General features: G+C 41.8%; 15 protein-coding genes, 1 long non-coding RNA gene and 1 other non-coding gene across 28 annotated transcripts; 7 read left to right on the plus strand and 10 right to left on the minus strand.

Annotated features, from left to right (window-relative positions):
• Nucleotides 1–522: 522 nt before the first annotated feature.
• Nucleotides 523–3,112, minus strand: LOC4325902 (uncharacterized). 2 transcript variants are annotated; one of them, XM_066306927.1, is made up of 3 exons: nt 2,825–3,112; nt 2,446–2,718; nt 523–2,060 (listed from the first exon to the last, which is right to left on the minus strand). In XM_066306927.1, exons 1-3 carry the CDS (start codon nt 2,933–2,935, stop codon nt 831–833), a joined length of 1,614 nt encoding a protein of 537 aa, XP_066163024.1. In that variant the 5' UTR covers nt 2,936–3,112; the 3' UTR covers nt 523–830. The 2 variants fall into 2 exon arrangements, with proteins under 2 accessions (XP_066163024.1, XP_015636427.1); XM_015780941.3 differs by having other exon boundaries at nt 2,446–2,727.
• Nucleotides 3,113–25,808: 22,696 nt separating this feature from the next.
• Nucleotides 25,809–27,406, plus strand: LOC4325903 (F-box/kelch-repeat protein At3g18720). The gene has a single exon (XM_015772547.3). The coding sequence runs from the start codon at nt 26,021–26,023 to the stop codon at nt 27,194–27,196; it is 1,176 nt and encodes a 391-aa protein (XP_015628033.1). The 5' UTR covers nt 25,809–26,020; the 3' UTR covers nt 27,197–27,406.
• Nucleotides 27,407–29,527: 2,121 nt separating this feature from the next.
• On the minus strand, nt 29,528–41,177 carry LOC4325904 (ubiquitin-conjugating enzyme E2 36). Of its 3 annotated transcripts, XM_066306928.1 has the most exons (17): nt 40,920–40,989; nt 40,738–40,765; nt 40,537–40,623; nt 39,828–39,886; nt 38,914–39,038; nt 38,488–38,585; nt 38,361–38,396; nt 35,734–36,011; nt 35,578–35,624; nt 34,876–34,941; nt 34,671–34,778; nt 33,785–33,851; nt 33,083–33,167; nt 31,965–32,125; nt 31,451–31,552; nt 30,507–30,729; nt 29,528–29,961 (listed from the first exon to the last, which is right to left on the minus strand). In XM_066306928.1, exons 1-17 carry the CDS (start codon nt 40,953–40,955, stop codon nt 29,828–29,830), a joined length of 1,740 nt encoding a protein of 579 aa, XP_066163025.1. In that variant the 5' UTR covers nt 40,956–40,989; the 3' UTR covers nt 29,528–29,827. The 3 variants fall into 3 exon arrangements, with proteins under 3 accessions (XP_066163025.1, XP_015622246.1, XP_015621872.1); XM_015766760.3 differs by lacking the exons at nt 38,361–38,396; nt 38,488–38,585; nt 38,914–39,038; ... (2 more) ...; nt 40,738–40,765; nt 40,920–40,989 and adding an exon at nt 36,070–36,302 and having other exon boundaries at nt 35,734–35,928; XM_015766386.3 differs by lacking the exons at nt 29,528–29,961; nt 30,507–30,729; nt 31,451–31,552; ... (5 more) ...; nt 35,578–35,624; nt 35,734–36,011 and having other exon boundaries at nt 38,079–38,396; nt 38,844–38,917; nt 38,997–39,038; nt 40,920–41,177.
• A 4,818-nt stretch (nt 41,178–45,995) lies between these two features.
• LOC107278438 (dof zinc finger protein 5-like) lies at nt 45,996–46,523 on the plus strand. Its single transcript, XM_015763800.3, has one exon. The coding sequence runs from the start codon at nt 45,996–45,998 to the stop codon at nt 46,521–46,523; it is 528 nt and encodes a 175-aa protein (XP_015619286.1).
• LOC4325906 (protein CONSERVED ONLY IN THE GREEN LINEAGE 160, chloroplastic) lies at nt 46,203–51,055 on the minus strand. Of its 4 annotated transcripts, none has more exons than XR_010738954.1 (12): nt 50,598–51,055; nt 50,350–50,408; nt 50,164–50,263; nt 49,971–50,069; nt 49,728–49,814; nt 49,482–49,573; nt 49,185–49,277; nt 48,676–48,744; nt 48,372–48,573; nt 47,819–47,953; nt 46,999–47,090; nt 46,203–46,936 (listed from the first exon to the last, which is right to left on the minus strand). XR_010738954.1 is itself a non-coding variant. In XM_066306929.1 (9 exons), exons 1-9 carry the CDS (start codon nt 50,955–50,957, stop codon nt 48,438–48,440), a joined length of 1,095 nt encoding a protein of 364 aa, XP_066163026.1. In that variant the 5' UTR covers nt 50,958–51,055; the 3' UTR covers nt 48,066–48,437. The 4 variants fall into 4 exon arrangements, 1 of the variants encoding a protein (XP_066163026.1); XR_001541983.3 differs by having other exon boundaries at nt 46,999–47,133; XR_001541981.3 differs by lacking the exons at nt 46,203–46,936; nt 46,999–47,090 and having other exon boundaries at nt 47,695–47,953.
• A 238-nt stretch (nt 51,056–51,293) lies between these two features.
• On the minus strand, nt 51,294–55,182 carry LOC4325907 (E3 ubiquitin ligase BIG BROTHER-related). The gene is made up of 9 exons (XM_015763774.3): nt 54,888–55,182; nt 53,965–54,726; nt 53,598–53,681; nt 52,896–53,036; nt 52,771–52,830; nt 52,382–52,455; nt 51,964–52,060; nt 51,760–51,861; nt 51,294–51,662 (listed from the first exon to the last, which is right to left on the minus strand). Exons 2-9 carry the CDS (start codon nt 54,721–54,723, stop codon nt 51,600–51,602), a joined length of 1,380 nt encoding a protein of 459 aa, XP_015619260.1. The 5' UTR covers nt 54,724–54,726; nt 54,888–55,182; the 3' UTR covers nt 51,294–51,599.
• Nucleotides 55,183–60,088: 4,906 nt separating this feature from the next.
• Nucleotides 60,089–61,467, minus strand: LOC4325908 (trihelix transcription factor ENAP2). Its single transcript, XM_015759059.3, has one exon. The coding sequence runs from the start codon at nt 61,326–61,328 to the stop codon at nt 60,330–60,332; it is 999 nt and encodes a 332-aa protein (XP_015614545.1). The 5' UTR covers nt 61,329–61,467; the 3' UTR covers nt 60,089–60,329.
• A 1,070-nt stretch (nt 61,468–62,537) lies between these two features.
• Nucleotides 62,538–71,979, minus strand: LOC4325909 (probable serine/threonine-protein kinase SIS8). Of its 2 annotated transcripts, none has more exons than XM_015759078.2 (17): nt 71,233–71,979; nt 69,627–69,984; nt 68,809–69,012; nt 68,436–68,624; nt 68,100–68,359; nt 67,155–67,238; nt 66,941–67,033; nt 66,462–66,557; nt 65,623–65,718; nt 65,283–65,403; nt 64,901–65,177; nt 64,106–64,229; nt 63,992–64,011; nt 63,726–63,882; nt 63,264–63,552; nt 62,968–63,040; nt 62,538–62,844 (listed from the first exon to the last, which is right to left on the minus strand). In XM_015759078.2, exons 2-17 carry the CDS (start codon nt 69,864–69,866, stop codon nt 62,762–62,764), a joined length of 2,406 nt encoding a protein of 801 aa, XP_015614564.1. In that variant the 5' UTR covers nt 69,867–69,984; nt 71,233–71,979; the 3' UTR covers nt 62,538–62,761. The 2 variants fall into 2 exon arrangements, with proteins under 2 accessions (XP_015614564.1, XP_025875734.1); XM_026019949.2 differs by having other exon boundaries at nt 69,627–69,978; nt 71,233–71,936.
• Nucleotides 71,980–73,472: 1,493 nt separating this feature from the next.
• Nucleotides 73,473–74,616, plus strand: LOC9272505 (uncharacterized). Its single transcript, XR_001544937.3, has 2 exons — nt 73,473–73,907; nt 73,985–74,616. It is a non-coding gene; the product is annotated as an uncharacterized lncRNA (long non-coding RNA).
• A 9,490-nt stretch (nt 74,617–84,106) lies between these two features.
• LOC9272063 (uncharacterized) lies at nt 84,107–84,743 on the plus strand. The gene is made up of 2 exons (XM_026019954.2): nt 84,107–84,411; nt 84,531–84,743. The coding sequence occupies exons 1-2, from the start codon at nt 84,255–84,257 to the stop codon at nt 84,638–84,640; spliced, it is 267 nt and encodes an 88-aa protein (XP_025875739.1). The 5' UTR covers nt 84,107–84,254; the 3' UTR covers nt 84,641–84,743.
• Nucleotides 84,744–85,731: 988 nt separating this feature from the next.
• LOC4325911 (tubby-like F-box protein 1) lies at nt 85,732–90,660 on the minus strand. The gene is made up of 4 exons (NM_001401531.1): nt 90,305–90,660; nt 89,019–89,106; nt 87,750–87,879; nt 85,732–86,581 (listed from the first exon to the last, which is right to left on the minus strand). The coding sequence occupies exons 1-4, from the start codon at nt 90,596–90,598 to the stop codon at nt 86,023–86,025; spliced, it is 1,071 nt and encodes a 356-aa protein (NP_001388460.1). The 5' UTR covers nt 90,599–90,660; the 3' UTR covers nt 85,732–86,022.
• A 4,146-nt stretch (nt 90,661–94,806) lies between these two features.
• Nucleotides 94,807–101,030, plus strand: LOC4325508 (pentatricopeptide repeat-containing protein At1g30610, chloroplastic). 2 transcript variants are annotated; one of them, XM_015760350.3, is made up of 9 exons: nt 94,807–96,423; nt 97,218–97,409; nt 97,723–97,804; nt 97,886–98,074; nt 98,199–98,312; nt 98,705–98,795; nt 98,867–99,024; nt 99,636–100,061; nt 100,590–101,030. In XM_015760350.3, the coding sequence occupies exons 1-9, from the start codon at nt 95,075–95,077 to the stop codon at nt 100,971–100,973; spliced, it is 2,985 nt and encodes a 994-aa protein (XP_015615836.1). In that variant the 5' UTR covers nt 94,807–95,074; the 3' UTR covers nt 100,974–101,030. The 2 variants fall into 2 exon arrangements, with proteins under 2 accessions (XP_015615836.1, XP_015615845.1); XM_015760359.3 differs by having other exon boundaries at nt 100,596–101,030.
• Nucleotides 101,031–102,067: 1,037 nt separating this feature from the next.
• On the plus strand, nt 102,068–109,315 carry LOC4325509 (protein MALE DISCOVERER 2). Of its 3 annotated transcripts, none has more exons than XM_066306930.1 (13): nt 102,068–102,295; nt 103,178–103,441; nt 103,550–103,682; nt 105,304–105,375; nt 105,875–106,018; nt 106,103–106,225; nt 106,337–106,392; nt 106,484–106,870; nt 107,411–107,601; nt 107,733–107,865; nt 107,950–108,104; nt 108,423–108,614; nt 108,725–109,315. In XM_066306930.1, the coding sequence occupies exons 2-13, from the start codon at nt 103,345–103,347 to the stop codon at nt 108,983–108,985; spliced, it is 1,944 nt and encodes a 647-aa protein (XP_066163027.1). In that variant the 5' UTR covers nt 102,068–102,295; nt 103,178–103,344; the 3' UTR covers nt 108,986–109,315. The 3 variants fall into 3 exon arrangements, with proteins under 3 accessions (XP_066163027.1, XP_066163028.1, XP_015615853.2); XM_066306931.1 differs by lacking the exon at nt 102,068–102,295 and adding an exon at nt 102,902–103,080; XM_015760367.3 differs by lacking the exon at nt 102,068–102,295 and adding an exon at nt 102,902–102,956.
• A 2,405-nt stretch (nt 109,316–111,720) lies between these two features.
• Nucleotides 111,721–114,638, plus strand: LOC4325510 (rop guanine nucleotide exchange factor 9). Its single transcript, XM_015779805.3, has 7 exons — nt 111,721–112,473; nt 112,572–112,688; nt 112,794–112,948; nt 113,031–113,105; nt 113,205–113,477; nt 113,666–113,977; nt 114,079–114,638. The coding sequence occupies exons 1-7, from the start codon at nt 112,116–112,118 to the stop codon at nt 114,451–114,453; spliced, it is 1,665 nt and encodes a 554-aa protein (XP_015635291.1). The 5' UTR covers nt 111,721–112,115; the 3' UTR covers nt 114,454–114,638.
• A 656-nt stretch (nt 114,639–115,294) lies between these two features.
• Nucleotides 115,295–117,424, minus strand: LOC4325511 (peroxiredoxin-2C-like). Its single transcript, NM_001397723.1, has 3 exons — nt 117,129–117,424; nt 116,045–116,124; nt 115,295–115,760 (listed from the first exon to the last, which is right to left on the minus strand). The coding sequence occupies exons 1-3, from the start codon at nt 117,281–117,283 to the stop codon at nt 115,507–115,509; spliced, it is 489 nt and encodes a 162-aa protein (NP_001384652.1). The 5' UTR covers nt 117,284–117,424; the 3' UTR covers nt 115,295–115,506.
• A 1,284-nt stretch (nt 117,425–118,708) lies between these two features.
• On the minus strand, nt 118,709–118,790 carry TRNAS-CGA (transfer RNA serine (anticodon CGA)). Its single transcript has one exon. It is a non-coding gene; the product is annotated as a tRNA-Ser (tRNA).
• An 8,465-nt stretch (nt 118,791–127,255) lies between these two features.
• On the minus strand, nt 127,256–131,187 carry IRX9L (probable glucuronosyltransferase Os01g0675500). Of its 2 annotated transcripts, XR_010742512.1 has the most exons (5): nt 130,905–131,184; nt 129,366–130,535; nt 128,264–128,513; nt 127,950–128,096; nt 127,256–127,835 (listed from the first exon to the last, which is right to left on the minus strand). XR_010742512.1 is itself a non-coding variant. In NM_001397724.1 (4 exons), exons 2-4 carry the CDS (start codon nt 130,283–130,285, stop codon nt 127,665–127,667), a joined length of 1,341 nt encoding a protein of 446 aa, NP_001384653.1. In that variant the 5' UTR covers nt 130,286–130,535; nt 130,905–131,187; the 3' UTR covers nt 127,256–127,664. The 2 variants fall into 2 exon arrangements, 1 of the variants encoding a protein (NP_001384653.1); NM_001397724.1 differs by lacking the exon at nt 127,950–128,096 and having other exon boundaries at nt 130,905–131,187.
• Nucleotides 131,188–138,989: the final 7,802 nt, after the last annotated feature.

The raw sequence follows: 138,989 nt of genomic DNA on the forward strand, positions 1-138,989 counted from the left end.
TAATTTAGATTGTCGCAGCTACCAATCACACTAAATACATGATTGGAAGTTAAATAAAATCAAGCTTATAGTCGAATGAAATAAAAAGGTTCCACCTTCTTTTCCCAGTTTAGAACTGAACAAGTAAACAGCTTTGTTTACCGTTACCACAACGACACTGCAAGCTTAATACAGCTAGCTACCGTCTTTTACTCGTCTTTCTTCTGTGCGAATCCTGGGGGAAAGGACTCCAGCCTTTTCTATTCCGCTCAAAAGAATAAGGAAATATAACGAGAATTGTATATGAGGAATACAGGATAATCAGCTATCAAGCACTTTGTGTTCAAATATCAAGCCTCTTATACCTCTGCTCTATTTTCCTTTCGAGAGCTGCTCCTATGTTTTTTCCATAGTATAACGGAAAAAAAAGGTCAATCAACAATATGACAGGTTAAATAAACATTGAAAGTAAAAATGCAAAACAAAAGAAGCTAATAAACCGATATTGTAAGGCCACCCAACAAACAGCTGACAGGATCAAGATGGTGTAAACTCGTCAAATATATTCATACCGCAAAGACATAAGTTTACCAGGTTACAAGCAGGTATGTCCATTAAAAGTGAGGACATATGCTAGCATCATCACTTAACTAATCTACCATTCTTATTCAGATTGACCCTTCAGCTGAAAAAAAGTAGAAGGATTTGCACCAATCTGCTGGCTAATTAAAAAAAAAGGAAGCCAGATTGAAGTGGCCTTATGGAGAGCTGATAAGCTTCCAGTCCATATTAGAAGTGGAGATCCTTTGTGAGACCAGTGAAACATCTCAATATGACTGGTTCATTCTGCACTAACCTGACCATTCTCGTGGGGATGTAACATTGCTACCTGCATTGAGCTTATCAGCCATGGCAACAGAGTCTGCAGGTTGGGCTGCAGTTACCACTGGGAGAGCTACGCTCTCAACTCGATCCCGTGGATACCCTACCACACTAGCTGTTTCAAACATATTTCCAAATGGCTGATTATGCACGACTTGTGGTCCCAAATGATGAAATGCCATCGGACCACTCGCTGGATGCTGAGGCAGAACAGCAACAACAGTAGCAGCACAGTTAGAAGGATTCTTGAATGTGGCGCTGTAGGATTGGCCACTACCTTGAACGGCATAGGATGCCACACTACAGTGGTTGGGCTTGCTTGGTTGAGGTGGGCATGAGCTCAGGCCGTGTTGCTGCAATGGTTGTGGCTGCTGATGCTGGATGTTAAGGTCTGTCGATGGAAGCAAAACTGTATTGCCTTGGCCATAAAAAGAAGGCATGGCTTCATGATGCTTCTGCTGAGGTGAAGAGTATGGCGAGTGCACAACCATGTTTCTCAGAAGTGGCTCCGTTGTAGCACTGGCAGGCTTCTGAGAAGAGTATGGAGGATACAAGACAGCGACTTGAGGAGCACTTTGAGCCTGAGGAGATGATGTTTGCTGTTGAACTAGCTGTGGTGGAACTTGCTGAATATTGTATTGCTGCGGTTGCACCACAAGGGGCTGTGTTCGCCATGCTTGTGACTCAACCTGCTGAGCAGGCAGATGTAGCCTTTGGTCCTGGGGTTGAGGGTACAATTCTGTCACCTGGCTAGATTTCTGAGATAGGTCAACTGCAACCCTGGCTTCAGGATTCTGGATTTGTGACTGAATAACATGTACCGCGGATTCTGATGGTTCACTCTCTGTGCACTTAATAGGATTTTGGCTTTGCATATAATACACGGCAGCTTGACTCGGCTGCTGCTGATCTGGTTGTGTGCTCAAAGAGACAGGCACTAGTTGCTGCAAAATATAACCATTGCTGCTTTGGACTGGCACAGCAGGAGATTGCATTGCATTAACTTGCTGAAGTGGCATGAAAGCAACCTCATGTTTTGCAACTTGTGTGCTGTGATCATTTTCCCTTCCGAATGTTGAGAAAGCAGAGGCTTCATTTGCTCTAGCAGGGAACTCATGCGCTATTTGAAGTTTGGAGAACTCGTTCGGTGTCTCTGAAATCTCATGCTTATCCTGCAGAATCTGCACAGATTTTTGAACCTGTTCGCCAGAAGAAAAGATTTCAGTGTGTTACAAAATGATCTGAATCTCACGAGAACAGCAAGTCGTTGAATCCATTGAATTCAATCGTAACAACTTGTGAAAAAAATTGCACTGACTCCTTAAGCACGAGTGAAAAAAGAAACAAATTTTGAAACGTAAATGGCACTGTTAACAACTACAACCACAAGCTCAAGCTTCAAATCTGAACATTGCATCAAAAAGTTGCAAGCCATGGATTAATTAATTAATTTTTAAACAGCTTTATTACTTTACCGTGCGAGATGGATCAATGCGAGTAATTCGAAAACATCGAACAGTTTGGGTGCAAGTAATTCCGTTGACCGTGCAAGAACGTGCATGGATCTAGAGCCAGAGCACCCACCTGCCTCAGATTCTTCTCCAGGCACCGGAAGTTGACCGTCCCCTCGCTGTGGTAATCCATGACGTCGCTGCGCAGCTCCCCGATGGACCTCTCGAGCTTGTAGCAGTAGAGCTCCAGCTGCGACAGGCGGCCGCCGATTCCCTCGAGCGAATGCAGCAAGCCCTCGGCCTGCTTCTTCATGCACTCCTCCACGGCCGCCATGACCGCCTCCTTGGTGTAGTTCTCCTGCCCACCGTACACGTTCACGAACGTCCTCACCATCCTCTTCTCCTGCTGCAAATCCTGCCCCCATTCCCCCCCAAACACACACGCACAGCATCATCAGAAACCCCGGACAACACAGTCGGGAAACCGGAAAAGCTTTCGGGGCTCCTGCTACCTCCGGGCGGCGGCGCGACTGGTCGAAGGAGCAGCGGGCGGCGGCGGGGTCGGCGGGGAGGCCGAACGCGCCGGAGACGGAGGCGGCGGCGGGGCGCGCGGGGGACGCCATGGTCGGCGCGGGCGGGAGGTAGCTAGGGTTTTTGGCCTGGCGGGAGGAGACGAGACGGTGGAGGTGGAGGAGGAGGGAGTCAGGAATCCGAGGCGGAGGAAGGGGCGAGGAAAGTGAGAACCGAGCTGGGCGCGGGGCGCAGTGTGGCTCACTGGCTGTCTCTGTGGAGTGGAAGCCAAGCACCAAAAAGCAGAGCAGGAGTAGTAGTTGTAGTAAAACAGAGAGAGAGAGAGAGAGAGAGAGAGAGAGGGGTAATCAGATCCGGTGAAAAATAAAAAGTGTAAAGTAAAGAGAAGCGGAAGCAGAGGAGGGAAGCAAAGCGGAAGGGGTTGGTTCGCCGGGTTCGAGGCGTTTGGGAGGAATAAAAATGGGGGCGGAACGGAACGCGTGGGTTGGTGGGGTTGTGTGGACTCCCGGGGCTCCCGTTGCACGAGACGAGAGAGAGACCCACTTGGGGCGTCGAAATCCGCGGTTGTCTCCCCGTGAGATCCATGGGATTCAGTGGCAGACGCCACTCTCCTACGGTCGCTTGTTCGCAGCCTCGCTCCGCGGCCTCCGCCCGTCGACAGGTCGAGCCGGGAGTTCCCGCGCGGTTTGGGGTTGGGTTTGGATTGGGTCGGCTGCGGTGCGGCGTCACTATCCTCCTGAACCATGTGCGCGATTAGAAAACAGCGGGTAGCGTGCGTGCAGCGTCCGCGCTCCGTGTCATGCATCGCGCGGGTGTGTAACTGTGTATGGGCAACGACGTGATGTCTACGTACCGAGCGGTCGTCTCCCATCGGTGTCGAGATGGTTGGGGAGGTGTGTTGTGGCTTGTGGGTGGCAGGTGGGACACATCCACGACTCCACCGCCGTTCACTCGGTGCACGTTTGGCACAAGCACAACCCAAGGCGCAGGTCGATCTCGCAATCTGCCGAGCCGATGATGGTTGCCTGCCGATCGAGGACCGTGGCCAGATTCTCCCCGTAGGCCCATCCATCCACCGAGATAAGGGTAATGACGAGAGGGACGCAATCGTCTGTACGAGTACAAGGGAGGGGAGGATAGCGGCGGTGCGGCAAGTGTTGTGGGGAGGCGACAAGGAGGCAAGGACGGAACCGGATAAGGCCGACCCAAGTCAAGTTGCGATTATGTTGATAGTAGTTGGGTTTTTTTTACGCTCTCGCCAAACCCAGTATGCTCCTTCCGTTTCGTATGATTTTCTTTTCTAATCAAATTTTATTAAGTTTGACTAAATTTATAGAAATAACTAACGATATTAAACACCAAATTAATTTTATTAAATCTAGCATTGAATATATTTTAATAATATGTTTATTTTGTGTAAAAAATACTACAATATTTTTTTATAAACTTAGTTCAACATAAAGAAATTCGATTAAGAAAAAAAATCAAAATAACATATATAATATAAAATGTAGGGAATACTTGATAAGCCGTAGGCATCGTGAGGTACGTTGAGTGGAGTTTGTGCGTCTACATTGTACGGAGTATACTTGCCTAGTATACAAACAATGCTTTTTTTTAAGTAAATGTAAGTTAATTGGTTAGAATTTTTATGGTGTAATTAGACTACCCGAATTTAAATCCTAGATTTATCACGAGCGACTGCATTTGTGGCTAATTATTATTTCAGACACTCGTTACCAGTTAGGCGACCGTAATGATTTTGTCAATTTCAAGATATATTGGTCTAGTTTTCTGGAGATACTCGTAGGGGTCAGGTGCGCGTGTGTACGCACGTTATAAGCTCCTGTGTTACTAAGGGACCAAAACATTCAAATTTTTTCATCCTTTAGATCCAACACCGACATCATTGCTAGCAAACCCACGGAGAGTAGAAATATAATAAGGATTATCCCAAAAATTAGGCAAACAATAGGGGTCTAATGGTGTAGCTACACACTATACTTACTTTGTAAGGGGGGTTTAGATCTAAGGGTGTAAAGTTTTGGCGTGTCACATCGGGTATTATATATGGTGTCGTATGGGGTGTTCTAGCACTAATAAAAAAACTAATTACAGAATACGTCCGTAAACCGTGAGATGAATTTATTAAACCTAATTAATCTATTATTAGTAAATGTTTAGTGTAACACCACATTGTCAAATCATAGAGCAATTAGGCTTAAAAAATTCGTCTCGCAAATTAGTCGTAATCTATGCAATTAGTTTTTTTAGCCTATATTTAATACTTTATGTAGGTGTTCAAACGTTCGATGTGATAGGGTGAAAATTTTTGGGGTGGGATATAAATAGGGCCTAAATACCATGTATGTGTTATACATCAATACAAGCGCTGAATTAGTGGTTAGGACGGGATCGCCACATGTCTTCCACACAATTTTCTGTTATTTTCTTCCATCTAGCGCACACTTATCATGAATCCAATGACTTAAAAATCGTTAGTCTCAAATTTTATAACAATTCCGTTAGGATGATTTCCCTCACACCATGGTCAATAACATTCGTCCGTTTCATTTTGGATGTGGATTTGGATCCTACGATTTAAATGAGACTGGCGGAGCCGAGGCCTGGCTAGGATGGGCAGGTGCCCGAGCTCAAGCCATGCAGCAAGGCGTAGCACCTGCTGCTGATTCTATTGCCTATTTTATGCACCAGACCACCAGTAATTAAACAATAGATAATTGAGATGAATATTCCCTCCGTCCTAGAATATAAAAAGTTTTAGAGTTAGACACGATTATTAAGAAAGTAGATAGAAGTGGGTGGTGGAGGGTTGTGATTGTATGAGTAGTGTAGATATGTGAGAAAAGTGAATGGTGGAGGATTGTGATTGGTTGGGAAGAGAATGTTGGTGGAGACGTTGTTATATTTTGAGACAAATACTAAGAGTTAAAAGTTATTTATTTTGGAACGGATGGAGCACTAAGTAATTAATTATCATTCTTAGACATCAGCAGAGCCATATGCATGTAGACAGGTGACACTAGCAGCAGCCGTGTACAGTAATATTAATGAACATGCTTAACCAAAACTAGCAAATTACCAAAGTGCCATCATTTTTTTCTTTGCATGATAATACAATTAAGCCCTATAATCTTGTGTACTATTTTTTCTCAACCTAAATTAGAACATGTCGTTTGTCAATTTTACTTGAGTCTATGGTAAGTGACATACAGATTTATACAAATATGTGGGTACTTTTATTCGTTGTTAGGCTTGCTCAGGATTAAGAAAATTCATGGCACTACGCCATATCCTCACACTTTTGATGGCATATCTGTGACGGGCTTCAGCACTAGTCAGTGATGAGGGTTACCTTTGATGGGTCCTACGGGACGCCGTCATCGGTGAGGCATCCTTCTGCAACCCTCTGATGGCTTCCACTTCCAGCCCGTCACAGGTGACTAGTTACCTATGACGGGTTGCATCCTTATGGACCGTCAAAGGTGAGGTTAACTCACCTCAAACGGCCCTGTCACTAGAGCCCGTCATAGGTGGGGGAGGGGGGAGTTGACTAGGGTTGGACTAATGTTATATCCTCTCTCTCCCTTATCCACACTCTTTCTCACTCACTCTCCCTCTCGGCTTATGGCGGCGGTAGAGGACCCGACGGCCCTCGGGCGAGCCGGCGGCGGTGGTTCGGTGGCGTGTGGCGGCAACGGTGGTGCCCCATCCTCCTCCCCCTTCTTTCTCCCTCTCCCCCTTCTCTTATTTCTCGATCCGGTTTTTCTTGAAGTAGCAATGGCAAGGAGGTGTTGACGATGTGCGGCGGCTCGATGCAGCGGTGAGGAGGGCTCGACGGCGTGCGCTGGCGAGGAGGAGGTGAGCGGCGGTGCCGCGGCCTCCATCCCCGACCGCCAGTGGCCACCGCCTCTGTCCCCCGACCGTCGGGCGCCGGATCCACGTCCCCCAGCCTAATGGAGGACGAATCCGTCCACCGGGCGCCATCTCCTCCAACCGCCAAGCACTGCCACCTCCATCCCGCCGGGTGCCAGATCCGTCCTCCACAAGGTCATGGGACGCAGATCCGGCCACCGAGCGTCGTCTCGTTCATCCCCGTGCTCTGGCCGCCGCCTCCAGTCACCGGGCGACACATCTGCCAACCGCTAGGTGCTGCCAACCGCTAGGTGTTGTCTCCTCCATCCCCAGTAACCGGCTGCCGCTTCCAACCACCGCCTCCTCCGAGCTCCTCGGCATCACCGTGCCATTCTTCTTAGTCTCAGGTCGTCGAGGCCATCAAGGATTTTTCAAGTGTTTTATATGATTTGATTTTAGATATTGCAAGTGTAAATTGGAGGGGTGGATGACTGATTATAAAAGAAACTCTTTTGTGATTGTTTTTCTTGGAGAGGTAGATGACTGATTGCTTTTCTTCTTTTGCTTTCATGGATCTAACCGATTTCAGCTGGGCACTATTTTTGTTTTTTCTAGGATTTTCGTACCTGTGACGGGTTGCACGTTATTTTTAAAATTTTTTTGGCTGGGTTATACTCAACACTGACGGGCCATAACTCGTGAACTGTTTGAGATAAGAGTCACATGTGACGGGTTCTATACTAAACCCGTCACATGGGTTAGTCACCACTGACGGGTTTTCACCCGTCAAAGGTGCCTTGGACTTACCAGTGACCACTGGTCTGTGACCAGGCCCAAATCCGTTAAAGGTGAGAGTTTAGGACCGTTATAGATGATATGATCCGGCGTAGTGTGGATCCGCCGCTCAGACAAAGTTAGAGGGGTACAATACTACCATCTCTGTTTCACATTATAAGAAACATTATAAGATATTTTAGGTTTTAAATATATTCATGAACGAAACTATGTGTGTGTCGATCCATGTATGTGTTTTATATATGATGTTTTATATATGCGTCTAAATTCATATGTATGAAGGAGCCAAAACATGAATGGAAGGAATGGGAGATAAGTTTCCTATGAACATATTCACACTAAACAAACAAGAACGATTCGTTGTAATACCCGATATAGTGAATTTTCGTAGCATTTATACTTCTATTACATTATTATCAATTGCAAATCACGGTAGGTCGTGAAGCCAAGATTTTGAGTTGATGGGCTCATGGCTTTCACTAGTACTAGTGTCATATTTAAGGGGACTCTAACTCCTAGCATTTATAGCTCAAAATTCTTTTGTAGCTAGAGCAGTGTGTAAGGTAGGATTGTTTCATTTTACTAAAAGTAATTTTTTAAACTCTTTATTCTACAAGACATTAGGGATTTTTAAAAGGTCCAAAAATATAAGAGTTAGAACCATATAAATTGAGCCTAACAACAATGCATTCTTTTGGACATAAAAGCAAGTTACGGAAGTTGTTTACTGCCTCCTCCATTTCAAATGCAACTACCTATCCAAGATGTTTTTCATTCCATTATCTAAAAAAATGCAACTACCTATGCCCTTATTTTTTTAAGAGATCGGTTAAGATAGAGTGGTATTGAAGAAGTAGTTGTATTTTAAGATAAATTTAAGTAATAGAAATAGCTATATTTTAAGATAGAGTAAATAGCTTAAAAAAACACAGCTAACATTTAGTTTGAGTAGCAGAACTATTGGCCTAATGCATTAATTGATACACACACCACATAGCTAAAATAGATCATTAACGGATCAAAATGTTAAATTGTGGCATTGGCATTAGTGGTGCTGTGGTGGGTTGACAGTAGCATAATAAAGCTAATGAATTGCGCTTCCATAGAAAGAACCTACTATGGCCCTGTTGAGATCCCATTCTAAAATTTTTTTATCCTGTTACATCTAATGTTTGAACACTTATATTAAGTAGTAAATATAGGCTAAAAAATAACTAATTACATAGATTGTGACTAATTTGCGAGACGAATCTTTTAAGCCTCATTGCTACATGATTTTGATAATATGTTGCTACAGTAAACATTTGCTAATGACGAATTAATTAGGCTTAATAAATTCGTCTTTCGGTTTATTGACAAATTCTGTAATTAGTTTTTTTATAGTGTCCGAACACCCATACGACATCCTATATAATACATGATGTGACGCGCCAAAACTTTACACACCTACATCTAAACACCCCCTATATTGTTTTATCTTTTATCAGCTCTAACATATTAGCTATCTGACCGGGGTCATCGAGCTTTGTCTGCGGGGTCATTAGCTACAAAATACTCCCTCCATTCCAAAATGTTTGACGCCATTGACTTTTTAAAAAATGTTTGACCGTTCGTCTTATTCAAAAAATTTAAGTAATTATTAATTCTTTTCCTATCATTTGATTTATTGTTAAATATAGTTTTATGTATATATATAGTTTTACACATTTCACAAAAGTTTTTGAATAAGACGAATGGTCAGACATGTTTAAAAAAGTCAACGGTGTCAAATATTTAGGGAAGAAGGGAGTACTAAGTGATTCATTTGGTTGGTTGAATGCCACCGGGGTCATCTGACCCGGTGATATTATTGTGGCTCTGTCCATAGGTCTTTCTAGACGGACTAAAGTAAAGTGTCGTTGCCAACTCGTTGCTTGTTAATTTGCTCTTGTATCTTTGTTTAGCCTATGCGATATTTAGTTGGCTCTCGCGTGTTTTGAAGATATGGAGATGTTGCTTAGGTTTTAACCTTATCACTTGTCTTGAATTATTAGGATATACTCCCTTTGTCACATTTAACCGATGTATTACAGTCATGCAGTGAGACCAAGACGAAGGGATTCTCTATTATTAGTAATTAAAGCCCATATCATAGAAGCCCAATTGTTTGCTCTGGTTTCTTGCATGTGAAACAAAAGAGAAAGGGGCATCCCATTTTTATTTGAGAGAATCTATTATATACCACTGAGTTTGTTCGAGTTCAATAATTTTTCATTGACATTGTCTCTTTCTATAATACACCGGTGACTTTATTAATTGTTCTACAATATGCCATTGGACTGAACATTCTTTTTAAAAATACCCAAAATACCCTTAGAGATATATAAGATTAACAATTGATTTATCTCATTAGAAGTTTCAAAAAAATATGAAAACTTTTATGTGGCCTCCTTACACAACATGAAAATTTGTACAGAAGTTTCAAGTATTTTTTACATTTCTATTTTTTATAAAAAAATATAACTTATCTGTTATATGCTACATAAAATACTCGTCTATTGTTTTTTAATATAAATCATCTTTCATACACTACATAAGATATTTTTGTGCTATTATCTCTTTTATTAGCAAATTCTCTCTTATATACCACATAAAATTATTTTTTTTTCAAAAAACTAAATATACCAGAAAAAACTTAAAACTTGTATACAAATTTCCATGTTGTGTAAGGAGGCCACATAAAAATTTTCATATTTTTGTGAATCTTCTGATGAGATAAATCAATTATTAATCTTATACTCCCTCCGTCCCATGATATAAGGGATTTTCAGTTTTTACTTACAACGTTTGATCACTCGTCTTATTCAAATTTTTTCTGCAAATATAAAAAAACGAAAAGTTGTGCTTAAAGTACTGTAGATAATAAAGTAAGTCACAAATAAAATAATTAATAATTTTAAAATGTTATGAATAAGACGAGTGGTCAAACGTTGCAAGTAAAAACTCAAAATCTCTTATATTATGGGACAGAGGGAATATGTCTCTAAGGGTATTTTGGGTATTTTTGAAAAGAATGTTCAGTCCAATAGCGTATTGTATAACAATTGATAAAGTCGCCAATATATTATAGAAAGAGACAATGTCAATAGCAAATTATTGAACTTGAACCAACTAAATGTTATAGAATAGATTCTCTCTTTTTATTTAACCAGCAGCTTACACGTGAACTGAATGGCCAACGCCTCCTTGCATACATGTGAATTCATTAAATCAATATGTAACCAAATAGCCATGCGTTCCACATAAGACTAATGCGTTGATTTCTTTTAAACACTTCATTTTTCATAGGCGTCGATCAAACATGGACAACAGATGAAGTATGGTAGCCCTAGTAATTAAAACCTTGTAGTATATTTATTGCCCCACGCATAAGCATACCACTACTCTGTCATATCCAAATAGTAGCACTCTGGGATATAATCGGGCACCAGACCAATGCCTTCACGTTGTCGGTGTTATTATTAAAGAAAACTAGCTGGGTGGTCCGCACAATTGCGCGGCTAACACCCAAATAAAATCATATATTTTTTTAAGTATGATTTCACTTAAAATTTATTAAATAACTATCTTATTGCCTTAAGACTTTGAAAGACCAAATCTTATCATCCTCGTGTTTCTAATTATATAATTTTTAAAAGTCACACCAGTTGCTACCTCTTATGTCATCTCCTTCTTTATTTGCTTACTCGATCTACTATTATTTCTATCCATTCTTTTTGGAACCTTTAAAAATTGGAATTTTATAGTTTTTAGAGTTTATTGTCACATTGGGTTTTGTTTTTATAATTTCTAGATGTCCCGTCAAATGTTGTCATTATACTGCTCTACGGTCCGTCCACTGTCTCTTCTCTTTGTTGTTATTGAGATTTTAAAAATCGAACATAATTATCATTTGGGTTCATTTTTACTTTCTAGAAGTCCCACCAAACCACCAGCAGCTTTACCATTGTACTCCTCTACAACTCGCCTGCTGCCTCCCTTTCTTATTGTCATTGAGATTTTAAAATCGTACATGATTATCATTGATTTTTTTTTACTTTTTAGAAGTTACGAACCTTTAAAAATTGGACTTGTAGTTTTATTTTTTTTATAATTTTTAGAAGTCCCATCAAACGATGCCATTATGCCCCTTTACAGCCTGTCCGCCGCCTACTCTTTATTGTTATTGTGATTCTAAAAATTGAACATAACTATCGTTGGAATTCATTTTTTATTTTCTAGAAGTCCTGTCAACCGTCGGCGGCTCTGCAACTATACTCTTATACACCCCGCACGCTGCTTCTCCTTTTTTTTGTCATTGAGATTTTAAAAGTCGAAATAATTATCAATGGGGTTTATTTCTTTTACTTTTAGAAGTCCCGGCAACCGTCTTACTTTTTTGCTTCATGGCATGCCTGACGTCCCTCCTTTTAATCGTCATTAGGATTCTATTTGGTGTTTTATTAACAATTTTTATATGTCGTATCAACCGCCACCACTCTACTCCTTTATAGGCATGTTACTTCATTTATCTCGTCATGTGTTTTAGATGGTCTTTTCTTTTAATAGTCTTTATTTTTATCACAAATTTTAGTTATTTATAAATTGTATTCCTAATTAAAATCTTATTTTTCTTTTTCTAATTTTAGAATTTTTTAAATTTTAGTTAATACTGTATTGTGTTCTTTTAATATTTTTATTTTTGATTTTCAATTTTAGTTGTTTCAAAATTGTATTCCTATTTGAACTCTCTTTTAATTTTTTTTTCTAATATTGGATATTAATTTATTTTTTATTCTGAATTTTAATTAATCTCGTATTGGGTTCTTATATGGATTTTTTTTTCAATATTTGCTTATTTTTATTTCCGAATTTCAGCTAATTTTAAAATGTATTCCTACTTGAACTCTTCTTTTATTTTCTTTTGCTAATTTCAGATTTATTTTTATTTCTATTTTTTTAATTAATCTCGTATTAGGTTCTTATATGGACTCTTCTTTTAATATTCCTTATTTTTATTTCTGAATTTCAGCTAATTTTAAATTGTATTTCTACTTGGACTCTCCTTTCCTTTTCTAATTTTGAATTTTATTTTATTTTTATTCTTAATTTTGATTAATCTTTTATTGGGTTCTTATATGGAAACTTCTCTCTATTTTCCTTATTTTTAATTCCGAATTTCAGCTATTTTTATATTATATTTCTACTTGGACTCTCTTTTCCTTTTCTAATTTTGGATTTTATTTTATTTTTATTCCGAATTTTGAATAATCTCGTATTGGGTTCTTATATAGAAACTTTCCTCAATTTTCCTTATTTTTAATTCCGAATTTTAGCTATTTTTAAATTGTACTTCTACTTCGACTCTCCTTTTCTTTTTTTTTCTTCTTCGACTCTCCTTTTCTTTTTTTTCTTTTTCTCTGATTAATGTGGAAATTTCTAGCTGAATTTTAATTAATCTCGTATTGGGTTCTTATATGGATTTTTTTAATATTTGCTTATTTTTATTTCCGAATTTCAGCTAATTTTAAATTGTATTCCTACTTGAACTCTTCTTTTATTTTCTTTTGCTAATTTTGGATTTATTTTTATTTCTATTTTTATTTTGAATTTTAATTAATCTCGTATTAGGTTCTTATATGGACTCTTCTTTTAATATTCCTTATTTTTATTTCCGAATTTCAGCTAATTTTAAATTGTATTTCTACTTGGACTCTCCTTTCCTTTTCTAATTTTGGATTTTATTTTATTTTTATTCTTAATTTTGATTAATCTTTTATTGGGTTCTTATATGGAAACTTCTCTCAATTTTCCTTATTTTTAATTCCGAATTTCAGCTATTTTTAAATTATATTTCTACTTAGACTCTATTTTCCTTTTCTAATTTTGAATTTTATTTTATTTTTATTCTGAATTTTGAATAATCTCGTATTGGGTTCTTATATAGAAACTTTCCTCAATTTTCCTTATTTTTAATTCCGAATTTTAGCTATTTTTAAATTGTACTTTTACTTGGACTCTCCTTTTCTTTTTTTCTTTTTCTCCGATTAATGTGGAAATTTCTAGCCTCCACAGCGAACGTGGTGCCTCCTTTCAAAGCTGTTTTAATAATATAATAGATAGATAAACTCATAACTTATACGCCCAAAATTGTTTGGTTATTATCAACTCTCGTATGATTAAAAAAGTTGAGACCATGAAAAATATATGTTTGAAGTTTTGGGGAAAAAATGTCAGCAACAACGTAAAAGAATATTAAGACCATGAAAGATCGATACATTCGAAATTTCAGAGAGAGAGAGAGAGAGAGAGCATCATAGTTCAATCGCGTATTGGGCCGTGACAAGATCAGAACGATCTCCATATATCTGCTGAAAGAATAGGAAGGACATCATAGCTCAATTGCATAATGGGCCACGACAAGATCAAAACAATCTTCATATATCTACGACCTTACTATATCTATCCTAAAATATACGTATCAAAATATAGTAATTTCAGATGAAATAAGACACGTTTAAATTTATAGTATTAAAATATATCTTGTTTGATCTAATATTATTATGTTTTCGAAGGAAGGAGTAGTTTTATTCTCACCATTATCTAGGTTCCGCTATGCCTATGCATGCATGAGTAGGCGGTCACGAGCGACACCATATGCATCACATTCTGCATACATATAGTATGTGGCAACAGTCGATGTCACTTTGGATTTGTCCCACTCCTACGTACATTCTCCACTGACCAACTTCCGCCATAAAGCCCGTTATCTTTCGCTAGTTGTATATATAATATCTTTTAAATTCTATTATATATTTTTGGAAGTTTTGGTAGCTACAGTTTCTCTTAAAATAAATTTTTTTTCTTAACTAATTTAGTTTTCTTTTATATTTTGAGAAACCGTAATTGTAGAATTCAGAAAATAAAATAAAAAAACGAAAACTAGTTTTTTTTTCGTTTCTCACCGGCTGAACTTATAATCTAAAACTTCATAGACCTTTTTTTTCGAACGGCCACTCCTCAGACCTCAAACTGGCTCTATAAGAACTCTCATGCAGCATCAGTATGATTGAGATGTGCACTTTATAAACAAAGATAATAAAAACTAAAAGAGAGTTTGGTAATCAACAAAGGGCTGTATATAATGGGAAATTGGGAATGCATTTCCCCTTCCGATTCCACTCAGAGGCCCAGTGGACAACGAGCGACTAACCAGCTTTGGCAAGTGCTGCCAATAACATTTGACCCCTGACGATCATTTGAGAGATATGAATCTAATCATCGTACCACTTGGCCCAGAACCATTGCACAAATTAATCAGGTCCTAATTAAGTGCATGTAAAGTACTAAGCAAACTGGCACGGAACCATTGCACAATTGGTGCCCCTGCTCAATTTAGCAATCCCACGGACGGATTGACCACTAAAACCGGCCGTTTGGCAGTTGGGTGTTGAGGCAGTTGGTTTAATTTGCCTGCGTAGGTTGTTGGTGCATCATACTCCAACCCACTTGGCTTAATGGTCGCCAGCGAGATATCCGACGCCTGCTGCGGCATGCATATTGCATATGCAGACGGTTTCAGTTCTCGGCGGCGCGCGCGCATTGGTGGCCACACCAGCGACGATGACAATGTGCGATGCGATGGCCGGTGGTGGCAGACAGGACTTCTGTGCTTAATTCGCTCTTATAATTGCTTTGGTTAAACGATTTCGTTGGCTTTACTTCGTCTATCCATGGGCATGCCGCATGCGGCGTGTCCCGCTGTTTCTCCGTGATCCGTATATATACATAGTTCCATCTCTTGACGTGGCGTTTGGCAGAAAGGAACGACCCTACCGATTGGAATTAATTGTAAATCTAAACGGTTTAGTATCGATAAAAAATAATTTATAATTTAAATTTTTGTATGTGTGTTTTTAACTACTTAAAATCCAATATTAAAAAACTACGTTAAAAATATCTTTAAATAAAAATTAAGTTTAAAAACTTAAAATTTAGTACTCCTTCCCTCCCAAAATATAACAACTTTTAGTTATCAGGATTTATCCTAAAATATAATAACTTCTCCACCAAAATTCTCTTCCCAACTAATCACAACCCTCCACCATTCACTTTTATCATCTATCTCCACTACTCATCCAATCACAACCCTCCACCACTCACTTCTACCTGCTTTTCAACCCTAAAATTTCGTATATTTTAAGATGGGGGAATGGCGACAAATACTTATATAGGGTAAACGATGAGGACGTAAGATTCCGATGGTGCTTTTTGGTTCGATGTTTCATACTTGTCAGCCGGCACTGAAGTTGATTAATTTGGTTTTGGTATTTTACTCTCTTTATTAGTTGCCCTGCTTTTCTTCATGCACGCACGTAATCACTTCCCATATTGAGCATATATGGCCGTATGCACTTGTTCGTCAGAGATCGATGATGTAAACGTCAGTTTCAGCAGGTGCTGCTTTACACCGCGAGAAAGGTGCTGCTTTAGTAATATTTATTAGTTTATTCGCATTTCACAGATGACGTGGTAGTGCAAATATTGTCTGACACAATTATATATGTGCAAGCTGCTGGATTATTCTAAGTACAAATGGAGCACATATAGGAGTACTACATACTTTACATGGTTGTATTCCACCACATGTCTAAAGAGGTTGAAGCTCTAGACTTATATATGGTACGGTACGGGGCTATGCCTTGAGCGTAAGCCAAGTTTGAGAAATTAGATAGGGTTCTGTGATAAACTTGTGAGGGGTGTTGTGGCTGCACCTTGTGAACAATATATTTGAGCAATCAATATCATATTCAATCATCATGCCATCAACGATCTCTTCCGGTTTCGTAAGTTTTACTTTTATGTTTGGTTTTGGTATTAACTTGTGATTGTTCGTTTTGCTGTGATTTTGTTCAAGTTAATCCATCAAAAACCTTTCTAATATTTCATAGATCAGATCTGGAAAGTTCCGTTGATTGTTTCTTGCTAGATTCGAATTTGCTTAAGTTTTAGGTTTTGTTCAGATTTGCTAAAATTCTGGGACAACTGACTTTTTAGGGTGTTTTCTCTTAAACCATTTATTAGTTTGTAAATCCCTCCGGTGGAGTTGTTCCTTGGTTTGTCTAATTTCGTCTGTCAAGTTTGCAACTCGATACAATGGTTGGTTTAAGAGAAATCATGTTTTTTTTACCAAAGCTCTGTTGTTATGTTTTTAGGCTAACGGTCAGACCGCGAGAGAACCTACGGTCAGACCGACCCTAGTAGGTCGAATAGATCGTAGGACGTGTGTTCCATTGGTTTTTGAGGTCGGGTTGTGTTTTGATTTATAAAGATTCGATTATTTGACTTCCGCTGATGTAATCTATCATTCACCCCTTTCTGGTAGGCTTGGTTACTTGTGTTCGATCCTACAATAACTTATTTAGATTTAAGTCTTAAACTTCAGATTCAAGTACTAGATTTTATAATGATAATCTTTTCATGTTTAATTTCACAAGATAGTATATGTACTCTCTATTTATACCGAAAATCTCATACTCGAAATGTAGCATCATATACTCCTCTCCAATTTCTTCCAATCTCCTTCGCGAACACCGACGCTTGCACGCACACCTCGTGAAGCCTGCTGCGAAGATCTCTCCCACGTGGTGTCCATCCACCGTGTGCCATCTCGTATCCAACTTCATCACCTGGTATTCTTGAACGTCTGGACCTCAACTCCTCCCTGAGTCTAGTCCCAATCCCCACCGTTGACCGAAGATGACCTCCAAGAATATTGACTCTAGTCACCTTTTCACATGGTATTCCGACCGCACAAGACCTCTGCTCCTCCCTAAGCATTACAGATATACAATCAGATAAAATAATCATTTCTGGGCAGTACAGATATCACAACCTAACCTTCATTAGTCACACGCACTCACACCAAAATCCACAAATATTTTCAAACCAATCTCATTGAATAAATCATTTGCAAAGCCAATTGTTCATCACAAATATTATTCACGACAGTGATTTCACAGTTAATTATACCACAAATAGCCTAAATAACTAAGCTATGTTCAATTTGCAAAATGTCAGATTTCATTAGATACCAAGACCCAAGTTGTTATCTATTTGTACTAATTGAGTGTTTAGATGGATATTCTTTGTTAACCATAAGTATCTTAGCGTGGATTCAGTGGATCGTATTATTATTTTTTTAGATAATGGATCGTATTATTATGGCGGTAGAATGTATTGAGAGTACGTCAGATCGATAAAATATATCATGAGAATATCTTGGACTCTTAACTGTTGGTTTTTATTTATTTAATTTTAAAATTCATAGTAAATAATAGCAAGTTGTGGCCAAGGCAAACAAACCGAAACCAACACGTCCAACATATCGTTGGAATTGTAATATATTTAGTATCAATAATATACAATAACCTGGCAATGCACGGGCTGATGACTAAACCACCATTTTTTGGGGGTGGGGGGTTGGGGGGGGGGAGGGGGGACAATTGTTTGAGCTTATCATTTAGATATGCAAACATGTAAAACTTTCACAACTAGAGGTCTAAGGAGTTTTGCTCCCTCAAAAAAACCTAAGGGTGCGTTTGATGATAAACAAATTAATGCCCATGGTGATAGAGGTCTTCAATGTTTTTAAAGCTAGATCAGGCTGACTTGTCATATGAGGTACCATTCCCATATTTTCTAGAGGACTTCTCCTTTTGTTCTTTTAGAAAATAAAAATATTTTATACCCTTGGCCTCTGCAACAGGAACTTATCCAAAAATGTTATTGTTGAAAAAAAGAGAAAATAATAGAGGGATAGGACAAATCCTTCCCTCATTGTGTCCTTCAAATTTGCTAAAAAAAATGTTAACATACGTTTGGTGGTGGGGGTGAGAACATTGGTATGACGGTGGGGTGGAATTGACAGTTTATACTTTAGTCATACAAGGTGTATGGAAAATAGGTTAGGAGGGGTGGAATTGGGAAATGAAAATGAATGGAGAGATATGATGAAATAGGGCGACAAGAATGGATGGCTAAGATTCAAAACTTATCCTTTTAAAGGGTAGAAAATCATATCTCAAACACATTTTTCAAACGTGCCCATAAGCTTTAAACCCTTATGCTCGCAATTAATTATACATATATTGATATATTTTTATTTGAAATTGACACTATCTGATTTGAAGTTGGTTCGCCGTTTCTTATGTGTTAAAAGAGGCCCACTCTGTACCATGTTCATATGTGTCTTCCTATGATCATACGCAAAAAAAAAAATTATGGGCCCCTTTGATTTAGAGGAAAAACATAAAAATTTTGGAGGAGTTCAATTCTATAGGAAAATTTCCTATGAAGCCTTTTGAAACAAAAGGTTGAATCCTATTCAATTCTTTGAAATTCCTATGGAATGGACAATTCTATAGAGATTTTGGAGGAAATTTAACAAGAGCTTCAACCTCTTTCCTTTGAGTATATCTCTCTTATATAATTCCGGTGTTTTTCATGCGGTTCAATCAAACAGTCATTCATGTGTTTTTTCTGCATTTTACAATCCTCTGTTTTACACTTACATTTCTATCAAAATCCTATGTTTTTCCTATTCCTACGTTTTCTCAATCTTGCAATTCAAAGGGGCCCTATATTTGATAGAGAAACACACCTAGTGTGGTATGCTACATAGATTCAAATCTTAGCGACCATAATTATACTCATAACGACGACGCGTTTACAATATGAGAGTTTGATGATCATAATTACCTGCTCGCAACGTCAAATAATTTGGTGATCTCTCCCTAGCCACACCTTCCATATGAACCACTAACTGAACCCGTTCTAATATAAGTCATTTTATTCTTTGTTTACTACTCCCTCCGTTTCACAATGTAAGTCATTCTAGCATTTCCCACATTATGTTAATGAATCTAGACATATATATCTATCTGGATTCATTAATATCAATATGAATGTGGGAAATGCTAGAATGATTTACATTGTGAAACGGAGAAAGTATAATATTCGAGGGTGTATAGATCGTAAGAGAATCGAGTGCATATTTCAACAACACGGGCACAATATCAAACATAAACTTTCATTCATTCCAAAAGGTTGTGTCATTCAGCTACATGTATATATAGAAACACTGGCCCCCCACACACACACACACATATAAATAAATAAATATATATATATATATATATATATATATATATATATATATATATATATATATATATATATATATATATATATATATATATATATGTGTGTGTGTGTGTGTGTGTGTGTGTGTGTGTGTATGTATGTACATACATATACATATATACATACATATATATATATATATATACATATATATATATACATATATATATACATATATATATATATATATAAATATATATATATATATACCTAATAAGAAAATACGTAAGGTTTCCGGAAATTTTTTTTCGTCCGTCTCTTTTTTTTCTCTTTTTTCGCTATTTTCACCGTATTTTCCTTTTTTTTCCGTCTTCCGCTTTTTTCTTTCCGCCGCCTTTTTTTTCTCCTTTTCCGTTATTTTTTTTCGTCTCTTTTTTATCCCCTTTTTTCCGTTCCTTTTTTTTTTGCCCTTTTTCTTTTTCTCCGTTCTTTTTTTTACTCCCTACTTTTTTATTTTTTTGCCAGGCCGAACCCTAGCGCCGCTGCCACATCGATCTGCCTTCCATGCGTTCCCTTCTTCAATTGATTACAAAAATTGATTATCCACTACTTTCTCATTTATTTTCCCTATGATTTTGCAAAGTAGAGGGAGATAACAGGTTGGGCTAGTACTGAAAAGACATGAATAAATGAGATTTTGGCACAAAACTAAAGAGTATAATGTATAGCGATCCAAAAATATTTTTACCCGTTGTTGAAAAGTGCAGCGAGCTATGCGAGCTGGGCCTACAACTTTACTTGTGAGCTAGGTCAAAAAGAAGTAGGCAAGCAGAGAGGTAGCGAGCTAGGCTGCGACTGAAAAGAAATGAAGAAATGAGCTTTCAGCCCAAAACAAAGCGTATAATGTATGCGATCTAAAAATATTTTTACCCGTTGCAACGCACGGGTATTTTTCTAGTATATATATGTGTGTGACTCGGTTGTTTACATTATCTCTGCAAAAGGAATTAACGTACGTATGCCAAGCCAGTACACTATTTGGCACTTTAATTTATTGACACCAAGGAGTGAAAGAGAACGCGAAGTCCTCTCTCTCCCTCTCTCTCAAGACAGTACATTCACACATGCACAGCGTCATACACTCGCTGACTCACACGCACACACCGACGCACACACTGCGCCACACACAAAGCTGGAGATCGAAACGAGCAAAAATACAACGCAAAATGATCTATAGCGAGATGGTGGAGTATATGATGATCGATCTCTAGCTCAGTGATGCTGAGGATCCGGTCCTCCGGGGCTGAGCCTCTTGGACCCCGCGGGCACGACGCCGCCGTCGTCGCCGTCTGCCACCACAGGTGCCACCATCTGGGCCGGCTGCTGCATTATTGGCTCCGCGGCCGCAGCCACGTTCACGACCGGCGCCGCCACGGCGTCGTCGTCCCTCCCGCTCCCCAGCAGCCGCCGTGCAGGCGCAGCCGCCGCCGCGTCGACGACGGACGACGTCGTCATACAGACCAGCAGGACGCACGCGGCGATCACGGCCGCAACAATAATGCTGGCACGCCTAGCCATATGTAGTTAACTTTGATCGCGTTTACGTGCGGTTTCGCTTGTGCTTGACGACGACGGCTAGCTACTACTGCGTACGTCGATCGGTCGATCGAGACAGTTGTATTATCTGTGTATATCTTCCAGTGATGATGATCAAGAGCTAGCCCCCTACGAGCTTATATATAGAGGGAAGCTTGGCTCGAGTGCGAGAATTAATAGACCCTCTTGCGTTGAGTTAATTAGTTTCTTATGGTCGATCTTCCACGTCGATTTGCGCTAACACGAAACTTGATTCGTCTTCAGAAGATTCTCACAATCTCATTGATCCACAACCGTGTATTTCTGGTTTTTGGACCAGAAGACCGCTTGCTTTCCGTTCGAGTGGTTAATGTCGTTGTGACGTTATTTGCATAAACCGGTCTGGTTCGTTGGTTGCATGTGAGGATTTCGATAATGCCCTAGCTAGTGGCTTTCCCAGACTGTATTACTAATTTTTGTGGGTAGGTGTACACTACAGTCCTAAAATAATTGTACACGATTCTCTCTCAGAAGAATTCACTACTATTAAGCCGCCATTTGAATAGTTCCATGGCCACTTGCTCCAATGAGTGGTTTGTTTGGAGTTTGGACCGCCACAGTTTAAGAATCCTTGTGCTAAAGCCTCAGGCAATTGGTGCATACAAAAATGATCTGCACAGGACTACCGGTTTTCCTTTTTTTTTCTTCACAAACATAATGCCGTTTCGACAAAGCCAAGTGGAATGTTACACAAAGAAACTCGGACCATAACTTGCATTTTAGAGGTTTAATCGAGGTCTACTAACCAATAACAAAAGAAATGAGATATACTAAGGAAATGAACAATGGTTAAACGGCTCCTGCCTATATAACCTTTCTACATCATATCAAGATGGTATAACAATAAGTTGTCTATAATACAATTAATGATTTAGTTCTTATATACACAAAGATTGTATACATGATACGAGTAGTAAGCCATCTATTAGACCATGTTGGATATTAACCATTGTTCACGTCAATAGGTGGTTCCAATAGGTAGCCGTAAAAGTTTGATTTACCACCTAAACTCTAATACGAGATATTTACAACCTTAAACTTTGCAAACCAGACACACAACCACTGACTCAATAAGAGGCAGTTTTGCTCCGATTCGACAAATGATCTGTCCACATGCATGGCACCGATATGGCGATCCAATCAAGATATTTTCAATAAAAAAAATAAGGAGAACCATCTTCCACCTCTCGCTTGTACTCTCTCTTTCTTATCTCACTCTCTCTTTGCGAGGAGCCTGTTGTGTTCTGTAGGTAGCTCACAGGGGAGACCGTGGATGGTGATCTTGCAATGCTTGCCACATGGACGAATGCAGCTAGCCATCGTGCTCCACGAGCTCACCTCGTCCGGCAGCCATCTCGACCTCATTCTGGATGCCATCTCGAGAACGCACGGCATGTGCGGCCCGCTTGTCAGCGTTATTGGGAGCACTGTCTCCTCGCAGAAGACCACCAAGGCCACGCTGCTCACGGCATGTAATCTCATATCCGCCAGCGACCGTGCGCTTCATTTTCCGAGCTCGGCGTAGTGGTGTTGCGGAGCTTCTTCTAAAGGCATCCTCAGCAACAAGCACATGGCCGCCTAGACATCACACCGGCGAGGCTTAACGCTAGTAACTTAAGGATTACTACTAATTACCCCATGCTTAATTAGCACAGTTGCCATTCCATAAACCAAGCCTTGTATTCCAGGAGGGATTTGGGATGAGCCGAGGAGGAACAGGATGACATGTGAGGGGGCGACAAGTGGACCATAGTGCCATGTAGGGTTAAAACCACCAATTCAGTTTGAGGGGCTAATTCGCTCAGTTTGCATAGTGTTGTGGCTGTTATGCAACACTTTCTTTTACTTCAACTCTAAATTCCTATTGCAATGTTATGTTTTGTCAACATAACACCATGTGTTGTAAATACTAAATTTGATCTTGAGTGGAACTTTCAACTTCCATAGCGTTCCATTTATGGTTGGGATATTATTGTTAGAAAGAGCATCATGCATGGGATGAATGGAAAAATTCACCATTTTGATGTCACTAATATGCTATAATGGTATGGAAGTAAATGAAAATGGTCAATAACATTTTCTAAGTCAGTGCATATAGAGCATGCAAGTACGGTCACCTGCATGTCTACAAAGACACAGAAAATTCCTTAGGTAACTCTTGAGTTTTCACTTCGTTCCTTCTACACATCTAAAATTTGCTTCATGTAGCATATCCTTGGTTTTCATTTTAATCACTTCTATGCCCATTTTATTAGTTGATCATGAGATTTTTCCAAAATGACTTATAATAATGCCTCCTCTTTTATACTTATGTGCTAGCTATTAAAAAAACATAAGATCCACGGTGGAAAAATAAATTATAAAAAAATCAAATGGGTAAAACAATCTTACCCCAAATTCTGAAACCAAAATTTGAACTTTCAAAATAATTCTTAAAACAATGATGAAATTCATAAGTTTCAGCGATGATTGAAAACCAAGATTATTTTTAGTTCAGTTTGAACTTTGACCAAATTGTTGTATAAAATTCATCAAATTTGATTATAGTTTCATTCCAAAAAACAAATTTTGAGAAGGGGTCAAATAATTTACCCCCTTTAATTTTTTTAAATGAAAATTTTCACCTTCAGAATTATATTTCTTAAGTAGCTAGCACATAATTATGATAGAGGACCAATATAGTATTTTGGAAAATCTAGGCTTAATTGGATTCATGCAATTACAAAATTGTCCGGTTGAAAACCAACCATTCTTATTCGCATTATCGGTGTGTGCCACTGAAATTTGTAAAGTTTGAACTGTGACATTGAAGCTGATGGTGGTGGCAAGCTCGACAGGGGGACACTCATCAGATGAAGCTTCAGATGAATCGGATCTAGACCAAGAGCAAGACAAAGACAACGACACAACGTAGATGTGGCGGCACTAGAGGAGGAGGAGAGTGGGCATGACCCACGTTGTTACAATGGACAATGGTAGTGAGATTGACGAGGGGAGGCTTGCCGGTGAAACCTCAAATCTATACGTGTAATGAGTGTTACACTCCTACTTTGGAAAGTGGATGGTGGAAGTTAATGGAGTTTCTAATATTTTTATTTGGTCATACGTTCGGCCGCAAGCAATTTCATAAAGAATTTTGTCAAGATAAAATCATCTCCAATTAGTATTTTAGTATAACATGGGAAGTCATTAGAAATTATCCACCCTCAAACGAAGAGATTCCAAATGACACGAATTTGCGTATTATGAACATATGTACAACTAATCCGAAAGTACTACTAGCCAGTCATCCAAGCGTATAAGATGCATCGGACGCCGCCCCCACTTCGAAGTTTCCGTCCACATCTGTCACAGATCATGCTCCTCCTTTTTTTCTCTCTCCACATGTCCCGCGCACCACCCCCATTTCTCTATTTCCTTCCTTCCTGACAGCTTCCTATACACTTCCGTTCTTCCCTCGGAGAGCACGGTAGTAGACAAGCAGTGGCGAGGTAGCACCGACACCAGCTCTGGCAGTGTCGATGCTCGGAGCACCCGATCAAACGACAGTCGGGCTTGAGAAAGCCTGATCTGGTGCTAGCGAGGCCTAAAGGCGTCAGATCTAGCGATTCCAGCACTCGGGGACGCTCGATCCGATGCTGGCAACGGAGCTCTATATGTTTCTCCTTGTTTGTACTACTTAATACTACTAGGGATAAGGAAGAAGATGAATCCAGCCAGCAGAGTAGAGGAACAAGGCAGAGAATAGGTTTGTTGCAGATCATTGTTCTCTCTTTGTTGCACTTTTTCGTATTGGAGTGTTTTATTCTTTCTTTTGTCGGATGTTGCAAATAGCAAGAATTTGATGTTTCAATCATTTTTCTCAATGTTGCATTTGCTTGAAACACTTTTCATTAAGCGATGAAATATTTTTCATTGATCAATGAAGCATCTAAAATATTTTTTTGTTGAGACATTTTTTATTGAATGGTGAAGCATCTAAAACATATTTTTACATAAGTTGAAACATTTTCCGGGTTTCTTTTCCTTTTGCTCGGAGGGTTAATTCGAAGTTATTCTTTAGGACTTTGTTGCCTGAAGAAAATTATCATTATCTTATCTCTATCATTTATCCATTTTGAGACGTAGAGGATAAGGTGATTTTAAATGTTTACTTCACACGTAGTACTGTTCATCTTATCCTCAATGTCTTAAAATAGATAGAGATAGAGGTGAGATAATGCTAATATTATCCAGCCAAAAAAGTCTAAATTAACTCTCTATCCAAAAGGGGAAAAAATCAAAATAACCCTATCCCAGCATTCAGCTATAACAGGCTTAATCACCTTTTCTTCCCAATACACAAATGGCTAAACCCAGAATTGGCAAACAATTAATCCTCATAAAACTATTCTAAATTATTTCCTACTAGTACCTTCTAGAGAAACCCCAGCATCTGCCTGGCAGCCACATCGATCTGAAGTAAAACCCACAACGAAAATTTCCCCCCAATTTCCCGATCCCTAAATCCCTAATCCCTAATCCCTAATCGCTCCCCGGTGCCCCGATCCCCAATCGGTTGATCGCCGCCAGAGACGCGCAGCGTCAGAGCTCGCCGCTCACCGGCGACGGGCGGCGCCGGATTTCGCCGTCAGCCGGCGGCGCGCGGCGACGGTGGCCAGGCTCCAATCAGCTCCCTTAATCCGTAAATTTGAAAGGTAAGGTCTCTCATGGCTCGTTCGCCACGGCCGCCGTGGTCCGATGGCCTCCCGCCCGAGCTTCTCGGCGTCATCTTCGAGCAGCTGAGCTGCCTCGCCGACCGCGCCTGCTTCGCGGCCGTCTGCCGCCCGTGGCGCACCGCCGCGGCCTTCGTCGACGCCCCGCAGCGGGGGCTCCCGTGGCTGCTCCTCCCGTCCCGCGACGCGCCGTCCTTCTTCAGCCTCCACTCCGGCGCCACCCGCCACCTCACCCTCCCGGAGGGCGTCCGCGGCGCGCGCCTGTGCGGCGCCCACGACGGCGGCTGGGTCGCCGTCGCCGTGGACCCGTGGCGAGGGTTCGCGGCCGTCAACCTCTTCACCGGCGTGAGGGTTACCCTCCCGGAGAAGCTGAGGCTCGAGGTCCCCTACGCCCACGGGTACGGGCCCGTGACCGTCACCAGCCACCACCCCATGCTCGTCCGCACCATCGTCTTCTCCGCGCCGCCCGCCTCGCCGGACTGCATCGCCGCCGCGCACGTCTCGAGCGCCTCCAACATCGCCTTCTGGCAGCCTGGGATGTCCAGGCACTGGATCGCGAGCCGGCCTGAGCCGGACGTGATCCAGGACATCATCTACTACAGCGGCGAGGAGAAGCAGGGCTTCCACGTCCTCACCAACAGGGAGGAAGTCCTGGTGTTCGCGCCCCGCGCCGGCCGCGACCCCAACGCGCTGCTGGAGATGACCTGCGCATCCTACCAGATGCGCCGCCGCGCCAACCACCTGCCGGCGTCGTTCATCGCGACGCGCTACCTGGTGGAGTCCCGCGGGAAGCTGCTCATGGTGGTGCGCCACTGCACGGGCAACCCCCGCGTGCGGCGGCGCACGCGCATGTTCCGGGTCTTCGAGATGAGCCTCCTCCCCACGGGGGCGTACTGGCTGGAGATCCACGAGCTGTCCGGGCGGGCGCTCTTCCTCCGGCGAGGCTGCTCCAGGGCGGTCGAGGTGTCGCAGTTCAAGATGCTCAAGGAGGACACCATCTACTTCCTCGACGACGCCAACGTCGACATGTGCGACTCCATGGTGATGAACAACGGGAGCAGGTACAACATGGGCATTTACAGGGATGGTAAGAAGATCAGAGCCGGCTCCCGGCAATTCCCTCGTGGATTTACCGCGGATTGCTCGCCTCCAATCTGGCTTGTCCCCTGATCCATATCGTGCAAAGGATCAGTGAAATGTTGTGGTAGTCCCTGGCTAGTGGCTAGTAGTACCTTCTGCTCTGGCTTAGATTTCTCCGATTCTGCATGTTTGTGCTATAGAGGCAGACTAGTATCTATCAAAAGAAAATGTACCTTGAGTTCTTGATATGGTGCAAACAAAACAATACTCCATCAATGACTTTCTTTTTTGTGTTGTGGATGCTCCATGCGCCTTCACCAAGTTTAATTTAGTTTTTTTACCTAGTCTGATTAGGTCACCCTTGAAGTATACTTGTCAAGTTTTTGCGCAGGTTTTTAGATCTTTTGAGCCATCTCCATTCTAAGGTCTCCTTTGGAACATAGGAATTTTACAAGAATTTTGAAGGGAATGAACTGTTTTTAGATCTTTTGAGCCATCTCCATTCTAAGATCAACTTTGGAACATAGTAGGAATTTTACAAGAATTTTGAAGGGAATGAACTGTTATCAGTTATTACATCATGTTTGCCCTTTCTTTCTTTCTTTCCAGCAGTAATGGGAGACAGTGTTCCCAGTACAACATGCTGAACAAATTCTGTAAAGTACATCAGTTGGCACTGCAGATTTATAACGGGACACATGTATAGTCAATCACACTTGACAGGATTATTAGAGGATTATTGCCTGCCTGCTCTGTGCTCTCCTTATTAGAAGCTACACTCTGGCCATATCTCACCTCTCCTTGGACCTGTCATAACGCATCCTGACGATTTTGAATTTGCCAGAGGTTATCTGAGGAATTTTATTGAACATGTGTTGTGTATGTCTCATTTTCTAAGTGATACATAGTAGCACACGGCGAATTAGTCATATGCTCTTAATATAAAGGAGTACAAATGTATCGTACAAAATACACTCACTACATCTCTTCCAAAAAAACTTTGGGCATAACCTCTCTTCCAAACTGCGGCACTATCCGGCTCTTTATTGGCAGGTTAGAGCTCTCGCGCCGCTCTCTCTCTCTCTTTCTCTCTCACACACACACTGGCACACAAAACTGGAGAAACGAGCACACAACGCTCTCTCGCTCACACACACGCGCTGGCACACAAAACTGGAGAAACGAGCACACAATGCAATGCAAGAATCAAGAATGAGCGCGTATATATGGTGAGATATACTACATCTCAGTGATGCTGCGGGTCTGGTCCTCCGGGGCTGAGCCTCTTTGACCCGGAGACGTCGACGTCGCCGCCGTCCGCCACCACCGGTGCCACCGTCGTCTGCGCCGGCATCATTGCCTCCAAGGCCGGATCAGTCACGGCGGCGTCCCTCCCGTTGCCCAGCCGCCGTGCCGCCGCCGCCGCCGCCGCGTCGACGGGCGGCGCCGTCATCCCGACCACCAGCAGCACGCACGCCGCGATCACGGCCACAACGACGCCGACACGCCTCGCCATAAGTAAATCAAGTGCTAGGCGCTACAGTTAGCTTAATTTCAACTGCTTAACTACGTCGTCAGGTGCGTGTGTGCGACGTCGACGGCTTAGCTAGCGAGCGAGCTACTGTGTCTGTGTGTAGGTACGTAGGCGTGTACGTCGATGGATGTATGCTAGCCTCGACGACGAGCTTTATATAGGAGATGATATCAGGCTAGTGATTGCTCAGGGCGTACGTGCGGTCGCTCATCATATCGATCGGTCGATGTGGCGCGCAGACGGAGCCGTAGATTAACAAGCCCTCTTGTGTTTAAGTTAATCAGTTCTTGGGATCATCGATTCCACGTCGGTTCGCCACGGGAACTATGCCTCATACGTCTTGGAAGATCTCACAGATTACAAGTTAAACTGGCTGGTACCATTATACCAAAAGAACTCTGGTGCTATTCTTGTATAGTTTTAAACAGCTTGGTCGGAAAGGCAGGTTGGATGTGGGGATTCGATGACGCACTAGACGCTTAATTTGCGCGATCGTATAACTGTACCTATATCGGCATCACAATTCTCTGTATAAAGTATGACTAATGTATGGACTTTGTTAGTTATAGTGGATCTTACGTGGTAGCAAACGAGGGGTTGGCTAGCTGGTACAGTACCACACGCGGGATATATTAGGGAGGCAGTTGGTTGTTGAAGAGGACTGTTTGATTCCAAATACATGTTTCTTTCGCTATTGTTGCCATCTAATTTGGACTAAGCAGCAGGTAGTGGCCTAGAGAGAATCATGGCTACCCGATGCAAATAGCAAAAGCCGATGCATTATCTGACGGAGCTGGAGGAAGTTTTTTAGTCCATTAGCATAATTAATTGCCACAAATAGAAGAAACAGGGACAAGAGGACAGGGGTTGGTGGTACCCAGTACAAATGTACAATGTTTCTCTCATATTCCGAAAGGGCAAGGATTACCCAAATAGCTTATTATTCGTCAAACAAATGATAATATACATGGTACAGGAACAAATATTGTGTAAAGAGAATGCTCATTAGTTGTAAATACATCAGCGGTAATTCAGCATTCTATCAACCATACTAGGTGCAAATGAAAAGTCTTATCGGCAAGATTCCGTCAGGAGGATTTCCACAATACTAGGGAACAGTTCAAGCTTCAAGGAGGAAATTCAGCAATCTATGTTGTGCAAATAACCTTTGCTTTTGCAACTCACCTTTAGCTGAGGACATGACTGCCATAGTCTTGATTGAATTTTTCGTATCTATGTACATGAAGATGAGCAGATGGCCGTGTATTCCTTAGTGCAAGCTCAATGTCTTCTGTCGTTACTGGACCAACTTCAGGCAACTCTGCAACATTTCCCCCCAAAATAAGTCCTACTGTATCACTGACTTCGATAATGTGAGCAGCAGGATCATTTTTTGTGCAGTGAAATTATAGCATACTTTTATGTGGCATTGGAGGCGCCATGGAGGAATATAAATTCTTCTTTTGTTGCTACTGTTTCTTTATACGGGTTCGGTTTTTTCAGCTACTGAATGCAAACATACAAGTCTACAGAACTTAAACTCACTGAAGTTGTAATGAGTACTAATTACTAAACAAAGAAAATTAAGTCTATAAGTTCCCTGGTAGGCACATTATCTTTGTTCTTGTACTTGTACACACTAAAGGTGAGTATGAGTTGCTGGGGGTTTTTTTTTTTTTGACGCAAAAGGTAGAGAGGCTCTACCTTATAACCATTGTATTAATGGTGAGTCAAAATGGAACAATGTCAAGAAACAGGAAAAGGGGATAGAAATAAGGATGAAAAAAGGAAGAAAAAGGAAGAAGATAACAGAAAATTAAGTTGCTGGGAAGTTAGGAAATCACAAGTTCAAGATATATCACGTACCATCCTCAGGCACTTCTTCTTGCCTTCCTTCAAGAACCGACATTAACCTTCTAAGGGGTTGCATTGCCGCCTCCTTGCACACAAGGCGTATATCAGAGCCTGAATATCCTTCAGTTTTCTCCACAAGAACATCATATGGGATATTCATTGTGCCAGGAACAGATGGCAAGAGCTCTTCAAACATGGCATGTCTAGCTTCTTGCTCTGGTAAGGGAACAAGAATCTAATTGCAAGTTAAGGATGGATTTCCCTTTTTATGTGGAAAAATCAAGTGTGGTCCTATATACAAACTCCAGTATCGCAATAAGAAAAGATACAAGAATCGAGATTGAATTCTTTAACAGTTTTTAGTACAAACAATAACTTCAGTAAGAAGCCTATGATGTGTCAGTTACAACTACAAATAGATTTAAGGCAAGCATTGGAAATAGGCAACATTTACAACTACAAATAGATTTAAGGCAAGCATTGGAAATAGGCTACATAAATGTTCATCATCAAACATTCTCTTTACTACATAATAAGAGAATCACTTATTCTCAATCTGAAATTCAAATCAGTAGTTCCTCACATAAGAAAATGATCTTTGGTATTGTTACTTCTGGTTAAACATATTTGAGATTTGAATTTTTTTTCATGGTCTTCAAGGTGCGATTGTTACCATGATTTTATTAGAATAGGTTTATAAAATCTAATAAGTTTATGAGATGTTGGAAGTACTTTAAAACAAATCAAAGCATATCATATTTATGTTTTTGAACTAAGTTTTTAAAGTTCATCGATAGTCAAGGTTTCAAAAGTTTAACCAGATTTTGTCCAAAACATCAAGCATTTGCGGACAAAACAAGGGAGTTTACCTAATAGCAAAACTGGCAATTACGGAGTAGTATTTAGGAGCACTCGTGAACAAAGAAATTACAAGATGGTTTGAGAAAAAAGGATACACGTTTCTCCAAACGGCGCAACATTGCTGCATCCAGTTCCCATGGCAAATTTGTGGCGGCTAGAACAAAAACGAGATCATCTGTCTTAGTTAACCCATCCATCTGCAGCAACAAATTATCAGAATTCATGACTGCTTTTATCACCATGTGAATGAAATCACACAAGTTCAGGATTATTATACATATCAATTTATGAAAGGTTTCATATACTAACAGAATCCTGTATGTTGAGAACCACCAAGGGTCTTCCGGCTAGCTCCACAAGATGGTGGGCTAGACGACCTGGGTTCGAAGCCTCACCCCTTCTAGTTATTTGATATTAGATCCTTCCCTAATATTCGCGTCCTTTTTAACAGAATCCCATATGCTGAGATATATGATATCTAAAGAGTTTGTTCTTTGTTAATTTTCCTCCATAGGGTTATGTTCACAATTTAGGGCTGAGAAACTCATACTACTTATGAAGCAGTGAAAGTTTCAGCATAATCACTTTACAAAGCCTCAAGAATGCTACCTGTATTAATAGCTCAGTCTTCAATCGCCGACTGGCTTCATGTTCACTACGAGCTTCACCACGTTGGCTAATAATAGCATCAATCTCATCGAGAAAAATGGTGGATGGTGCATGATGCCTTGCAAGCTCAAATAAGACTTTCACTAGTTTCTCCGAATCACCTGCACCGTTGTAACTATTAGGTAGGGAAAACTTACTAAAATATCGATAGAAATGGAGCAAGGACAGAATATCATGTATGGTAAGGATGTGAGTTAGAAGTTATAAGTTCGATCTAGTCAGGTACAGGTTCATCCATCCGTTATTAATAGCAAGAAGGAATTATATAGTTCCACATATCTGTTCTTCCAAATTGATGAATGAAAAGGATGAGGTGATTGTTCCACAAAGGTTAGTGCTGTTGGATATACAATGTTCCACAAAATGTACAGGCGGAGTGAGGGTGGCAGAGGAGTATTAGGCTAGTAGGCTCTGGTGCAAATAGGGAGCCAGTGGTCAGTGGGCAGTGGCCAACAATGGCTATGGAAGCCCTACACCATTGGGTGCCATAACATGGTATGCAAGGGTGAAGGAGAAGATTTGATGGTTTCATTAAGTCCAAAAGAAATGTGGCATATGCTAGGATCCATAGAATACTGTCATGCACAACAGTGATTATTGATATTTTTCAAGCTGCTAGTACATGAGGCCAAAAGATAACTGCCTGTTAGGGGAATATAGAAAGAAGGAAATGAAAAAAAAAAAAAGAATTATGAATGTTTCAGTCCTATTGGTGGCGCTTAAGTGAGTTTAAGGATACAGTTGAGTAGTATCAATGAATAGTTAACTGTGGACCTCTTTAGTGCTGGAGAAACATGTATTAACTTTATAAAACTTGGAAGAGTAAATACTATCCAATGTAAATCTATAGAAATTTGCTAATACGGATTGCTTTAAAAAATATATAAAGAGCAGATAGAAACACAAAAAAATAGTGCATGCATGTATCACATATCTACATGATTAGTTGGTCATACAAGCAATACAACATGACAAGAAGTAGAAACTACAACAACAATAGCATTAAAAGGGAAACAATGCAAATGCATCTCAGAACGCAAGCAAAAGTAATGCCATACCACGCCATTTACTGACAATTGATGAGGCTGAAATATTGAAGAAGGTTGTTTTGCACTCAGTAGCCACAGCTTTTGCTAGCATTGTCTGAAACAAAATATATCAAAACAGTTACATCAAGCATACATGATCAGCAATTTGAGTTCGTATAGCACGACAAGCAACATATGGAATGGAAACGGAGTTGGTATGAAGGGAAACGTATGCAAACAAGTACATAAACAAATGCAATAGACTAGTGGAACGTTCTGTAGCACAAAAGACAAAAGAAGCAAGGGAAAACATAACAGACCAGCCACAGCTTATTGTAGGTGCTAACTATATAGTTATATGTGTAAAATAATTTAATTATCTATGATCTTTGACAGATAAATGCTGAGGTAAATCTACTATCTTTAACAGACAAATGCTGAGGTGAATCCCAGTAGAGTATTTCAAATGGCGATTGATGTTTTTTTTAATACAAGGCAGCAATAATATAAAACAAAGATACTTCACCAAATAATTCAACCACTATAGTCCATGATGAAATGTAACATATTTTAGGACAGGGAGAACATAGATTCATTGTTATGCCAAAAAAATAATCTTACAATATACAAGAAAAGTTCCTTGCTAAGCATCTAAATAGTACAAAGATAACAATATAGTCTTAGCATATACACTATACAACTAAAATGCAATGATCTTTGTAAGGTGCAAACCTTTCCTGTTCCTGGTGGACCAAAAAGCAATATACCTTTCCAAGGTGATAGCAGACCTTTGAAGTACCTACAGTTCAAAAAGAAAATAATTGAGAACCAATGGTAGGTCCAAAATACTGATTTCTAACACAAGTTATAGAAGCCATCAGATAAGCTAATTTGGGAGTTTTTTCCTGAATCTAATTAGCAAAAAACGATATAGAAAGCATGCGGTGTAACAACTAGCAAAACGAATATACAGGTTAGATAAATAATTGCCTGACTGGTAAAGATTCTACATCTAACAAAAAACTTTCTTCAGAAGATACCAAAAACACACACATGGGGCATTGTACCATCAAACTGAAAGAGTTAAAGTAAATGGTATGCGACATATTATCATGAATAACAGTGGTTGCTTAAATGCAATCTTAGGGAGATCTGATCTGACCTTTTAAATATGCAAACATGACCATGCAGATATGTGAAGCATCACCAATCACAAAATTCGATGCAAGAATGCAACATTCTTTTGAGCCACGAATGTCAGGTATGAAAATATTTTCCAGACATGTTAAACGACAAAGTTACTTGTTCAAAAGTGTTTAGATAGTTCGTCTGCCTATGCTATACGTTGATGAAAGGAAGTTAGGAAGAGACACATCTTCTTGGTATTGCAGGTCATATCAAGAATTTTGAGATTCTATAAGCAGAAAAGAGTTAGGCTTAATAGATTCGTCTCGCAGTTTACAGGCGGAATCTGTAATTTGTTTTGTTATTAGTCTACGTTTAATACTTCAAATGTGTGTCCGTATACTTCAAAAAAAAATTTGAAAAGGAACTAAACACGGCCTATGTTGTGAGCATATATCATATATATTATTTCTGTGAGAAGACAGAAACCTACTTGGGGTATTTTATAGGCATCACAACTGCTTCTTTCAGAAGACGCTTTGCATTCTCCAAACCTTTAATGCTTTCCCATTTGACATCTGGACTCCCACGAATGATATCCCTATTGGCATTACACCAAGAAGGTATGGTTATAAGTCTGTATACATTACAGTACCAAATAGATAAGTCTGGCCACATTTACCAAAAGGCAGTGTTACCTCAACAATGTCTCAGCTAAATTGCGCATTTCTGCAGATTCAAAAGAAGGAAGTAGGGATTTCTGCCTGCAAAGATCTTAAGTCAGTTATCACAAAGATACATGTGTAATATACATGATAGGTGAAAGAAAGGAATGGGCTGGGGAGTTTTATTGTGTGACTGGACAATACAATAATACTTCAGAATTAATGGTTGAACAGGGGAAAATATAGCTGGAAACTTCCTTTGAATATAGTAGGTACTGTTAGGAATAACCAGATATCTAATTGACATTAAAGCGATAAGTTCCAGCAATTTTGTTGTACTATAAACTAATAGCATCACTAAAAATGAAAAAACTAATGTTTACATTTGAGATACTTATAGCAAATACTATTTTCCATAGTATATGCCAGACATAAAACTGCTTAAAATGCATGCATGCAGACAACTATAGCAACAAAATCATCATAAGGTTGCTATTTCTAAGGTTTGGACAACTGAAATACAATGCATGGTTTTGATCCCATATTAGCTAATGCCCAAATCAGGATCGGATCAACCACTTTGGTCACAATTAAATTTCATCCCGCCAACGAAGGAGCTAACAATTTTACACCAGACAAAAACCAAATAACTTCAGAGGAAGTTTTCACAATTCAGATAGAAAAAATGCAGTCAAACTGGATGTACTATACTCCATAGAAAGCAACGAGTCTTACGGAGGCCCAGCTTCAATTGCTCCATTCCGCAGCTCCACCTTCCTCTCCTGGCACCAAAACAGAGAAGGCAAAAAAAATCACAAAATCATCCCTGAAGCAGTAACAACTTATCATCCAGAGCAGAGGGGGGATATAGAGAGAGAAGGGCGGACGCACCAGCCGCTCGAACTGCTCGAAGACGGCCAGGTCGGCGCCGCCGTTGGCGTGCGCCGCGGAGGGGCGGGTGCTGCCCGCGGAGCCGGATCCAAGCGGCGCGTAGCCGCGACCTCCGCCGCCGTCGCCGTCGCCGTCTTCATCTCCCCCGGGCTCGCGGCGGATGCCGAGGCGCACCTCGTAGTAGACCTCGAAGTCCTGCGCACGCGAAACGGACACGATCTCAGCACGCGCGACAGCGACGAAGGGTGAAAAAGGGAACAGGACAGCGGGGAGGAGAGGAGAGGAATCGAATCAAACAGAAAGCCAAAGGGAGAGAGTGGTGCGGAGTCAGGTCACCTCGAAGGTCCAGCGGGTGATGGACGGCTCGTCGGCGCCGGTCATGGCGATCGGATTCGATCGCCCGCGCACGCCCGCACGCGCGCGCGCACGCGCGGCGCGAGAGCTCTCCTCCTCCGCGCCGCGGTTGCGGTGCGGGGCAAGCGGACGAGCTGGCGATGTGAGGAGGAGCGGAGGCGCTGAGTTGGAGTTGGACTTGCTACAACTGCTAGGAGGAGAGGGGGGTAGTCGCTACCGGGGACAGGCGGGCGAATCTGCGCTGATTTTGCACCGGGCGGGGACCTCCCCACTTGAGGCTGACACCGTGGGCAGGGCGACCCGCTACCGACCACGTGGGCAGGGCCCGCGTGTCAGTGATGCTACCTGCAGTGGTGCGGCTATAGCTGTAGCTACAGTGCTACTACTGTTGAAGCAAGTACAGTACTACTATGATAAACTCTTAATCGCTTGCTATGTATAAACAGAACAACTAAAGATGAGATTAGACTTATTATTATATTACTACCAATCTAAACTACTAAAATAGGTAAAATCAACCCATCCATACTAGTACTATATTTTTATATTTTAAAATGAAGATAGTAAACGACTATATGAAGAAAAGTGAGATGCCGCTCTTCATACAAGAGGGAAGAGGGAAGATGAGAGAATAAGAGAGTATTGCAGATTTGCATTTTGCAGTAATGGATTAGAAGCTAGTTTACTAGTACTAGAGATTTGTAAACTTTAAAATTGATGAGTGGATGGTGTGGATAAAATTAGAGGTTAGCTATAACCTCCGTAGTTAAACTTGTTTAAAATGCTCATTGTACTGTTTGAACCAAGTGCTACTAGTAGTAGCACTCCTGTTTAAACTTTAAAGAGTACAAGTGAATGAATGCACGAGTCGTTAGTTCCAAGGTTGACATAGCAGCTTCAGAATATTCCAGCGAGAGAGATGTTCCAGGCCTTCGCTGAGTTGCAGGGAAGAATGGTCGTTTTCTGTTTAATTTAATACTCCTTCCGTTTTTTAATAGATGACGTCGTTGACTTTTTCTCACATGTTTAACTATTCATCTTATTCAAAAATTTTATGCAAATGTATAAGATATAAATCACACTTTAGGTACTATGAGTGATAAAACAACTCGTAGCAAAATAAATTATAATTACGTAAATTTTTTGAATGAGACGAATGGTCAAACATGTGAGAAAAAGTCAACGGCGTCATCTATTAAAAAACGGAGGTAGTATTTATGGGAAAACTGGAACCATGCTATTATAATTTTGCAAAATTTAAGATATGTCATCCTGAATCATATGTCATTGACTCACATGGGTCCTACGTGTTATTGAGATACCGATAGCATATCTCAAACTTTACAAAATTATAATGGCATGGTTCCAATTTACCCGATAAAGCCACGTTTGCAGCATGCGCAGACAGGCGTTCGCTTCGTGAAGGCTCCGCTGCGTGCTCACAGGCTCACAGCCATCCACGGTTCCAATCATTTGCGAGTGCGTGAGCCCGTGGGCGACCCCGTAGCTTATTCCCGTCAACATCATCAAATTCGCAAGCCAAAGAAACTGAAATGGTCCAGCTAATGGCTGCTTTGGATGACCGGGGCATGAAGTACGCTGTTTGGAATTTTGACGAGCAGCAATTAAGGTCAAAATCCCCTCAAATAAAAATCAAACCACAAAGGCCAGAAAAAATATAAGAGAACAATACCATGTTGCACTTATGTTCGCCGAACTGATACTGAAAAAGAAAAAACAAAACAAAGGGGCACCTGCGACAGCACATACAGTACATCTGCCAAATCGAAACGCACGTTTGGAAGGCGTATACGCTTATATATGCAGTTGACAAGCTACAGGCATACAAGTACGGTAGTACTTTGCCAACAAAGTGGCAAGACGATGCCACAAGTCGACGACAACCGCAACCGATTTTGCCAAATCGTCCCGTCAGGCTTCGTCGGAACGATCTCCCATTTCCCAGGTAACAGAAACTAGAGGGTACAAAGTGCAGCCACACGAACAAAGATCCAATTTCAACAATTTAAGTTTTCCAACATAAAGTAATAAATATATTGGAGGAGCACCAAGTTCTACCACAGATACTGATTAGTCAAGGGTGCCCTAGGGTAAAGGGAACCAACCACATGTATACAGACAAATAATTCAAGCGGTAGTCATTTAAACTCCCTTCCACTGCCAATATCTCCAGTTTGTTCTTATCAAGCAAATGGCATTTGATTAAGGCTAAAGCATGACGGGTTATTACATCACGAGAGGCATTGGGTTTTATGCACCGCTGGCATACAGGCGAGTCCACTCCTTTGCTGCAAATGCCAGACCATCGCTTATCAGGCAACCAATAAAATCAGAGTGTGAGGGGAGACACTGTTAACTGGATTGCTAGCTTCAATTTACCTGTTTCAACAGCTTCTGCTTCATTGGCTTTCCAGTGCTTTGCAATGTTATCAGAGAGAGGATCATCAGGGTTTGGTGCACTTAGGAGTGCCTGGATACTGAAAAAAAAGAGTGTTGTCACAAGGTAAGTATAGCAAAGTGATACCCCTAACTTCCAATAGTTGACAATGCTCAAGAGTTTTTGTTGGAAAAACACATCAAGGGCAGTGATAAAATTACTAAATGCAGGTAAGCTAACAAATAATTCAAATTCAACAGAAATCATGTCAATCGTAATAAGACAACAGCTTAGCAGACAAGGAATTTGTGCAGGATATAAAAAGCTAATACACATGTGCAGGCAACGGGGGAGAGACCTCAAAAGAACTGTCCGAATCTGAAGGGCTGGGCTCCATTTGTCCTTGAGAATGTCAAGGCATATCCTACCAAGCTACAAAAGTAAACCTATTAATGAATAAACAATGTATTACGAAGTAAACTAAATAACAAAGAGGAATGTGACTGCAAACCTTGTCAATGTTGGGGTGGTATATTTTGGTCAGGAACCTAACCTGCATACGCAACAAAGAAAAAATGGAGACTGAGGTAGACAATAATGAATTATATAGCTTTACACTTAGGGAGACTGAAGTAGACAATAATCCGGTATGGTTGTATAACATATGAGTAATATTTCTTCACCCTTCCAATCTATGACATTGTCAAGCCAAACAGACTAAAAAAATAACTAATCAAGGTATAATTTGGCTGAACACCAAACGAACAATGTGATGTTAAGAACACCTTTAAGAACTTGAAGCAAAAAGACGGTCAAGAGAAGCAATGGCGTGCTGATGCTCAGGACACAGCTAAAAGTTCCCACAGGACCAAAAGTATATCTTACAACCTTGGTCCTTGGCACAGGATCTCATTGCAAATTACATCTCAAATAGGCAGGGTTTGCATTATCCCTAAAAGGAAATCAAGCAAATGTAACAAAACTATTACCAACAAGACATCACATATAACATATAAAACCAACGATGGTTCCAGAGCGACACGATTAAATATGGGTAACTAAAAATTAGGCTATAAAGAATAAAAATTTTTTTTTGCCAAAGAATGGTTCAAACAAATTAAATGTTTCAGCTACTTTCCTGTATTTGGTTATATGCATGAGTCCAATGTCACCAAATTAATGCTCCGCTTCACAACACAAGTCAATGAATGCAGAAATGTCCTGACTTTTAATATGAGTATATAACCACACGCAATTCTAAATACGACATAATTAGCTTGAAGGTATACAGTCCCCATAATATCATATAAAACATAACCAAAGTTTATCTATGTCTTGTTACCTTTGGAGCAGCCATAGGATATTCCTCAGGTAAAAAGAGTTCAAGCTTAAAAACTCCACCTGATAGAAAGAACAATATCAGGAAGCCAAATGATAATAGAATAAACCATCTAAAGCTACTAACTGTTAACACCCATTATATATCCAACCCGAATTAACGCAAAAAGGGTTTAAGAAAGGAAATATTTAAATTATACACCACAACATGAAAAGCCAACAATATCAATACTCATAATTAGTCTAATCAAATAAATCGAAGAGATCAATTTGGTTATGGAAAATCAAGGGCAACCTTTGCCGCACAAAGCATCAAACAAGTTAACACATAAAAGAAAAGCACTTATAAGTCACGTATATAATCCGAGTTTAGAACATTATTGCTAAAAGTCACTAGTGTTTTAGCATTACTAACTTCATACTAGAAAGGGAATATGAGACACATAGAACATGCAAGTGCCCGCCGCCCGAGAAACTAAAACTGGTAAGTGCAAAAGAACCAGCCTAATCAAGCAAAAGCAGGCTTACGAAATGCGTGCCCGTCCATGACTGACACATAATTAACACTTCTAGTAATTGGGTTTATACAGAATCACCCAATTCTGCGGTATACCTAGAAACGCCCTAATCGACCACCCTCTACAACAAATAACATATCCATCGGGAGCCGTAACACCCTCTACAACAAATAACGTATCCATCGGGTGCCGTACCTTCATAGGGGGACTGTGCCGGGCCAAGGATCATGACGTTGAAGTAGCGCATGTTCTCCTCCGACGGAGACGCGCTGATTCCCGGCGCTGCACAAACAAACCAACCCAAAACCATCAGAACAACACGAACCCAAACCACGGAAAAACACAACACCATCGCCAAAATCCGCGATACATAAAAAAAAAAAAAACCGCCCGCACCTGGCTCGCTGAGGAGTCGCTGCGTCTCCTGCGCAGATCCAAACCAGACGCGAACACACAGACAGCAAAAACAAAAAATCAGCACAGAAAGGGAAAATAAAAAAAAAAAGAAAAGAAAAGGGGGGAATCGGGTTAGAGGCGTGGGGAGATCTACGCCCAGGCAATCAGATCGGAGGCGCGACCTTGATGATTCGCCGGGGGAGGTTGCTGTTGGCCATCGGATCTGGTCGGGGCGGGGCGCGGGGGCTTCCTCCTCCGGGGAGCTGCGGCGCCGGGGATGCTTTGAGTTTCGTGCGGGGGAGGGGATCGGGAGGGAGGAAGAGGAGGAGGAGGAGGAGGAGCCGTCAGCCGAGGGTGGGGGAAACGGGGGAGACGAGACGACGGGTGGATCGCCCGCTATTATACACGGGCGCACGGACGCGTTTCCCTTTTGCTATAGTGGAGAGACTGTGGCCCGCCCCGGTAGCTTTTTTCTTCTGCTACTAGTGCGGTGCCTGAGCGTTATCCCAGCCGTGCGATGGGATCATGAACGGCCGAGATTAATCCCTGGGGATTATTTGTGGGACTTTAGGGCAAAGATAAGCACGCCCTCAGCCTCAAAAATATCTAAAGTATAATTTGCTAGTGACAAGGATGAAAGGTGCAGTTATTACTACTAGAGATACAGTAGGGTTTTTTTTTTTAATACACGACAAACACACATGCGCACACACCCAATACCAACACTTACACTTTATGAATGTGCCCAACGGAACCAGAAATACATCTTTGATCTCATAAAAATTATGTTGAAAGATCACCTACTTGTACATAATAATATATGTTAATCATAAATAAAATATTGAATTATAGGTAGCACATTTTTTAGAACTAAATTTTTTTTCTCGGGGATGAGATTCGTCGGTTCATTGAATAAAGTCACTTAAGAAATATCTTTAGCATCTCGCCGAAGTGGGCAAGGAAGAGGCAGATGGAGAGAACTTACTAGCTAGGGATTGTGGATGCATCTTCTACACCACTTTAACTGTGACGAACATTAAGTGCAAACCAAACCATCTTTATTGAATCAGCAATGGTTGGGTTTAGAAGGAGACTAGCATAACTATGTCTCAAGTTAGGCGAGAGAGAATGAGGGCGATCATAAGGGTATAAAATAGGAACTCAAGTTGATTAGGAAGATGGGTGATTAGTGGGGTACAGAGGTGAGGAACATGGTATCGTAACAGAGAGAGGAGTGGTGAATCAAAGAGGGAGCGATAAAGGATATATAAGGGTTAAGGGGCATAAGTAGCAGAAAAAGGCTTATCCACTGGATCTCTTCCCGGATACCCAAAAGGAACCTCCCTCTCACAAATAAAGAAGACACCATTGCTCAAGAAGGAGAACAAATTACATGAAGCACTTGTAAACTAGATGTTATTACAATATTGAGAGAGGGAGGGAGAATATCTCCCACCAAACACTAATACTCTCTAAAATCTTTTACATAGGTGTGCTTCTCCGTCAATATAAATTAAACCTTTTATCTCTTTGTAATAAAAAAAACCCCAAAATCAGCTTAACCATATCTACTTTTCTCAAGCTACTTCATGTGCTTTTAGCAACAATGTGCTATGGTTAGAGAGCGCGCAACATGCTAATCACAAAAATTAAAGGTATCAAGATTTCTTTTTAAATATAGAAGTTTATCTCATTTCTTGTGGATTGAACTAATTCATGTGAAAAAAAAACTATAACTTCATTCGTCCCCTTACAAAATCTAATTGAACTATTCCATGTGAAATCATGGGTTCCTATGGAGACCTTAATATATGTTATATTTAAATTAAGGTGAAAAACTTAAGAATTCCTTAGGACATGTGCAAAGTGAGGTGATAAGGGAGGTGTAATTAAGAAGTTTTCGGTATCTCTAGATCTAGAGCCAAACATTGTGCAGGGTGAAGCTAACATGAAAAATCTTGGAACTAAAGCATGTCCAAATGTTGATCTTAATTAACAAATACGTAAGGGCACCTCATGTCAACTCGGAAACAAGCACAGTGACGGTGGGTGTTGTACTTTCTGGTTCTATTTAACATAACACCATACTTTTGAAAAGGAGGTTAAACACAATAAGAACATTTGATAACCTATGTGACTATATGAGTGAGATTAAAAAGGTTATAGCCCCTCACCTCCTCTTATGTTGGTAAAAAAATTTCCATGTCTTATATTGTATGCGGCATTGTAAATCAATGTATGAGATTAATCCCCGCAAAAAAATGTATGAGATTAATAATATTACCAGACTTTTTTTTATGAGGGAATAGAATAAGGGTGTATTTGAGAGGAGGGGAAAAGGGGAAAATTGAGATTATACGTAAAACAAGGTGAGCTATTAGCATATAATTAGTTAAGTATTAATCATTTTAAATTTAAAGAATGGATTAGTAGGATATTTAAAGGAAATTTTCTATAGTTTTTTTTAAAAAAACACACACCACTTAACTTAACAGTTCAAAAGGCGTGCGTATGAAAAGGGATAATTTTTCTTCCTCTTGTGCATGCTTCTCTGAAACACAGCTTAAAATTATATATACTCCAACCCATAAGAAATTACAAATAAATCCATTTCTTGCCGGAAGTTACATTGAAAGATTATAAGGAAGAATCTAATAAATGGGTCCTTGCCATTGCTGAAGAAGCTGCCGGTTGAAAGCAACTATGGTTGGGCCTCCTTGCTGGCTGTGGCCAGAGGTGGAGAATGGCCGTGCCTAGAACAAATTCACCATCGAAGATGGAAAAAAAACGTGCGAGATGTTGCTCTACCACTTTTGCAGTACGAGATCGAGGAATACAACTTGAGTCAAATCAAATCAAGTGGTAGTAGCTCAAAAGGTAGCTAAACATGAACGCTCAGCAAAGTTCGTGAAATTTGCTAAGTTAATTAATTAGTTCGCTACTTGTTTGGGAGTACTTTTCAGAAACAATTTGCCCACTTCCAGCTGCATTGGTCAACTACTCCAGAAAAGTTCATGCCTTTTTTCATCAAACTTGTGGTAGATGGACAAGAATCTGGCAAAGAAAAAAAAAGAACTACTATCATTTAGTAGGAGTAGTATGATTCTTTGCCAGAGGAAAGACCTGGCCTTAATCCTACGCTATCTCTCTCCTCCTCTCTCTCATCTGACGTCAACCATTGCGTCATTTCGGTTCAACGGCGCACGATCTTTAATTTCTCCCCAATTTCCTTTCCTTGGGGAGGTAGAGAATCACACCCAGAAGCTCACGCAATCCAACCTCCGCGACAGCAACAAATCAGGCTTAACTTGGAACAATAATCCAAGGAATTAGAAAGATAAGGTTCTTTTCGTGGCTACTGATAGTCTGATACTACTACATCGAGTGCAGTATAGTAGTATACTAACCCGGCTATCAGCAACACAATCTATCCAACCACTGTTTCCACGTATGCTTTTGTTTATTGGGACGGCAACATACGTAAGTGAGTAGGATTTGATAAATCCTTTGCAGTCTGTCAGATTTGATTAAGCGAGAGTTTGACTAGTCGATTCCTGGTTCACCAACCGGCTAGGTAATTTTACTACTGGAGATAAAATGATAATGTTTTGTGTCATTGGCATCGAAATGAATCGGGAGCGAATGTTCCTCCTGTTCCGGGTAGGAAAAGGTCAAGGTCAGTGCCTAATTGTTCGCCTAATCTTGCAGAACGCATATCAAATATTACAAACCTTAGATTAAATTTGGGAGGAATTTCTGTTCGAGTTCATCTTCGACCGGTGTATTGTCCTGTAATGTAATTATTATAGGGTTGCAATCAAAGCATCTGGGTGCATTCTAGAAGTTGAGATCAGTGTCAGTCCTTAATACTTTGTCCGACAAACGACAAGTGCCAGCTTTTCCTCATAGAGAGGCCTGATGATGTAGGAAAGCCAACTGATAGACTTGAGTTGACTTTACACACACAAAAAGGAGGAGGAATATTAATCTGATGGCGCTTTATACTACTATTACATTAGGCGCAAATTACTGCTGCTACTAAATACCACGGCTTTAACGAGACAGCAACCCGTCTGCATGATTGGAGTACATGCCTTGCTGCAGCCTGCATGGGTGGCGACCTAACCTGGACCGACGCGTCACTTCGGGGCTTCACCCTGTCGGCTCTCGCGGTCTCACCCGTACTACTGGCTACACGAACCCAACCCACAGTGCTCCGCCTGACGGTACGGTGCGTGCCCCCATTCGCTGCACTTGCCCATGCATATGCTTGTCTCGCAGCGCAGCTAGCAGCTAGCTTTGCTCACGTTGTGCACGGCGTTTTTTTTTTCTTTCCATGACCTAATCAACGAAACGACGCCTCGGCTTGAAGATTGATTTCTGGCATGTTGTGCACGTTTCGCCGCTGACCTTGAGCCGCTTGGTTGCCGAGAAACCACAGCTCGATCGATCGATCGATCGATTTTGGGGGAAATGGGGATGGAAATCTGTCGATCTGATAGGTTCCATCACTCTTGGCCATAGAATTATCTTTTCTCGTCGTCGCGCTCACGGAGATTGCTCTCCCGTATCTTCACGTAGCAGCGGACGCGCGCGCACACGGCAGAAAATCTCCATCTTGAGATTTAAGAATAAGATCGATAGGCTCACAGTGACACTCAATTCCGATCCCTTCGTTCGGAGGTTTGACCCGATATATAATAATTAGACAGTGTATCATTCCTGAGTATCCTTCCAACTTTATTACCAAGTGTTTCGAGTCTGTTCCACACAAGAATCATTAACCAATCGCCACAGAGGCCGATCGATCTATCCAGCTTTCCAGCTGCTATCCGTTCGAAAAAGCTTCAGAAAAGTCAAACGACAAGAAGGGCAATAAAAAAAAAAGGGTTTCAGGGTCAACACGACTGAGAGTGGAGTTCATTGGCTGTGAATGAAACAAACAATCGGGTCACTTTGTGCTGCAAAATCTTGAGGCCACATGAGGCCACGTTTCCCAGCATTTCCACATGATTTTCCGGTGGATATATATTGCGCCACCCCCATGCTCCATCTCTCCCCCTCCTATCCATCTCCACAGGATTTTAAGCGACTAATTTAATTTGATTATAGTTAAGTTTAGTTAATTATTGCTGATCTGAAAAAAAAAAGTACACACAGAGTCGTAGAGGGAGAAGTAAAAGCGAGTGGGATGGCCGTCTCTTCCGCTATATAAAGGGTCGCTTCGCCCAACCAACCCCCTCCTCCCCCGCGCATCCATGGCGAACCTCCCCTCCACCGCCGCCGCCGCCGCCGCAGACGCCTCCGGGTTCAAGCTCTTCGGGAAGGTGATCCAGCCCGACGGACAGCGGGGCGTGGAAGAGAGCGCGGCGGCGCAGGCGCCACCTCATCCGCATCCGCCTGCGCCGCCGGTGATGGAGGCGGCGGCGGCGGCGGCGGGGACGTCGCAGACTCTGCAGGCGGCGGGCGGTGGCGGTGGCGGAGGAGGGGGAGGAGGGGGAGAGCCGCTGCCGTGCCCGCGGTGCGGGAGCAGGGAGACCAAGTTCTGCTACTTCAACAACTACAACGTGCGGCAGCCGCGCCACCTCTGCCGCTCCTGCCGCCGCTACTGGACGGCCGGCGGCGCGCTCCGCCGCGTCGCCTCGGCGTCCCCGGGAAGGCGCAGGCCCCGCCCCAGCGCCGCCCGATCGGCCGCCGCCGCCGCCGCCTCCGCCTCCGCGGCGTCTCCCCCCGCCGCCGTCCCCGCCGCCTCCGAGGGGGCGGAGAGCGTTGACTCGCGGTCGTAGGCGTGGGCGCGGCGTGGCTCCGGCTCGCCTCGAGGCTTCCTCCTCACATGGCGCGGGTGACGTCACTCCTCCCCCCCCCGGGGGGCCCACGCGTCGGAGAGTCTCCTCTTTCCACTTTTTGGCATTTTTCTGGAGGGTACGGGTAGGTTTCTGTTTTTCTTTTTTGGAGATACCATTTTAGGATTCTTTTGGTGGCCAAATGGATGAGGCCAGCAACGAAAGAGATAAGAAAAGGAAATTTGGAAATTTGGGTGCTTTCAAAATTGGTAGGCAGTTCAAATGAATGTACTACTACTACTAGCAGCAGCAGCAGGCCTCGAGGCAATGAGATGATGAATCAGAGTGGCAGATTGAGCCGTGATTTATTGAAATCTTCGTCTTCTTGAGTTCTTTTGGTTGCCCATGTTTTGGCTCTGCACCATTCACAGTTAATTACTCCATAAGTCATTCAATAGATCATGTGTTCATGTGGTACCTGTGACAATGCTGAGAGTTGCTGTAGTCCGTAGGCGTGCAATAAATGGAATGTACGGGGTAGGTGTGTGTACTTGACCTCTTGCCAATCATCTTTTTGAACAAATGAGAGTGTAACAGATGTCATGGAGAATTCCTGACAAATTCATGTGTTGCGAAAAAAGCTGTTTTATGGACATATCTTAATTCTATATGCACTACAGTAGTAATAGCATGAGGGGGAGAGGCAGGAGTATTCCAGGAGGACCAGGACAAAGGGAAAACAACAATTCATCTTCCAAATAAATCCAAATAAAGGGTAAAACATCATAGTAAAAACTTTATAGTGATAACAGTTCAGCTGTTCATGATAGTGATGATATGGTGCTAGTTTTTTTAATTTGTTCTCCATGTCAAACAATAAACATACTTCAAAGTAATTGTCTCAGATTCCATGTGCAGTGGTTGTGATTGTCTTTAACATGCCACTTTTAAACAAGTAGGCACTGGTGCAGGTGCGTTTTTCACACAGTACACGGAGCAATGTGATAAAGGTCATATATGTACTCCCCTCATTCCAGTTAAGTACTTCAAAAGAGTCTCCAGTTCATGAAAAAGAAAAGTTTCCATAGGATTCCCCAAGCTTACTGAATTGTGACTTTTAAAACAGCTGTATTGACAGCCTGTGTTATTCGCATTCAGAATTGGTCCCGAGTCCTGACCATATATACTGTTAAATTTAAGATCAACCATAAAATTCGGTGGTCACTGTGCTAAAAGTTTAGAGGTGTACATGATTTTTGATGATTTACGTGTAATGTTGGATGAAGTTGACTACATACCTATGTACAAACTTTCTATTGTGCAGCTATAATAAAATTTGGATCAAGATTCAGATGGTATACTCGCTCCTCAATGACTGAGTGTGCATCTTATCTTGGTAACATCCCCAGATCAGATTCTTATAAAACCTTGGCCTGTAAAAAATAGTAACAACTTGATCAGGATTAGACAGACAGAAGGTACTTCACTTCAAAAGGTGTACAATCATATGCGCACTTAAAGAAATTCTGCTTCAAAGGTACGATATGCGTAAATCTTTTAAATTTATTCAACAGTCAGAATCACATGCATCAGTTGTAAGTACATTCATAGCAATTTAAAACCACTGTTGACAGCAAAAGATATGTCATCATTCTGAATTGGTGTCTACTCCTTCAAGTCTATGGTTATGCGGCTTCAAAGGCACCGTGAGGACTTATTACTTTCTCAATGGTCACTTGGACGTAAGTACATGCATCGGCTGCAAGCATACTCATAGCTACTTAAAAACTATTGTTGACCTGACACAGGCAACTATTACTACTGTGTTGAAGAAAGGATAAAAGCTTGCACCTCAGTATCTCCGTGACCTATCTTCCTCAGGGCAACTACCTTTAATTCTATTCACCAGAACTATGTTCAAGATTCACGATTCCCAACTGCAGGTATAGATTCTTGAATTGCCTGAGCAAATGTTGCAATCTTGTAGGTGAAAAACCCAACAAGCATGGGTATCAATTCCAGGTGCATGAAGCCATAATCTGGAACTAAAATCCTGCATCAGACCAGCAAGCACAGGTATACATGTAAGAAAACCATACGTTCTACTATTTGAATATTCAAACATCAAAAGTTTAATAAAATTTCATCTACTTACTCATTCCATCGGTTATACATCATCACAAGTGCCACTGGAATAAGCAGTCTTGGTTGGGCAGCAGCACTCCTGTAAGCATGCAAGAATAAAATAAGATGCATGTGAGCATATTTTAAAAGTTGCCTAGCATTTGCTGAACATCGGTCACATTCCGTTGTAAAATTTTTAAAGAAAAGATAGAGGTGACCAACATAATTGAAGGGCATTGTATAATACATGGGAGGGGAATGTTCAGATGATGAAGTTTTATCATTTTAGATTTCTTTCAAGATAAACCCCTAAGCGAGATATACCAAACTAAACGAGTTCTACAAGACCTTGAATTAATAAACTGCAGTGCTATAAAATATTAAAATGAGATCACAAAGCCTTAGTAGCTGAGCCAAACTAAACCAATTATGAGAAGAAGTCTACTCAAGTGTTTTATCTTTTTCTTTTCTCAAATACCACTCAAGTGTTTATCCACAAGACCACAAATACCAATTGAAAAACAACATAATGAAACATACTTCACAGTTTCTCCAGTTCCACCAGCTAAGGAATCCACACTGGTCCCAAGCATGCGGAGATACAGGACAGATCCAATCAGCCCTGCACCAAAGCTGAAGAGCAACCAATATCAACATAAGCAAACAAGTCCTAAAAGGTGGAAACCAAAAGTACAGTCAAGTTTGTCTATATAGTAAAAAATCAAAATCATTGCCTACCGTTTCAAATATACAAATATATAATCATTTGTCAGAAAAATCACTAAATAAACACAGAGTCAATGTTATTCATCAAGAAAAAATCAATCCAAGGTATACCTTGCAGCAATCTCAGGAGAGTAGGAAAAATAGGCGGAGACCAAACCAATGCCACCAATGCCTAAAGTAAACAACTGCAATCTTTGTTTCAACTGCAAAACATCCCACTCTGCTTAGTAAAGACCAATAGATAAGCTACATATATTTGATTCTCAAGGTACATGTCACTGATTTTGGACAATGGAGTTCCTCAAGTGTCTGAAAGAACGATACCCAAACAAACAACTAGAAAGAAGAGTGATATACCTCTAGATATTGCTCCCTTGATTTAGCTGCCAATACCTCAGGGTCTCCTTGCTGCCCTCTTGACTTTGATTCCCTTAGTATGACATCCTAAAGGGGGACAAAAGAACATAGACCAAAACTATGAAGTACCATTATATGCATGCTAAAAAAAGAGAGAAACAGTTAAAAGACTATCACATGTAGTATATCTCAAAAAATACCTACATTTACCAATAAATCAGTGACAAGATTACAGTGACTTACACTGCCACCAGTTGCTGCCTTAGCTGCTCGGTCCCACTTTGCTTGTTCCCGGCGAGTCGGAACTAGCCTCCATCTAGGAGACGCAACACCGTTGACAGCCTACGTACGAAATCCACAAACCATAGCTTAGCACCATCTCTGGTACACCATAACAAAGGGAAGATATTTGAACAATGAGATCACAGGCTGTCACCTCAGCTCCAATGGCCCGCCCCCTCCAGGCAGCCTCAACCTGGGTTTTCAAGATTGGCCTGGTTGGCGCCTGAAGCTCCTTGCTCAGATCAACATCCACACTGCAATAGAAACCACAGGTCACTAAACAGTCGCAACACCAAATGTGAGCAGAGAATTCGATAGGAGGGTGAGGTGAAAGAGTAACCTGTCGAGGCTCATTGCGCGGTTGATGCTTAGGAACCCTGATTCCGAGTCCTCATCCACCTGCTCAAACGATTTGCTACTTTAGAAACAATAGACCAGCATCCAGTGCAGGCAAAATTCTACGCTCGATTTGGAATTTCGAAACAAACGATGCCACGGATGCAACTAGTTCAGTCACTAGATCGGAGCAGATAGGCACAATCATACGCGCGCGATTAGAGATGAGTGAGGTCTGGGGCTTCGTCGTACCGGGGTGAGGCGGGTGATGGTGGGGGGCGTGTCTGCGCCGCCGTTGGCGATGACGCGCTCCATGTGTGGGAGGAAGTCCTTGTTCCAGATGAAGTCGTCGGTGTTGCCCACGGGGTCGCGGTCCTCCTTCCCCATCCAGTACTTGCGCGGCTTGGGCGTCGCCGGCCCGCCGCCGTACTCCCCGGGCGCCATCCCCGTCGACCACTTCTGCGGCTTCTTCTTCGGCAGTATCACCTTCACCGGCCTCCGCCCCGCCGGCTGATCCGCCGCCGCAGCAGCAGCCGCCTCCCCCGAGGCCGCCGAGGCGCGCGGCGGCCGCACGGAGGCGGCGCGGCCGGCGGCGAGGGCGGGCAGCGACATGGCGCGCGAAAATATCTCTCGCGCGGTGGGGAGCGGAGAGTGGAGAGAGTGATCCGGGAAGGATACGGACGGGTGAACGGGAGAGAGACACACCTCGTGGCGTCGCGAGCTGCGTCTCAGTTTATTATATACGCGAACGGTTGCGTTCTGAGCTCCGAATCGCGCCGAATTGGAGTTTAAATTGGAGCAGTTTTGTATAGTTGAGTTTAAATTTGAGGCGGTTTTGTAAAATTGAGTCAGTGGAACTCTGGAACTAAAAATAATAAAAAGCGATAATTGCCACTTGTCTTCCCTGTAGAGGGGTATACCAACGTATACAACAAGGAACACAAGATATTATGAAATGCCTTTCTTTTCTTCTCGCAGCGTAAAATACTCCACAGCTTTCAAATATCTCATGTTCATAGAGATCCATGAAAGAGCAGAAAGCAGCACACACTACCGTGCTATTTACACACTGCGGCACCGGCAGTAACAGCTAACAGGTTACAAGTAACAACGCTTTCTATTGGTAAAAAAAAGAGACGGCTTAAACAGATATTCATGCTATTCCAAAAAATATTTCCGATGGTGGTCCGTATGGACACGGTTTGTCATGCTATTCCAAAAAAAAAAATTACTTGCCAATGGTATGGACTCCTGTCAGATCACCTCAGATTTGCATACTGGGCATGAAATCCTCATCCGAAGCCATTTGTCAATGCACTGTGGAAGAGAAGGCAGATATTCAGAGAAGATGCCAAGCTGAAATTTAAGGTTCAAAGCAGTTCAAGTGTATAACTGGAGTGTTTGCATGTACTACCTCTTTATGAAATTTATGCAGGCACGGTAAACGCCGGAGGTATTCACCAGCAGCAGGGCAATCCAGGCATATAGGACAGGGTTCATCAGAACAACTCTCTCCCTGATAAAAAGGAGAATGCAAGATTAGCTCTAATAAATCCCCCCCCCCCCCCCCCCAAAAAAAAAAAAAAGCATATCCATATCGAGCAAGACCGATTCAGACCTCAACTACAGATAGTGGCAGGTTGTTTATTTGAATGTCAGAAGCACCCCTGTGATGGTTGTTGTCATCAAGTCTTATTAGGCTCTCATAGTCATCACTGATCAACAAAAATAACACTAATTAGTCAGAATACATATACATCAGCATAGTAACAGCTTCAGTAAAAGAAGCAAAATTTTAGGAGAGCACCATCCAGCCATCCCTATTGCAAGACATATGGGTCAAGCCACGTTAGTGTTAACCTAATTGTACTTTCACATTATGAAGCACTAAGAATGTAATACCAAGTGCATAGCATATGATGATATGAATATTTTATACCAAAAGGCAGGAGTAAGCTCGCAACTATGACAAATTTATTGCCTGGTGGCGAAAATGTCATCAGAAAAGCATTGTTATAAAAAAGCTAAGTACTTACTCATCAGATTCTGACATAAATTCCTCTCCGAAGTTTCCAAATGCTTCTTCGAGTGAATCCAGTATTGCCATGCGCTGCATATTTTTCAAAAAGAAAAAATGTTTGCTGTAACACAAGTGTTCCAATGTATTGACCCATCAGAAGAAAAAAGGAGTTGCTTCAATATCGTATAAGGGGCATTAAATAAAGTGTTTTGCTTCTATAATAAACCTATCTGGATTGATAAGATGAATGCCAAAAACACATAGGAGCACTTTTGGTGTTAATGCCTGTGCATAATGGAAAAACACAAGGGAATGATAACATGGCGGAATGCTAATCAACTAGGTAAAAAAAGCCCCTTGATACTCCAACATAGCCATATCATAGATTAGAGAGTAATGACCAACCGTTTCTAGATCCATGTTTTCATCTCTGAAGCATCCTCTAGTCAATTGGGAGATAAGCATCTGAGAATAAGCAAATGTGAGTGCACAAGTGAAGGTTGAAGAAATAAATTTATAAGGATTCACACATTCTGTTGCTCTCTGTCAGGGCGGTTGAAGCTTCTTTGCGAACCCCTTCTGCTTGGAATTGGAGTCAGAACATTGATACTGTGAACTGGTGAGTGCCGGCCAAATGAATACAAGTGTGCCATTGAACGGTCCCTTTGGCTCTGAGAAGAACAATATTACACCTCTTAATAAAGAAATGATTGGATGAAGCTTCAGATAAATAATGGAAGTAATTAAGACATGGGATGCCATAGCCCAATAGGCCACCATAAGCACAAGATAGAAATACAAGTAAAGAATATAAGATTACGAACAACAGTTGATAATCAAGTGTTTTTGGTCTTATGTTTTATCAAGAACAACAGTGGATAATTAAGTGCTTTTGGTCTTAAGTTTTGCTATCTGAATTTGTTTTACACACCATTGCTACGTTTTTTATGCTTGCAGACAGATATGATTGTCATGCCTTTTTATCTCAATGTTTAATTAGCAAGAAGTAATTGGCACTTGCAGCTAATTTACTTGCAAGGCGCCAAGTTTCTCAATGAAAATAAGCGTGGTAGCTGTAGTTTTCAATAATGTCAGACATGGTTATCACTTATTAGGATCAACATAATAGTCATAACTGAAACCATGGCATTATTCATAAAGATGAAAACAAAATTGTTGCAGGCCATAGGTGATTTTCACAACGGATGCATCAAGCCACAATGACAACTTACAGAGCTAGATTGGCCCTCTCTGACAGCATTTCTAGCGTGTTCCACATCTTCCTCTTGCAATGTCCAGGCTAGTGTTGTATCAACCTGCCAGATTCCAGGAATAAGCGAGTTTTTAAAAATGAGAAGAAAAATTCAACATTCACAAGATGGCCAACTGAAGATTGGGTGGGGAGGTTAAACCACTCGTGACCAGGCAATTGGCATATTCTCAAAGTAATAAGTCCGTCATTTCTTAAGTTAGTACTGAATAATCAGAAGAAACCACAATCATCACGTAGAGACAACAAAACCAACTACTCCTATAACAAACAAATGATTTAAATTGGCACCAGGATAGCAAGATTGAGAAGTAACCATGAGTAACAACCTCTTCTAAGTTTTGCGAGCCTGGCTGCTCCTTGTTTAACTGCTCCTGAAGCCTGCGTGCAAACTCCTCATCGGATTCAATTTGTCTGGTTCTTAACTGATTCTCATCAAGAAGTGGGTAGTTGAGCCCCTTGATCCTCGATAGCCATGTGGAGCTACCATCTTCCATGGAAACATCACCAGCTCCAGTAACTTCATTAGTGGCTACAGAGCTTGGTTCATGCATTGGAACCTCATCTTCTCTCTTGCCATTGTCCCGCGAATGCGACAGTTTGTCGACAGCAGGATCAGCGGGCCTCGCACCAAGAATCCCCTTCCACTTGTCATCCGGCGTGCCGGAACCACTGTGAAGCAGCCCGTGCTGTCCATGTCCCTCCTGCAACCCCTTGCTGTCTGATTCATCCTGAGGCGCGGAGATTGATCCGCCATTTCCCCCATCTCCAGGCTTGCTTTCGCCTCCCGCTCCCAATGTACAGCCACGGGAGCCGATCAAAGGATCAACAGGCGCCGACACCGCTCTCTCCAGCATCTCCCCCTCGCCGACCTTCTCCTTGCCCTTCTTCACTTCCTGGCTCGGCGGCGGATGCGGATGCGGATGCCGATGCAGCAGCCTCGCCATCCTCTCCCGCTCGAGGAAGCTCTCCGACTCGGTTCTTGGATCCGCCTCGCAGGCAGCGCGCTTCCGATCGGGCGAGTGCACGCGCGCCTCGTCCTCTTCCTCGGACTCGGAGTCGGACGAGACCAGATCAACCACCTCCATTCCCTGCAAACAAACAAACAAAAAAGAGAAAACATTCAAGCACAGCCATGACGAGGGGAACATGCCAGTGAGATCAGCAGCATCATCCAATCCAATAATCATTTTATTTATTATTCGAGGTACTTAAAACCGAAGTAAAATGAGGGATTTGAATTGACACGTACACCCGCGACCTCCTCTTTCCTCCCCTCCTCCCCGCTTTTCCCTCGCTCGCCCGTGCACACCCCACCCCTCGCGCTGCCGCGTCGCCGGCCGCCGACCCGCCCCTGCTCGCCGCGGCCCAGGTCGCCGACCGCCTCTGCTTTATTGCGCCGTCGGGGTACGTGTCGCTCCTTCGCGTCTCGCTCGCGGAGGAATCTGGGGATGGGGGCGGCGTGAGAGAGGGGTTCCTCTCCGGTGGAAGCCGGGGGGAGACGTGGCAGAGAGGGAGGAGGAAAAATAGAAGGGAGCAACAGAAGCGTTAGAGGCAGGGCCAAGGGAGGCCCAGAAAACCGGGGACAAAGAGGAAGAAGGGTATTACGGACTATTCACTTCGAGATTTCGTACTTAGAAATAAAAGAGAAAATGGAAATACGTGAATAATGGTAGGGCCTACAATTTTCATACAACATAGTACTCCCTGTGTAAACAAAAGGCCAACTGATAAGGATGAAACATATTGCATTTTTTTAACAAAGGAGCGTGGAGACATGTGAATGGAAAAAAAACGCAAATAGTTTGTCGGAAAGAAAATTTTGATTTTAATTCCTCATTTCTCTAGCAAGAAAAGGAGAGAAGGTAATATTATTTTGCCAATCTAGGCAAAATTTAGTAGGCTACCATAACTGATGGAGAAATAATCATCGGAAGAGGGTGTCGTGTTTTAAAGGGACTAGAGATCATAAAGAGAGAAAATGTTCTTGAACTTGAGATGAATGAGTTTGGCTCGAAAAAATAATGAAGAAGGATTATATATAGGTGAGGGAGGAAGGACAGACATGCAAAAATTGTACTAATATTATTTCCTTCTAATAATTAGATTATCTCACCTTTGCCTTTTGGAGGTTTTGTTTTCTCGAAATAGCTATTGTGCGCCTCATTTGTGGCAACAGTGGCGATTAGCCTCCTTGATGGATGAGGATGGTGATTCTTCTTCTCCTTCTCTAGTGATAGCAATAGGCGGTGATGAATCTAACAAGCTAAAATTTTTATGTTGGAGTTAAAAGAAACATAGATTAGGCGTTTGGAGGAACGACTAAGGTAGCATGCCACCGGTAATGTTGTTGAATCCGTCGGGAAAAATGGTGGGACAAGGCAAGGCAACAAATTCAAAGGTATACCATGGTGGTGAGACAAGAACAATGATATTATAGAGATAAACGGTGCAAAAGAAAACAGGAAGAAAGAAAAGGCACAAGAAAAGATGTGGTCAAGTGTTGACGAATTGTGTTGCACTAGAGCAACAACAAAACAATGGTAAGAAGAATCGCCACAATGGTGGGGGTAGGTGGAGTGGTGGCTAGGGTTTGAGAAGAAGGGAAGGGGATCGATTTTATATGGATTGTGGGGTTAGAAGAGTCACCGCAATAGCTAGGAGAGGGAGTGGCGGCTAGGGTTTGTTGGGAAAAGGAAGGCATGATTAAAGGGGATCAATTTTATATGGATTATGGTGAAGATGTTTTCACATAATTAAAATTTAAAATATTTAAACTTATTCAATTTAAACTTACGGATGTCCGTAAATTTAAAAAATTAAATGCATATATGATTATAGTATTTTCATAATCTTATAAACTTATTTTAATATAAAACAAAGTAATACCTCAAGGATCATAAATCACAAATTCGAGTCTTATCCCCAATAGGAATTAGGATTTTGTGAATGGATAAGGGGATAGTTATCCATCCAAATGTAATATAACTTAGTCCTATGAATCTAGACATATATCTCATGCAGTCTTAGTTACTACTCCCTCCGTACTCGTAAAAAAAGTCGTTTTGGACAATGTTTAAATCAAACCTTGGGAATATAAATCGTGAATAACTCTCAAGTTGTTAAGTTTGAAAATGAAAAATTATATGAATAGATTTGTCTTGAAAAATACTTTTATAAAAGTATACATATATCACGTTTCAATAAATATTGTTATAGAAACAACAAGTCAAAATTGTGTTTTGGAGACAGTGTCGCTGTCCAAAACGATTTCCTTTACGAGTACAGAGGGAGTATATTTTAGAATAGAGTGAATAATGCACTAAATTAATAATGTTAGTTTCTTGGACTTGGTTATTGTTTAATACTCAGTTTCAACTTTCAACACACCGTTCAAAATTGGCTTCCTACCAACATGGATTTTTAACACTTTGGCCCTTTATGAAAAATTATTTCACAAATAGAACCACGGATAAACTTGTTCAAGGAATTATCCTTTTTCTAGGCACTAGTGACCTTGGTGTCGAGGTCCAATGTCTCAGCACCAATGATAGCGTCGATAGGCCTGGCCCTAAGAAGGGTCGAGCTGTGCCATCGCACTGAGCCCTCGAAGTCAAGGGGCACAACCCCATATATATATGCTATGGATATAGGAGCCCATAGGCCATAAGAACTTAGATTTAGAAAGCCCAGGAAAGAAAGATATATAACTTGTTTGATAGGAATGTTTTTTTATGCATTACATTTGTTAGAAACATCATTATATTATCAGAGTTATATTAAAGGGCCCATCTATCGAGCTTCGCTCCGGGCTACTAAATTGATAGGACCGGGCCTGAGAGCCGACATCTTCGCTCCGTAGCAACAAAGATATAGAGGGATCGTCGCCAAAGAGATTGGTGTCGAGGACCCATTTAATTTTTCAAAAAGGGTTCAAAGGTAAATATTTATTCTTACAACTATGTCCTTGGTGCAAAGTACCTATGTTTGACCATTTCTAGACTTCCTACGATTTTGTTTACAAATAGGTTCTCAGTGCTAATCATTCTAGTGCCAAACTCCTTCATATTAGCAACTTAGCTATCATGGTAGACGAGGGGTGTTGGCGCCAGTATAATTAGTGTTGAGATATTAAACATTGACACCGAGAAAAATAGTTTATTTCCAAACTGATTTTTTAAAGATCTGTTTATACAAGATAAGTTTTCAAAAAGAGTTAGTAACATGTAAAAAATTATATCGTGCCGATGCTTCGTGACTCAACTTTTGCTTGTAAATACGGTTTCAGAAATTCAGACGGGTCATGAACAGATATCGGACCCATTTTTTTTCTTACTTTTCCATCCATCCTTAGAAAAACCAATCTGTCCCGAAAAAAAAAAAACCTACTTCTAAATTGTTATATTTTCTAAGATGGAGAGAGTATGCAAAACACATGGGATATTAATGCTGAACGCAGTTTATTGGTTACCCGCAAATTGTTAATTTCAGTTATGGGTTAGAACTTAGAAATCAACCTGAACAGATACTCCTACTAAAAGCCTTCAAAGCAGTACGTATGTACTTTAACTTGTCCATATCTAACATTTTCGTTACAGACCTCAAACAGCCTTCAAAGCAGTACGTATGTCCTTTAACTTTTTTACATCCTCTAGAATTAAACAGAAGCTCATGAGAGCTTGACTGTCCAAAAAAAAGTGTAGGTAAAATAGCGGTCAACACTTAACACCAAAGTGCAAGAAAAAGTGCTCTTGCCGGGAACACGCAACACTAGTTACACAGCATCTTTTGTGATGCGAACTACTCTAGCTGATTCTCTCCACCAAAGAGCAGCTCGCACCGTCAGCTCCATGAGCTTGACTCCTACTCTCCTATAATCCTAATCTGGTGAGTGGTGACTCCTCTCCTATAATCCTAGGAATAATCTGGAAGAACAGAAACTAATGATAATCCTAGGAGTAATCTGCTCTCCTATAATCCTAGGAGTAATCTGGAAGAACAGAAGAACAGAAACAACGATAATCCTAGGAATAATCTGGAAGAACAGAAACCAATGATTAAACGGCAGTAGGAGTACATAACACTACAAGCAACTCTGACAATCAGCAGATATAATGCATAACTGCAGAGTTAATCAAAATGACATGCATCCTTTCTCTTGGATGGAACTATGAGGAAACTCAAAATGACAAGTTTCAATTTGATAGAACAAAACAGATTCATGCAACAATCAGATTTTACGATGCTCATACCAGAGTTTAATATTTTTTTAGTTATTGAACTAAGTAATGATGAAACTTGGCTTCTCTTTTTGCAAAACTGGAACAATCATACTGAAACCAGATCTCTTAGTACCATGGGTAAAAGAACAATGGTGGTCACCTATTCAAATACAACTAATTGATGTGTCGTTACTACAATATTTGCCAAAGGTAGTGAACGGTGACTGGTGACTGGTGAGATATGCTATATGATAATTAATCTGAGCTTGTAAGTAATGCACATACTGCTCTAGTTCAGGTCTTCAGGAATCAGGATAAACCTAACCTCTAATGCCCTAACTCACTCAACAAAGGCACAAAACCTGTTATTATGTTTATAGTTCAGTTATAAGATAAACTAACAAAAATAATTCTAGAGGATGTAAAAAAGAGCAAATAACAAACATCAATGCATATTAAATATAGCTAAAAAAGTTGAAAATATGAATAGCCATAGAAGCTAACAAGACAGATAACAATGCAGTACCAAACTACAAACGCCTAAAGCAAAGCCACAATACACCGCAAGACACACCAACATATATTATACACATATAATCAAAGTTGAGAAGCACAAGTATTGTTCAAGATGATCTTTAACCAGTGAACTATCTCACAGTGCAAGTCGAGAGCATACCATTAGTAATTTTAATTCCTTACCTCAGACAATTAAGCACAAATCCTATTATGAACTGATATGACCGAAATGAAAGCAAAACCCAGAAACAAAAACCTAGCACAAAAGTATAGAGATGTATGGCCATCTGATCAGGGCTAGCCCAAAAGAAAATTCCTAGCACAAAATACTTGAACATTAACGAGTCACAAGTCAAAAATCCAGAACCATAAACATACATAGTAAGAGATCATTAGAGCAGATGAATATCTAATAAGAAAACCCACTTGCCGGTTGCCACAAATTCCAAATTGGCAAAGCTAAAGCATGAATTCAATTCGACTGTATAATAGAAAATTTATCAGATCATAAGTGCAGATGAGAGATCATATTAGAATGAGTAGAAGATCCCTCTTGCCAATATCAAAATACAGCCAACTAGAAAGGCGTACAGACATCAACATACACATAACCCAGTCTGATTTAGAATGGTGAGGTTGAGGCCTGCATTTTATGATGAGGTATACTCCCTAATATTATAGTGTGTATATACGGCCAAGTAATTGAAGCATGATATGAAGAAAGCTAATTGACAGTTGAATTTCAAACTTAGTAAACCTCCCAATCTGAGGAGATATCAACCAGGCATTGCCAAATTTAAGCACGCTGGAATATCTGAGACAGCTTAATATAAAGGAACAGTACCCATATAGGAATCGCATGAAAAATCCACTACAGGCCTAATATGACCACCAGTCCACCACAATATAAATCTGAGACCAAACAAATCTTTACCTAAACTCTTGTTCTTAAATTATCATAGGTAAGCAGGGGTGCTGAGGAACGGGAGCGCGGCGAGAGACATGAGCATCTCCGTGGCACCATCAGGATGCTTCCCGTGCTTTGCCTTTGCAAGCTGAAGCTGCACGTCCACGAAAGCCTGCATCCGCTTCAGCTCCAGATCCTTGAGGAACTTGATCCTCTGCCTCTCCATCTCCTCCGCGTGCCTCTGCTTAGCGAATTCCATGCGCTCGTACATCTCGGCAAATGTTTCGACTGCCCTCGCTAGCTCCCCGAACCCTCCGCCGCCGCCGCCTCCCCTCTTCCTCTTGCTGCTGCTGACGCCACCACCACCTGCACCTGCAGCTGCAACGCCACCGGAACGAGACGACACGGACCGCGACGCCGACTGCTGCGAGCCGTCGTCTTCATCGTCCTCATAGTTGTTGTTCGGGTTGTTGTAGCCGTCCTCTGAATCAGATTCCGCCGCGGCCGCTGCAGCCATCTTATTGAAGAGGAGGCCCGCGGACGGGAGGTTCGACGCCTGGCGGTAGTTTGGCAAGGGGAGGGCCACGGCCGGCGTCGGTGACGGCGGCGAGGGGGAGCGGGAGGGCGATTCCAGGCGCCTCCGCATCATGGGGAGCCCGCGGGGCGGGGACGGCTTCTTGGCGCTACCGCCACCGCCGGCGGCGGCGGCGGCGGAGAGGGTAGGGCCGACGAGCATGTCGAGGTCCCTGTAGAAGTACCAGGACGAGGGCGTCCCCCGCGCGCGCTCCGCCTTGTACTTCTTCTTGAGGGTGTCGACGCGGTTCTTGCACTGGATGTCGGTGCGCGGCGGCCGGCGGCGCGCGGACGCCCCCGGCCGCGCGTTGACGGCCTCGGCCACCTCCCGCCACTGCGGCTGGCGGAGGCTCCCGCGGTTGAGGTCGACGTAGCGCCTCCCCCAGGCGTCGACGAGCGCCGCCGTCTCGCCGTCGCTCCAGCAGTCCTCCCGGTAGGGCAGGTTCGGGTTCGGCGGCGGCGGCTTCCCGTCCATCTCCCCAACCAGATCTCTCCTCCTCGCGAACGAAACCCTAGAGAAAACAAATCCCCCTTGTACGCGTGAAGTCGCCGAGGCGGGCGGGCGGGCGGACGGACGGGGGCAGGTGGGGTTAGCCGGATAGATCGGTGTGAGCGGTGAGCCGGTGCGGCGGTGGGGAATAAAAGGAGGGGGGAGAGGCAGGCGGGCGAGCGGCGAGGCGGCCCGTGGGCCGTGACCGAGGCGGAGGGGGGCACGTGGAGACGCTGGGGCGGAGGCATTGGGCGGCCGCCGTTGGATCGACCCCCCGGCTCGCTCGTGTTGACCGTGGGGGGCAACGAGCCGGCGGTGGGAAAGGGGTAGGGGGGGAGTTGGTTGTCGACTTGTCGTGGACGTCGCGTCGGGGACGGAGTCCGAATTAAAATCTCGCTCGGTTGGGCCGGCGCGGCGCGGCGCGGGATGCGTGCGTGCGTGCGGCGCGGACGGACGGATCGGTGGACGACGACGCACCACCGCCGGGGGGGGGGGGGGGACCGGGTGCCGTGCGGGAGGAGGACTCGTGTCGTGGTGGCGTGGCAGAGGCGGACACGGCTAGCCGCCGGGCGGGGCGGCGCGTGCGTCGCGCCTCGTTTGGGTCGCCGTGGCGGAAAGAGAGAAGCGTATGCACAGTGGAGACGCGATGACGTCGGCCAAGTGGGTGACAACGAGTGCTTTGTGTTTGGGTGGATTTTTTTTTTTTTTGGGCGAGGTGTTTTGGGTGGATTTTGTTGGTTCTCCCGGTTGAGACGAAGTCATCAAGATCCTAAAACCCAGTTCAGTCGGGAACAGGAGGATTTCATGTGAATTTTGTAAAATTTCGTAGAAAAAAAGTTTCAAGGGGAAAATTTCATAGAAAATGATTTGATTCGCATAGAGGAACATAAAAAATTTTCGCTTTTCAGATATGGCCTCAAATATATTGCGATCCTCGTAACATATCTCTACATTCCTGGCAACTTTGGTATGGAGCACAGGCGATAAGCAGATAAGCTTGGATCATCAAACCGTGGGTACTGTACTGAGCAGTACATTCAGATCAATAATAAAGTCAGAAAACACAGGTACTCTGCTCAATTTGGTTGCATCTCAAGGAAGATCTCAAATGTCAACTTTTACCGAGTACCCCGGCCAAAACTTTCAGAGAAACAAATGATAGATCCGAGGACACGCAACGGTCCTGATGAAGTATGACAGCAAAACTAGTCCTGCGATTCAAGGCATGTTCTTCTATAAGCGGAGACACATTCTTTTTGTACATTCATGAAGGTTCGCGGTTATACAGCCGCAATATAAGAAGTCAATATGTGTACCCTCGCCGGTTTGCAAAATCCACAGGCTAATTTTTACAGGTTTTACAGGAGAAACTTATCGGCCTCTGCAGGCAAGGAGTGAGCTGGTTCGTCAGCTTGACTTCAGCTGACGGCATATTCGCAGTCGAGCAAGCGGGTAAGGATCTCCTGACAGCTCGGCCGATCTTGGGGCTCTGCCCAACAATCTGCATCAAACAAAAGCAAACACTTTGCTAAGCTATAACTGAAGCCGATGCATGTTGGTGCGACATGACTCTGAACACTGGAATACCCCAATTGAAACATCTGTCATATAAAAGCACCATTACCTGCAATTAACTTGCCAAGAGGTCCTTCAGGAATCTCGAGCCGTGAACCTTCGTTTGCAACAGTATATACCACCTACAGTGGACCAAATTCATGAAGTTCAGGCAACAATGCCATGTCAAAGGAACTGTGTTGGCCATATATAAGTACATCAACAAACTGGAAACATGATGCATGCAATTTTTTAACTGATCATGTCGCTAGAGAGAAAGATTCATCATAAACTTCAGGGAATATAACTTTTATCAGCTATCATTCATGATGCAACTGTTTTGATACAAAGTGGATGGGTGCTTACTTGAACTGGGGAGATCCCATCCCAAGGACGACTCAATGTGCATAGCTCCCACATGATCACACCAAGGCTGAAAATATCACATTTCTCTGTAAAGGGTTCGTTCCTTATAAGCTCAGGGGCCATCCATTCTGGGGTGCCAGCAGAGGAGTTGTCAGTCATAGGACTATCAGTCATCACTCGGGAAAGGCCGAAATCACATATCTTGACGGTCCAATGCTTATTCACCAGGCAATTTGCACTTTTCAGGTCCCTGTGAACTATCTTCATGCGGTGTATGCACATCAAACCCCTTTTAAGTAAACAAAACAATTTGTCAGATGAGAATGAATGCTAAAGGAGGGCTATGAGATGATGTCCGCACGACAAGAGAATTATATCAGAATCTTCTGAAAGTTTATATGTAATACCAGCTAATAGGAATATATAGTAGTAATAGTTATTGTACAATGAGAAAGATTTAACCTGCAGATATCACGGACAATTTTCAACCTCCTACGCCAACTGAGCTTCTTTTTCTGACCACTCATATGGATGAGATAGTACAGCGATCCCATTTCCATATATTCTGTTACCATTGACAAGTGTGGTGGTACCATGCATGCCCCAAGAAACAATATAACTACAGATATGGAATTTGCTTTAGAAACTCGTGATTTATGGCATTTGCATGATATCTAGTGCAGAGCTGCTGAGTATTGTAGTTTGACTTAATCAAAGTGAGTCCTTACCATTTGGATGCCGCAGCCGGCTGAAAGGAAATTGTGAAGTTCTCAAAGTTAGTGTGCATATTATGATTAAAAAGAAGGCTGCCAATAATACAGAAGCAAGCATAGTACAGGTACCTCAGGATATATATCTCATTGCAAAAATCCTCCATGTTTTCAGTTGTCAGATCCTGCTCTAGAAATACTTTGATAGCAACATCAGTGCCATTCCATATACCACGGAAAACCTCTCCAAAGAATCCTGATGAAGTAATTTGACAAGGTGACAAAAATGTTAAAACATGACAGGCAAACAAGAAAGGAAAATTTTCATAAGAAAGCTTTCCCAAAATAAAAGCACACATTGAAGTATGAAACAACATATCAAATGGTTCAGGCATAACATGTTTAGCATCATCCCCATTAATATTCCTACATTCGTATTCATAATGCTTATCAATACCATGGATGAGTAAGCTCCATTAAATGGTCTAAAGAATGATAGAATCAAAAGTTGGTGACATCATGATCCTCAGAAAGTAAATCGCTGTTCAACTTTGCAGTTGCGGTATCCAATATATAATTTTTTTGTGTTAGTAAATTTTGACTGAACCAAACATATTCAATAAAGTGTGGATATGGAAACAAATAACAATAGCAAGTCATATCTTATGGGAGATTGAATTTATTGGATCATTTTTCAACACCAAGTTTGATGGATCTAATTCTTACAGGAAGTTGGTAATAGCTAAGGAGAAAATAACTACCCATGTTGTGTTTAGTTTTTGTTCATTTTGAAAACATGCTAGAAAGAGAAAGCAGCATAGCAAAAGTAGCAACAAGATGAAGAGTCAAGAACACAAGCATAGCAGGTAGGCTGACAGTTTACAATAGACTTCGGTAACTTTGGCTGAGGAAGTTCAAGTAACTTGCCTATTCCAACCCTTGTGCCAATTGTTAGCTCAGAGAAATCTATGTTCCACTCTTCAAAGGGCAATAAAGGTTTATTGAGAAATGGGGAACTCTGCAAAACCTTGTTCCACGCCAATACCATCTTTTCTTTACTTACAAAATCACAAGGATTGATTGTTTCAGAAATTTGCGCCCTATATTCATGAGGAGAAGAAGGCAATGACATAGCTTTCTGAGTGGAACCATTTCGGTTCCTTGGGCCATTGTTGGTAGCAACAACTCCTCCAGATGTATCATCCTAAATTGAAATGAAATTATGAGCAAAATAAGTCATATTTCCAACTCCCAAGGAATAAAGAACCAATATAGATAAGATTAAACAATGGAATTTGCAGGAACATACATTATTTGGGCAATCACTTGCATTGTTTTGGTCCTCCCCAACATACGAGGGTGAACCTTCATTAACATGGTCCCTTTGGAGGCGATTTTGCTTTAGTGTTTCATTCATAGCCCGAACCGCCCTGTCAAAGATTTAAGATTGAAACAATGAATTCCTGATACTCATTGAGGATATCTAGCAAAATACAGACAAATGCTTAAGGATATCTAGAATCAAAATACAACTAAAAGAAAATTATCAATATATTTTGGTTGAAAGCACCAAGCGCAGCTATACAATACAACTTTGAAAACAATATGCCATCTCAAATATCGTCAGGATAGTTCAAAATAAGAATTACCTCACAATGTCATCTCCAATCTCAGGCGTGATGCTAATGCTTCTTCCCCGTATTCTTCGAGTTTTAGATGTTGATGCACCACCTAGACCATCTGATCTGCAAGTGTGTTCTTGGCTTGTCAAATGAATAAGAAGGTTCACAAAAAGGGTAAAAGAAACTGAGTTGAAACATGTTCAAGACAAATGTTTGACCCATGAAAAGGGTAAGTAAGTGTTAAGTATCAATAGCAACTCACACGCTAAGTCATTGAAAAATGTTATTCCCTGTGGTCACAAACATGTTGTTTTGGACATGTATGAAGTCAATTTCAAAACTGAATATAAATATATTTTTAAATGTTAAGATTGGATGTATGTACATATGCATAGATTTGTCATGAAAAACATTTTCATAATGTTATAGTTTTATCAAGTTTACAATTATATTATAACAATTAGTGGCCAAGGTTGTACTTTATACACTCTTATCAATGTCCAAAATATCAGTTACACATCCAAGAATTTATTCCTGTTACATGTTTATCCCAGAATGCTGGGCAGAAAGCTAACGTATGACGTGAATGGACATCAGATATGTAACAAAATCTGCTCTCAATGGTTTGCCACTATGAAGAATAACCCAAAAATTAAGTAGATTTCGATCAAAATTATGTGGAAGACTTACATTTGTAACATTGAAATATATAAAATTGCACCTAGCTAAAAGAAAAACAAAAGGGATATGACAGTAAACTGAAGACAGCAGTGGAGAATTTATGCACTTTTAACAATATTGTTTCACAGAAAAGAATTGAGGAAAACATGCAAACTTCAGAAAAATAAAAAGATCAGTTGTCAAACCTTGATGTAACTCCACTTTCTGCATATTCCTGAAATGAATGTTGCTCGCCACCTAGTATAGATCTTGCCCTTGTCTTCATTAATGGATGCTCAGGGCTACACCAGAAAACAAAAGGAGAAACATAGAGCGTGAGAATAGCAGCAACACATGAAACAGGTAGGAAGGCAATGAAACAAAAGAAAGACATGTTACGTTACTGCTCACTACTAGCCGAAACACAGGAAAGAAACAAACTACAATCGTGAAAGTAACCACAACTACAATGTAATAATTCTGGTAATATTAGTGATTATTTCCATAGAGGCATATAAGTAGTTAAGTACATTTGCATATCACCCCCAAAATAAAAACATTTCTCCTCTGAAAGAACTCTTTGAAACCTAAAAACAAGAATCTGTTATGAGCAGTGTAACCGAAAACAATACAAGGATTTTAAAAATATGGTTAGCGTAATCAATAACTAGATTTGAGAGGATACCTTGAACTAGCACCGCGAGGTTCTTCAGCAACTCCTCTTCTCTGGCTTCGCCTCCAAAAGGCATTTGCAATATTTGGCTCGCTGCATGATGTGCTGTTTCAAAGAACCAAGCAACCAGTACCTTCTTAGAAAATGCACTGAACAAGGCAGACAAAACTATTGACACAAGTATCAGACCATTGCGGTGCAATCTATTATATCAGTTATGTGCTACCTCAATTTCCCCTCGGAAAATGTTCTTGACCTCAACATAACATTGCGCAATGAACGCCCAGATAGATTTGATGAAGCTTCAATTCTGCACTGAGATTGAGATGGGAAATTTTCATCTTGCTCAAATTAAAAACTCTAGATTGTTCTATCAAACTAATGTTAAAATTGGAAGTCAGCAAGAAAAGAAATAAATAAAATACAGGACCTGTCTGATTTTTTAATTCTACTACTTTCCACAGTTGTACTACTTGAAATATCCATAAGTGATTTTGTTCTGTTCAATTTCTGTATATGTTTGATGTTGACACTTAAATCATGGCAACAAAAAATTCTCAGAGTCAAATGTTCTATACATTTCCCTTTATTTCACTGATGTAAAGATTGACCTATGTAGCCAGTAAACTATCAATAAGGTTCCAATCAACCACCTAAAACAAGTGAGGGCCATATATCAACATATCTTACAAACATTTTTTTCCTAAATGAAACAAATGCACATATGCTAGAAGAATACTTGATGTTATAGCACTAGAGGAATATTTGATGTTATAGTTTTATTACACGACTTTGTATTTAGAAGCACTTCTACCAGCCCAATAATGCACGCAAATGACAATGATCACTATTCAGTATAGTGGAAAATTGCCTTGAAAAAAATATGGATCTGTTGTTTTTCCAATAATTAAGATAGCAGTTCAGCCATGGTTGACTTGTTTTCTTTCTAAAGTATTCTGCTAGACATTCAACATGGAAACTAAAATGTTACTATGGACCCTCGCAAAAAAAAATGTTACTATGGACCATCACCAATTACATTCATTATTTTCTCCAATGATCGAATCATTAACTATCAACATAGTCAACAATGGATAAATTACAATATTGGAAAAGGTCGAGAAGAACCGAATCAGAGAACTAAGAGGAGAAATTTGACATATACTCATACCCTTCAGCTTCAACTTTATCTGATAATCCATACAGAGGACTGTTGGGCTCAAGAGGGGAATCACATGAGTCATTTTCGGCTGAATCACTCTCGCCAGCAGCAGAGATATGCGATATAAAGATAGCCTTGGCTGAGAACGGGATTAATTGCCCTGGAAATCGCATAAGATCAACTAGCAGTTCCATAGAGTTCAGTGAAACAACCACGGACATGTGTTTGTAGGAATCCACAAATCCAACTCCACCATCATCAGGTAGACCCTATGAAAGACATGAATGCTTGATTTACGATAAAGAACATGGAATATGCAGAAGAATGTAAAGGAAGTCAACATACCACTACAAGTTTACTCTCAAGACCAACAGCATCTGCAAGAACCTTAAACAGGATAGCTCGGGGTCGGCATGATCCATGCTTTATCTGCCCTAGAAGTTGTGACCCTTTGTTTCCAAAGAAATGATTATCTTCAGTTGGAGATCTTGCAGGACTTACATCAGGATCTAGGCTCTTGAAGCAGTCAAAAACCTGTTCCAGAATAACTTGCAAGTTTTAAGACAAATAAATTCAGCACATCTGTAGGCACCAAAAGTGCCCAAAGATGTTAAAATAATATTGACCATTGATGATTCATAAGGTGAGCTCATAGTGGGAAATTGCACATGTGGGAAATAGAAAACTATATCCACTTTATAATTTCTGAAAAACTTACCAAGCCAGCTATTTTCTTTATCACCAAAGCTGGACTAGAGTTTAATCCTTTCACAAGTGCGCCACTAAGCTGTTTCAACATGAAAAGCTTCTTATCTCTCTCAACGTCCACAATAATTATGTCAGCCTTAAGTCCATCTGCTTCAAGAGTTTGAAGGTCATCCAATGATGGTATTGTTGGGAAATTTTCCTTCAGCTTTTTATCCTGTATGAATGCATCACAGGACAGAGAACTTCATAACAACAAAAATGAGAATATCAAAGCTCACAAAGAAATGAAACAAAGCAACACTTCACTAAAACTCTGAATTTAATGATTAAGAGAAGAAGATAACCATTCTAAAACATAACATGCATATTCTTTTTTCTTTCCTTGATCCCTAGTCTATATGAACTTGCTTCCTCATTGAAGTTAAGGCATTTGAAAGATTTTTCCTTGAAACATAAATTTGTTCTGTTTCCTGATTTGGCAATGATAAATCGGTGTACAATGCTAAGCTACCAAAAAATGTTAACCAAGATCTACCCAACATAGCAAGAAAGGAAACTATGTAGAATAGACCATCTTTGAAACTGTTAACTTAAACAAAACCACAAAAACACCTGGAGGCCCAGAACAATAAAATATGCAAATCAAGCCCAATGTTAACAATTTAGCTGGAGAACTAAACATCTTTTACAGAAAATGCATGGCTTACATGAAGTAACAAACATCTAACTAAAATGCCCTATGACATGCCACAGGTAATCTAGGGTGGTTATTTTCCTAAAATATGTCCCCAAGGAACAAAAGAGAATTGTTCAGAGAAAGTTCCTTACCGGAATTATTGAGTAGAAACCATTAGGGATGAACCCTGAATAAGTCCCTGTTGACCACAGTAATTGAGAAGCCTTCCATGATGAGGATCGCAAATTGCTTCGAGGTTCTTTATCAGAAAATACACTTTGTTTTCTAGATAAGGAAACAGATTCTATCTTTGCCAAAAAGTCTGGTGGCCACCAACTCGGTTCACATGAATTCACTTCGGATTTCCCCGAACTAGTTGGTGTATCGTCCATTTTTCAGATAATGGAATTACTCATTTCCAAGACGTGAGAGTCCCCTTATGCATGTTTCCAAATGTTATATGATAAAAACTTCGTATTTAACACCACCACTGATCAAACTAGTCTGTATCTGTCAAACAAAACAGATGTTAATATAAAATATCAGAAAATTATGAACCACTAGAATAAACTTCTCCTAGTGAGTCCATCTAAAGAGTTCTCTTGTCTATTTCATCCTCGTTAAAGTACCACCAAACTAATCAGCGGCTCCAAAACAAAAAAAAACAGTTTCAATGTATTTATAACTCTGCTTCCTTAATCAAGTTCCAGCAGTAAATTTTGTCGCCTATTAAATTAATGAAGCAACAGAGAACATTGTTTTCTTAATAATAAAAATGAATTAACTCCTGGTAGGCCGTTTACCAATACAGTAAAACAAGCAAAGTTCAGAAAGAAAAAAACAACTTTTTAATTTTCTCAAAATCAACTGAGCATTTGATAGTAACATCTAACTGAAAAAAGTGGGAGCATGTGAACTGCATGAGGTCTTTGTTTCTCCCAGGAGAAAGGGCAACTTTTGTCATTGGCTCAGTTGTCAACTTGATGGTCTACAATGATGCATTAGAAACTAAACAGAAGTGGATCACATACGCGCTTTATCAGCTGATGTGCATCCTTAAGGCAATAAGAGTCCCAAACGTATCAACATGAAAAATTGTGATTCCGCTTCAACCTTATCGCAATGTTCCAGGATAACATGCAAATATGTTGCAAAAACATCAAGTTGTTAGCAAGCATGGCCAACAATTCCACCCACCCACTGTTATCCCAGTAAATGTGGCCATTGTGCCTGCTGTCGGCCAAAACTTGCAGTCAATTATTCCAAGGGATCATTAACAGGGCCTTATCCATGAATTGAGCACCTTAGTAAAACCACCAGTCAAAAATAAAAGTAGAACGCATAAAACAACTACAGTAGCTCAGCTCCTTGGCACACAGTAACGAAGTACGGTCAATAATTCCGTAAATTACGACGCAATTGTGTAACTAACTATAGCCCGGCACCCTCGCTGCAGCGGCTGTTTCTGCCCCCAAAAACGAGCAGAATCAGGATGGACGCGTCACGCGCCTCGCATCCTATCCCACGGTGCCACGAGACAAGGACGCCGAGAGATCTTTTGCGCGGTGTGAAGCACAAGGGCCGAAGTCACCGAACCAGCAAACAAATCAGCGACAGAATGGACGCATTTGCGCTAATTCAAAACGGAGCACCCCCCACGGAATTGGATTCAGATTGCTCACAGCAGAGCTCACTACGCACAAGCTAGATCAGAGGCGCACGCAACGAATCCAAGCAGGTCGCGGAGGTGTGGCTTACCGACACGGAAGAGCGGTCGGGACGGATCTCCACTCCACTCACGCTCCGCTCCACGACAATCCAGCAGATGGGATGACCGACCGGAGCACGGGCTGGCGAAGATTCCGAGGCGTCCTGCTCCGCTTCCGGCGGGGAGGAGGCGTGCGCTCTGCGCTGCGGCTTCGGATTCGGAGAGGAGCGCGGGCCGGTCACGTCGCCCAGGCAGCCCCCCGCAGGCTAGGCCGCCTCGATCGCTCGCAGTCGCAGCGCGCGATTTGGCGGTAGGTGGGTTGGTAGGTGCGGTGGCGGAGGCGGAGGCAGAGGATTCAAGGGACCGGGGAGGGTGAGGCCACGTGCGACACCCCACGACGAACCCGTCGCTCGCGGCGTCGCCACTTGACCAGGGTTAGGCCGGCGCGCGGCGTGCTCAGCCGTCAGCGGCGGTGGCGCGCGGTCAGTCGCCGAGTCAGCCGAGACGCGGACAGGGGAGTGGGAGGAGGAGGACGACGACGAGGAGGGAAGTGGTTGAGAGTTCGAGACTCCGGAGAGAAACTTAACGAGAGCGCGGCGAGAGAAGGAGGCGGGGCGGGTCAGTGAGAGGAGAGAGGAGAAGAATGCTGGCTGCGACGGAAGGAAGGAAGGAAGGAAGGAAGGACGGACGGCTCCTCCAGCTGTTGGGGGAGGCGTCGGTACGCACTGGGGCAGGCTACTGTGGCTTGCGACCCGCGGGCCAGTGACTCGGTGAGCACTGCAGACTACAGGGAGGACGAACCGGCCGGCCGGAGGTTGGGTGTTGTATGAAATGAACCTGCGTAGGCAGCTTGTTTGTGTAGGTTTAATTGCAAGTACGGAATTTTTAAGTGGGTTTGTATTTGTGAGATTACTTTTAAAGAGCACACATGCATACTTATATTTGAGAAAGGGGAGTAGTTAATATTAAGTTACATTAGTTTTTATTGCATTATTTTTTATCTTTTGTGACAGCGAGAACGTGAAATTTCACGAGATTAGTATAGGGAGAAAGATGTATTTGGGGAATAGGATTACTGGCTATGTTTTGCTAATAATAGCTATAGTATTTGACCGTTGTGTGTTTTAATAGTGCAAGAGAGTTTACGACAAGAACTTTTTAATGATAAAATCACAAAAGTCGTAATACATTTGTCTTTGATTATCAACTTGAGTTGGCATCCAATACCACGTCATGAATATCAACAAGATTTGCGTGTCTCGTCGAAACGACAGATATGGAATCATCGTAACACTCAGTTTACTTTGTTTAATATTTTTTCATCTAATATTGCGTCATGAATATTGAAGAGATATGTAAGGCATATCTTTGTTGTATCTCACATCAGGATAATAGATAATAGATGTGCAGAGCTGTGCACACTTTCAAAATACTTCATTATAATTGTTGACGCCTTACAATGGATTCACCTAGCTAACAACAATCATGAACCACACATGGTTATCTGAATCACCGTATGTTTGTAACCTGTCAATCCACTATGACACTTTATGTTTCTAGTTTATATAATCACATGTTTATCTTTAGATTGTTTTTAAAATAGTGGGGACAGTTGAGGAAACGTTGTAGTAACTTGTTTGTGATACTATTGTTGCAGATGCCTTTTAAGGGACAAGTTCTTATAGACGATCGATTTGGAGCATAGTTTATTTTCATTATAGTGTTTTCTTTTATATGAGATATGAGATAGCTTTCTATTTTGGTTTGTTTATAGACTATGTTATGCATTAGCAAAGAAGGAAAAACATGTTTACGGGGGTCTAGATGCCTGATTATGAGATAGGATAAGAAGATTGTACGTTTGAGAATCCCTACGGTAATCGGGTAAATAACTCTATAGGTTTTGTATTCTCTATGAAATCATTGGTTTATTTGTTGTTAATAAAACCAAGAAGGCAACCAATATAAAGTTCGTATCATAAACACCAAAATGGTGTAAGGTGATCTGATACACATATCTCTTGGTATCCAAATGTAATGTTAGATATATGTATGATATTTCGTATACTTAAATTTACTTTTCATTTTAAGGCAAAATTTGCTATATGACACTCAAAGTTGGTGGCATTTGCTATGAGACACCCAAAGAACGTGTATTAGCTGCTGTACACTGCAAAAATGTGGTAATTAGTTGCTAGACACCCACCTCATTATATATTGTTTCCGGTAGAAATAGAGAGAGAAACATTGGTTAAAGACAAGTTTGCCCATGGGCACACTTGTCAATCTCACATATCATCTCTTTCTATTTTCCTCTTCTTCCTCATGCCGCTCTCTTGCCGTTACTCATGCCCCTCGGTGAAGACGACGACCGCCGTCAGCGCCGATGAGCCACGATCGCCCTCTACTTTCTGCATTCCTCAATCTTCGCTTGATGCCATCTCCGTTCCATCTAATTTTGTCCCATCCCATGCAGCGGTTGAACGGGAACGCGGATCATGCCCTCGCTGCCCTGGAGCGCGCTCTGAGCATCGCCGCCGCGACAGCATCGCCGTTCCCGTCGATCGGGTGAAGCTAAGGCCGAGCCACCGTACCATCTTCATCACGACGACCTCCTCTTCGGAAGCCCCAAAGAAACCTAGCCAATGGTGCAGCGAGCTTGGAGATCGGCATCATCTTCTCCAACTCCGGCCGGCGAGCTCCATATTCAATTCCACCCGCTCCAGTGAGCCACCATTCAATCCATCGCACATAGAAGCTCCCTAGGACGTCCATAACACCATCCGTGTGCATACATGGCAGCTCTTCGAGTAGATCGAGCCGTTGTCGTCAACACGGAGTTTTTCCTCGCCGTCGAGCCATTCCAACCGAAGCCGCTGCTGTCCAAGCCTCGACGATCCCTTCCAATAACTTTGGTGAGCCTCCTGGACAAGCGCGGCAACGGGGCGGCAGAGGGGGTAGATGCTAGGCGGGACGGCGGTCGGTAGAGCGGCAGCAGTGTCCCATCGGTGACGTCCTTCATCGCCGATTCCGAGGGCCGCCGCGAGAGACTGCGAGGGAGCGCGACGAGGAGGCCTGGGAGCACGGGCCGGAGCGAGCACAGCAGGGCGGAGCAGCGCTCGCGGTAGGTGGCCCGAGAGCGACGCCGCTGAAGAAGAGAAGAGAAGAAAAGAGAGGAGAAGAAAGAAAAGAGAAGAGAAGCAGGAAGAAGAATAGTGTCCAGGGGCATTTCGGTACTTTCAACGCTCTTTCTCTCTCCGTTTCCACCGGAAATAATATAATAACGAGGCGGGTGTCCAGCAGCTAATTACCACATTTTTGCATTGTTTAGGAGCTAATACATGTTTTTTGGGTGTCTCACAGTAAATGCCACAAACTTTGAGTGTCATGTAGCAAATTTTGCCTTATTTTAAACACTCTTTCCAGTTTAATAATTTCACGTTGTTTTCAAGGGTGGATGTAGAGTATATTAGGGGGGTGCCTAGGAACCCGATCAAGAAAACTTTTTAGCTATACCTATGCACTTCCTCGATACAAACTTAGACACCCGCATCAACTTAAATTCGATATAAAGTAGAGTAAATTAAGCAAGTGGCACCACCCTCCATTCCGTTCTAGCTCCGCCCTGGTTGTTTTGGACAATAACGTAGTCTTCCAATATGATTTTCTATTATAATATATAGTAAATATATTTTTAATTTTATTAAAGCAGATTTTAGGACTAATCTATATATTCCTTCTGTAAAAAAAAACAAGAGGGCAAACCTGACTATGAATCTGGATATTTGGACAGATGGAGTATGTTCTAGCGCACTATAATTGAATAGGCAGGTCAGATCAAATCCATCTTTAGAAAAGCAGGAGTGCAAAGGAATAAAAAAGAGCAGAGATGAAAAGAGTTTTGCCATGCTTCATCCATTGGATCCTCATCATCCAAGATATTTGTCGGTGCGGTGATGAGCATTTGCCTACGTGTTCACCAGCTTGACCAATGGCAAGGGGTTTGACCGAATGCACGGTGCCTATCATGTCAACTGGTCGATCGACATAGCAGCCGTACGACCTGCTTGTCTTTAGCCCTCGTCCAACCATCATTTTTTTTCCCCACATTTGCACAGTGGGAGTACGAATCAAACTGTGCGCATCATTGACAAGCGAGTCAATTTGTTAGGTCAGCCAGGTGCACGGTGTCAATCGTCAGTACGTCTGTACGTGTGCCAGTGTACGTGCTCGCGCTTTGTGTTGTGCAGTGCTTGTGCCTCGACCCACTTTTGCCATCGAGTACACGCTCTCGCGGCGCCCGGCGCCATTCACGGCCGGAGCGCGTGAGCAGAGCGAGGGGCCGGAAGCGTATAGCAAGCGCCATGTTTCCAAAGCCGTCGTCGTGCCGAGCCCCGTACCGCTATGGCGCGGGCGCATGTGCGTTGCTGTCAACTTTGCGGTGCCGCGGGCGCGCGCGCGTGACGGCCTGTGCGGCCCGGGGGGGGGGGGGGGGGGAGGGGCGGGGTGGCGATGGAATAGAAAGCAGAGGAAAGCAACGCAACGCAATGCAGCCGCGCGCACGGGGGGTCACCGGGCGGCCGGGATCATGACCATATCCACACCTCTCGTGCCTTTTCCTCTCTCTCTCACTCTCCCTGTCGTGCCGGCGGATCGGCGAGCGGTGGTGGGCTCCGTGAGCTATCGACCTATCGTCGCGCGCGCGGCGCGGTGGGGTGGCGTGCGGTGCGGGGCCGGAGGAGCGGGAGAGGTCGCGATCGCGATCGCGCCGGGGTGGAGCTGTCGGTGCTAGTTGTAAAGTCCGTGGCTTGGCTTGCTGCGCGCGCCTGCGGCTGCAGCTGCGGGCGAGGGTCACGTGCCTCGTGCGGTTACGTACCTTTGCTTTCCTTTGGGCGAAGGTGGGGAACGTGGGAGGGATGGGGACGCCGCTGCCGGCCGCGGATCGTGCCGTGTGATTCATGAGAAAATTGCAATATTAGTACGGTAAACATTGGGGTTTTGCTGTTTTGACACTTTAAGTGGATGACAAATAAGTCTATTTATGTCTATGAAATATGGGTCTAATATCTTTATAGTAAAAATTAATGTTTGCAGTGTCATAATTGCAAATCCCTGGTGATTCAACAGGCTGCCCCGGCCCTCAAGGCTAGAACAATATTCTGCTTTTCGCCGGTTCGGCCCGGCCAGGACCAAAATATGTTTTTTAGGGTACGTAGCTGGTAATCAAGTGGTGTTCTAGCTCTCCGTGCTGTTTGATTGTCTTTTTGAATGGATAACTTTTTTTAATACAAACGAGAGGAGTCGGTTTGTATCCGGTGAAATAAACTGCCCCGTTATAAAGCGAGCTAAAATACGTTACAAACACAATTGATGGTTTTATTTCACGGCGCATGGGCAACATAAGAAAGAACTTAAGCAGATCACATTGTCAGTCATCACGCATGTGCTTCCGTAGGAAATCAAGGTAGGTTCGTGAACGACCGGTCGTACATACGTTTGCTCCACTAATAATTGATGACACTTCTTAATTACTAGCTACTAGCTAGGATTTGGGCAATATTATGTTTGATTTGCATGAACAAGGAATCGTCCTGTGCATGATGAGGATTGCCAACTGCGCGTGGAAAAGAACCTCGTCTGATCTTAATTAAGGAATCATGCGAAAGGCCTTGCCATGTTTGTAGTTCAGGCAGGCAAGCAGCCGGCAGCTAATGCATCTATATGATCTCATGGCGCTGAGGCCGCGAATGGCTGAGCAATGGCACCAATCATCAATATATCATGCAATGGAATATATGCGCAAGTCCCCTCGTGACTCCGCGTGACGAGACACCATGTTTTACCTGGCATTCAGCCTGTTGGTCGTCGGCCGGGATGTTAAGGCACCGTACAGCTACTTGGTTTAGTTGCACTGCCACTGCCTTGTCACTTGCGTTTTAAAAGAAAAGATCAATGCATTGTCATTGTTGCTGATCATCTCCCTGGATTTAACTTAAGTACTCCTAGTTGCACCGTGCAAGTGTTCCGAAACAAAGAAGAGTAGTTTGCACCTTGTTTGCAGAGACAATTCGGATTGAATGTTAGTATGGATCGAAGCTTCGCCGGCACCACGCGCACTTGGATGAATTTGCATGTTCACTGCTCACCGGCCGCAGCTTGCTGTTGGCCTGTTGCTGATGCAGTGATGTACATGTCCCATTGGCACATACGGAGTACTCCAGTCCAACTAGCTTTGGCCAGCGTAGGTGAAAAGTTACCGAATCTTATCTGTTTAGTTCACGCTAAAATTGAAAGTTTGATTGAAATTGAAACGATGTGACGGAAAAGTTGGAAGTTTGTGTGTGTAGGAAAATTTTGATGTGATGAAAAAGTTAAAAGTTTGAAGAAAAAATTAGGAACTAAACTAGATATGCTTCTAGTTTTACCGTTCCAGCCACTCCTGGATAAACCTGGCTGCCACAGCAACGAAATAACATGTGCTTGGAGATCAACCGGTTGACGGAGCAAACTAGCTATTCCCAGATCAAACATGATTACTGGATCTTAAATATAGGCATGTTTAGGCTGCATCCATGGGTCGACACGTGTGCTGTACTGGTGTGTAATGCCCCGGTTGATCCATGATCCCTGGCTCCCTTCATGGGCTCATGGCCTTGTCCGATCCCCACCCATGTACAAACACACACAAGCTGCTGCCAACCGGGACCTCCCGGAAAGCTGGCACCAACAAAGCGTTCCCGTTGTGTTGCGCCCGCGCGCGGCCCACACACGCGCACACGCGCTACGCGTGACCGGCGCTAGCGTCCACCACCCAGCCTGCCGCCTGCCGGCCATAGGCGGAGATGCCTGGGCACACGGCCGGCCCGCCATGGCCTACGTGACGTGACAAACTGGACAACCCGTCTCGTACGCCCTCGTCTGCAGGGTACAGGCTACAGCCCGCCGCCGTCGAATTGCGGAACGGCGTGTGCCCCGTGCGGCCGGGTTTCGGCACAGCTCTGCAAGCCCGCACGTACGCGGCACGCGCGATCGATGGTTTGTCTACCCCTACCTACCACGAGTAGAGCTACTATGCGGCCTTGGAAGTTTGCCTTGTGCCGTTGTGCTGGTGTCCCGGACTCCCGGTTGGCCGGTTGATAGGCATGTTGGGGAGTTCACGGTTCAGTGTCTCGGAGACTCGGATAATGTTCTATGCGTGGGCATGATCATTAAACGGGCTCTGTCCGTGACTGGGGGACATCCGGCCCAGTACGGTCCAGTAGCGGAGCTCTCGGTGAAACGCTGAAAGAGAGAGCCCACGGTCAGATAGTTTATGTAAGTGCAAGAGCGAAGAATAGTTACTGGAGTATCTCCGTTACAAAATAAATTTATTTTTCGTCTATCTCACACATACCAATACAAAAGAAAAAAACTAAAATACTATTGTTTTATCAAAGCTTAATATAACTTTCTTACTTTAACTACTCCCAATACAATTATTACCTACTTTTACAAACTTCAATGCAATGATTACTCTAAAAATGAACTTATTTTGGTACAAATAGAATGAGCTAAAAATACTTAATATGAGGCAAAGGAAATAACATCCTTGTACGTGTACAACCTACATACACATCCATGGCCCATGTACATTGGTTGTACATTGGATTAGGGCCGTTGTAGTATGTTTTTTTTTTTTAAAACAAGTTTATTTAATTATCATTTATTTTATTGTGACTAGGTTCTTTAAGCATGGTTTATATTTTTAGATGTTTGCAGCAAGAATTAAATATGACAAATGGTTAACTGTATGCCAAAAATCAGTGATGTTTTATATTAAAAAACGAAGGCAGCATATGAATTAATTGTGGTGGTGTTGGAGCGTGTACCTACAAAGTAAGTGGGGTGTTTGCAAACTGAGGGCCTGTTTAGATCCTCCAAAATAGCAAAAGTTTTGCCGTTTTGGACCACTTTTTGGCAAAATGATCTAAACACTAGTAGCAAAAAGTAGGCAAGTTGACATTTGTAATTTGGGAGTCCATAGCAGCAAATTTAGCAAAAAAAAAAAAAGCATCGGGCCCGTGCATGAGAGAGACAGCAGCAATTAATGGCAAAACTTTACCATGTATCTAAACACCAACTTATAAAATTCAATGCTAAATCTTTTGCTACCAAAACTTTTACCAAAAAAAATTTGCCGCAGCAAATTGATCTAAACATGCCCTAATTTGATAAACTGAACAATGAACCTGATAAAATATGCAGTAATAGACTGTCTTGTGATGTGTGATGTTTGCTGTCTGCCTCTTTGGGCTGGCACTGAAGATTGGCTTTTGTTGATGCCTGAAGATGGAAGCTGGATTTTGGGTATGTTTTCAAACTGTATTACTGCAATGTATTGGCAAGCTGGAATCCCCAGCCGATCCTACTAGTCTAGTTAGATTTCTGTTTAGTTCCCGTTTGTTGTTTCTGTATAAAAACCTTTTTGTTTTCTTCAGTTTCATGCAAAGCCGGGTAATGAAAATTGCATGTTCTCTAAAAAAAAGTAGAAGTAATAATAGAAGTAAATGTGCGCTTGATTGAACAAACATGCATGGGATGTTGGTTTTTAGGAATCAAATGTTTGATTCTGACATTAAGGTTCATCATGAATATTAGTAGAAGTTTAGAATATAGGGTATCTGGGCATGTACTCCCTGTTGCCTTAACTTTAGCTTGAGAGTTGAGACTGGCTCGGTTATACTTAAGTACCAGCTAACGTATCACTAAATTAAGGCCGAGTTTAGTTCCAAAATTTTTCTTCAAACTTCTAACTTTTTCATCACATCAAAACTTTTCTACATACACAAACTTACAACTTTTTCATCACATCGTTTCAATTTTAAACAAACTTCTAATTTTGGCGTTAAAAACACACCCTAAGTGGCATCTCTGCCCTGGCTCTTTTTTTAGTTTTTCCATTTTAGCTTAGGGCCATCTTTCTTTCTGTAGCTCTCTATAGATGCAGGAACCCACGCTAGATCCAATCTGAGCAACACTGAAGAAATTAAAGGTGCTCCCATATAAACACCTGAGTCAACTCAAGATGCCGTGACCATGCGCATGCAGTGACGCAACAGGACTTGATCTACTCAGGCCAAGTACAGTGCACATCCCTCCTCGTATGACCTTATCATTATTATACAGTAATGAAACAAGTCTACTTTACATTTGTCTAAATCTTCAGATCAGGTGGAATATAATCTCCGCCGTGTTTAGTTCCAAAATATTTCTTCAAACTTCCAACTTTTCTATCACATCAAAACTTTCCTACAAACATAAACTTCTAACTTTTCTATCACATCGTTCCAATTTCAACCAAACTTTCAATTTTAGCGTGAACTAACACTAGTACGGAAAGGCTTTTTGCATACGGGCAAAAAGCATCTTTGCATGCGGTTGGGGCAACCGCATGTGGGAGAAGGTCTGTAAAAATCACCCTTTTCGCATGCGGCCGGCCCATCCGCATGCAAAAATCCCATTTTCGCATGCGGTTGCTTATACGGGCCGCATGCGAAAATAAATTCAGCAAACAAAAAAAAATAAAAATTCAAAAAATCCTGAACCCTAGACCGCCGCCGCACGGTGCCGGATTCGTCGCCCCCGCCGCCCGCCGGCGTCATTGGCACCGGATCCGTCGCCCACGCCGCCTGCCGTCGTTGCCGGCACCGGATCCATCGCTCACACCGCCCGCTATCGTCGCCGGCACCGGATCCGTCTCCCCCGCCGCCCGCCGTCGTCGCTGGCTCCGGATCCGTCGCCCCCGCCGCCTGCCGTCATCACCGGCACCGGATCGGCCACCCCCGCCGCCCTTGGCGCCGGATCCGCGCGGGGCGGCGCCGCCCGAGGTCGCCGTCGCTGCAGCAGTGAGGAGGGGATGGCGGTGGCGCCGCTGCCCGAGGTCGTCGTCGCCGCGGGGGTGGGCGCCGCCGTCGGATCCGCGTTGGAGGAGGGCGGGGGAGTCGCCAGCGACGACGGAGGGAGGTAGAGGCGGCAGATCCACGCGGGCGGCCGCTCCCGCCCGCCGTCGCCGCGTGCCGCCCTCGGCCGCCGCCTCGCGCCGTGCCGCCCTAGGCCGCCGCCCCCCGCGTGCCTCCTTGCCGCCGCCGCGTGCCGCCGCCTCGCGACATGTCGCCCTCGGCCGCCGCCCCCGCGTGCCTCCTCGGTGTTGCTGACCCCGCCGCGACCTTGCTGTGTGTGAGGGGGAGAGAGAGAGAGGGAGTTGAGGAGAAATAATGGTGGAGTGAAGATAAGGTTGGAGATAAGGCTGCTGAAATTTTGAAGTGGTGGAGAGGGCGAGGAGGCAAATCAGACTTTTAGATAAAAATAAACATTAAATCTAATTTTGTGGTATTAAATGAATTCATGTGAAAAAGTTGTCAAAAACAAAGTTGTAGAGATCATTGAGATCTACCAATTTTCTTTTGGTCATTTCTCCATCTAAGTTTGATTGAGCTATATAAAATTTGAAATTTAAAATATAAGAAATTCAAATAATATTTTGAAGCAATAAATGATTTCAAATGGAAAAGTTGTGAATAACAAAGTTGTATAAATTATCAAGATCTATAACTTGTTTTGGTCATTTTTCTATATGACTTTGTTTGAACAGTTTGAATTTGAATTTCAAATTATAACAACTTCAAACAGCATTTTCAAATACTAATCGATTTCAACTGAAAAAATCATCAATAACAAAGTTGTATAAATCATCAAGATCTATAACTTTTATATTGGTCATTTTTTCATCCGACAAAGTGATTTGTTCACAAAATGTACATATCTCTTATATAGTTTATAAAACTATAAGAGAGATATATATTTTGTAAACAATCTTACAAATATCTTTATCGGATGAAGAAATGACTAAAATAGAAGTTATATATCTTGATGAGTTATACAACTTTGTTGTTGATGACTTTTTCAGTTGAAATCAATTACTGCTTCAAAATATTATTTGAAGTTTTGAAATTCAAAATTTTAATTGATAAAATAAAGTCAAAAGAAAAAAATGGCCAAAATAATAGCAGTAAGAACACAATAACATGGTAGAGCATGATCTTAGAAACATTTAGAAAAAAAATCATCTAATTTGGAGTTCATATAAGTGAGATACACTAGTTTTAAATTTTTCAAATTTTTTATTTTTGCATACGCCTCCTTAAGTGGATTTTTCTATACGGGCGCTTAAGTGAGCTCATTTTTGCATGCGGCCGTCTTAAGAGGCCCGTATGGGAAAATCGATTTTTCCATACGGGCCACTTAAGAGGCCGCATGCAAAAATAACCTACGATTTTTTGTAGACGCCACTAGTTATGGTCCGTTTGTAAAAATCAAAGGGTCTCGTACGGAAAAATCACTTTTGTAGTAGTGTAAACACAGCCCTCGATTGATACTAGTATTATTTGAACTTTGCGGAGTACTGTCACATGATTTCAAATGACGACGTATGGATGTTTATTATTTACATGTACATGAGTTATCTTCAAATTGTATATACGTCAAGCAAGTACTACTACTAGTAAGGTTACAAGGCAAAAATCACCCTGAATAATACGTTCCACCATTATTGAGGTTAGAGTTAATCAGGGGAAATGCAGAGAATAACTATCTTTATACAGTTTTGGTAGTATAAGCTTTACCTTTAATCACCAAAACTGGTTGTTAATTTCCAGCTTCAAAATAAATGAAGTCTAGGTGCACTAGCTTGCATGGCAAGGCGATGAGCCGATGACCAGCGTGAGGCAGTGACCACACGGAGAAGCGCATTTCCGGGTCACGGGTGTGGCAGGGGAATCCACTAATAAGAGTTTAAAAAACCATGCGGTTATTATGTATTGCAACATTCTCAGTTTTTAAAACCACTATATAACTCACGGTAACCACAAGTCACATATTTATCGCGGTAACCATCAAACATGATGTGACGAGAACCCCATCTAGAAGATTTGGTAAACCTGACACTGACACACCGTGCCACTAGCCCACTACTATCCATCTCAAGGACGTATTCTACGAGCTTTGTTTGTTCTTCGCTCCGTTTATACTCCAGTGTAAACTCGATCTTAATTTCATTTCGCTTAATGACTTCACTTTGTCCTCGGATGATTTGCGTCCGTCCGTTTGTTCACGCTCTACTACACGTACAGACGTGCAAGTCAGCAAACCTGAAGGCTAAGCAATCGCGCAACTGCGTGGTTACTATACGCACCTGTGAGGCTGTGACCGTTCACGTGAGGCGATCCCTTTCGACCGGCCGGTTACGTAAAAAGACCGGAGAATCTCGCGTAAACGGTTATCCATTTCTCACGGGAATCTTTCGGCCCTGGCCTTCCTGTCCAGTGCGACCCGTTGTGCGATCTTTTATCTGTGTTATATTAAGTCGTTTGATTTTTCTTAGTTAAACTTTTTTATATTTATTTAAATTTATAGAAAATATAATCGAATTTTTAACATAAAAATAAACATATTATCATAATATATTTAATGCTAAATTTAATAAAACTAATTTAATATTTTATATATTGTTAAATTTTTTGATATACTTTATCAAATTTATCAAAGTTTAATTAGGAAAAGGAGTCAAATAACTTATAATATTAAACAGAGAGAGTATAAAATATCATACGTTATTAGGTTTGTTTATATTTATATTTTGTAAGTATAGAGGGAGCGGTAGTAGCTGCCAGCCTGCCACCGCGACGAGATTGGGTTTCGGTCGTCGTACCGTGTCCGTGTCGCTCGACCGGAGACGCTTGACCCCGCGGGCGCGCGCGACCCCAGTCCCGACCCGCATCGCACATACATGTGGCCACAGGCGGAGCCTCCGGCCCAACCCCTCCTCCAAGTCTGACCGTGCGCCGCGCGTGTCGTACGTACATAAGCGGGGGCCTCCGCTAGCTAGCTAGCCGGAGGGATCAGCACGTCTCCCAGTCGCCTCCAGCAACAAGCTCCGTCTCATTCATTCGCCAGTGGCAAGCTTATCGCCGGCCGGCCGGCCACCCACCCTCGCGCGATCAATCGATCGGTACGGTCAAGCTAGCTAAGACGAGCTATGGCCATGCTCGGGAGGAAGAGAGGGGGATCGTCGTCGGCCAAGCTGCCACCCCACGCCGAGGACCCGCGTGCGGCTCCTCCGCCGCCGCAGGCCGGCCTCACCGCCACCGACGGTGGGCAGGAGGTGGCCATGTCGCAATTCGTCGCGCAGCTAGGCATGTGCGAAGCCTCCGCTCGAGTAGCGAAAGCATTTTGTAAGTTGTAACCAATGGATGGATGGTTGAGGAATTTGATTTTTTTTTCTTCTTTTTTTGGGTGCGTCTTGGCATGGCAGACGAGGCGGCGCGGAAGAGGCTGGACAGCATGAACCAGAGGCTCAGGTGGCTGGAGCAGCAGATGGAGACGCTGGAGGCGGAGGTCGGGAAAGCCAGCTCCGCCGACTGATGATCACCTAGTACATCTTTGTAGCAACACCCTTTTTTCTTTAGTCTTACAGATATGTAGTTCGATGATGATGATGATGATCTGATCGCCTTTTCTAGCTTAATCTCTCTTTTGTTCGATGCGTTGGAGCAGCGCCTTTTTGCCTGGAACCTCTGCCACGTTTTAGGGGTGAGTATTTGATCCTGGGTCTAACGTGTTTGCCTACGATTCATTCTGACATGGAAAAGTATGGCCGTTAGTTCATCACTTCATCTCGTCGCTTTCATTTTCTGTGGAAATAGCCTACCGTTCCAACCACGCATGCTGGACTTCTGACTTCTAATGTTCTACAGTACCTGGGACCAAAACCATACACTCTGTATTAAATTAACCAGTACTAATCCCCACTGTCTGCAATCACTAGTACATATTTGTACGCAAATAGAACGAATTGTGCCGAACATTCCACATCTAAAAGTGAATACTCTCTGTCCCAAAATCTTAAAATATAAGAGATTTTAGGTGAATGTGATGTCCCTTATATTTTAGGACGGAGTAAGTATTTCATCTGTTTAGATTCATTGTATTAGAATATATCACGTCCACTTAAAATCTCTTATATTTTGGGACGAAAGAAGTAATTCTTAGTACTTCTATTAATTCAGATGTAATAATATTCTTAAATCATTCAGGAGAGGCACTGTTCACACAATCACCGAAGTTTGCCTGTATGGTCCTTTGACGTCTTACAGCAAGCTTGTGCAATTTCATGGTCCGACAGTCCGACACCTTTATACGCGAGATAACATGGCCGTGTTTAAATTCAAACTTTCAATTTTTCTATCACAGCAAATGTTTAGACATGCATGCATGGAGCATTAAATGTGGAAAAAAAACTAATTATACAGTTTACATGTAAATCGTGAGACGAATCTTTTGAACCTAATTACGCCATGATTTAACAATATGATGCTACAGTAAATATTTACTAATAATAGATTAATTAGGCTTAATAAATTCGACTTAAAAAAATTTGATACACGAGCTAAACACAGCCATAACAGAAAGACAGAAATAAGCGAGCCAATCTATTCATACAGGTACGGAGTAAATGTCCAGCCAAAAGTAAAAAAGGTATCATCACTTCATCAAGAACTTATGTACAACAGACTGCCTTCTGCTTTCACTTAAAAAGCAAAAGTTTTACAACACAATTTCCTTCTCGGAGCTAAATCCATTTGGTAAAATGGTACATTTCCCGCACAAGAACAGGATATGAATAGTACCTTGATATCCAGAGTAAAAAGGAAAGAAATGAAAGAAGAAAAATGCCGGGAACAACCACAACGGCATGCATCCACAACCACAACCAGATGGCAATATGAGGACATCAAACTATGTTGCTATTCACAAGCTAGCTTGGTACCAAAGCTGCTGAGGCTGATAGCAAAGGCTTGAAACGCTGAGAGTGGCTGCCGGTAATCCATCGTGAAGATATTGTCATCGACCTTACCAAACTGCAACAGAACTGTTTCCTCATCCTTCGAGCTAGCAGGATCATTGGGATCAGCAGCAGCAACTAGTTGGAAATTCTTGACAGATGCAACTGTCACCCGCCCATGGAAGTTCAAGCACCAGCACTGCAAGTGCTCATGCCAGCGGGGAGCTTTGTTTCTTAGAACTGTGTTCCCTGTGGGTTTTCTGAACTTCGTCTTTAGACAGTTTTCCCATGTCTCTTGAGTTGAAGGGCACTCAAGTGCACAATACATTCTCCTAGGACCTCTGGATTTGAGCAGGTTGTATTTATAGGAAACCTGTCCAACTTCATAGTTTCCTGCTGACACTTGGGGACTTATCCTTCTACTTCCAAAACGCCGACTGGATCGACTACTTGATGCTTTAGCGCCATCATATGGTGGCTTGCTATCATATATTTTGAAGTTTGTCCCCCAAAAATCAGATCTAAACAGAAGCACAATAATACCAATGAATAAAAATTAAGACAACAAAAATCCAATACAAGCACGAAAACACAACAGATACCCAACCAGTCCAAATTATCTGCACACCATAAGGGGAATCAAATCAAATAAGGCCATAACCTAATCTAGGACAGTGAAATAATGTCTCAAAGGAACTGCCGTGAGACTTACACAGCAATCAATTGCAAGGAAATAAATGAAATACTTTTGAGCACAAATAAAGGAACAAGAGAAGTTATAAAAACTGAAGAGCCTGAAAACTCCCCAAAGAGTAAAGGCTAAGACAAAATAGAAGCATTCGGCAGTTTTAAGTGCAATTTATGAGGATGCAAAGTACTTCGGCAGTCAATTGCAAGGATTATGATTCATGTTGACTGTTACTGTTGCAAACCACAAAATCAAGGAATGGAGGAGGCATGTGTGACACCCTACCCTGGTTTGAGTAAGTCCACACATGAGGGTGTGAATTAGTCCCACCTTGTGGCCTTGTTTGGCAAGGCTAAAATCCCAGGGGATGGGCCGGGTCTTTCCCAAACAAGGCCTACTTTTGCAGGCTTACCAGGTCCAAGGTATCAATCCCTCAAAACAGAAAAAGTCCAAGGTATCAACCAAACCCTTGAACACGAACACAAAGGATGAAAGTGCAAGTGTGTTGGTGTGAGTGTGTACTCTATCCAAAATGGGGTTAGAATTTAGATTATAGACTTAAAACCAGTTCAGACCTTGGGGCATCACAGCATGCCACCATGTTAAGGGGTTCAATCTTACAACATAAGGATATACTCCCTCCTTTTTATATATATACGACGTTAGTTAATTCAATATTGAACTAACAAGCGTCATATATAAAAAACGAGGGAGTACCATTTGAACTATAAAACAGTCCAATACCTCATTGAAAAACAAGATAGTAAAGAAACAGATACTATTTAGAACTCAGAAGGCTTATATTGTCTTATGGTATGGGTACCCAATTTTTTTTAAAAAAAAAACATCTGCAGATCAGCTAAATACATATTTTTAGTGCATTAGCATGTTCCCTAATTGTAAATATATTACTGCAACCAATTTGTTAGCACTAAGCAGGATGAATAACAGAATATGCAAGAATGATTAAGAGTGAACTATGCAGCCATGTAGAACCTCACCTCAGTTTCCCCATGTATGCATTGCTTCCTTGTGAAAGGTCATCAGCATCAAGGGATACGATGTACTCGGTATGGGGACCACGTCTAAACCTTCTAGCAGCCATGAGGAACTTCCCTTTATCCACAGTTGCTATCATATACAAAAAGTATATATTAATCATCAAGCACATTTGATGGTGAAAAAGTCCATATGGCATTGCAGTTGGTACAAAAACCAGAAGGAAAAATATACGGTGTAACTGACAGAACCCCCATCCTTTTTCTTTTTCTTTTTTTTAAAAAAAACACATATCCGCACATGTTAGATGTTACACTTGAACAGCTGAGTGTAAGCCTGTAAGGAGAGAAAAATGTTGCTTCTAGATACATAATTTGAGTGCTGTTGGATCTGATTGTCAAAATAAAAGAAATTTGAAAACACTTGACTAAGCAGGCCATCAAATGTAATGGAACAAGTAGACTTCCAGTCACCCTAATCACTATTTGCAGGACACGAAGACTTTGGTATAATTCAGCTAAACCCTTCAACAATTATGTCCAAACTAGCCAATCCAAATAAATAAACAGTGTTAAGTATATTCGGGCCCATATATTCTAGGCCCATTGGCCCATGAGGACATAACATAGTACATAATCCCGAAGGGGCATCTCTTATCAATTTCTTATCAGTTGTTTCACAAAAAATAGGCAGGTACAAAACAATATTAGTTCCTAATTCAAGTAAAATGCTGTAGGTTCTAATCCATTAGGTGCTCCAATCCTCCACCTTATCCTCCCACCATCCCATACCAATTATGCCAAAAGATCCAAATGCAAAATATCACATGGTCCTAGAATGCAAACATACTGTGCATTTCTGCTGGTTTGACAGATAATTTGAATCTATAGAAAAAAAATGAAAGCCAGGAAGCAAATGTGCATGGGACTGCCCATGCCAAAAGTTGATAGGTCAACATCAAGCCATCAACTAGGAGAAACAAGCGATGCATCTCCAATTAAAGCCACAACGAATTTGAGTTAAATCTAAAAGCATTCAACTTGACTACTGCTAGGCATCAAGTGTCAACCACAGACAAGTAACAAATTCCAAGAAAAACAGAACCCGCACAGCAATCATAAAACAGCATGTCACATGCCTTACATTGAGATGGCAAATCAAATTGATTATCTAGATGCACATAATCAAATTGATGCCTGCACATATGCAGCACAAAATAAATGAGAGTCAAGGAAGTTCTCATATCACATCACGTACAGTCATACACTTACCATTTGTCAAACCAAGGTAGAGGTAGAACGTAGAGTTCTTCTTATTCCGCTTAATGAAACATTGCATTGGGAACTCCCTTGGCCCTGGCTGCTTGACAAAAGGTGTAAGAACTCCGATTAATTTGCATACAAATACTGTGTATCAAAACTACGACACTCCTCTGCAAGACTGCAACTAAAATCCTACGTAGACGAATCACCCAAAACAAAACTATGCTACTCATCTCATGGGGAATTTCAGCCACTAAACTCCCACTTATAAGTGAAATCACCCTCTGTGTGATAGGATAGTAAATAGCTAAACACATATGGCCCCGTTCGAATCTGATTATTGGATGAAGATTAAGTGCGCATGTAAAACGAGACTCATTAGCGCATGGTTAATGATGTTTTAATTATTAAAAATTAAAAAATGGATTTATTTGATTTTTTATAGCAACTTCTATATAGAAAGTTTTTGCATGAAATACAATCTTTAGCAGTTTGAAAAGCGTGCTAACGGAAATCGAGGAAAAATCTGGATGTTGTTGGAGCTTAGAACGGGACTAAGTAAAGCTAGACTATATACATGCTGGAATATGGTCCTAACATCAAATCTGTAGCCAAAAGCATGAAAATTCAAACTGCTGGTGATAAGATTTTCCAACTATTCATTCATAGCGGACGACCCTCCTCGGGTTTGTTTTTCCTTCCAAGCCTCCAGTGTGCTATACTGCTATCTACCAACGATGTGGTGATTTTGCCAAAGCCATAAAAAGAACAAGTGCGATATAAATCATCCATTGTACTAACTAAATCTAGTTGCTCCCGAGCCTAGTTTTAAGTTAAATCCACAAACTCTTATAAAAAAAAATACTAGTATCAAAATCGATTGAAAGTTAACTTACTCCAAAAACAAATAGCTAGGACTAGACATAAACAAATTAACTAATCCCACGAAACATCGCGAATAAAAAAGGTAAATTTGTAAACCTCAAAAATTAAATAATCCTCTAAAAATAGCATGAGCAAGTGATCTCAGCATCCTATGGCCAGAACTGAGGGAACCTAAAGACGCAGGCTCCAAATTTAGCAATCAAAAGCATAGAGGACTCTCTAAATCACCAACCAGAGACATAACAAATCGCATCTAGGAACGACACCTGCTAAAACAAATCGACGTAATGGGGGTTTCCACTCCCTACCACCATACTTCGAATCAGCGGCCAGAAGCCCCCATCAATCGAGGGATAGGAGCTCTTAGCAAAACAGCAGAAGGGCATCACCCCCCCCCCCCCTTTCCTCACCTGCTTGAGCGAGGACGGGAAGGTGATCTTGCCGGACTCCGCGGGCGGCCGCACGACGGCGACGGCAGCGTCCCGCCACCGCCGGCACACGCAGGCGCAGGAGACCACGTCCTTCCGCGCGGGCCAACGCTCGCCCCCGGACGCCTCCACGCGCCGCACCACCTCGGACATCAGCTCCGGCAGCAGCCGCGCCCACCTCTCCTCCTGGTCCTCCGCCTGCCCGTCCTCCCCCTCCACCACCTCGTGCACCTCGCCGCCCTCCGGCGGCGGCGGCGGCGGCGTCTCCCGAGGCATCTCGTCGCGTCGCGTCCCCCACCACACCACCCCCACCACCACCAGTGTACCGCCTCTCCACTAGGTCGCGGGGCTCTTTCTTTTGGTTTTTGTACTGGAAAACCGCGTCCGCGATGGAGAGGAAAATGGAATGGAGTACTTGTCTGGAAAAGTGGATCTAGCAGACAAGCACTGTGACTACACCCCCAAGTGTGTAGATAAATTCCTTCTTTTTCTCAAGCATCATGGTTATAAAAATGTCCTTTTCAGCTAGCACAAATACTCCTTATTACACGTAGAGAGCATTTATTGAAATAGATTTTATTATACTAAAAAACTACTAAGATTTTTATCTTCGGAGTACACCTTCCATACACACTCTATCGCCGCACATACACACGCACACGTGTAAATATATTATGATGCGCGTCTAAATAGGATTACACGTGTCATGTCCCTTTTTAAATATATGATGTTGATGATTTAACCATTCGTATTATTAAAAATTATATTTTATTTATTTTCTCATGAATTGCTTTATTATTGCAAGAACATAAGCGCTAAAATTAATAAGACAAATAATTATACGGCATATTTAAAAGTTAATAATGTCATATATTTAAAATTAGAAAAGTACTACTTTTCACCTTTTGGGATTTGATCCCGAGAAAAAAAATGTATGAATACATTCGACAGGTAGAGTTTGAATTTTTAGAATATATGTTCATAATATAAGATTTATCAACTCTTGTTCATTTTCCTTTTTTTAAAGAATGAATACATGATTAAATTTTGCAGACATAGTACTAGTTAACATTTCTATGTTCCAGCATAATGTTGCTCACATAAAAAAAGTAGACTTAATGCAATATGTGTTGTGGAATATTGTATACAGGTTTGTAAATACATGTCATCGAAGTGCTATTTATATGTAAACTTTGATCAATTGTCTTTTTTTCAATAAATTTACTAATAATATTTAAAAGGATATCGTAGTAACAAGGCGTGTTACATCTTAAACATAAACATGAAACTTTCATTAGTCGTAGTACGTATAATCATAGTTTGTGTATGATGGTTATTTTCAACAGATATTTGCAAGTGCACATCTCCATCCATTGTGGTTGCATGATTGTATCTATGTTCTTTATGAAATGCGCACGATACCCTCCGTAATTATTGTAAATTACTTATATAAACAAATAGGTCACATAAACATATTATAAAGGAAAAAAATTGCAGCATATAGCCCCCTTGCAGGATTTGCCGCGTCAATTTTCTTCCGAAGAAAAAAAAAGTAAATATATGCTACAAATACTAAATGTTTTGAACTCGGGAATATATCCTACGCATAAAAGCTTTCCGTGCACACCAACAAATGAATGTTACACAAAATTCTATAAAAAAAAAGACACATACTTCAAATAGCATTACAGCTATATGTGAAATTTTATGTTCAAATTCATTATATTTTAGCCTAAAAAAGACAAAATTCTGACATATAATTATCTTTAAACTGTTAGATTTTTCATTTGTTTATGGCTAAAATATAATGAATTTGAATATGAGACTTTGGGGATACGTGTAATACTATTACGAGTAAATATCCAATTTTTTTTAGAATTTTTCGTGACATTTGCTAGTTGGTGTGCACGAATGTGTACGAGAAACTTGTGTACATAGGATATGTTACATTTGAACTTTGACGCTCAAATTTTTAGGATGAATTCTATGCAATTTACAACGATACACTTGCTCAATCTTTATAAGCACGCTTCCCAAACTGTTAAATAGCGTATAGAAGTTTATTTAAAAAGATTTTTTAATAAAAGTTCAAGTCTATAATAATTAATTTTTTATTAATTATGTATTGATGATTCATCTTATTTTACATGCAACTATAAGGTGGTGTTTGGATGCAGGGACTTAACTTTAGTCCCTATATGTAGACACTAATTTAGAGTATTAAATATAGACTACTTACAAAACTAATTACATAAATGAAAGCTAATTTACGAGATAAATTTTTTAAGCCTAATTAATCCATAATTAGATAATGTTTACTGTAGCATCACATAGGCTAATCATGGATTAATTAGGCTCAATAGATTCGTCTCGCGAATTAGTCCAAGATTATGGATGGGTTTTATTAATAGTCTACATTTAATATTTATAATTAGTGTTCAAACATTTGATGTGATAGGGACTTAAAACAGTTTTAGTACCATCTAAATAGGGTCTAAAGCTAATTTTAACCGCTCCCTCCAACGGCTCCTTAGACTTCCTGAAAAGTTTCTCGCCGGGCTTACCCAAAATTGCTCCCACAGTGTGCTGTGTGCAGGGAGGAGGGAGCAAATACATACTGTATTTTTCTTTTAGGAAAAATGCATATCGTTTTTGCGGTGTACTATATTGGCTCAATCTGGTTTTAGGTGTGTCATCGTCTTAGAGCAATTGCCATAAAAAAAGTGGTTATTAATACTATGAGCTACTAGTGGTGATGTGATGTGGATGAGGCGAGAACTCTGAATCTCTACATGCTATGCAGTAAGTTCAGTCAACGAAGCTAAAAAAAAGTTTTTAAGAAAAACTAGCGCCGAATCAAACAGTTCAGCTACACGTTTGTTTCGAATTAGATGGACATTCCCCGAAAAAGAAAAGAAGAATTAGATGGACATTAAAGAAGAATTAGCTGTATGCGGGGAGCGCACGATCACGCGAAGAACGCAGCCAGGACGACGGCAACGGCACGACGTTCTGTGCAGGTCTCACCCCTCTTCTCGCCCTGCTTGACTGAAAGGAACCTTCTCTTCTTCCCAAGAAGAAACTAAGATTCGGATTTTAGCTTCCACGAAACACACACTTGCAGATGGTCAGATATGATTTGAGACATTCGACGAGCCTATCTCCATCTATCTCTGCATTTTTTTTCTTCAATTGGAGTTTTTCTCCATTGTTCCGTTTTAAATGATGAGAGGAACGCATCAACTGCATACCTTTACTCCCTTTAAATGGACAGGACATCGCAAAGCCGATGCAATGGATAGCTTCCAGATACTCCTACCTGCTAATGAGCCTGCTAATGAGGAGATGCTCCTCAATCGAGTTAGAAGTAAATTTTTTTTCTTCGAAGTGACAATTAAAGGCATGGGCCATAAGCTGTACCTGCGAGATAGAGAGAGCTTCATCAATTGCACGAGCAAGACCCGCCGAGCGGCGACCACTTTGTTGGAAGAGGAGAGTAGCTGAAAGGAAAAGATCTCAAAACATGTGGGCTGTTTGTTTTCATGCCAATTGTTACAGTGGAGATTGTCCGTAGTACTACTAATGCAGTAAGAGTGACTGACATGTGGGTTCGGGTTCCCACATAAATCACTACTATTGCTTTCAGCAGTACTGCAGATGATCCACATCCCAATTGTTATCTACGCTTGCCACACGCACACAAAAAGGCTAATGAAACTATCCCAGTGTTTTTTTTTTTTTGTGGGGAAACTATCCCAGTGTTCCTGTTCCTTGATTTGACAAAGGTATGGTAGCTACATCAAATTTTGGCAGTTGTGAGTGACGAAATTAGAAATTATTAAAGCATGAGGCTAAAGTAGAACTCAACTAATAGGATATTAATTTTCTCAAAAAATTATATAATAATTTAAGATAATTCATGATTATGGAGACGTGGCTAGGGCTCAAGTCCAAACTACCTACGGTTGCCTTCGCTCCATTGCTCATGTTTGGCTAAAATCATCAGCTTGCAAATAAATGGAGTATATATGTTGTATTTTTCTTGTCGGCGGCATTTTTCTTTGTGCACCTGCACATTCTGCCTGTCAATTTTTGCCAAACTAAGAGTGTTCAAGGGGAGGGGAAAAGAGAAGATGTGTAAAATGAGATGAGCGATTAGTATGTGATTAATTTAGTATTAATTATTTAACTATAATTTGTCTGCGAGGATTTTAACTTAGAAAATTGAATTTGTATGATCTTTTAAAGTAACTTTCTTATATAACTTTTTCTGTAAAAACATACCATATAGTAATTTAGAACGCTGATGAATAACGAGATAAATCTTCTTCAGTGAACGAGCAGCCTAAGCCCAAATTTGTCTTCGGCTTGGCTCGGCCACACCTTGGTGAGTTACCCTTTGGAGGCCCAACAACGCATAGATTGTCGGCCCGGCCCGGCCCGTACGCGGAAATATATTCGCTGCACTAGACACTACACAAAGTGGGCTCCACCGGAGGGAGCGCCACGACGGCACCGGGCACCGGCGGAGGAGGAGATAACGCGGAGGCCTCGCGGCGCAAACTCCCCAGGTACTCGCGCTCCTTCCTCCCCGCAACCCACCAGCTCGAGCCTCGCCGGCGCTCCGACCAGCACTCGCCGTGCGTTTCTCTTGCGGTTGGGAAGGGGTTTACCTCGCTCGGAGTTGCTCCGCCGGCGGAGAATGTGGTAGCCACGCCGCGGCCGAAACCTCGTGGTGTGTGTGTGTGTGTGATGGCGGCGCCGCCGCCGAGCGCGACGGTGGGGCTGATTCCCAACCTGGCGGGGCGCGGGGTCTTGCTCCCCGCCTCGGCGCCTGATTCGAGCGCGTGCCACGGGTTCGTGGTTCCGACGAGGAGGAGGAGGAGGGTCTCCGTGGCGCCGTTTGGTTGGGGTTTGGCGAGGAGAGGCCGGGTTTCTGACGCGAGAGCGGATGGTTTTGGTGCTATGTGCGCGGTGGCTGGCGGCGAGGCTGGTCCCGGTTCGTCCGAGTTGCGGCACGTCGAGAAGGAGCTGACGTTTAGCCCGACTTTCACCGACTATGTGAAGATCATGGAGTCGGTGAAGTTGGACAGGAGCAAGAGTTTAGAGAGCACAGAATCGGATGGAAGGAGCTCGAGGAGGAGGTTTACAGGCGATGGCGATGCACCGGTTGTTCGGCGAGGGGACGAGAGGTCAGGTGATGGAAGGAGTACATCTTTTGATAGGCAAAAGGGATCTCAGAGGAACAGAGGGGATGTGAATGAGAGGAGCATGGCGAATAATGATATTCAGAACAATAGTATTAGGTTAGTAGAGAAAAAAAAGCCAGGTGATGTTGAAAAGCGTCGGGGAAGACAGGGAAAGGTAGATGAATATGTACAGAGAAGAATTGTTCGAGGTGAGATTAGTGAAGATGAAGGTAATGTTGATAAAAATGAGCGCAAGCAGTTTACATTGCAGTTGAAGATGAAAGATACTAGAGGTAGTATGGTTGCTCATCAATCAGAGAGAAACATGCATGTTCAGTCAAATGCACGGAAGGGTTTGCAAAGACAGTCGACTTCGATGGTAAGCCATATTTCTAGCCCTTCAAACAGCAGAATTATATTGGAGAACACCAAGTCTTTGGTAAAAAGGGGAAAGGAGAACTTTAGTAGCCCAGCAAGAAGCATATATGAGAACAATTTCAAATATCCCAGAGAAAGAAAATTTACCAACTATGATGTCAATGCTGATGATAAATTTCAAAGATACCAGCAAACAACAGAAAATTCAGGGAGAGGTGTTGTAGTGGGAAGGTTTGGAGAGGGTGATATTGATTATAACAAGGCTACTGTAAGCAAAAGATATGGCAATAGGCAGGCAACGTCTGGGCATGATGGTCATCCAACGGTCAGCTTGAAGCGTGGAAAACCTGAAGCAATTCGAATGCAGAGAGGGGAAAATGTCCAAACAGGGAAGTTTATTAGGAGAGATGCGAAAGCTATAGACTTGGACGATAGAGCTGCTTTCAAGACTTTTGAGGTATTCACTGATGTCAGAAACAGGCCACGGGTTCTTCAAATGGAACTGGAAGATAGAATTCAGAAATTGGCTAGTCGGTAAGTCTTTGTATGATTGGTTTTACAGCCTGTATTGAATTTGTTGAGTTGTCTTGGTTTTGCTGTTGTATAAATTCATCATAATAGCCTCTTCTAATTTGAAAAAAAAAAAACTCATGACGGTATTCTGTCCCATCAAAACTACTTGACACTGCCTCTGCTGCAGGTTGTTTGATGGGCATTAAGTATTTTTTACAAGAGGGAGTTGCCTATATGTAGCCCTTAGCATGAGTGTTACTTCGTTTGAAAATCTCAGGGCGTTCTAGATTCTATTTGAACACTCATGTATTCACCAATTTTACCATCGTTGTTCACATCCAATAGAAGAGGACACTGACCACCTCTTTTTAATTGATCACATTAAACTACATGATGTACTTCCAGTGACATGAATTTCGTTTTGATAGATAATGAGTAATAACACTGGGCTTCTATCAAGACTGCTGCTCAAATATATTGTATCAATACTTGCTTATTTACAGGCTCCTGAAAGTGAGATGTTACAAGAACAGGCATATGAAAACTGTTGTCCGATAATTCCCACTCTAAAATTATGTGTGAACTTTTTTTTTTGTGATCATGTTATCTAGATGCTACTTGCTTGGAGAATTCTTTCATGCATGTAAGACAATATTACATGAATGGGACTTCTAGATTGAACTTAGAAAATACTTTCATTCGTTGATGAGCATCTTGCTTTCCTATACATTTTTTGTTGCTTCCTAGACAAGTCATTGAGCCTATGGAGTCTTCGCTGTCTTAGTTAATTCTTTATGGTTATTTATTTTGTGAAGGCTGAATGCTACAGATGTAAATACTCCAGAGTGGAAATTCTCCAAAATGATTCATGATGCAAAAATCAAATTCTCTGACCACTCTATCCTAAGGGTCGTTCAAATACTGGGTCGATATGGAAACTGGAAACGGGTCTTGCAAGTTGTTGAATGGCTTCAATCCCGTGAAAGATTCAAGTCCTACAAGAGCAGGTAATGAAACAGTTACCCATTTATATGTTAATATATTATTGTGAATCTTAAAGCTGCAGTGTTAGTTTATATATGTATATTTCATTTTTTACCGCTGTTATAGACTTATATTGTTGTTTATGTAGCAGAGTATAATGTGTACTAAGTTGTCTGTGATGAAATAAGTTTGCTTCTTCATTTGTTCAATCTTGTAGTTTCTTTTTTTGTTTCTCTTGGGTAACCCGTAAGTCCTTAAGAATCACATTAAATGATTTACAATGCTTATCATATTTAATGCGTATGATGTTCATGAGAGAACATATTTGTTTTGTAGGTATATTTATACAACAGTGCTTGATGTTCTTGGGAAGGCAAAAAGACCTTTTGAGGCATTGAATGTATTTTACACCATGCTGGTATAACTAGCGCTCATCTGTCTTATGTTTGGATGTACCTAATCTTTCCATTTAGATGATGTCCTTATATTTCATCTGCAGGATCAATTGTCTTCTTATCCTGACATGGCTGCTTATCATTGTATTGCTGTGACTCTTGGCCAATCTGGTCTTGTAAAAGAGCTATTTGATGTGATTGACCGCATGCGTTCTCCTCCTAAGAAGTTTAAGCTAAGTCCTATTCAGAATTGGGATCCTAGGTTGGAACCAGACCTCATTGTGTACAATGCGGTGAGTGACACTTTTAGCAAATGTTCTATGTAAGTGAGTGCACCAATGACAATGAGACATGATTGTTTAATATTGTTGGTAATTTAGTATTCAGTAGAATGTAACTGGCTCTACTGCTATGTAGGTTCTGAATGCCTGTGTGCAACAAAAGCAATGGGAAGGAGCATTCTGGGTTCTGCAACAGTTGAAAGAGAAGAACATCCGCCCTACAAATACAACATATGGTCTTGTAATGGAGGTACGGTAATCTTGATTACATATTCTCTCTGTCCTCCCCTAAACCAACTGTGCTGGTCATGCAGAAATGCGACTGCAAATCTTTTATGATTTTATGGAATTAACACGTAATTTGCACCGTGTTCTGCGTGCATGGGACTATACATATGACTCATGACAGTTTCAGAGACCATTTCTGCATCGATGTTTCTCTTACCTGGATTCTGACAAGCATATTATATCTATCTACAGCAGATAGAATGTTTTGCTCATATGTTGGTCTTAGGGAAAACTGTTGCTTAACTTGGTTCCATACGATTTCCGTAGTATTGATTGTATTTTTTTTTTCATATGTTTGGCACAATTCTTTATGCAGCGTAATCCATTTTTTGTTATAATTTTGTGGTACTGTAGGTAATGCTTGTTTGTGGCAAGTACAACTTGGTGTACGAGTTCTTCAATAAGGTGGAGAAAACGTCAATACCCGGCACTTTGAACTATAAAGGTAATTAAGAAGGTTTGAAAACAGTTGAAGGCAAATTTTATATTATATCTCATATCTCTTGCTGCTTGCAGTTCTCATTAATGCTCTTTGGAGAGAAGGGAAGATTGATGAAGCAGTCATGGCTGTCAAGGGTATGGAAAGTCGTGGAATAGTTGGTTCTGCCAGTCTTTATTATGACCTTGCTAGGTGCCTTTGCAGTGGAGGCCGGTGCAAAGAGGCACTTCTCCAGGTTTGCACTTGCAAAAATATAGTTATATCTTGTACATGACACACTTGCTGTAGCTGTTGTTGCAACTGAAAATACATTTTGCCACCTATAGTCATCTTGAAAAGTAAACGTAGATCTATAATTCTATATTGGACTTAGAACCTCAGCTGCAAACTGATTCTTCATTTTTTTAATAACCGATAGCAGTTATTCTGCTGGTTTTAACAATTTATCGGCATTTTACTGTCATTAGTTGCTTTCGTGACCATAACTTTTACTCTAATCCCGATTTCTCACTAGATAGAACATACATAATCACAATTGCGAAAAGCATATTCTTGTTGAATTAGGCACTGTGTGTTGGTATATGAGACTATATGCATATATATTTTTGATAGATGAACCAATAGGCTGGAATTTAGTTCCCACAGTATAATTATCGGTGTGAGCTTCAAATCCAATTAACTTACTTTTTGTAAAACAAGCTGAAAAAACTTTATCAAACAGCCAGGCATAAGAACTCAGCTTGAACTTGTCTATCTGTAAGCGCCATCACCTGTCTATGCTTGTCTCATGCCTCTAGATGCTTTGTTTTATCTCTTAACCTTTTTCTGATGGCAACTGTAATGCAGGTCGAGAAGATTTGCAAGGTTGCAAACAAACCACTGGTTGTTACCTACACAGGACTGATCCAAACCTGTATAGACAATGGAAGCATGGAAAATGCTAAATACATATTTGACGAAATGTGCAAATACTGCTCACCTAATAACATAACATGCAACATCATGCTGAAGTCATACACTGAACATGGAATGTTTGAGGATGCAAAAGATCTATTGGAGAATATTCTCAGTGGCAGGATAAGGAGTAAAGTGGAATCGAGTCAAAAGGCAATTGCAGACAAGTTTACTTTCAATATTTTCATGGAGGCCTGTGCTGAAGCAAAGAGGTGGAATGATTTTGAGTATGCATTTCGCAAAATGTTATCTAGTGGCTACCACTTTGACGAACGAAGGCACCTTCGTATGGTGCTTGATGCATATAGGAACGGGAAGGTGCTTATCTCATATTCCTAACTCTTTAACTATCCATGAATCTCCGTAAGATGTAGCTTATAAGGATAGAATATTCATTGTGCATAATCTTTCATATCTGAAGTTGAAGATGTTTGGTTCATAACATAGGTCATGTTATTGCAATGAATGGAGGATGTTTGATTATGCTGTTTTTCCCCCATATGTATGTGATCATAAGATTGCATGGTGACTGATCTTAGTAGTTCTGAAATCTATACATGTGGGCCTTTTAGCTTATATTTCTATGCCCTCAGAGAGAACAAACCTCACTAGATTTAAAAGGAAATTTCAACTACAAGCACAGCATAATAGTACTAGCCCCAGTTTGGCAACAATTTGAGCCAATTCCTTCAGTATTTTATGGCTTACTGTCAATATGAACTATGCTTAGAGTTCAGATTTTATGGACAATGATAGAATGCAAGATATATGATCATTTTCCCATTAAACTGCTTCGTTAATTATTTGGTGTAGCTATTCTTAGCCTTACTGCCTTTCACTATTCAGGAGCAGTTATTGGAAGATGTATGGGACTACATGTGCCAATATGGCCGAGTTCCGCCTGCCCCCATGATAATGGAAAGATTTTGCCTGAAACTGAGACAAGGGGACACAGTGGCGGCGATGTCCTGCATCAATACCTTTCAGGAGAGCAAGATACGCAATGTTTCATCCATGTCCTGGTTCAATCTGCTGAACCGTAATGGGGATCGCTTGAAGGAGGATATTATTATCAAGCTACTTCATGAACTCAACAACCTTGTAAGCTCAAGTGGTCACTCTGATTCTTTGTATCAAAATATTATAAGTAGCTGTACAGAATTCCTTTCTGTTTCCACCTCTGTAGAAAAGGCGTCTTCTGATCAGCAGATGCTTCCCTGTACGTCATAGCTACTATATATTAATATGCCATTATCTAAAAGAAAATCAGAGTTTGGTCATTGGTCATTTGGTTCGTGCTCCAAAAAGTTTGATCATCAAATCCATCGGTTTGCTCACTGCATCATACTATTCTACGAGGATAAGTGATCGTATGCATGTAGCTTGGTGGGCTAGTTATTTGTTGGGATTGCATATCGGCAGAAGTAACTAACTCTGAATTGGTCGTCATCCTGAGATGCATGGCACTTCGCCTCGTTTTAAACATCACCTACTCCGCTACTCACTACCCGTGTTTCTCATGTTGATATCAATTTTCTCATGTCAGTATGTCAGCTGCTTGGTTAGGTTCTCTTTGGTTGTTCCGACAAAACTTTGATACTTTCAGCTGGTATACCAAAGAACACATGGAGAAGAGCTACAGGTGTGAAAATTTCTGGGTCAATTACACACATAGATGTCCTCGCATAATGAATTTACGCATGCAGCCGATTGGGAACTCTCGAGCCTGACGAGTAGTCCAACACCAGGCACTTGTTTGCTCGCACGTTCGGACAGGTCTGAATCCATCCTCTTGTCTGGACTCTGAAGCCTCCATCTTGCGACAGTCGCCTGATTGGCGCTACCAACCGCGCGAGATAAGGTTAGCTCAACTTTGGAGAAGAAAACGTTGCATCTGATCGTCGTGTCAGTCTCCATGAGCAGTGTCTCTGTACCCCTCTTGTTCTTTTGATAAAGAAAGAAATTTTTGAAGCTTCGTGGATATTTCTATTTTCCGTCAGGCTAGACATATGTTAAGATTAACTATAAGATTTCGGTAAGAATTTCAAATAAAACACTCTAATTTTGTTAGATGTTTGAAATTTTTCCTGGAGAATATATACAGGTGATCAGACAGCAGGAGGAGGATGGCGCGCACGACGAAGGCGGCTGCGCGACGTGGGCGCGGCGACGGCGTCGTCTCCCCAACAGAAGAGGAAGTTATTATTAAGCTGGCAAAGTGGCAACTGATGAATAAAACAGAAAAGAAAAAAAAAGAAAAGAGGAAAACTAACAGACGGACAGCTAGGCCCGGGCATCAAATAAAATCGTCGGAAAAAATCACCAGGAATAAAAAAATTCCCCTTCCTTTGCGCGTCCCACCTGTCCCCTTCGTGGGCCCCACCACCGCACGTCTCCACCTTCCCCCACCTCGCCGCCGGCCACCGCCTCCGCCTCCGCCTCCGCCGCCGCCGCCTCCACATCCCATTCCCCGTGCCCTCTTCCCCAACCCCCCTCGCGCCGGGGGGCCTCTGCGTGAAGGAAGAGGGCGCTGCGACGCCGACCGCGCGCCGGTAATGAGCTACCCATCCACCAAATGCGATCTGTTCGTTCGTCTTTAGATGAATCGATCGAGGCTTAGAGCCTTAGACCCGGTTTTGCTGGCCACTTCTTCGTTATGGAAGAGAGATTGTTTTATTTTTGTTTATCGTTTTCGAGTGCAAGCATTTGGCGCCGCTAAGACCCCCTGATTGCAATTGGTCACTAAACAAATGTCAATGTGAGGAGGAGGAGGGTATTAACCCTATTTTAATTCCATGTGTGATGATGAGCACGAAAGGGATTTTTTAAAATGCGACGAATCCGTCGCCGGCGAAGCTGAGGCCCCTCGACAGCGACCTTCTCGGGCTTCTTCTTCTTCCGCGCGTGTCCCCATCCAATTCTTTAATCCGGAATTTCGTACTCCCGGCGTGGAATTGTCCTACAGTTGTCCCGTGGAATTCCGTCCCCGCTTTTTATTTCTTTAAGCAACAATGCAATCTTGGTGATGGGAGAGATTGCACCGTGATTTTTCTTTGTAATTTTCGATGTTTTTTTATTTTATAATCGATTTCAATGTGTTGTTGCGTTTCTTTGATTTCGCCAACTACTACTTGTTCCTCCAAGAACGGACGAACGCTGTTTGGGCTCCATTTCCTCTCTGCTCATCTCCTCCTCCGTTGCCCCAACCACCGGGTGAGCAGAGCAGCCTTCTCTTCTCTTCTTCTCTCGATCGAATCCTCCTTTTCGGTTTCTTGATTCGAATCGCGTGCGGTGTAAGCTAGATAGGCAGTGGTGGCCAATCAGGCAGAGAGAAAAAGTAGCTAAAGCTGTCTCCTTCCTTGCTTTGGGGCGATGCAAGGTTTCTCTATTTGTCGGCGTCCCTGAGCTTTTTGTCTGCTGTCACCTGCATGCAGGAGAGGAGGAGGAGGAGGAGGAGGAGGAGGGGGTAGTGAGGTCGCCGCCGCGGAGGAAGAGGCGCAATGGCTGTTGCTGCTGCTGCTGCTCGCGCCTGATCAGACCATGCACTCCAGGCTGCTCAAGAGGCTCGCGAAGAGGATCATGTGACGTGGAGCGAGCCGCAATGTGGAAGATGGTGGACGCGCTGCTGCGTTGCTCCGCGCTCGTCGCGCTGGTTCTTCATTTCGTCGTCAATGGCTGCTCGGCGGTCAACACTGAAGGTTAGCGGCGGCGGCGGCGGTGGCGTCTCGCCGGTGTTGTGGGCTGCGTTCATTATTAGGTCTGTGGGTGATTGATTGGGAGCTCTTCTTGGTTGCTTGTGGTTGCAGGGTCGGCGCTGCTCAAGTTTCAGTCGAGGGTGGAGGAGGATCCGCATGGCGCCATGGCAGGTTGGAGCGAGCGGGATGGCGATCCTTGCAGTTGGAACGGCGTCCGCTGCGTGGATGGCAGGGTGGTGATTCTGTGAGTTCATTGCCCTTCCTTTTTTATTCTTCTGAATGTGCAGTGATTCTGATTGGAAATGCAGTTTACCCATTCGATCAAGGATCATTGTTGCAAAATGTAGCAGGTTTTCTCTCTTTGATGATCCTCCGTTTGACTAAAACCATTCTGTTGAAGAGTTGCGTTGATTTATTGTTAAAATGGACGTTCCTTCCCCACTACTTTTCTCCTCTGATCTATGTGCGGTTTGACTTGAGAATACATGTTAGAAAATGCAGCAATGCTTCAGTTGAATTTCTGGCAACACAAGCATCTATCAACTTTATAGCCCAGAGAAGTTAGATGTGCAATGATTGACTTGTTGTATTTGGTAACAGAGCCTCCTTGGCTCCTTTGGACTGTGGGATTTCTCCGGATTCTTGTGAAAATCCTTTAGATTCGTGCAAAATGGTCCTGCGTTCTAAAGGAGGCCTTGGTGCAATCAGCTCCTCTTCCAGCCAAACAGTCAATACAAAGCATCATACACAATATTAATTCCGTCCCATTTTGATTTGAATTCTTATTTCTTTGATACATATACAGTATTCAGAATGTCCATAAAATGTGCTGTAGAAATTAATTTTCCCTTTAGAAGCCTGTATGGAAGTTTAAAACATAATGTTGATATCATTATTTGGTTTATTTAAATGGTTTCTTGACTCAGCCAATGTGAACAAGTGGCCAGATGGTACATTCAATTCTGTGACAGGGAGATGTTGACTAATAAAGTGAGATTATCGACTAAAACAATTTAGTTGATTCTTTTAAATTGTAATTATATTGGAGGCCCAAAATAGAGGCTAACATTGGTTAGCTTGATACTTCAGCAGAAGGTCAAGTATAATCACCATCAACTGAACGTTGTGATCTGCCTAGATAAGACTGCTTAGTAGGGCCATATGTTCATTGAACATCCTTATGTGTCAGCGCTCATATCTAGAAAGCTTTTCTTAGGCAGCACATTAAGAAAGCCAAACTAATGCTGTTTGGCATGCTTCACGCTTATATACTATTCAATAGGAAAACTGACATTTCCATTCGTAGTTCTAGATCCCTAACATATTAGTCTAGCAAATAAAAGGTTTGTTCAATACTCTACATGTACTTCAACCAAGCACAATAGCAGCCCTTTTTCTTTCCTGATTACAAGGTAGGCAGACACACACGGACATTGCCACTCACACCACACGCAGAAATGCACTATTGTGTGCGCTTTGAACTCTTTCGATGTCAAGATTTGCTATCAAATGCCTCAGGACGTGTGACAGGTTGAGTTTCATACACCAATCATCTCATTCAGAAGTTTAAGTTACTAGGAAAAGAGACATCATTTTCTGCTCATAGAGCTTTGGAGTAGTCCCTTCAGTGCTACTTAATATTGATATTTTTACATGAAAACACCTTAAGGTGATTCTCCGACTCACTAGGTTAATAATTTTTTCTTCTCAAGATGATCTATTACAGAAAAACTCATGTTCAGATTCTTGTGTTTCACTATATAAGATTCATTTATAATTGCCGCAGTGTTTCTACATATTTTGAGTGGATAATGGTTGCTTTATCATCTTAAGAATTGTACTTACTATGAACTCTCTTTCTGTAGGAATCTAAAGGATCTCTCACTAAGAGGTACCTTGGGTCCAGAACTAGGAAGTCTTAGTCATCTGAGGGCTCTGTAAGTTATCTTGACTTTGCTTTAAAGAATATACATTGGACATCTTTTGAATTGGATTTCTTTAAGATCTAGTAACGAGAAATTACTATAGATAAATATATTAATTCTTTATCGGTTGATGCTTGACTAGCTTATTCAGTTTGTCTTCCAGGAACCAGGTGTCTAAATAAGTCAATTACCGTCAGTAAGGACATCTGAAGCATATGTATCCAATTAAATGAATATTGGTTTCAATAGGCCATAATCAAATGGTGTAGTTCATATCAACTAAACTCCGTGCTAAATAAAAATGAGACTAAAATGCCACATGAATACATTGTGCATTTGTGTGAGTAACTGAGGAGTTTACACAGTAGCATAAGATCTTGGCTAATCTTTTGATGGGGCATCCATTACTTGAATTACTAGAGCTAATGAGTTGTAACACTGTAATCTTACTCCTGAATGTGATTTGAGTGTTTTCTACAACATTTTAATTCAATACCTGGCTCACTTGCAGTGTACTCTCCAACAACTTGTTCGATGGACCAATACCGAAGGAAATGAGTGATCTTGCAATGCTGGAAATACTGGATTTAAGCAATAACAATTTGACTGGTGAAGTTCCGCAGGAGATAGCAGAAATGCAATCAATTAAGCACTTGTAGGTCGTCTGACTGATTAACTTTGCCAAAATTTGACCAACATCAAGTAATATAGCCATGATATATTTTCTACTGCTCTGCAGGTTGCTTTCCAACAATAACTTTCAATGGCCTCTCATCCAAAATTCCTACAGGAATTTTGATCAGGAAATTGATTTTGACGTCTATGATGAGAGGGGCGATGTGTATCAAAGATCTGAGAATGGGTAAGAAGAATTAGATTGATATACATTCTGGTCAATACCAGTTTTTTATTTTTATAAAACAAATTATCAGTGCGTGTTGATGGTAACAGTTGTGAATGTGAACCATTGTAGATTCGAGTCTGATTCTTCATCAGAAGAGAACACAAAAGACAATAACAATCTTTCTGGTAATTTAACCTGCTCTTATCTTTTTCAAGTTTGTTCATAGAACCCTGTATACATTAGCTAGTACATAACATACCTTCATCTTTCGACCAGCTCATCTTTCTTCACAATTTGCTGCAAGAAATCCAACTGTACAACTTAGCCGGCGCAGACTATTGGAGGATACCAATCTTGCTGCAGCTTCAGCAAATGCTCCTGTTCCAGCTGTTGCTTCTGTTCCTTCTACTGGAACTGGATCATTTTCAGCATTTAAGGAAATCAAGGTGCCTCCACCACTAAGTCCTCCAAGTAGTCCACCCATGTCCAGTGGTCCTCCACAAAGATCTAAGAGATGGTTGTATGCCATTGTGATTTCATCAATCGCTCTGCTGTTTATCGGCATAGCATGCATGTTTTTGCTATGCCGCAACAAATCAGTGGCGACAATAGGTCCATGGAAGACTGGGCTCAGTGGACAGCTGCAGAAGGCATTTGTGACAGGTAAATATTTTATTTCTTCTCTGATCTGTCTGGATAAAAATGTGCATAATCATCCTGTTATTTTGTTTATTATGGTCAAATATGAACTTCAGAGCATTTTCTATCATATGCTTTCTACTGTTGTTTTACTTTTCTTCAGATATACCTAATTTTTAATCATTTATTTCTAAAGGATAACATGGATTAGCTAAATTAAATAATTGGGATGCAGAACTCATTAATTTTGTAAAATTTTCAACGTCAGTTTATATTTGAACAAATGCAACACCTGTTTTTGTGGGCCATAGATATTTATCTCCTTTACAAATAAAAGTATGTGCAAGGCAGAAATAATATCAAGCAATTGTTAATAGGAGATATAAGATATATAAAAATGGTTCAAGATGAGATTATTTGATCATTAATATTTCTGCAAAGTTTAGACTTTAGAGGGACAGATATTTAGCTTCATTGAGCTCTCCCTTTTCAAAGATCGTCAAATATCCAGTTGAATTGCCTCTTATCATTTGTTGCAAATTGTGGTGCCTTACTGTACTTCAGGAGTACCAAAGTTGCAGCGCTCAGAGCTGGAAGGTGCTTGTGAGGACTTCAGTAACATTGTCGCAAGCTATCCACACTACACTGTATATAAGGGAACCTTATCAAGTGGCGTTGAGATAGCTGTTGTATCAACTGTTATTGCGACTAACAAAGATTGGTCGAAGCATTCCGAAGGGAGATTCAGAAAAAAGGTAATATAGTGTTATTTATTGTAAGGATAAAAGCACCCTGCTACTAAAGTTTGTAATGTTGGTCTAGTTTACGAATAAAAGGTAGTTTGGAAAAAGGTTGTTTCTTCTAACTTATTTTTCTGAACACATAGATAGATTTGCTCTCACGAATTAATCACAAGAACTTCATCAACCTGCTTGGGTACTGTGAGGAGGAGAATCCTTTTATGAGGATGATGGTGTTAGAATATGCACCCAATGGAACACTCTATGAGCATCTCCATGGTAAAAGCCTGTTAAATGCTGATTCCACTGCTAAAATGTTTGTTCTTTATGCCAAATTAAATTGGTTTTATTTCCTTTTTGCAGTTGAGGGATTCGATCATATTGATTGGAATGGTAGGATGAGAGTAATTATGGGGGTAGCATACTGCATCCAACACATGCATGAGCTGAACCCTTCTATCACACATCCTGACTTACATTCAAGTGCCATATTGTTGTCTGAGGATGGAGCTGCAAAGGTACAAATATGCTTATGGAAATTTCAAATTGTATTTGTTCTAGTTTGTGGAGATCTTCACAGGATTGTCCAAAATTTCAGTAATATGAAAACAAAAAGGAAATAGTGTAAGATCAGAATTTCAGCTTCTAAACCATTTTTCTGGACATTATACCTTCAATTTAGAGTCACATTGTTTGGAAAAGCAAACTGGATAAAATGTTTGTCTACATCACAATTGAGCAATATGAAGTACTCCCTAGTTCGTTTGCACAAACACTTTAGTTGTAATATCAGACTACATGTTTATGCTTTCCTCTAAACCGAGTCCTTTTCGCAGGTAGCAGACATGAGTGTTTGGCAAGAAGTGATTTCTAAAGGAAAAATGCCCAAGAACGATGACATTGTTGATCACCATGAGCCTGTGTCTGCCGATCCAGCTGGGAACGTGTGCAGTTTTGGTCTACTCATGCTGGAAATCATCTCAGGAAGGCCTCCATATTCTGAACACAAGGGCTCCCTTGCGAACTTGGTAAGGATGACAATTAATAAATCGAGTGTAGTTACTAAAGTCGTTGCAACTTCCACAAAATGGGATCTTGAAGCAAATGTTGCTTCTTCTTTTTTTCCGTCTGGTGACAGGCTATGGAGTGCATTAAAGATGACCGGAATATATCATGTTTGCTTGATCCTACCTTGAAGACTCACAAAGAAAACGAGCTAGAAATCATCTGTGAGTTAATCCAGGAGTGCATCCAAAGCGACCCGAAGAAGAGACCAGGCATGCGAGAGGTCACCACTAGACTGAGAGAAGTTCTAGCAATCTCACCGGAGGCAGCAACGCCGAGACTGTCTCCACTTTGGTGGGCAGAGCTTGAGATCCTTTCGGTTGAAGCAACCTAGGAGAAAGAAAGTGTCAATATGATGTGGTTCTTACAGCAACTCTGAGTTTCTGTGCGCAAACTTGTACATCCCCGTTTGTGCGTTTCTGCATTTCTGGTGAGTTCGCTGTCCGCATTGCGGTACTTTCTCCCCCTCCAGTAAATTTCTGGTGAGTTTGTTGTTTTCTTTTTTTTTTCTCTGTATACTAAACATACATGGTGTGAAAATAGAATGATTCAGGTTATCCTAGAGGTGAATGTAACTATGTAAGCAGGAAATGTGTGTGATTGTGTAATGTACCATGGGGTTTAAGGAAATATTCTTTAATTTTTTTGAAGAAAGAAAGAACAATCACTATCGACTCTGAGTGGCACTTCCTCGCCATGTGTCCTGGCTTCTGCAAAACACTTGTAAGTTGTAACTATGCGTTGTGCTTCGTTGTCGTTCCGATAAAATTGCCTATAATTACAAAGTGAATTTGGTGAGCTTCACCAACATTGCTTACTTAAAAAAGGTACAAAGCCACTAAGTTATTATGAAACTATATATCACCAAATGATTTTTGTGCAACATTACAGTTAACTAATAATACATAAAAAAACAAAAGTTGCTCGTCAGTAACTAGTACAGTAACATATGATGTGCTGATCAGTGTCATACACAACCTAACTACACCACCTTTGATATATATACGAATGTGGCAATGCCATTGTCTTCCACCTCTAAACCGGGGGAGGCAGGAAGAGAGAATAGGGAGGGAGAGATGGCAGATTGACCTAGCGACTGCAAGCCTAAGCGATGGCAATCCCCAAACAATAATAGAGAACCTTCGAATAAGGTTTCGGGGTTGGAGGCGGTGGATAGGGGGTGACGAGGATAGCTTGAGAGGGTGCCCAAAGTGGTAAAAGACTGGATGTAGTGGAGACGAGCGGACAACAAGACGCTAGCGACGCACTAGAGCTACTAGGATGGAGGAGGGACCACCTGACGTCGGGTCATTAGTTAGAAGGTGGGGACAACGGGCGCATGATAATGGTGCAAGTGGCTGGAGATGGGGAAGAATAACGGGAGGGGGCACCTTGCCACCACTCAGCTTCGAGAGGAGAAATGATAGGGGTAGTAGGCTGATACGGTGAGCCTTGCTAGCACTGTTGGCAACTTCCACACTGGCGAGGCAGGAATGCAGCGTTGGGGTAGTGGTTAGGAGATGGAGAGTTGGAGACACATTGGTATCTCGACGATGCAAGCCGCTAGAGACGGGAAAGGTTGCCACGCCTCAGCTTCGGGCGAAAGAAGGGATAGGGGGAAGGAGGTCGGTATGGTGGCCCTTGTTGGCATTGTTGGTGCCTTCCACGCTGGTGAGGCAGAGAGGTACATTGATGGCGGTGACAAGGGCAGTGGGGTGAGGAATAAGAGAAGTGACATGTAGGGCTTAGAGGGTGTTGCAAGATTCTTAAAGCCATCCTAGTATTTTAAAACTCGAGTGATATTTTTTCGCATTTTCAGCTAACTGACAAATCGCAAGCCTCACCTAATGCATTTTTCTTTTTCATGATCCTCCAAGATGCAAATCAATCCCACTTGTTCTTATTTTTACTCAAATATGCTAATAAATTTGTAATGCTACGAAACCACACTCGGAAGATTTGCCTCTTGCCCTTTTTTTTTTTGCCGGGTCGGCCAACGACCAATTTCATTAAGATTGGAAAGAAAAACAAGGAGAATGTTACAACGACATTACAATGTCGCGCTAGTCCGGGAGAGATCCCAGACCCAGCGTGAACAAGCAAAGGGGAAAGAGGGAAGGTAGGGCAGAACCCTGACAATACACAACACGATTACTCTCCAAAATGGGAGAAGATCCCAGCTACCCTCCACACCGCAATTTCTTCTTTTATATCCTCGGCTAGTTGCTTCGGAATCTTTGACACATGCTGAAAAATTCTAGCATTTTGTTCCTTCCAAATAAGCTAGCAAATTAACATAAAGGCGTTGTCGAAGTCCACCCTGTAGCTCGTCCTAAAACGGCGCCGCGTTGCAAGCCACCAGTCAGCAAGCATGCTGTCACTGTCCGCCGGGATTGCAAAGTTTGCATTGCACCATCTTATGAACTTTCGCCATACTTCCTCTTGCCCTCTTCCCCCGCTGCTGCATGTCACCAATAGAGATGAAAATAGAGCGGATACATGCGGATAGCATTCATATCACATCGGTTTTCGTACTTTTAGCCGGATATGAAAACAAATACGAATAGCTGGGATATAGACATAAATATGAATGATCTCGAATACAAATAAGGATTGAATAAGACCAGACACAATACATAAACAAATATGTCTCGGAACACGAAATCCACCTAAACTTCTAAAATGTGTATCCGTCGGAAAGTCTAATACCATATTTGTATTCAACTATTCATGTGGGAAAAACATTTGTATTTGTATGATTGTATCCGTATCTGTACCATCCTAATGTATTCAATTTTCTCGATAGGCTCCGTTTTCATCCCTGGCCACCAGCGGTCATCCAGGATCATGCACGCGTTTACCCCCCGCAACGCAGCCAAACTCAACGGCGACGCAACAAGCCAACAACGCTCAACGCATGCCTTGCGAGACCGGCAAAGCCATTTCCATGTCGAACCAGTGGAATTCACGGCGGCAGGCGCGCGCGAGCATCGCATGCCCAAGCTAAATCTGAGGGAAGGAAAATTAGCATGTTGCTTATATTTGGCCGCAGCAATGGCGCGCCATCGCGCGCATGCCCCGTTTTTTGCGTGCGTGTGGTTTCCAACTTTGGCTCGCCCCTCCGGGCGCAAACACCACAACACCTCGCGCCCATGCGAGGACGCAGCCATCCATCCATCCACCCAGCCCCCACACTCCTTCGGCGCGCGCGTCCGTCCTCGATCGCGCGCGCGTCGACGAGCTAAGCCGGCCCGGGAAACCCAAGGCCCCTCTCCCTTCCTCAAGCGCGCCGGCGGGCCTCGCCGGCGCGCGACATTGAGCTCAACCCCCCCGTCGTAGTCGCACGTCGAGCGCCACCACCACCGCCAGCGCGTCGCATCGTACGTCCTCCACGCGCGGCGCCGTGCTAGGCAACCTCCTCTGCTGATCGCCCGCCTCCTCATGAGCGTGTGACCTGCTGTCGAATGGTGCGGCGGCACCTGCTGCGCGGACACAGCCTGGACAGGTTCCTGCCGATCAGGAGCCTCATCATGTCGTCCAGCTCTTCCTTCTCGTCGTCGTCTCCGTCGCCGCCGCCGCCGTCGTCGTCGTCGTCACGGGGAAGCAGCAGCGGCAGGTGGTGCGGCGTCAGCGTGGCCGAGGAGGACGAGGACGATGCCGCCGTCTCCGCGACGACGACCCCGCCACTGCCGCCGCTGCAGAAGCGGGTGCTGTCGAGGAGCCACGGGTCCAAGGCCAAGCCGCTGGGCGGCTCCGTCGACCACCTGCCGCCGGTGGTGCCGCCATCGTCGAAGAACGTCCGTGACAGTGGACCGCCTTCAGGTGATCAACCATATGCAAAATCACAATTGCTCAAATCTTCTTGGATCAACCGCTTAGTTTCGCCATTGATTTGATCGATCGTTCGATCTCTGTTGCAGAGATTGATCTGGTGAAGGAGAAGTTCGCCAAGCTGCTGCTCGGCGAGGACATGTCCGGCACCGGCAAAGGTGTCTCCTCCGCTCTTGCTCTCTCCAACGCCATCACAAATCTCGCAGGTCAGTATCACACCACTCATCACATGCTATCTACTACAAATCTCTTGTGTTCTTGCCTGTCATGATGTTTTTTTTTCCCGTTCTTCACCGTGGCAAAATCTGCAGCTTCGGTATTCGGGGAGCAGCGCCGGCTCGAGCCCATGTCTGCCGACCGGAGAGCTCGATGGAACAAGGAGATCGACTGGCTGCTGTCGGTCACCGACCACATCGTCGAGTTCGTCCCTTCGCAACAGGCGTCCACGGATGGAACCAGCATGGAGGTAGGCCATCCACAAGATCGTTGCAACCTCATTACTATTTCATCGTGCAATTCGCTTCATTTTCGTCCTTGTTGTCAACCAGGTGATGGGTACCCAGCAGCGCAGAGATCTTCTCATCAATATCCCGGCATTGCGAAAACTCGACGCCATGCTCCTTGTAAGCATAATAGCATATACAAATGTCCAAATTGATCTTTTCCCCATTAGTTTTCTGAACCAGCATTACTTTGCGGTGGTCCTTTTGCCGGTGGAGCAGGAGTATCTTGACAATTTCAAAGATGAACAAGAATTCTGGTACGTAAAAAAAGACGCAGATGAGGGTGAAAAGGGCGATGCGCCAAGACAGGGCGACAAGTGGTGGATCCCTACAGTTCGAGTCCCTCCCGAGGGTCTGCCAGATGCGTCGAAAAAATGGATTCTGCACCAGAAAGACCTTGTAGGGCAGGTGCTGAAGGCAGCCATGGCTATCAATGCTGATGTTCTTACAGAGATGGAGATCCCGGGAGAGTACATTGAAACTCTGCCTAAGGTGACTTATAATACCATTAATATTTGTAAAAACTCCTTTCCATACTTTACGCATATCTTTTCTCGAAGTGAGTTCATTTTCTGCTTGATGCTGAGTTGAACAAACTTTTCCTGGATTTTGGAATGTAGTACGGTGTTTTCCTGAAAAACATTATGAGGCTAATCTAACCGAGACTACTTCTCTTGCAGAATGGAAGGTCTAGTCTTGGAGACTCGATATACAAAATTATAACTGATGATCATTTCGATCCCAATGAGCTCTTAAGTTCTGTAGACTTGTCGACAGAGCACAAGATCGTCGATCTCAAAGACCGAATTGAGGCCTCCGTTGTAATTTGGCAGAGGAAAATTTCCAATAAGCTTTCCTGGGGCCCCGGTGTTAGCTTGGAGAAGCGAGAGCAGTTTGAAGAGCGGGCGCAAACTGTCCTACTCATCCTCAAGCACCAGTTCCCTGGGGTTCCTCAGTCATCACTTGACATCAGCAAGATACAATACAACAAGGTCAAAAAAAAAAAACCATAGCTGCATGTTTAGTTACTTTTTTCGGATTTGCTACAGTACTTATACTCATGCCACCTGCATTTGCTACTTCTTTTCTTCAGGATGTTGGGTATGCCATCTTGGAGAGCTACTCCAGGACTCTTGAGAGCTTAGCCTTTGCAGTTTTATCTCGGATCGAGGATGTTCTTCACGCTGATGCCATTGCTAGAGACCCAAAGCGCACGAAATCAAGGAGAAGGCCCAGTCTAGTTGACATCCCCGAGATCATTGACAATGCACTGGAGGAAGAGGAGACTGTGAACAGCATAGATGCCAATTCACAAGTGACCAACAACTCTATTCACTGGCAAGAGCAAGAACACGAGGACAAAGGCGCGAGGCTGAGGAAAGTCCACCGCATGGTCACAAAGAAACTTTTGCACATTGAGAAAGTTGATAATTTGGGGGGTGGGTTGAAAAGCTTTTCTCATAGGTAGCTGTAGCCTGAAAAAATGGTCAGACAGCTGCATGCTTGGTTGTGCTACCGGGGGGAGCACCTGTAAATAGCTCAAACTTCAGAGAGGCTGGATGGGTTGTATTGGCGATTTGGCGGTGTAATCTGCTCATCTCAGTTGAGATGAAATCAGTATGCATATTTCACGGCCTCATTTTGGTTGGAAAATTTTTGCATGAATAGATCAGAAATTCAAAATGTGAAACCGCTAGTATCTGAATAACAGAATGCACACTAGCATATTTTCCTTCGGAATACAAAAGCAGACGTGCGCGCACCAACAGTAACACAAAGATATGCAAGCTACAGTTGCTGTAAACTATGCGGAGTATAAGTAATTGGCAAGATGGCCCAGGCATTAAGCCTAGATTTATCACCATATTTACCTTGTAAATGAAATAACCGCACAGCCTCCTTATTGCCATCTTCGCACGCTGATACTACCTTCTTTTTTAATAGATGACGCCGTTGACTTTTTCTCACATGTTTAACCATTCATCTTATTCAAAAAATTTACGTAATTATACTTTATTTTGTTATGAGTTGTTTTATCACTCATAGTACTTTAAGTGTGATTTATATCTTATATATTTGCATAAAATTTTTGAATAAGACGAATGGTCAAATGTGTGAGAAAAAGTCAACAGCGTCATCTATTAAAAGAGTATTAAGCTGTGCAGAGGCAGTATATGCCTGTTCAGAGAACGGGCATTGCTGTTGCGATCCGATCAGTTTCTACCATAAAATTCTCTCTTCTTGACCAATAATCCAGTTTACTCTAGAAGTCACTGTCTAAGTGTCAACGGAAAGATCAAACCTTTTTCTGGAGATATAAACTGAAGATTATAACTTAACATGAGCACTGAACATTACTACTTGATTCAACAGTGGATACAGATTCAAACATTATCATAAAGTCCTCACAACTAGGCAGCTCATCGACAATTTTATTCGCACAAGTATTTTGCAGACAAATTTAAACAAGATTGACACGATAGGTCCAAGTGATCGCTGCCGTTCCTAAGAGCTGAAGCTCTTACAGTGCCTTGAGGATCTCCTCAGCACCAGAGATTGTGAATTGGCCACCTTCCTCAATGTTTGCAACAGTAACCTTGAGGTTGTCAGCAAGGAGAGCAAACCGTCTCGAACGAATACCAAGCCCTTTCTCCGAAAGGTCAAGCTCAAGACCAAGTGCCTTGGTGTATGTTCCCAAACCATCGGCAAGGAATTTCACATGCTTATTCTCAGGGTATGACTTTGCCCACGCCTTCATGACAAAGGGGTCGTTAACTGCAAAATTATATCATAGATCCACAGATAAGTCATATTCTGCCACAGCTGCCTTGATTCGGTACTATATACAGTCAGAAAGTGGATAGTGTTTCTACTTTGTACACCAGTCAGTATATCTACCCTACACAACTTTACCGAGAACACGGGAAAATCACAATATCTGAAATAGAATAAAATTTTCCTTTGTCCTTCCATGTTTAGTTCAAATAATTGACTGAAGATTTCTGACAAAAGCTAAATTTGGGAATATGAACATGGAGAAACAAATGACAGAAACATACCACTGACAAGCAAGATGTCGTCTACACCCTTGGCTTTGAGCTGCTCAGCCTGATTTATGAATCCTGGCACATGCTGATTGCTATAGCCATCGAAAAATAATAATAAAAGACATTATGTCAGTTCATCAGGTTTTCAGAAGTGAAAAGAAGACAATAACAGGGCGAGTAACAAAGTAATATGACAACTTAAACCTCTGTGATGGCAAAATAGAACAGCGGGTTCTTATAAAAGGGACAGCAAAATGAGATAATTGGCAGCTAGATATATTAAAACTGCGGTGCCAAGTGCCAACAGAGGATGATGGCAAAGGGAAGGATAAAACATTTCAAGCTCACAAATTTATCGAAACCAAATAGTACAAGTAAAAACCAACAGCATCAGTCTAATCTAAAGAATGAAGACAAAAGTTAGCCAGTTAGGAGCACTTGGATATGAGCACTTTGCTCTCGATAAAATGTGTACTCTGTATTTGTCAGTCATGTGACTCGTGTCTCCATTTTTTCTATTCGAAATGTTTGTTTTAGTTCAGTTAGCTGCATCCAGGTTTACAGATTTTCTGTGGGAGATTAATCAACAAGAAAAGGCTATCAGCTTACGAAATTCTGAGCGAATCTCCACGGAGTAACTATAGCCAAAATCTCCCTTTTATATCCTGCCACCCATCTTGGCTTAACTGCTTCTAGCATAGATGCCCAAAAATTATAACATTTTCTCTCGCGTGCTCAGAAGCTGGGGAACAACACATGGAGTAAACCAGAACAGTGGATCGAAGTCTACTTTTTAGTCATGCAACTAGCAATATATAAACCCACATCAAGATTTTTAACCCTAACTCTGACACCCAAGGAAGTGGGAGTGACTTCAGAGCTCGTCAAATCAATCCCATAAATTGTGAGTATCTGTATAATAAAGCAGTAATCTTGGATTTGGTCCGGACATCAGCTAGTACACATTTCAGTTTTGCAGTAAAATTTCTCGATCTGATAAAAAGAAGTCCCATTTTTTAAGGAATTTTTTTTTCAGGGAAATATAACGTCTCCAAGAAAGAGGGGGGAGAGGAAATCGAAAAAAGGAGGAAGAGACCTGCAGGTCGGGGTGAAGGCACCGGGGACGCCGAAGAGGACGACCTTCTTGCCGGCGGCGAGGCCGTGGACGGAGACCTGCTGCAGCTTGTCCTCCCCGTCGAACCACCCCAGCTGGCCGTCGGGGAGGGTGTCGCCCACGGCAACCGGGGCCATGTCGCTCTCCCGGATGATTCTTGTGTTGCCTGCCTGGATGTGTGGAGGAGAGGAGGAACAGAGGAAGGAGAGAAGGTAATCGACAGGGAAGGGAGATGAGTGATGATGAGGAGAGGAATGCGAATAAATAAGGGGCCCTTCCCTCCCCACTGATTGTGATATGCTTTGGGGTTTGGTTGGTTGTTGGGAGCTTCGAGTGTGCCGCCGAGTGTGAACCCAAAAATTTGGGCGGATATACGAGTGGTACTGTACTACTGTGTAGACTTTCAAGTCCCTATCAAGGTTTGGACACTAATTATAAATATTAAATATAGATTATTAATAAAGCTCATTCTATAATCCTAAACTAATTCGCTAGACGAATCTATAAAACCTAATTAATCGATGATTAGCCTATATGATGCTACAGTAAACATACGCTAATTATAGATTAAGTGGGCTTAAAAAATTTGTTACGTGAATTAGCTTTTATTTATGTAATTAGTTTTATAAGGCTGAGTTTGAGAAAGGGGAGATAGAGAAGACTGGGAAGATACGCAAAACGAGGTGAGCCATTAGCGCATGATTAATTGAGTATTAACTATTTTAAATTTTAAAAATGGACTAATATGATTTTTTTAAAGCAACTTTCCTATAGAATTTTTTTAAAAAACGCACCATTTAATAGTTTGGGAAGCGTGCGCGCGGAAAACGGAACAAACTATCTCCCAATCTCACGGTGGCGAACGCAGCCTAAGTAGTCTATGTTTAATACTTCAAATTCATCCGATATAAGAGTCACTTGATCCAAACACCACCTTACACTGATCTCGGTAGATTGAACGGATCGTGAAGTTCAGCGGGTATACTGGAGTTTCTTATTATTAGTAGAAAATAAATTGTGAGAGTACGCGATTCCCGGATTTGTACAGGATATGCGCACCAGAACTGAATATGAGAAGAAGAAGAATCATTTACCAAAACCTGGTACGTTCGCTCTTGTTGACACTGCCCGTGAGGCCGTTTCAAGTTTTCAACGGATCGCGGACTTGGTGGATCATACGTGTTCGTGCAAGGAATGATCGTGCCGCAGTGGGGCTCGAGGAAATTAAACTTGTACTGATGCTGTTTTACCTGACAAGAAAATGAAAACACCGCAGTGGGGCTAGAGGAAATTAAACTTTGTACTGGTGCTGTTTTACCTGACAAGAAATGAAAACACCGCAGTGGGGCTAGAGGAAATTAGGCTCCCATCGGATGGCCTAATAAGCCAAAGAAAAAACCAAATTTTAAATTTTTAAATTTAATTTTTTAACCTACTTTTTTTTTCAGCATTGGCTTTTAAGTCACAAAGAACACATATATAAATATAAAAAGTTTTATATACAAATTTATTTTTATTTCTAATAAGCCGTCTGGTGCTGTTTTACTTGAAAGAAAAAAGTACGTCGACAGCAGGATTCGAACCTGCGCAGGCAAAGCCCAACAGATTTCGAGTCTGTCTCCTTAACCACTCGGACATATCGACTACTTGATAGTGGATGGAGGTGACAATTTATTTATACTCTACTACTTAGTATCAAACAATTTTCCAACGCCTACTAGCTAACATTACGTGCCTTGGCCACATCATCTGCGTTGCTGTCCTGTTTGTATGCTTCTATTGGCCGTAAAAATATGAAGTACAAATGAGAATGCAATACGGCTGTATTTTGTGAAGCATATAACCCTAGCTTTTCGGGGACGGTGCGTGACATTCAAAATCTAACCCTCTATTCATGGAAAATGTCGTTTTAATCAGTTTCAAGCCCAATTTTCAAAAGGAAAAAAAAAGACCCCTTTGAAAAAAAGATTAATAAGAAAACCCAGGAATGGGAAGGTAGGTATATAATGTCATGTCCATCGAGTTTCTACACGAATTAAAAATATAAGAATTTTTTTTAAAAAAATTGTAGTTGGTATACACATATGAGAAACACAAAAAAGAATTAGAGTCATGCATGGGAGGAAGAACAGATCGTAGTAGCATTATAAATTATTAGTAAAAAATGTATTGTTTAGAGAACGCGTAGTACGTAAAACGTCACGTGTGTACGTAACGGAAGACAATGGTAATTTTGTATGGTTATTAAAAAACGGTGAAGTTTTTCCGAATGTGTGAATATTAGTTGAGCTTATAGAAGTTGCACATCTTCTATGTAATTGAGAAAAACCCGATTATGTTGCAAAAAGACTAAAAAATACATGTAATCTTGGACAAAACCAAAAGAAAGAGATCACTTGCTGCTAGCAACAATTCAATTAATAAATGTGGTAATATTAAACAATCCTTGCTCTGTAGTAAATCTACAAACGGCTGAAGAAGTACTATACTATTCTACGAGACATGCTAAGGTGCTTGGGAATGATGACATCCGTTGATCGGATGCAATCCAACGATATGGATCTATATATATGTCTAGAAAAGCACAACAAATAAAATGCGCAGGGTAATTATCAAAAAAAAAAAGAGAGTATATTTTCTAGATAATGGAATAGAACATTCCGACCTTTGCTTAAAAGAGCTTCAATTATTACAACTAGGAAAGAAGCCCGCGCATCTATGGATCTATATATGTCTAGAAAAGCACAACAAATAAAATGCGCAGGGTAATTGTCAAAAAAAAAGAGAGAGTATATTTTCTAGATAATGGAATAGAACATTCCGACCTTTGCTTAAAAGAGCTTCAATTATTACAACTAGGAAAGAAGCCCGCGCAGATCATTTTGTTTATTGTTTATGTCAAAAGCGTTTCCTAGATTCAAACAAAAATCACTGTGTCCCAGTTATATATAAATTTGCCTAATATCGCCACTACTTATTATTATTATTTTATTTTATTATGGAGACTTATTATCGTTCTTTTGAAACCAAAGTGATTATGACCCTGTTTAGATGGAACTAAAACTTTTAAGTCCCTATCACATCGGATGTTTGAACACTAATTATAAATATTAAACTTAGACTATTAATAAAACTCATCCATAATCTTGGACTAATTTGCGAGACGAATCTATTGAGCCTAATTAATCCATGATTAGCCTATGTGATGCTACAGTAAACATTTTTTAATTATGGATTAAATTAGGCTTAAAAAAATTGTCTCGTAAATTAACTTTCATTTATGTAATTAGTTTTGTAATTAGTCTATATTTAATACTCTAAATTAGTGTCTAAATACAGAGACTAAAGTTAAGTCCCTGGATCCAAACACCACCTATTTAATAGATGAAACTGTATTTGTAACATCAAAATAAGAACAATACATCGTTAATCGACTAAAAAAATTATCTCCACTACTAACCTAACTGTTCATGTCGATCTGACTTATTTCTAAATCTATGTATAAATATTCCAATAATATTTTATCAAAAAAATATATTATAACAATATCGCTTCTATGAGTTAATAGGATAATAATGTTAAAATTTGATATGAATGCCCATCTAACGGATGAAGCCGAACATAACTACCAAGGCTTTCTTTCTCGATACCTTGAAACATGGGTCACATATCGACATAATCGTGCCCATCAAGACCATCGTGGATAACAGTTTTAACGGCTAATTCACTATTAGTACCCTCATAAAGGATTGCATCGTTAATTAAGTACCCATGGTGGCTTAACTCATCCAAATGTATGCCTTTGCTATATCATGGTAGTATAGCAAGCTTTATTATCTATGCTTGGCACCCTTTTGAGAATGGAAAAAGAGAAGACGGAGGTGATTACAATAATCCTTTTTAAAGATTGAGTTGTTTTGTGGTATATAGTAGACACAATTTGTTTATAGTGTAAATCAATATTACTCAAATTTCAATAATACATATACAATATTCTTATTTGAAAGTGAGTGAGGTTATCATGTTAGTAGAGTATATGACATACATCCATCAACTATGCCCGACACATCGGAATTCCTCAAGTATAAAAAATATATATTATGGGTGTTACTTGATTGTTTATTTGTTGCCAAAACTATATGACAAACAAAAAACCTACATATATGACCATAGTTCTCATGATGGATTAAGGGGTTGTAGTATAGCCATATCACTCGCTAGAAGTATTTTTAATAAAGTTTATCATGTCTATGTATCATGTGTGCTTCTCACTTTTCAAATACCAATCAAATAGTTCTGAAAAATTCAAAAAAAATATTTGAGAATCGTAATATCTCACATATTAAAATTAGATAAGATCTACTTGAAAAAAATATAACTAAATTCTGTTGTTTTCATTTTTCATTTTTACATATGTAGATTCAAATTATTTGTCAGGTGATATTGTACACCATAATTATTTGAAAAATTATTATGATATTAATTATTATGTGCCATTATGTATTTATCAGTTAGCACTAACTACTATAGGTCAATAATAGTTCATTTAATTAAAGGAATACATCAGAATTATTAAAATTGATATATATATTTAATAGATGAACACTTACAGACCATTGAATTCATATTACATCTTTGATCTAGTTTAACTGCGTATGTTGGTTGGGTAATATTTTTTATATCATGGAAAATCATAGTTTAGAGACCATTGATTTTCTCTGATCATAGTGTGTATGTATATTTTTAGCTATATATTTATATTTTTACATGTGTATATGTGTTACTTTGCTTTTTCTTACATGGGAGATTTTGGTTTTTTTTTGGGGGGGGGGTGGATTGTTTTTTCAGTAGACCTAATTTAATGGTATAAAATAACGGGTTTACTAATTTAAAGTTTGTAGAGTAATATATTTTAGCTCTATATCATAGAAAATGCAAAGGGTGATGGTATGGCTCACACTATTTTTTAATTTATAATAAAACATCAATATATAGATTTAAATTATTGATTTAATTGTCAAGAATATAAAGAACTAAATTGATCATAAAACCAACTTATAGTTTTCAAAAGTTAAAACATGCATGGAGCCCTCCACGAAGATGACACTGACCTAATTTAAAGTTCGTAGAGTAATATATTTTATCTCTATATCATAGAAAATGCAAAGGGTGAAGGCATATATATATGGCTCACACTATTTTATAATTTGATAATAAAACATCAATATATAGATTTAAATTATTGATTTAATTGTCAAGAATATAAAGAACTAAACTGACCAAAAGTTAATACATGCATGGAGCCCTCCACGAAGATGACACTGACCGTGATAACCATGAAAGTCTACATTCAATCGAAGATATAAATCAAATGTTGTTTAGATTTTATTATGCTGTAGATATCTCAACAACCTAAAAATAAGAAGAGCAGATAATGCATATACGTGCTTGTGCCGTGAGCTGATGGTGATTATCTTGGCTGATCGTTTGGGCTGGTGCTTTTATAATTAATCTTGGCAGTGATTTTTTTTCAATCATAGTTATCAATATCTTTGGTTTTTATTTCGTTCGTACATACGTATAGCTTTTGCCTTTTTTTCCCGGATGAATTGTACGCAACGATTTTCTCTTGTATGTGAATAGGATTTTTTTTTTCCCGGATGAATTGTACGCAACGATTTTCTCTTGTATGTGAATAGGATTTTTTTTTAACCAGATGAATTGTACGCAACGATTTTCTCTTGTATGTGAATAGGATTTTTTTTTTTTGAGAATTACACAGTACAACACAGACACTCACAACGCACGCGCACTCACCCCTATGAACGCACGCACGCAAACCCTACTCCTATGAGCATCTTCGAAGACTGGGCCGGCAAATCCTGGAGAGATTGATGAAGTCACCGTAGGCGTCTCGCTGTCGACGGGTACGTCGCCTACCACTAAAAGCACAACGCCGTTAAATCCTGGAAAATTCGCTCCCACGGGGAGTCGAACCCAGGACCTCAGGTGCTACTGAAGCTCTTGTAACCACTAGGCTATGTGAATAGGATATTGGGAGCGAGAGATTATTTTTTATAGATTTAATAATTTGAACGGGATATTAGGAGGGAGAGATTATTTTTTATAGATATAATAATTTAATTGTCTAAAATAATGGTCTCTTAGCTTTAAGTGAAAATCGAGAATTAAATGTTTTATTTTAACTAAGAATTTATATTATTTTATTTAATTTATTATAGCGCTACTTAGCAACGTAGAAGCGTTTGTAGAGTGACACATGGTGACGTGAGAGCGTTTGTAGGAAATTTAATGGAAAAGTATAACAAAATAAATGATAATTACATATTTCTTTAGTAAATAAACATATGTTCAAACGCCAATAATATTATGGAGGTATATTAGGTAAAGCAAAATAATAAAAGAAGGGGAATAAAAAAGGAAAAAAGTGGGGTATGTTACGTTCTTACTCATATGTACGTACTTGCAGGCGGTGAGGGAGGCATACGTATGAGGGTCTATTTTTAATCTAATCTAATGGTGTAAAATTATGGACCCACCAATTTAAATGAAAATTAAGGGCCAGATGTTTCTAATATATTAAAACGCCACATGGCGACTTAGGAGTGTTTATAGAATTGCTACGTGACGGCTTAGGAGCGTTTGTAGGAAGTTTAATGGACTTTTACTATATAATAGATAGATAGATAGATAGATAGATAGATAGATAGATAGATAGATAGATAGATGTAGCACTCTAAAACGAGCGAAGTTCAAATAAAATTAAGAACACCAAACTAAGAAGAAAAATAACCCATATAGGATAAGAAATACACATTTATTAAAGTTTATTTGTAAATCTCAATTTATTATCCTTAAAAAAAATTACATACTCGTAGTCTCGAGAGATGAGTTAGAGATGGGATGTACAGTACATTGGGAGGTGCCAGCACTGTAAAATATCTCACTACTCTATTCAGTCTATACCCATCCTGCCTAAGCACATACTTCCACAGGCGCGTGAGATGGCGGGAGCATGCACTGCGGCGGTGGAGCTTCCAGCGGGCGCCACGAACCGCCGACGATCACCAGGTAGAAGCGGCTCTCCGGCACGGTGGCGCCGAAGAGGCGGAACCCGCGGCGCTTGAAGGCCCAGATCTGCACGGCGTCGTGCTCCCTCAGGCCGGTTCCGGCGATGAAGTCCATGTAGCCGGTCCCCTTGATGATGGTGCCATGGCTGCTGTCCCAGAGCACCAGCCGCAGCTCCTTCATGGCGCCGCTCAGGTGCAGCACCGTCACCGGCACCCCGCCGTGGTCCTTCCCCTGCGCCTTCTTCCTCGGCTCCTTCTCCCTCCCCTTCTGCTGCTGCTGCTGCTCACCGTCGGCGACGTCGACGCTGCCTTTCTCCGTTCGTCGCTTCTTCTTCTTCGGCACCGGCTTTGGGCGAGGAGGAGCCTGATCCTCTCCCTCCACGTTCGTCTCCGGCGTCGTTCCCTGCGGCTTCTGCAGCTCCCCGTCGGCGGCGGCGGTGGCGGCGATGACGACGCTGCCTTTCTCCGTGCGTCGCTTCTTCTTGGGCCTCGGCCTCGGGCGAGGAACCCCCTTCTCCTCGTCGTTCTCCACCAGGTTGGCCTCCTTGGCCTCGTCGACGGTGAGCATCGGGAGGAGGCGGCGCTCCACGCCGAAGATCGGGAGGCGGAACCGGTTCTGGTGCGGGTCGAGGTCGGTCCTGGTCACCGTCTTCCTCGCGATGAACACCACCGGCTGGTCGTACGTCATCCCCAGCCGCTCGAGCAGTATCTTGCGGATCCACGCCGGCTCCGCGGACGGCGCCGCCGCCGCCTGGTCGTCGGCCTCCTTCCTCCGCGCGGCCGCGGCGGCGGCGAGCGGGACGGCGCGTATGGGCCGGGCGTCGATGGGCGCCACGTACGGGACCAGAGCGCCCGTCGCCGCAGCCGCCGCCGCGCGCGCCCGCTTGGCCTCCCGTCGTCGTTCCCGCCGTTTCGCAGCGGCAGCGGCAGCGGCATTGCGCCCGTCGACGTCGCACGACGGCGCCACCGCGGCGAGAGGCCGCTTCATGCCGGCGGAGTAGCCCGCAGCAGCCGGCGGCATATTGCGGGGCAGAGAGATCACGCTGTTTCGTCAACACCGAAGTATCGCGATCGATTTTAATTTGCTCGTATTCTTCGATCGAATTCTCCCTCGGGAACTCAATATGGAAGGGGGTTTGGATGGCGCATATGCCCTGGATTTATAGGCGCGAATGCGTATGCGCCTCGAGACCTGATCGGAGTCCAGGGCGATCGCTGCGAACGCAGGGCAAACTCATCGTGTCCGACACGGAATGGAATGCAACGCAACCGACTGGATAATCATTTTCGCTTTTATTTTGTCATAGTATCGTCGTAAGCAGTCAGGGCGCAGCCCGATTGGCATACGGCATACCGACTGGTGAGTGGGTAACGCAGCCTGTTAGAATGAGCCGGCGTGGGGAAGGAGGCTTTCCATAATTTTGGTAACGGATTTTTGCATTTGGACGCCTGATTGGAGTTGGAGATGGCCAGATGGTGGGGTTCCGGTTTCCGTGGGTTGAAAGAAGGAAAGGGCCCACTCGTATCGTTGGAGTTGGCCCGTTTGGTTCAGATTACTCCTGGGCCCAAGCACAAATGGCCATTCTGTATAGTATCTGAATTCCCGTAAAAAAATATTGTATCTGAATTTGTGTTTTTATATCTCAATGTATAAGTTGAGTTTGAACCTAGTATTTCGTAGAGTGGTATATGTATTATATGAATATTATCATTTTTTTAAAAAAAATGGTAACTATTTTATATGGTGTATAAGTTTGAGTTGGAACTTAATATTTTGTAGAGCGGTATATGTATATTATATGAATATTATCAATTTATTAAAAAAAATTGGTAACTATTTATATGGTTTTTAAAGGAGGTTGCTAGTGGGCGGGTGATCGCTTCCCTCTCCTCCTAGCGATCACCCATCCCTCCCTCCTAATACTTATCTTTCATCTCTCTTTTTTACTTTTTTATTACATCATAAATTTAAAAAAAATAGTAAAAGAAAATTAGGAAAAAAATCTAATACTCTCATTCATGTGCATAGACTTTATACCGTAAACTTTGCATGCATAAACTTTGTGTATAGAAATATTTTATATATAAAATATTTGAATCCGAATTTGAATTTGAATTGGATACATAAACTTTTAACTTATAAACATTCGGTGTACAAACTTTAGGTGGATAAACTTTAGATGGGTAAACTTTAGGTGTATAAACTTACTAAAATAGAAAAATATAAAATATTTGAATTCGAATTTGAATTTGAATCGGGTATATAAACTTTTGACTTATAAACATTCGCTTTACAAACTTTAGGTGGATAAACTTTATATGTGTAAACTTTAGGTGTATAAACTTACTAAAATAGGAAAATATCAAATATTTGAATTCGAATTTGAATTTGAATCGGGTACATAAACTTTTGACTTATAAACATTCGTTGTAAAAACTTTAAATGGATAAACTTTAGATGTGTAAACTTTAGGTGTATAAATTTTAGGTGTATAAACTTACTAAAAGAGGAAAATATAAAATATTTGAATTCGAATTTGAATTTGAATCGGGTATATAAACTTTTAACTTATAAACATTCGCTTTACAAATTTTAGATGGATAAACTTTAGATGTGTAAACTTTATGTGTATAAACTTACTAAAAGAGAAAAAGAAAAAAAAAACGATCGCCGACAGCAATCGATCGCCCGTTAGCCTTTCCACGTCAGGTGAGCTTGCTTGCTTTCCGAAAATGCTGAGCTCTGACCATACCTTGCAATGCATTAATTTTATACTAGTAGGATTTTAGTTCAAATCCCTTAAAATTACCACGAATTTCTCCGTTCCAAAGGAGGCTTTACATAGGGAAATTTCGGTACTACAGCTGGTATAGGAAGCCAAGCCACGAACATTCTCAGTGAATACATGATACATTAGCACGCAACACGATATTTGCATTGACAGGAATTCAGAGATCAGAACAGAGCAAGGTGCAACGCAGCTGAGGAGAATGAAATATTGAAAAGGAACTTGCGAGTTAGGACCAAGCACACCATTGTGTGTACAATCTATGGTTTTGATTTAACCTTTGTTCATGTATATCAAAGAGAGTATCTGCTTTGCTCTTCAACAGTTCCAATGGAGGGGAACATTCACATCTGTGAGGTGATATGTATGTATATAACGGACAGAAACGAGAAAAAAAATGAAATGTACATGGCTATATCTAGCTGGATGAATATGGGGAAAAAATGAACATATAGAAAAGAATGCAACAGAGAGAAAAACTTTCTTTTGTCAGGCTTCTCACTTTTCAACTGTTACTAGTATGACATTATTTGGACCAGATCTTGGCAGAGCAGCTTCTCATGATCCTGGACGCTACCAAGTTCAGGAAGGCATCATTCACACTAGGATGGCAAACAAAAAGAGGAGCAGCAGGACAGTTATGTTATTGGCACAACAGCATCCAGATTCCTCTGCAGCAGCCAGCCAATTGGGTAGTTGACTTGAGGAGGTTCCAGTTCGAAATTCCAGACCATAACACGAGTGCAATTATCCCCAAGGCCTTCCATTTGACTCTCGTCCTCAACAAGCTTCTCGATAAATCTTGACTCCTGTAATACCAAGATGTTTCAGTATGATTGCTACCTTCTTGAGTTGCTTCTAGTAAGAGATACTTCCTATCTACTATATATTAGCTTCTATTTCATGGTTGTATCTAAACTTACAAGGAATTGCCATGTGTTACTAGTTCTTCACAGCACTTTGTCTTATGTACTTGATCTAACTGGTACCACAGTGGTTGCATTTGCCTCACCTCAATAATTGTGTAATAAGTTAACCGAGCTTACCAGATCTTGAAAGGGCGTGTTTAACTAGGATAACAATCATAATAATACAGTTTGATAGACATTCTGATAAAAAACTTTGTAAAGCAGAAATTAGGAAGTCGGTTTCAGTTTATATCAGACAACAGAAGCTCCACAGCTTATTGAAAACGTATTTTCAACTGCTTGAACACATAAATACTAAAAAAACTCACCTGCAAGCCACCTCTGCCACCTGAATGGACTATAATAGACTCTAAAGTGGGGCTGTTCCATCTCTGAGGATCCCAAAGTATAGTGCTGTTAAAAGCAAATCCAGAGAAACCAATTGGAAATCGACGTGATACACCCCTTCTCTGATTTGTATGCCATCCAGTGACTTGATTACCCTTACAAACGGGGCCTTCTAGAACCACTCTGTACTTTGTCCCAACATGTATTGCTACTGGCCATGTACCAAAACGCCTGCAGAACATAGGACAAAAGCATTAGGAACTGTTAACTGCCAATTCCATCTTTGTGTGGGGACTATCAAGCCATAATTATTGAGCTGAATTGATTTATCCAACTGCAGTGGTTGTAGCAGTCATCATAAATTTCATTTATTGGGCTAGAAGGCTCTAACAAATTTTTATCTCTGCATCAGAAAGCACTTAATTTAAATGACTGAAACACAAGGTACTAAGATATCTTTAGAGAAAATGAAGTGAGATCATCAACCAAACTTTTATATAGTGGAGAAAGCAAATAAGAAAGCTCTGTGTCACACTATATTATATTGCTGAGAATAATCCATGTTTTGGGGCACCATCATTTAGATATAGGGAACATCAGAGCATATCGAGAATAAACTTAAAAGTACAGGAAAGGAAGAATGACAAAAGCAGAATGATAGGGAAAAAACAAGAAAGTGCGTCCGCGCCAAACTCCACCACAAAAAAAAATGCATATCACCATCCAACCAATAATTTGCATATTTAGCTACTAGAGATTAGAGAATATCTGAGGAAAGTTAACTAGCACTTAAACAATTACTCTTTACCAATAGATTTGACAACTAAAAATAATCAGTAGAAACTAGCAATCATAGACACCTGGTTTTCGTATGCAGCAAGTAGTTAAAGATTTTACAGCATTGACATGAAATGAATAATAGGAGACCCAGCAAAACCAGACAAACAATAATTTCTACAATCTTAATGCCTAAAGGTGGAATGGTAAAGTATTTATACTATTAGGTTCTGTCAGGAATTTATGAAAAACAAGGTCATAGTACATGCCGGTGCAGAAAAGAAAGTGTTAGCAAAGGGTTGTCACCTTATTTTCCGCATTTCTTCAAACAGGTCAGCTGAGTATGCTCTCTCTTCATCAGCGAAATGCACTATACCATCTAGACGGTGCTTCTTAATGTGAAAAATTGCATTATTCTTTTGGCAGACAACAATCTTCCTTATATTTGTAGTATTCCGATTGCAGATAAGATGTCTGTACATGATCCCAGAAGACCTCAGTATTTCTGCAGTTTCGCGGGACTGATATGGCCACTCTGCCACTATCCACAGAAGAGGAGGCGGGACATCTTTTAATACATGAGCCAAACGATTTAAGTAATATGCCTGGTGTGGTCGAACAGAGGTTGTTGTAATAATTATCAGGTGCTTCCTCACAACAATGCCAGAATCATTAACAGAATGTACGATAGGCGAGGCTTCAACAAAGTCCGCCTCGTCATCCAACATTGCAGGAACTGGTGGGCCCTCTTCAACCTGTGGCTCGCTGCTTGCTTCAGATTCAGCCTCGGCTACGAATGGCTCCAACTTGGTGCCTTGACGCTCTACCATTTGTCTTCTGTCAATGGCATCCCCATCAAATGGAAGCCTCCCATTTTCAGAAGCTATCTTTCCTGGTAGATCCACGGAAAAGGGTGGCGTGAACCCAATGAAGATACCAACCATGAAGCACACTAATAACTGCAGCATGGCCCTCTTCAAGCTCATTCCCTTGGACCTTGACCTCTCCAAGGACCGGGCATGCTTGTGGGATGATATAGCTGCCCAAGCAGACTTGAGGCTGCTCGACATCAGGACAAGGTCCAGCGAGGCCACCGATGTCAGAAGCCCCCTCATTGCAACATAGGACTGCGAGTACGCCAGCTTGGGAGACGGCGAGGGGTCAAATTCCTCCCAGTCCTTGACTGACCCCTCCCGCTGCATTGCCCCGGCATTCCTTCGGGACATTGCAGGATCGCAACAGTATCAAGCATGTACAGCTCTCGAACCAAGCAAAGGCATCAAATTTTGACACGAAATCGCTGCTTTCAGCAACAGGATTCAGCTCCAATCACTTCATCTCCTATAAGCTCAAACTCTAACCTTCAATTAATTGCTCGGTACAAATTGGTATCACGGCCCACCGTAATGTACTTATATTCGCAGAATTCTGAATCCGCGGCCGAAGGACGCGTTAACTTTCAGACTTTTTTTCCCGCTGCAACCCAAATTCTAACATATTAACACATGGAGATCATAGATCTATAGTTAAAACAGGAAGGACAGGAACAAAGGAGATAGCTTTAAGCTCAAACCAATCTAGAAAAGGACAATCTCAGATCAAAAGGACCAAATACTTCCAGAATTCCCAGAACCAATCTCGAAACAGCAGCACAAGCAGTACCCAAAACAAAAGTCTAGAGGAAAGAGAAAAAAAATACTAGAGAGATCACTTCTTGATCCAAACAGGACAGAGCAAAACATCCCACCACGAAACGCCGCCAAAAATCCGATAATAAAGAAACAAAAAAAATATCTTTCCTCCAAAATAAACAAAATTAAAACAGGAGGACGCAGGCAGGGATACCTCGGGATTGGGATTCGAACCCCAAGCTGGGAGGGATATGTATGTCGGATCACTTCACGAGGCAATCCCCCCCATCCCTCCTCCTCCTCCTCCTCCTCCTTCCCCCTTGTTCTTGGGCTGCTCGGCGGATTCGCTCGCGAGTCGGGACAGGAGGAGTTGGTGAGCGAGGAGGGGAGGGAGGGGAGAGAGAGAGAGAGAGATAGGGGGGGAGAAGAAGAGGAGGAGGAGGAACAAACGGTAGGAGGGATATGGCGGCCCGGTCGCCGTCGGAAGGTGGGTTGGGGGAGAGAGAGAGAGAGAGCCCCTGGTTGCATTTAAATCCCTCATCTCTCGGCATTTTAGGGTGGTAATCATTGCCCGGCCTTTCTTCAGAGATTATCCCCCCAATCCAAGTGAATGCCTGTCTCGCCCCAATGCGGCATGACAAAGGGAAGGAAAGACTTGGAGAGTATAGTAGTCGTTCCGATTGATTGGTTTTCTTTAGGGGATTAATAAATACTAATGATTTGATGGGAGTAGATACATATTGCTACAGTTAACTTGTGCATAAAGCATTAAAATGACATGGACAAAGATTCCGTTTATAATTGTCAAGATTTTGGCAAAACAACACTTAATTTGGTTGTTGAAGTTTGTATTCTCCAAAATTTTTGCATGTGGGAAGAGCATATATAGTTGTATTGATCTTTTGTTTAATATCACATCGACAAATAGTGGGATGTATAAGCTTAATGTATTCTCTCGTGTCTAGTTATTTGCGGCTTCTCATATAAATCAATGATTCAGTGTTTGAAAAAATATATAATAATTCTATGGTTTTATCTCTAGTTGATAGCCTTATGGTTCCCACCAAAAAATGTATCCTTAGCTACAAACCTCCTAATTTTATATTTTTATAGTGTAGAAAATAAAAATTATTGACTAGTTTGGTCATATACTAAAATTGAGTATATTATTCTTGTGGTGGCATATTAATGCTGTCTTCAGCAAGCTGTATTATTTTTGAATTATTTTGAAGCATACGGACCACAAGCTAGTAACATTGTCAATATTTGAAACCTATTAATTTAATATTAAAATCTGATAATGTTTTTATTACCTCCCAACTTAGTTTGCAGCTGGTAAGTGTAACTGAAATGCGAATCGTGAACCTCGGAAAAAAAAAGTGAATCGAGAACGAGGACTACATAACAACAAAAAAACCAATAGATCTACTCTTCAAATTAACATGATTGTGTGGATACATGCTATTAGAGCAAGTTGTCTTTCGTATCATATGAATTAAACGATTACATGCTGGATAACCGAGCAAAATTTGATTTTAGCACCCCTATTACATATTGTTTTGGGATGTACTCACTTTTTTTAGAATGGAGGGAGTATATATGTATGTATTTGCAAGTGTTTGTCCTGTTGATATAAAAGTATTGTTACTCTCTCAAATCATAAGTACCAATTGTATATGACCATCCCCAGTTCTACTCATTTACAATTATATCCAACAAGGTAGTGCATGATAAAACGGGAGGAACTCTACAATACATCCATGTGAACATACCAATATAGTAATATACAACTCCTCTATGTTAGGATGCATATATAAAGATCACTACTACTAATAAACATATATACACAACAACCACCATTGATTCATGCCATGTGCTACACGCATCTGGTGCGGCAATCTTAAAGATATCCAAATCGGCGTCCCTCTCTCCATACCTGAAAACGTTTGCTTTAAGTGCTTTCTAAGAAATAACCGAAAAGCTTCCCTCTAAAGTCTTTATTTAATCCTTAGCAAATTACCTCGAAACACAGGGTGCTAGCTGCAAAAGAGACGTAAAAACAGGGAGATCAGAGAGGGCTAGGCTTTGAACCGGAGGCGGCCTCGCGGCGGAGAGCCACGAACCCACGAGCGACGCGCCACCCGCCGCCGGGCTCGCGACGTGTCGCCCATCGAGCCGTCCACCTGGCGCATCGTACGGCTCGTACGTATCCTCTCGAGGCGCCCGCGGTCACTGACACGTGGGCCTGATGCGTAAGGGGGCTGAGGCGGCGGCGGCCACGTAGGAGGTATCCTCTGTACGGGAGGAGCCCAGCCAGGGACGTACTCCCACCGTCCCATAAAATACCAATGTAGAATTAGATGCAAAGTTTTACAGAGAATCTAGATATGTTCCATAGAAAATATGTTCCATAAAAAACCAATCTATAATTGGATGGGACGTTTTCTAGTGTCTAGATTTATAGTGCTAGGAAATATCTTGTCCAATATTAATTTGGTTTTTTATGGTAACGGGGAGTAGTACTACTAGTACGCTTGGCGGTGGGTCCCTTTCCTCAGTGACGTAAACATGAGCACATAATACGCAAGTCAAACAGTCGTCGGAGTTCGGCGATGTCTGGTTGCGTGTGCCGCAGACGTGTCGGAGAACGGTTCGTGCCTTTGCGCACGTGGACCAAATTGATCCTGATCGCTGATCGGAGGTCGGCGACTTGTCTCGCATGATGAATTTATCATTTTTTTTTTCATGCTCCGTGTAGCTTCTCCTGTTCCCATTTGAAGCCTCGTTTGTCTAGCAAGCTACTATCCGATATTATAAATCTTTCGCTTCGATTCAACTTCAATCACCAAAAATGGTGTGAGCAGAATTTGATCTGTACAATAATCGGTCATTGATTTAGGACATTTTGTTCCATGGGTTCTTAAGAACCACACACAACTTGCATGTTGCTAAGCAGAAACAACAGTTATATAGATTCTCGCTAATTAACCATGTACTAAAAGATTAGCAAATACTACTTTCTTCGTCTCAAAATATAAGAATTATCATCGGATAGAACATATTCTAATACTATAAATTTGGACAGATAATTTCTTATATTTAAGAACAAAGTAAGTACTCCCTCCGTTTAATAATATAAGTTATTCTAGCATTTCTCACATTCATATAGATTCATTAACATCAATATGAATGTGAAAAATGTTAGAATGACTTACATTGTGAAACGGAGGAAGTATGTCTTTAGGCTAGTATTATGTATAGCTTTCTTGTTTTTAATCAATATGCAATTTCGTATAATTCACAGTGACTTGACCTACTATCTCTAATAATTGGCTATATCTTCTTTAAATTAAAGACCGGAATGAATTATATTATAAAAAGAAATACTACAACCAGCGAGGGAAAAAAGTTGGTAAATTTAGCAGAAAAACTATTGCATGAGTCAAAGCATATGAGGTCAAACATACAAGCAAATAAGCTGGAGAGAAGACAAGGTCGATCTGGAGAGAAGGCTGGAGAGAAGACAAGGGCCCTATTTGGATCTAAGGGCTATTTTTTAGCCCTCCCTCAAATTGCCCAAATAGCTCAAAAGATCCAAAAGGGTGAGTTATTTGAGGGCTATTTGAAAAATAGCCCACCCAAAAAAAACTATCCTACCCAAGAGGTGCTAATTGGAGCTATTTGAAAAATAGCCCACCCAAAAAAAACTATCCTACCCAAGAGGTGCTAATTGGAGCTATTTGAAAAATAGCCCACCCAAAAAAAACTATCCTACCCAAGAGGTGCTAATTGGAGCTATTTTGAGTAGGGCCCACTAAAAGGTGTCTTTTCTCTCTCCCAGCGCACGGGATCAGAAAACGCGACCTCCTCTCTCTCTCCGTACGACCGCGCGCGCAGGCGCGGGGCATTTTCGCCGCCGCCGCCTCCACTCCTCGCCGGCCCCCACCAGCACCGCCGCCCCCACCTCCTCCCCACCAACGCCGCCGCCTCACCCCAGCAGCGCCGCCGCCTCCCCCCAACAGCGCCGCCGCCCCACCTCCTCCCCACCAACGCCGTCGACCCCGCTCCTCGCCGACCGTCAACCGCGTCGCCGCCGTCCCCCACTCAAGCCGCCACCGGCCCCCCACTGCTCGATTTGTTTTCTTGTCCATGGAGGGTGGTGGCTTCGATTTCTTCTCCGAAGATCCAAATCCAAGCGTCTGGCCGTCGCAGCCGTCAGCGACCGGCCCCGGCCATGCTCCTCCTCCCCGTGTCAGCGTGGATGCGTTTGATGGATCAGTGCTTATGCAATGGAATGAACAGTCCACGCGCTCCACAGAGCAATTTGATCTCTCTTTTTTAAAGAAAAAACTTTGTTGTTTTCTCCCTTTATGCTACAAGCTTATGAGATAGAGCCCTGTCCTAGTGATAGAGCACAACGGCATGGCATATGCAGCCGGCCACACCAAGACACATGCACAAAAGATACAGTGGAGAAAGAGAGAAAAGGGGTAGTTATGATTGAGAAAGTGTACTAAATGTCAAATAGCTCTTTCATCAAAACAGCTTAAGGCCTATTTCATTGAAGAGCTATTCCTTGAGTAAAAAATAGGTCTTAAAATAACTCTTGGCTACTTATCCAAACAGGGCCAAAGGTCGATCTCTAGTTTGTTTGTTTTCTACATGTCAGCCGGCCTTCGTGATTGATCATTTGTTCCAGCTGATGATGTCAGCGGCGGTACCGACGACGAGGAGCACATTTTCTTAATTTCTTTACTTAATTAACAAAAGAGTCAGCAGCTTGTACCGGCAAATTCAGCCGACAAAGCCAAGCATGTACGCGTACATCGAGTATAGCTAGATCAATTCATAAACTGTTTTTTTTAACTCATGTGTCTTTTATTTGGGAGCGTATCCTATGCACACAGGCGCTCGCGTGTACACACCGTGTACACCAACTAAAAATTATCACAAAAAATTCTAGGAAAATTCATACATGTACTTTCAATAGTATTACATCTACGTGCAAAGTCGTATCTTCAAATTCATTCTACATAGAGAATAACAAAAAAGATAAAATTCTGACAAAATTGTAACCTTAAAACTGTCAGATTTTTTGTTTTTTTGTTACGGCTAAAATATAATGAAATTGATGTTAAGATTTTAACCCTAGGTGTAATACAACTGAAAGTATGTGTATGATTTTTTCTAGATTTTTTGGTGACATTTTTTAGTTGGTGTGCACGTATGTACACGTGAGGGCCTGTGTGCATAGGATATGTTGCCCTTTTATTTAAGTAAGTAAACTGTTTGATTCATGTGTCTTTTTTTTTTTGAGAATTCATAAACTGTAGGACCAACTTCTCGTGCTACCATCTCAACAATATGCTACTTATAAGCACCAGACTCCTTTTTATTTCCTCTCTTTTTCGTTTTGCTTGCAGCATCTATCGATATAATAAGTACTCCGTGTTACTACTAGTAGTATTCTGTTTGCATGTTCCTATAGCAACTTTTACTAGCAAGCGAGTTGAAGCCATCGACAAAAAGGCATCATCATACGCAGCGAGGGCCCACCGGGCAGCTTCTCCGCCAACCTCTCGACGCCGACGCGACGCCTGGAAAAAGGAGACCGACCGCGATGCCCGCTGTCTCGCTCGCGTAGAAGCAGCAGCCTCACCCCTCACACGATCGATCGATCTCCAGAGAGTGAAACCGAACAACATTTTTTTTTTTTTTGACAAGGCCTGTTCGCTCGTTGGCCGGCTGGTACCCCGTCCTTGTTAGAGTTTGGTATCCGCGACTACTTGGCGTAGTGGTACGTGAACAAGATTTGTGCCGTTGCCAGGTCCCCTTTCACATGCAGTCTCGATCGATCGATCGATCGATCGAATGCGTACTACTCGCGAGCAGTAGTAGACTAGTAGTAGTGCATGGCTACCAAACACCCCCTGGCCCCCGGCGTGCTAGCTTTTTCTATCGACAACATTGTCCTTTTCTACCACCTAACCACGGCTGCGTTCTCGCTCGTTCTCCCACGCCGCAAGGCAACACGGGCGCCACGAATGTGCGAAACCGCCGTATGCATGCGCGCACAGAGCGTGTGCTGCGTGTTAGCGTGTATAGCGACGAACCAAATGCAACTTACCTGGGTGGCATGATAATGAATGCACGATGATGCTTTCTTTTGTCACTGTTAAGCACTTATACCCGCGATACCGTGGAACAGAGATAGAGCCTTCCATGGGGTACTTCCGCGACTGCTGTACTCCACACGTCAACAAACATTATGCTGTACTTTGAGTCTTTGACAATTAGTGCGTGATGAAAAAAACGTAAATAAAAGCATATGTCGAATGCACAACATCTTTATTTTGGGGAAAAAAATGCCGAGTGTGGTTAAACTTTTTTACAAACGTTAAATGAAAAAGAAAGGGTCGGCATGCTTGCTAATTAGATACTCACTCCATTCCAGATTATAAGATGTTTTGAACTTTGGTCAAAGTCAAATTGTTTTAAGTTTGACTAAGTTTGAAAAAAAATAACATTATCAACCTAAGATAAATTTATTATGAAAATATATTCAATTATTGATTTAATAAAACTAATTTGGTATTATAAATATTACTATATTTGTTTATAAACTTAGACAAACTTGAAGTAACTTGAACTAGTTTGACTTTGATTAAAATCAAAACATCTTATAAACGGATGGAGTCTAGCGTGTGTTTGGTTGAAGGGTTTTCCTGGGTCGGGTTGGGTCGAACCCATTTACATAGGTGTTTGGTTAGAGTGCTAGCTGGGATGGGTTAGGTCAAAAAGGAATATACCCCTCATATACGGGTTGACCTGATCCGTGAAAAATCGCTCGGACGGCGCCGACCCACTTCGCCAGCGCTGCAATCGCGTGATCCTCACGCGCTCCTCGCAGTGACATTATCCCTTACCCGTGGTGAGGGTGTGTTTAGTTCACACTAAAATTAGAAGTTTGATTGAAATTAGAATGATGTGACGGAAAAGTTGGAAGTTTGTGTGTGTAGAAAAGTTTTGATGTGATGGAAAAGTTGTATTCTCTCCGTTTCACAGTGTAAGTCATTCTAGCATTTCCCACATTTATATTGATGTTAATGAATCTAGACATATATATATTTATCCAAATTCGTTAACATCAATATGAATGTGGGAAATGTTAGAATGACTTACATTGTGAAACGGAGGAAGTAAGTTTGAAGAAAAAGTTTAAAAGTAAACAAGACTGGCTCTGTTCTTTTGGTTGAGTTGGGAACCCATCCCTCCGGTACGGAAAACGAAGCAGTCCATTAGCACGTGATTAATTAATTATTTGCTAATTTTTTTTTCAAAAATGGATCAATATAATTTTTTTAAGCAACTTTCGTATATAAACTTTTTACAAAAAACACACCGTTTAGCAGTTTGAAAAGCGTGCGCGTGGAAAATGAGATGGGGAGTCGGGAACTCCAGGAAACGAACAGAGCCTAAGTTGCACGCAACCCTCCCGTTTTCCCCATCGAGCGACGCCGCACAGGCAGCGGCGGATCTGCGAACCGGCGGCGTTCCCGCATACGTGTGAGTCTGCTACGGCCGCGGCCTCCTTCCTGCATCCTCCATCCTGTCTGGCAGCGGTTGGAAGAGCTGTTGCTGCTCGTCGTCCTTTCCTGCTCGGCGGCGGTAGGAGGAACCGAGGAAAAGCTGGGACTACTCTTGTCTCTTCCTGCTCTGCATTGCCATGGTCCCTTCCTGCTTGCAGCCTCCATCAACAGGAAACACTATCTCTGGATGAGATCTATATATATGTGTGTTTTTGCATGAGATGAATGTTCTTCACCGTCAATAATATAGTTCAAGTGCACTGCGTTGTCCATTTCTTCTCGGTAGATTATTCTCATTTGTGTTGCTGTAAAAAATATATTGATTTCAATAATGGCCATGATTATATGATTTTATTTACTGCTTCAAATCTATTTTTCCTCTCTATGTTTATCAAGTATTTGGTTGTATACCAAAGATGTAACATCACCTACTCCATGTGAGGAGGTATCTCTATCCAACTATTCCATCTTCATCCCTCTAACCAAAACAGACCAAACAGGTGATAGAACCATTCCATACCCTTCTATCCCTTAAACCAAACAAGAAACAGGTTCACTCTATTCTTCCAACCAAACAGAAAAATAGGACCATCCTATCCCAAAAATCAAGAATGAACTCAACCCATCCCATCTCATCTCAAAACCAAACACATGCGGAGTTTGTGTGTGTGGATCGAGCTAATTAGATATTATACTACCACATTAAATGA

This window comes from Oryza sativa, chromosome 1 (genome assembly GCF_034140825.1).
Source record: "Oryza sativa Japonica Group chromosome 1, ASM3414082v1".
Classification (NCBI taxonomy): Eukaryota; Viridiplantae; Streptophyta; class Magnoliopsida; order Poales; family Poaceae; genus Oryza; species Oryza sativa.

Bases quoted from the DNA above. Each gene is read 5' to 3' on its own strand.
- LOC4325902 (XM_015780941.3), bottom strand. From the start codon at position 2,935: ATGGCGTCCCCCGCGCGCCCCGCCGCCGCCTCCGTCTCCGGCGCGTTC. The intron at 2,728-2,824 runs GTAGCAGGAGCC...GAATGGGGGCAG, and splicing joins AGTCGCGCCGCCGCCCGGAG to GATTTGCAGCAGGAGAAGAG. The intron at 2,061-2,445 runs GTGGGTGCTCTG...TCTGGCGAACAG, and splicing joins TGGAGAAGAATCTGAGGCAG to GTTCAAAAATCTGTGCAGAT.
- LOC4325903 (XM_015772547.3), top strand. From the start codon at position 26,021: ATGGCTCGTTCGCCACGGCCGCCGTGGTCCGATGGCCTCCCGCCCGAG.
- LOC4325904 (XM_066306928.1), bottom strand. From the start codon at position 40,955: ATGGCCAACAGCAACCTCCCCCGGCGAATCATCAAG. The intron at 38,397-38,487 runs GTAAATTGAAGC...TGGCATTTGCAG, and splicing joins AGCAGAAGCTGTTGAAACAG to CAAAGGAGTGGACTCGCCTG. The intron at 33,168-33,784 runs GTTTGCACCTTA...ATTTTGTTTCAG, and splicing joins GTCCACCAGGAACAGGAAAG to ACAATGCTAGCAAAAGCTGT.
- LOC107278438 (XM_015763800.3), top strand. From the start codon at position 45,996: ATGGCGAACCTCCCCTCCACCGCCGCCGCCGCCGCCGCAGACGCCTCC.
- LOC4325906 (XM_066306929.1), bottom strand. From the start codon at position 50,957: ATGTCGCTGCCCGCCCTCGCCGCCGGCCGCGCCGCCTCCGTGCGGCCG. The intron at 48,745-49,184 runs GTATGTTTCATT...GCATGCTTACAG, and splicing joins GGAACTGGAGAAACTGTGAA to GAGTGCTGCTGCCCAACCAA. The intron at 48,574-48,675 runs GTAAGTAGATGA...GGTCTGATGCAG, and splicing joins ATGTATAACCGATGGAATGA to GATTTTAGTTCCAGATTATG.
- LOC4325907 (XM_015763774.3), bottom strand. From the start codon at position 54,723: ATGGAGGTGGTTGATCTGGTCTCGTCCGACTCCGAGTCCGAGGAAGAG. The intron at 52,061-52,381 runs GTAAGTACTTAG...TTTGTTGATCAG, and splicing joins TTTATGTCAGAATCTGATGA to TGATGACTATGAGAGCCTAA. The intron at 51,862-51,963 runs GTCTGAATCGGT...CCTTTTTATCAG, and splicing joins TGCCACTATCTGTAGTTGAG to GGAGAGAGTTGTTCTGATGA.
- LOC4325908 (XM_015759059.3), bottom strand. From the start codon at position 61,328: ATGGACGGGAAGCCGCCGCCGCCGAACCCGAACCTGCCCTACCGGGAG.
- LOC4325909 (XM_015759078.2), bottom strand. From the start codon at position 69,866: ATGGACGATACACCAACTAGTTCGGGGAAATCCGAAGTGAATTCATGT. The intron at 68,625-68,808 runs GTAAGTTTTTCA...ATTCTGGAACAG, and splicing joins TAAAGAAAATAGCTGGCTTG to GTTTTTGACTGCTTCAAGAG. The intron at 65,404-65,622 runs GTAATTCTTATT...AATCTTTGACAG, and splicing joins ATTGGAGATGACATTGTGAG to GGCGGTTCGGGCTATGAATG.
- LOC9272063 (XM_026019954.2), top strand. From the start codon at position 84,255: ATGGCCATGCTCGGGAGGAAGAGAGGGGGATCGTCGTCGGCCAAGCTG. The intron at 84,412-84,530 runs GCATGTGCGAAG...TTGGCATGGCAG, and splicing joins GCAATTCGTCGCGCAGCTAG to ACGAGGCGGCGCGGAAGAGG.
- LOC4325911 (NM_001401531.1), bottom strand. From the start codon at position 90,598: ATGCCTCGGGAGACGCCGCCGCCGCCGCCGCCGGAGGGCGGCGAGGTG. The intron at 89,107-90,304 runs GTGAGGAAAGGG...TTTGTCAAGCAG, and splicing joins TCCCGTCCTCGCTCAAGCAG to CCAGGGCCAAGGGAGTTCCC. The intron at 87,880-89,018 runs GTAAGTGTATGA...TGTATATGATAG, and splicing joins CTACCTTGGTTTGACAAATG to CAACTGTGGATAAAGGGAAG.
- LOC4325508 (XM_015760350.3), top strand. From the start codon at position 95,075: ATGGCGGCGCCGCCGCCGAGCGCGACGGTGGGGCTGATTCCCAACCTG. The intron at 98,075-98,198 runs GTGAGTGACACT...ACTGCTATGTAG, and splicing joins ACCTCATTGTGTACAATGCG to GTTCTGAATGCCTGTGTGCA. The intron at 100,062-100,589 runs GTGCTTATCTCA...TTCACTATTCAG, and splicing joins ATGCATATAGGAACGGGAAG to GAGCAGTTATTGGAAGATGT.
- LOC4325509 (XM_066306930.1), top strand. From the start codon at position 103,345: ATGTGGAAGATGGTGGACGCGCTGCTGCGTTGCTCCGCGCTCGTCGCG. The intron at 103,442-103,549 runs GTTAGCGGCGGC...TTGTGGTTGCAG, and splicing joins CTCGGCGGTCAACACTGAAG to GGTCGGCGCTGCTCAAGTTT. The intron at 106,871-107,410 runs GTAAATATTTTA...ACTGTACTTCAG, and splicing joins GCAGAAGGCATTTGTGACAG to GAGTACCAAAGTTGCAGCGC.
- LOC4325510 (XM_015779805.3), top strand. From the start codon at position 112,116: ATGGTGCGGCGGCACCTGCTGCGCGGACACAGCCTGGACAGGTTCCTG. The intron at 112,689-112,793 runs GTCAGTATCACA...CAAAATCTGCAG, and splicing joins CGCCATCACAAATCTCGCAG to CTTCGGTATTCGGGGAGCAG. The intron at 112,949-113,030 runs GTAGGCCATCCA...GTTGTCAACCAG, and splicing joins CGGATGGAACCAGCATGGAG to GTGATGGGTACCCAGCAGCG.
- LOC4325511 (NM_001397723.1), bottom strand. From the start codon at position 117,283: ATGGCCCCGGTTGCCGTGGGCGACACCCTCCCCGACGGCCAGCTGGGG. The intron at 116,125-117,128 runs GTCTCTTCCTCC...CGATGGCTATAG, and splicing joins GCCTTCACCCCGACCTGCAG to CAATCAGCATGTGCCAGGAT. The intron at 115,761-116,044 runs GTATGTTTCTGT...ATAATTTTGCAG, and splicing joins CGACATCTTGCTTGTCAGTG to TTAACGACCCCTTTGTCATG.
- IRX9L (NM_001397724.1), bottom strand. From the start codon at position 130,285: ATGTCCCGAAGGAATGCCGGGGCAATGCAGCGGGAGGGGTCAGTCAAG. The intron at 128,514-129,365 runs GTGACAACCCTT...TATGTTCTGCAG, and splicing joins GAAGAAATGCGGAAAATAAG to GCGTTTTGGTACATGGCCAG. The intron at 127,836-128,263 runs GTGAGTTTTTTT...TTGGTATTACAG, and splicing joins GTGGCAGAGGTGGCTTGCAG to GAGTCAAGATTTATCGAGAA.